This window comes from Rousettus aegyptiacus, unplaced genomic scaffold, assembly GCF_014176215.1.
Source record: "Rousettus aegyptiacus isolate mRouAeg1 unplaced genomic scaffold, mRouAeg1.p scaffold_m13_p_1, whole genome shotgun sequence".
NCBI lineage: Eukaryota > Metazoa > Chordata > Mammalia > Chiroptera > Pteropodidae > Rousettus > Rousettus aegyptiacus.
In genome coordinates, this window is record NW_023416284.1 from 10,850,609 (window position 1) to 10,991,997 (window position 141,389).

General features: G+C 53.6%; 1 protein-coding gene across 3 annotated transcripts; it reads left to right on the plus strand.

The window, feature by feature from the left end:
• The first annotated feature begins 1,422 nt into the window (after positions 1-1,422).
• Positions 1,423-96,667, plus strand: PAX7 (paired box 7). Of its 3 annotated transcripts, XM_016128252.2 has the most exons (11): positions 2,169-2,253; positions 4,818-5,053; positions 5,619-5,745; positions 6,740-6,868; positions 30,701-30,706; positions 53,834-54,033; positions 60,388-60,553; positions 61,289-61,297; positions 61,701-61,903; positions 89,408-89,654; positions 96,338-96,667. In XM_016128252.2, exons 1-11 carry the CDS (start codon positions 2,169-2,171, stop codon positions 96,451-96,453), a joined length of 1,524 nt encoding a protein of 507 aa, XP_015983738.2. In that variant the 3' UTR covers positions 96,454-96,667. The 3 variants fall into 3 exon arrangements, with proteins under 3 accessions (XP_015983736.1, XP_015983737.1, XP_015983738.2); XM_016128250.2 differs by lacking the exons at positions 30,701-30,706; positions 61,289-61,297 and having other exon boundaries at positions 1,423-2,253; positions 5,616-5,745; positions 6,734-6,868; XM_016128251.2 differs by lacking the exons at positions 30,701-30,706; positions 61,289-61,297 and having other exon boundaries at positions 1,423-2,253; positions 5,616-5,745.
• Positions 96,668-141,389: the final 44,722 nt, after the last annotated feature.

The window sequence follows — 141,389 nt, forward strand, 5'->3', positions numbered from 1 at the left end:
GGTTTAACAGCGTTTCCATAGGCTTTCATTCTATTCCCAGAGGGTGGCCCCCCAAGAGTCCGATGAGCCCCCCGTGCAAGGAGAGAGGGGAGAGGAGAGAGTGAGTCACATGCTGAGAGAGCAAAGGTCACAGGTGAGGGAAAGGGGAGGGAAGGGGGCACGGTGGGGCCAGCCTGAGGAGGAGAGCCCCCCAGGCCAAGACAAGGCTGACCCCAGCACGGGGAGAGGGCGGGCAGGGGGCGGGCTGCGGAGGTTGGGGGCGAGTTTGAGGGCTGGGTTTATTTTATTGTATTTTGCCTCCAGCGCGGGGCTGGAGACACTCTTTCCCGGGGGAGACAAAAGACCTGCAGTCGTGGCGTCCTGTCCCGCTGGGAGGGCGTTTCGCCCCCAGGACTCAGTGTCCGAGGCAGGGGCGTCTGGTCACGCTGGCCCCGGAGAGCGCAGAGTAGCCCGACCTCTGATCACTCCGCCTCCACTCCTGACCGTTTAATTGGGGTTAGTCCCCCCTCCAAATTCTGAGCCAGGGAGCTCAGAATTGATGAGCTCAGGGTGGTGCCAAGTGGCGACCCGCTGCCTCCCTCCCACCTCCCATCCCTTTGGACTCCCAGACTCTGGGCACCCACTTGCTGTTCGGCCTCAGGGAATCGGACGACCTGCTGGAAAGGGGTTCTGGGTGTGGCCTGCGAGCCGGAAGAGGAGAGGAGGGTGTGGGGGGAGGCGGGGATGGGAAGGAAGAGCCGCGTCTCTCACACTCTGCAGACCTAGTTTTCTAAGCACTGGACGCCCCCCTCCCCCGACCCCTCCACCCCCCGCCGGGTAACTCTGGGCTTCTCAGAGCTGCGGGGAGCCGGGCAAGAACCGGACACCGGAGCTCAGACATATTTCAGAGAAAGTCATAAATCGTTCCCATGAAGTCACCCTCGGCCATGACCCAGTGGGCCCCACTCGCGGAAATTTCAGTGTTATGAGTGAGAGGAGGGAGAAGACGTGAAATTCAACGGACTCGGACCCTTGGGAGGCCAGAGAAAAGGAGAGAATCCAGAAGCCACCAGCCGAAGGCAGACATTCCCATGCAGCCCGGCCGCTGAGGGGGCCGTGGGCGACCAGGGGGCTGCGCGCTGCGCGGACGGACGCATTTGTCAAAAGAAGACACTTGGACAAAGTTGCCCCCCCCCATCCTGCTCCCTCCCCCAAACCCCGGTCTCTGCTCCGTCCATTTTAATGGGCAGTTCAAATTCTCCCCCCCCCCAAAAAACCAAGTCGAGCCGGGGATTAGAAAAGAGAAAAAATATATATATATGTTCGTTGGCGATTTCTTTTCGTTATTGGCGCTCTTCCGCCCTGGCCCCCTTCCCTGCTCATGAATAAAAGAAAAGTCCGAACCTATCAGATCTCGTTCGCCGCCGCCGCCGCCGCCTCCAGCACTTTTGCACAACTTACCCAGAGGACCACTCGCCCCGTCGCATTCCCCCGTTACCCCCTGTCGCCGCCGCCCTCAGGCCCCGAAACCCGAGAGGCACCTTCTTCCCTCCCCGAGTGTTCCGGGGGCGGGGGCGTGACGGCTCGTGTGGCAGGGAGTTGCGAGGATTGTCTGGGAAAGGCGCGAGGAGGGAGTGCGGGGAGGGGGGGGGGAGCGAGCGAGAGAATAAATATATAAATAAATACGGAGAAGAATCCACTCCGCAGCCTCTCGGCTCAGAAACTTTGGCCCTGCGCGCGAGAGCGCGGCGCTCGCCAGTCCCAGTCGGGGGCCCCGACTCCGGCCGCGCCCCGCCGGCCGCGCTGCGCCGCCGGCCTCGCCTCTCGGGCCTGCCCGGCGCATCCAACCGCACAACTTCTGGCCGAGGGAAGCGGGCAGAGGCGGACTTGGGGTTGGTGTGTTTGTTTGTCTGAACTTCCTTGTCGCCACCTTCCCTCTCCCCCTCCCCAACCTCCGCCCCCACCTCCCCCCTCCCTCCCCAGCTTTTGGACGCGCTGACTGCAGCCGGGGGTGGTGGGGGGGGGCGGGTGGGGGGGGGATGCAGTGTGCGGGGAGGGGAGGGAAACGAGGTTAAAAAAAAGAAGAAGAAGAAGCAGAAGAAGGAAAGAAAGAGATCGCAGCAGGGGTGAAGGGAGCGGACGGGAAGCGATTTTTGCCGACTCCGGATTCGTCCCCGGCGCGCGCGAGCATGGCGGCCCTTCCCGGCGCGGTACCCAGGATGATGCGGCCGGCGCCGGGGCAGAACTACCCGCGCACCGGATTTCCCCTGGAAGGTAAGACCGCCGGGCTTGCCTCGCCTCGCTCCTCCGCCGGGACCTCCAGGGCCTTCGGGAGGGGGTCGCCTCCGGGGCGGGGTGGTGGCCGTGCCAGCCGCAGCACCGGGTCCCCTTCTTTTCCACCTCCAAGTCCGGGCACCGGACCAGGAAGTTTCTGGGACCGACACTTGTCGGGTTTTCGCATGGGTTCCACTGACCCGCGCGGCCTCAGCTTCACGGGTCTCGGACTCTGGCCTTTGCCCTCTGAGCTGAGCTCCGCGTGGATTTCGGCTCCTGGTAGATTTCAGGTCCCAGTGAATTTCGCCTCTTTCCACTGTTTTCGGATACTTTTTCCCGGGATACTTTCTTGGCTCGCTACGTTCCCCCGCTCCGAGATTCCTATTCTTGGTTTGAATTATTCTTTTCACACCCGATGATCTTCCAACCCCTTTTATTTCGAAATACCAACAATCTGATATTTTATACGTCTAAAAGAGGAAGGCTGTTTGCTTCTTCCAAAGCAACACCCAGAAATTCCTGGGTTTTTTTTTTTTTTTGGAGGGGGAGGGTCTGGAAACAAACTAATTTGAAATAATAAATAGCAACGAGTTTTCCCCCAAAAAAACTTTTCACTTGAGTTTAGAACTCTGAAAATCTCCCGGGAGAGAACCTCAAGACGGCGAGCGGGCACTGAAATGTCCGGACGAAGGGGAAACGTTCATTTTGTAACGTGCCCTCCCTGAAAATCCAGCACCAGGGTGAACGGAGGAGACGCACGGGGAATGGGGTCCCGGCTGGAGAAAGGGCCGGGAGCCCGCTTGCGAGACCCTTTTCTGCGTTTTTGTTTCGTTTTCCTTTTAAACGAATAGTTCTTCAACCTGTCAACTGGGAGATCCTTCGGCCCCCGGGCTTAGGTCGCCCGGGGTGTCGTAGAAAAGTCGTTAGGGATAGGTGAGATTTTTAATTTTTTTTTAAAATTACTCTCCCTGTAATTGTGTGAGCCCCCGGTGCGCGAGGAAGCGGAGAGAAGGCAGGGAGGGGACGGGCGGGCAGGGAGCCTGCGATCTGGGGAGGGGGCGTCTCTCCGGCAGCGAGACGGCGCGGGGCCCAGAATGACACATAGGCGAGGAGAGTGGCTCCGTGATCAAGTGCGCGCGAGCAGCCACGCAGGCGGGAGAGCGCGCAAGCCTGGGGATTTGCCGCAGCCCTCTCTAGTAGCGAATGCAAGTAAAGCAGGCGGCCGAGGACGCGCAGCGGATTAGAACAATATTTGCCCAACATGACGGAGAATACTGAGGAGAGCCGAGCGCCGGTCGCTAAAGAGCCTCTTGAATATAAAGTTGGGCGCTCGAGAGCTCTCGAGCGCTAATGGCATATCCCGCCACGGAGACCGAGTGACTCTGACTTGGCGACGCACGATTTCTGATTAAATCCGAGGGTGGCTTCAGACACCTACTTTTACAAAGAGAGGTGGGGGGACCAGGAGAGCGAGGGAGGAGGCGGTAGAACAGCCCAACAGCCGGAGCCTCTTCTCGCCTCCTCCCTTCCAATTATACTGTCGGCTCCCTCCACTCGGCGGCTGTGAAATCGTTCTAATCTGCCAGATCTCCGCAGCCGCCGAGTCCCCAAATTGGGAGGATCGGGGCTGGATTAGTGCATCGGGTGTCCCCCAACCTTCTGTGCGGAAATTGTGTAGACTTTGCATTAAGGCTTCTGAGACGTCCTCCCCTCCCCAGTACACACGGGGCGGGGGTGGGGGGGGGGCGCCTCTTCCTGGTTCCAAAAGTCACCCACACCCAGGGACTCTGGCCCATCTGTGTACCAACCTCTCAGAGCCCACAGGGACAGTCTATGGATTTCTAAGGCCAACCAGGTATTTGATTTAGGAAACTGCCGGCAATGGAGCATGTTTCAAAATCGCCCCAAAACGAAATTAGAACTTCGATAGGGGTTGGAAGCCAGGAGAGTTCCTCAAGAGACAGCCAGGTGCCCTCAGAGGTAGCAGCCAACAGTGTTATGCCACAAGACCCTCCGCTGTACCTCCGTTGCTCATTTACCGGTAGGACAGACAGTTCTTCTGTCTGGGACAGGGCTGTAAATACTAGTAACCAACCAGCCCCTCTGGTCTCCAACAAAATGGATCAGTCTTGACCATGTAGGGCTCGCCCAGTCCGGGCCTCTGTAAGAGGCAGCGCAAGCTGCACCCTGAGGAACAGAGAGTCATTGGTCTCGGAGCCTCCTGGCTCTGCCTCTGTCTCTCTCCTGCCCCTTCTCAGAGGCATTCGGATTCCCCCAGATGTGTCCGGATTCCCCTTAGTGCAGGAGGCCCGGGGACACTCACGGCGCCTGGGAGGACTCTAGCAGCCAGCTGTGATCCCTCTCTCATCCCTGCAGGACTCTCTCAGCTGCGTGACAGTTTTTTTCCCCTCACCTCTGAACCGATGCAGCTCCAAATGTGGGCAACCTGGAACTGCTGGAGGTCTTGGGGCTCACAAAAACCGGAGTCAAGGGGTGCGCTCAGTGTCTCCTCCCCATCCTCACCCTGTGCTTCTCTCCTTCCTCATCTCCTCTCCCTTCTCCAGTGTCCACCCCACTTGGCCAAGGCCGAGTCAATCAACTTGGCGGGGTCTTCATCAATGGGCGACCCCTGCCTAACCACATCCGCCACAAGATAGTGGAGATGGCCCACCACGGCATTCGGCCCTGCGTCATCTCCCGCCAGCTGCGCGTCTCCCATGGCTGCGTCTCCAAGATCCTCTGCCGCTACCAGGAGACTGGGTCCATCAGGCCTGGGGCCATCGGTGGCAGCAAGCCCAGAGTGAGTGTCTCTGCTGCAGAGATGACAGTCGGCCTTCCCAAGGCTGGGGGGATCCTGGCTGTGGCCCCCTTCACTACCCTGTGTCATCCAGTGACACAGGGTGACTATAGGCTTCCTGTGGAAAATACAGTGGGAGAATGTCCCCATCCCTAGATATCCCCCCCCAGTTGTTTGCATTTCTCAGGGATGGGGATAACTGAGGTCCAGGTTGTCCAAAACGTCAAGGTCAATGAGTTATTCCCAGGGCTGTCCCTACATCTATCTTGATCCCCTATCACCATCCCAGACCAGGGGAAATCTCCCCTCAGTCTTGCCTGAAACAGTGAGGAGGGGGATCCCGGAGGTCCTAATTAGGTTTCTATTTTATTACCTGTCACTACCCTATCCCCCCTACCCAGGAAGCCAGGGACAGGCTTTTTGAAAGGATAAAGCCAATCTCAGAAGGGGGACTTGGTGACCAGAGCCACCAGCTTGTCCTGGGGCTCTTGGGAGGTTAATATTAAAATATCTCCCTCCCCCACCCCATCTTTCCACTCCTACTCTCCCACCTCCACCCCTGAAGCAGGTGGCGACTCCGGATGTGGAGAAGAAGATCGAGGAGTACAAGAGGGAAAACCCCGGCATGTTCAGCTGGGAGATCCGGGACCGGCTGCTGAAGGATGGGCACTGTGACCGCAGCACCGTGCCCTCAGGTGAGAAGGCAGCTGAGCCAGCAGAGCGTGCCCACGTCTGGCCAGGGCTCCGGGCGAGGGAGGCCGGACCTGGGAGAGGAGGGGAGCGGATGGGTGGCGGGGAGCACAGAGAAAAGTTGGGAGGAAAAAGGGAGCAAGAGCTCAGGAGAGAATCAAAAACCGAAAATAGGATGGAAGGAGGAAAGAAGGAAAGAAAAGAGATGAAATTAGGGGAAATGAAAGGGAGTGGAGAGATGGAAGAAACAAGGGAGGGGGGAGGTGGCAGGTGGCGGAGGGAGGGAAGCAGGAAGGAAGGAAGGAAGGAAGGAAGGGAGGAAGGAAGAATAAGTTAACTTACAAGGTTTAGCGATAAGAGAAGCTCCCCAGGCACTTTCTCAGAGAAGTGGCCCGGAAATGGGTCTGTCCCAGGAGGGTTGATCTCTGCGGGCTCCCTGGACCTTCTTCCCCTAGTCACCATGTCTGGTTCTGCTGCTGCCACTAGCCACTAGTGGATCCCTAACGTGGAGGCCCTTGACCATGCTGCTCGTGGGAAGGAAGGTGGCCTGGTGTGCGTGCGTGTGTGTGTGCGTGTGCGTGCGCGCGTGCGCGCGTGTGTGTACATGTACACGTGGGCATTCAGGCACACGGGGCTGGGACACACCTGAGTGTGGGATGGCAGCAGCAGGGCCAGGAGGGCCTGCCTCTGAGGGAGTCCTGGGGAGGTGGCCGTTGGTATGCGTGCATCTAGGGCATGTAATCGTGCAAGGCGCAAGTATGTGCAAGATGTATTTGGGAGTGCACAGGTGGGTGCGTCTGCCACCCTCCGAATGCCCCAGGTGTGACTGTACTTGTGCCTTCGAAAAGCTATAAACGCTTAAATGTGGCGCTGGCTCCACGTTCAGTGTGTCAGGAGGAAGGGGCTGAGGGACTTTCTCGCAGGGGCCCAGGTGGCCGCAGTGCCCCTTGCCCCAATAACTTATACTCGCTCTTTTGCCTTTGAATTTCTGAGGTTTAGTGAGTTCGATTAGCCGCGTGCTCAGAATCAAGTTCGGGAAGAAGGAGGAGGAGGACGAAACGGACAAGAAGGAGGAAGACGGCGAGAAGAAAGCCAAGCACAGCATCGATGGCATCCTGGGCGACAAAGGTAGGGAACCTCCCCGGAGCCGCCCCGCGGAGTCTGCGGGTCGGTGGTTCGCTTCCGCCGCCCCAGACGGGAGGACCGCACTTTGGCGGGAGAGCTCGCAGCCCTGGGGCAGCCAGGAGCCTCTCCGGGGTTGCTGAGCGCACCCGCTCGGTGCACCCTGGGGCTGGACTGGGACCCAAGCCCGGGCGCGGACGGCCTTTGAGGCCCCCGGGAGCCCCGGCTGCAGGTTAGTGCACCGCTGACTGTGCGCCAAGTCTAGCCCAGGGCCCCGGCGCGCGAGTCCTCCCGGGCTGGCGTTTTGGCTGCAGGTCCTGGTGTCGATCTATTATTTATAGGAAACTTGGGCAAGGGGGCGGGGGTGCGAAGAAGGAGGAGCCGGCCTGAGGCTCCCTAAATGAATTTGTTAACCAGACCCGCACACGCTCTCTAAACGGTCCCTTGAAACCCCGCCTGACAGTTGACTGACCGCTGCAATCAATAAAAATTAGCGAGGGCCGCGTGGGCCGCCACCTTGAACAGTTGCACGTTGCCAGGGCCCCGAATGAAACCGTGGCGGAGGGGCAGGCAGATGGGTGCCCAAATTAGGTGCTGAGGCTAGGCCAGGAGTTGAGGGGAAGTGCCCAGACGCCCCAGTAGGAGGATCCCGTGGAGGAGAGAGATTGGGGCTCCGCATGGCCTCTCTCTCCACTTGCAGGGCGGCTGCGGGGCTGGCTGGAGTCCGAGGCCAGCGCTCGGATTGTTCTCGCGGCTAGCTAGGGAAGGCGTTCATCTTCCAAGCGCCTGCAGGCGGGGCAAAGCCGACTGTGTTTTCGTTTATTGGGGCAGGAAGTTTCAGAAGGGGAAGTCCTTTTTCGGTACCCCCACCCCTCACAGTTGTCTTTGACACTTGGTAAGTTTACATTAAGTAAAACCGTAGGGGAGAAATAGAATTGGAAGACCCAGAGTCACAAAGACTGACCCAGGAAAAGAAGCAGATCCCCAGACACACAGGCAGGGGAGCAGCAGGAAAGACAGCGGCCTTGGGAACCTGCAACACGGTGGCTTTGGAGAAAGTGGGGGAAACTTATAAAAAGCACATTACATTAGAGTTTCCTTCCAGAGCTTTCTCGAGGCCCCTCTCCCATTGCATCCTGTGAACTCCTAGCTCAGGTCTCTCTCCAGTTTCAGTCTTCTCTCCCAACCTTGAAGATGAACTTCACAGACAAAGCCCACTTGCAAAGACAACGCCCAGCCAGGCCCGGCCCCCAGAGGCCTGGTTGGGGGCGGGGGAGGCGGAGGGGGCAGGGGCAGCCTCCTGTGAGAGCAGCCTGGAGCTGGGGAAGGGGCGGACTATTGACAGTCAAGGCCCTAAGTGGAGCCCTGTCCCACTAGGGACAAAAGGGCCAGGGAAGAAAGGGAGTGAGCTGCGCCTGGCACCCCGCTGTGCCGGGCCTGCTTTGGGGCCTGGGGTCTGCAGCGGGAGGAGCCCTGAACTACCAAGCAGCCCCCGGCTTGGCTGAGGCACCTCTGGACGAGGGGACCCAGTCCTTATTTCAGTTCATATTGGAAAGGGGCTTAGTGGACTTTTTTTTATTTTTTGTAGAGTAGGGGACATAAAACTTGAATAATCTTTCCCAGCCAATTACCACACAGCAGACACTGCCTCTGGGAGGTAGCCCCGGAGAAGTGAAGGAGATATGGTTTTATTTGGAGAAACTCTAGGTGTGCTTGTGTGTGTGTTGGGGGGTCGGGGGGAGCAGGGGTATGTGCAGTTTAGTCTGTGAGGAAACACAATAGATTAACATTGAGAAAGAAAGAAACTGATGAGGATGGAAACATTGTGTGGTTTGGGGAATCCCTTTGGCTCAAGAGAATTCGAGGCTTCCAGGGCTGGTCCGTGCTTACAAAACCAGCTACCAGGCAACTTCGCTGGATAGAGGTTTTTCCTGCAGCAGAACCAGGAAGCTCCAAGTCTCCAGGGTTGGACGGGGGCTTGGCAGTTCCAGATGGGGGGGGGAGGCAGTGCAGAGGCCGAGAGCCTAGGCCCTGAGTCTGTGAGAGGAGTTGCAGGAATGGAATGAAAGCGGCAGGCTGGTGTCGAAAAAGCTCTGCAGTTTTGAGTGACAGTGGGCATGCTGGGCATTGCGACTGTGCGTTAGATGGCTACGTAGGCACTTGTGTCTCAGTGTGACCAGTTGCCCGTGGGCCTTTGGATCAGGGCGCGTGGGTCGCGTTGTGAGCAAGTGGGATTCTGCGTGGGTGTGCAGTGTGAAGGTAGATGGGTGCGAAGGGACAGTGTGTCACTGGGCTTGTCAGTGCCTCTGTAGACAAACCGTATCAGCTCCCGGTGTGGTAACCTGAGTCAGTTCGCAGCCACCTCAGCGAACAGCCCAGTTGAAACCTCTCCGAGGCCCCAGACATCAGTTTCACGGCCAGGTTAAAGGTGAAAAGATCTCCCAACCTTTACCCAAGTCGGCCAGGTGGGGAGAGGCAGAGAGGCCCCATGGGCAGAGCAGGGGGAGAGGTGCACACCCACAAACTTGGTTTTGGCTCCTCGTTCTCTACAAATGCTTTCTCCGGGGGTCGCCCCTCTCATGGCGGGGAGCCTCCGAAGAAGGGGTTTAAGAGCTCTCCTCTTTAAGCACTAAAGAGAGATCCCTCCCTGAGTCCGTTTTTTCCTATCGTCCGCTTGGCATTTAATAATGTTAAGACTTATTAGAGCTGGTAATGAAAACTGGGACTGCTGAATGGGAAACTGTGTTGGAGAGGGGTGTAATAGCTTCCAGGCATGGTAAGAAACTATTTATCCGCAATCAGTCCTCACTCTCAGAGTTTGAAGCACAAACGTTAAGTTGAAGGGTTTTAAAGCAGATTAAATTGAGCTTTTATTTCTGTGCACTTTCATCTCTGAACAGCTCACTCCTGCTCCCCTTGGGCTGATATTCATGAGGCTGTTCGTATTTTTTTTTTTTTTTTTTTTTTTGCTCTTATCCTTGTTAAGACTGAGTTATTAGGATTGTTGGTTGTGAGAATTCACAGGCTGCTGCAGATAGGGGCTCCGGCCAGGCTCTGCTCTCCTGGAGAGGGGGCATGGACAGGTCCTCGCCCTCATCCGCTCGGACTCTCTTCTTGTCATCCCTGCTCCGAGGATCAGGGGAGAGACAGTCCAGAGACCCAGCTGGAAAAAGAGTTTGAGAAGGGACTCGGAAAAAGAACAAGATTTTGCCGACCTGAGCCCAGGGAGACTCTTGTAGGAAATTCGATAGGGGTTTGCACAGAGTCAAACCATTCTTCTGTGGCAAACGAGGGAGTGAGTGTGAAGAAATGAGCAATAATCATGATAATAATAGCAAATAACAACAGCAATAAACAAAAAAGAACACCAAAGCCTCAGGCCTCTGACAATACACAAACTCAGGCCGAAACCTACCAAACGGATGAGGCTCTACTGTTGGTCTCTAGGCTAGGAACCCCATTGAGGTCACAATTAATATGAAATGAGGGTCAAGTACGATTAAAAAGACAAAGAATGTGCATTTTTCTCTGGGGGAGGGGGTGTACCAGTGCCAAAGTCCATCCGAGAATTTGCTGACCTTCCTGGTAGGAGAGCCCATCCGAGATGGTGTCCTAGGAGGGGCAGATTTGTACTTCTTTGCACTCTCCCTTAATTTATTTTTAAAGCAGCAAACGTACAGGTGTGGAGTGGGAAATGACGGAGAAGGATCGGAAAGGAGGGAGAGCCCCCGAGTGTCGGTTTTAGACACTTGTAAAAGGAGGTGGGAAACAATTTAATTTGGCAGCAGCGATAGCTGCTAATGCGGTTTTCGGTCGTTTGCTACACTGGAGGAAGCTGTTTTGATTGTGTGTACAAGGACCTGCCAAATTTAATTAGGCTCCGGGGGAGCGAATGAATAGGGGAAGGGGGGCACGGGCTCCCCTCAGCCCACACCGTTTTTTTTTTTTTTCTCCCCCGGCTTCACACCTGGAAGGGGCATTGTTTACCGGATAGGCGAGGACGAGGGAGGGGAGGGGAGGGGGTGCAGAGGGAGAGGGACCTTGGAAGAGGGAGTGAGGGAGGCGAGGAAGATAGTCCATTTATCAAGAAACAATCTGCATTGATTTAAACCAACAAGTTCCCTCCTCTGTAAATGTGTGTTTAGAGAAAGGTAATTGACACTCCACCAAATCAAAGGATTACCCCGGGTTGGCAATCTAATCAAACAGAGTCCAGGCGGGATTTGAAGCTGTTCAGAGTGGGATCAGCTTCGCATAATGGGGGCTCGGAGGAAGATGGGAGGGTGTCGAGCAATTCCCCGGCATTAGGCAGCGCTCCGCGGTGGATCTTCAGTGCGACCGGAGGGAGAGGAGGGGGTGGGGGCCGGGGCTCCACTGGGCCGGGCGATGGGGGGATGGGGTGAGCCGAGAGGGGGGGGGTGCTCGGGGGGAAATATCCCGGGGGAGGGAGCTCCTGGCGAGGGGGCGAGCCCACACAGGGCAGACAAGACTCCCCCCTTCCTTCCCTCCAACCGGAGCAGAGAGTAGGAGGAGGGAGCTGAGACTAAGAACGACGAGAGATAACTATTACAAAGGCAAACACTGGCGCTCGCTCGCTCGCAGCCCCAGAACCCGCGGTAAATAAACAAAGTCGGCAAACGGTTTGCCAGATAAACTCGTGCCTAAATCGAGTGTGACGGGCCGGGAGAGAAGAGACAGAAGGAGATAAGGTTGGAGGGGGAATGAACGAACATAATCTAATAGAAGACATTTAGAAAGCAAACTTTAAACAAGGGAGAACAGGCTGGCGGAGCGTAATTATCCGCCCCGGAGAGCGAGGGAAGCCGTTGGAGCGCTGGGGGTGGGGCGGAGGGGACCCGAGCCGCCGACGAGTTGCGTGTTGGGGGGTGGTGGTGCCTCTGCTCCTCCACGGTGAACCAGGAGAGGGTCCCAGGGGCGCACGAGGGAAGGGCTTGGCTCCCAGATCGAGGCTCCCTCGTAGCCCGTCTCCCCGTCGCATTTCTAAACAGGGTGGGGTCCCCCGCTGCCAAGGCTTGCGGGTTCTGCGTTCACCTCCGGGCACGCACCGCCACGCACCGCGACGCACCGGCTGTTTCCAGGCATTTGTACCTACCTAATAGACTCCCGAGCCACGGCACAGCCGTTAAAGGAATTAGATATTTACCAGTTCGAAATAAGCCTGGCTAAGAAGAAGAGAGAAGAGAGACATCGGAAAGATGAGGCTAGGGGAAGACTTCAAACGAATTCATCATTTGGAATGGTGGAGGGGAGATTTACCAGACAGTATTGGGAAGTTTTTAGATATTAATAACACATTTTCCTGAGGCGCGACCACGGCAGCCATCTGTGCTGCTCTCCGAGCTATTTGGCTGGGTGATATATGGGCGTCTCAAATGTTGGGCAGAGATAACGCAATCGGGCTAACCCTGGTCCTAAGACGGCATCGCGGCGTTAAACCCGGATTAACCTCCCCCCACCCACCCCTGCCGCCTCCTCCCCTTTCGCAGCTTTCCAAATTTTTCAGTGGAATTTACATGGAAGGATTTAAAAGCACATATAAGAGTCGCCTTAAAGCAGTAAGGTGATTATTTGAGCTTTAAAAAATATATAATGTCTCCCTGAAAATGATAGTCATTACACATTTCATTATATAGAAATAATATTATATAAAAACACTTTTATATAGGGAGAGAGGACTGAGCCAATGAAATTTCCTTCCAGGTTGCCTCTTTCAGAGTTCCGATTTGCCATCATCATCAGAGGTGATGAGGCTTCATTTCTAATGGGAACCTAAGGATAGAAACACGGAATGTACAGGACCCCTGGCTCTGGCCCTGGGAGCCCATGGTCTAAAGCCAGACAGAACTGAAACCCCTCGAAGAGACAGTGCCTGGTTCGGGGAGTCCTGCCTGCCACTAAGAGCACAGAATAGAAACCCCAAAGGAGAGGTTCTCACTGGGCTTTGGGGCCTTGAAGGCCATGACAAAGGGGGGGGCACATTCCAGGAATTCCAGAAAAAAATTGCTCATCTCTTTCTCTCCCACTCCAGACTAATGAGGTAATTAGGAAACCCGGTTGGGGATGAGGGCGAGAGGGGACCGGAGGGCTGGAATGCTCCCCTCGGTTTTTGCTGTCCTAAGCCTTCCCTTCCCCCACCTCTGGATGAAAAGAGGAAAAGGTGGAAATGGGGTCAGCGCTTTCTGACCTGCTCTGGAGCGATTGGCCCCGGCTGGGGTCGGGCAAGGGGAGGGAGGGAACTCGCCTTCCCAAATCGAATCAAGGCAGAACGGTGACCTAAGGGGGAAACTTCGCCATTAGTAGATAGATCTCTCCAAAACTTCAAAGTGGGGGGGGGGGGGAGGGAGGAAGGGGGGCAAGGCGGGGAAGGAATCGGGAGAGAGTACGAGGGTGGTGGGGGGAGGCTAGGGAGGGGCCTGGAGGAGGAAGAGAAGGGGTCGAGGGCAAAGGGGAGGTGGGGGCCAAAGGAAGGAGTTTAGGGACGGGAAAGCCAAAGGGGGGTCGGCTGCACTTGGAACTTCAGCCTTGGGGGAGAAGAAAAGCGTCGCGGGCCGCAGAAGCCTCGGGAGGGTTGGGGGGAAGTTGTGTGCGTCCCAAGTCACGCTCTGAAGAGACCCCGAAGGCACTCCAGGGCACCGGCCTGGGCTTCTGTCCGGCAGAGGAGAGGGCGGGTTGCAAAGGGCGGCGGCGCCCTGCAAGCTTGCTGCCGATGGGTTGGTTCGAGTTTCCCGAGACAGCAGGTCATCTAAAGGACCTTTCCAAGACTTGGTCGCCTGGGCCCTGGGGTGCGCTGGGCCCGAGCCCGGCTCGAGACCAAGAGAGGGATAGGCAGAAACCGGGGAGGCAGTCACAGAGGTGGGACGAGAGAGTCAGCAAAGAGGAGGAGAGCTTCAGGAGGGCGCGTGCGCGCAAATTCAGAGCGAGAACGACCAGGCGCGGGAGAAGAGAACCTGCCCGGAGTGTTTGCGGACGCTGAGAAATGCGGAGGGACCAAGGGAGGCTCGGGGCGTCAGGAAGAAAGACAAAGAGACTCAGAGTCACCAAAAGGTTGGCCCTGGGACGGACAGATCAGGAGAGACCGCGGGGATCCAGAGACAGCCCGCGGGAGAGCGCGGGCGGAGAGGATGAGCGCGCAAAGCCGGGCGGCGGCGGGAGGCGGCCGAGCCGCTGTCGTCCTTTTGATCCTCCGCGGCTTCCCCTTATCAGAAGCGCTTTCGGTGACACTGGCACAAAGGCAGTTCATCATATTACAGCGCGGCGCGGCGGCTCGCTGCGATCCCGCCGCTTAATTAGAGGCGAGCGAGTCGGCCGGCGGGGCGGGAAGGAGGCCGACCCCGAGGCGGGGGCCCGGGCTCCGCGCTCCGACCCGCGGCGCTGGGAAGGGGCCGGCCCACGCGCCAGGCCCTGTCGGGACTCGGAGCAAAGGGGGCGGGGAACCTATTTTAGAGCGTCGCTGAACAAACAGGCCAGTCCGGGTTTCACTGCCGGGAGCGTGAGGCTCGCCGCCTTCCGGTTTTTAGCAACCGCCCCTCCCAAGGCGCTCAGCTTTGGGATGGAGAGCGCACAGGCCACCATCCCCACTCCCTGGCTTCGGACGCCGCAGACTGGAGGGTGAATAAGGGTGAAGTTACTACACAGGGCGAGCTGAAGCCTTCATGCTGCTCTGGGTCCAGTTCACAGCGAGTAATTCCCGGCGATTAAATGATCGATGACCTCTTCCGATGGGCCGCTCCCCCTATCCCTGTCTGAACCCAGCTGTGCAAGGCAGGAGGGATCCGGGAGAAGTCACGTGCATCGTGGTGGATCCAGGAAGTCAGGGTTCTAGCGTCCATCCTGCACCCAACTCACCAGCAATGGAATCTGGGATTCCCTCAGCCTGCCTGGGTTTCAGCATCGTCCCATGGGGGCGGGGGGTGGGGAACAATTAGACTAAGACAAAGAGTCTCATCCTTTTGGGGAATCCTGTCCCCCCCCCCCCGTGAGAGTCAGATCAAACGTTAGAATCTGGTCATTCCCAGATGTTCATACAGACAGTATAAAGGGGGTCTCACTCCATTAAGAACTCCACATATACATGTTTCTTGGTGACGCCAGTATTCTTGAGGGAGCTTCTGATTCTGGAAGCCAGAGCCCAGGATGAGATGAGTGGGGTGGGGGCGCTGCTTCCTCCCCTCTTTCCTAAAGAGCGCGGCCCCACCCTCCCATTCATTGTTGGAAGGGGCCTTTTCTGAGGTAGTTATAGACAGAGATAAGCGCAAATACCGAGCTCCCCTTTTGTCTGTGGAGAGGAGGAGAGAAGGAAGGAAGGAAGGAAGGAAGGAAGGAAGGAAGGAAGGAAGGAAGGAAGGAAGGAAGGGAGGGAAATTTCCTCTGTGGGGCGGGGCGCGGTGAATTTCTTCATTCTGTAAAAATTTGTTGAGCACCTACTATGTGCCAGGGACTGTGTAAAGTGCCCACGAATAAGATTCCCAGCCTTCATGAAGTAACTCTGAGCCAGGTGGTTGAGACAGGAAAAGAATAAACCCGCGGTAAACAGAAAGTGCCTCAGTGCGTGTGTTTACGTGGTGTTTACCTGGGTCTCCAAGTGCGCCTGCCTCCGCGCCAGGCTGCCTGTGCGTGTCTGAGTGTGACTGCTACGCGCGCGTATGCGTGCGCAGGTCTGTCTGTGAACACATCAGGATGTGTTTGGGGCCAGGGATGAATTTGGCAGGCAGCCCCCAACCTGACCTCGGGAGCCGCAGGCGTCACCGAGGACCTTGCAACGCCCCGGGTTTGGGCGAGCGAGAGGAGCAGGGAGGAGCGGCCGGCCGGGCTGCGGGTCTCCCGAGCCTCCCGCCTTCACCGCGCTCTTTGTCTGAAGCCGAAAAACCACTGAAGATCAAAGAGGCCCTGGACCGGACAGAAAAAGGGGTGGGGCGTCCGGCGCGAGAAGTAGCTTGGAAAACTCCATCCTAGATATTTCTGGGGTCCCAGACCCAGCGGATCCCCAGACAAGTGGGCGGGCGCCTTTCCGCGGGGCCCGCTCCACGGCCCCAAGCCTCAGCACGGGGGACAGGTGGCGAGGGACCACCAGGGCTGCGGGTTCGAATTCAGACCGCGAGTGTCTAGGTGGCTGGCGGAGGTGGAGAGAAGGCAACATTCGCGCGACGTTTTGTAGGGCGTATGGAGAATTTTGTGGTGTGTGGCGTATCCTTTTGCGCGGGGATCGTGGGTCTGGGATCAAGGTCTCCGGTTCCCTGAAACTTGGCCTAGAAGTCCGCACCGTCTTTATCTGGGCTGGATAGACACGAAAATCAGATTCGAGCTCCAGGTGGTCTCCAGAGTGGCAACCTCGGGGTAGTTAGGGGTCAGGAGGAGGTCCTTAGGAACCTTCTGGAACCTTCTCGTTCCCCGTGGAAGCCTGCAGAAGCGCCTCATCCCCCGCGCTCTCCCGTAAGCACGGACACAGTAAACGCCGCTGGTGCATTCACAGAGCACACATCTCGCCCTTTCCCCCAAGTGTGCACCAAGCCCCCCCCCCCCACTCCCGCGCTCCTCATGCTTGCAATGTTCCTTCTTGCCTGAACTTTTCGAGCTTGGATTCACTCTTCCGCGGGTCAAAAAGCCCGATAACGAAATGAAATTCCAATGTACGTGTGTGGGACGAGGGCGCAGCCAGCAGAAACTCCTTTCCTCCGCTCTATGCCCCGCCCGGGGCCATACCCCTTCTTCCGCTCTCCTCCCTCCGACTGCCTGCAAGTACCCGAATTCAGAATCCCTGCCCGCGCCCTCTCATCCTTGGCGATAGGGAAGATTCTGAAAGATTGCGCTGGCGTTTCTGGGGTTTATGGGAGGTGCTGGGAGTGAACCTGAGAAAAGAGGCTCTGGAACTTTCTTTAATAAATTAAGCTGAATTTCCCAACCCCCCCCCCCCGGGGCGCCAAATTGTGTTCGTTTTAGGACTTTCCCTTCCGTAGCCGTTGCTGGCGACGACCAAGAAGCTTAGCTGGTGCGCTTAGCTGGGCGACCTGGGCGATTACCGCTGTAAATGCCTCTTTTGCGTCTCCTCCCTTTAAAAGAAAAAAATAGAACAAAACCCTCTTTCTCTCCCGGCTGCTTGGTGGCTTTGAATCCCGTGAACCCATCTTCTGATGTGGAGCCTTAAGTCAGCGACTTCCAGTGCCGGAGCCTCAGTTTCTCTGTCTGATTAGTGGGGATGAGGGCCCCTCCTCCCGTCCCGGAGCCGAAGGAAGTAGGGCCGCGAAAAGCGCTTTAGAAACTGGTCAGCGGGGCTGAGGAGGGGGCGGGAGGCTCCGAGAGTTTCTCCTCCTCCCCTGGCCGCCCCCCTCCCCGCCTCCCTCTCAGCGCGGCCCCCGCTCGCGCCTCAATGGCCACTTTAGAAATACAAACAACTTTAGAAATAAAGTAACCAAACCCCCGAAAGGGGCTTTGAAGGGGCGAATGCCTGGTGGCGCTTTACTATGCTGTGGGCCGAGGCCCCGGCCTAATCCCGCTTTCATTTTCACCGACGGCCGCGGGGGAAGCGCTCCCGGCCTCCTGGCTCCTCAGGAGGCTGATTAGGCCACAAAGAGCCCCCATTATCCCGAGAAGAAAACCGGGGGGCGGCGCGGGGCGGGAGGAGGGGGGGGAGCGGGTCCGCCCGCGCCCGGGCTATTGACTTAGTGGATGAAGTCAAGAGCGGGCTCGCTGGGAGCCCCAGAGGGGGAGGGGACGGAGCGGGGGCGAAGGGAGGGGGTCGGCCCCGCGCGGGAAGGGGCGGGGAGACCGAACAAAACAGGACGCACAAAACCCCACAACAAAACCCCAGCTTCGGCGAGGGGATGCCAGGCCTGGCGAAGGGCTTCGTCTACTGAGCCTCTCCTGGGTCAGCTGCCCCGGCGGCGGCCCACAAGTGGGGGGGGGGGTCATGGGACGCTAGACCTACTACTTCCCTGCTGCTGGGAGTGAGTCGGTGGCTTTCTTGGGAGGGGGTGGTGGAGAAAGGAGAAAAGTTACAGCCATGGAAGCAGGCGTTATCTGTCGCTGAGTGCTGTGTGGCTTAGACACGCGTTCTGGCTCTCGGGCCTTCCCTTCCTCCTCTGTGAGTTGAGTGCAAAGGTCTCCAAAAGTCACCCCAGCTGTGGCCACCTGCCGGGTCTGGAATAAGTGATGTCCTGTGGGCAGAGGCCACTCCTCTGAGGTGCTTTAGAGGAGGGGGAGGGGGACACAGAGGGCGGATGAAGGAGGAAGAGCCCCCATCCCCAGCCTGAAAGATCTGGGTATAACTTTAAGTGAGGGGCCCTGAGAGCTTCAGTGTCCCCGTCTGCAAAATGGTCCCACGGAGGACAGCTTCACAGTGCTTTGGGAAGAGTCAACCATATATATAATCACATAAAGTGCAGAGCAAAGTGGGAGGCTGGATAAGTATCACTCTCCAATTGCTTCTACCTTCTCTTCTCCCCCAAGGCTGCTTTCAATCTAGAGGCCACTCTCTTATGACTTGAAAAATAATAGAGGCCATAAATCTCTAAGTAATCACCATATTTGGGGTGGGTAGAATAGGGGCAAGTGCTCAGCCACGTGCAAATGAATAGCATCCTTCCTTGTCTAAGGGAAATAAGTGGCTCCTGTGGGCAGCGCCTCATTCAACACAAGGCCAGGGGAAGAAGGCAGAAACAGAGCCGGTTCTTGGGGCCCAACGGCCACGGTTAGGTGAGTTCTGTTCCCTCCAGGTAGAGAGGCCAGGCAGCCTTGGTGAGCAGGGTGGGATGGCAGGGGTGAGCACCATGTGGTGATTGAAGGAGAAGGCGGAAACATTTAGGAGTAAAGGAGGCAGGTGAGGGTCTTCGACACCACGCCCAGTCACATCCTCTCCCCAGTCATGGCTGTCCCCATCCCCTTGAAATAGGGCAGGTCTTAGCCGATGAGATGACTTGACTTAGAAGTGCTCTGAAGGCATCTGGCTCTTCATCTGTTCATCCTTACAACTCTTTTTTAACCCCTACTTTGTATGGGCTGCACTGGGATGACATCCCTAGAGTCCAGGTCATGGCTGCTCTAGGCCAAGTTAAGGATTTAGGACTTACCCCAAGGGCACTGGGGAACCAAGGAAGGGATTTCAGCAAGGGAGTGATGCGCTGAGCAGCAAAGGCAACGGAGGTGTGGAGAGACCAGCGACCCGGAGTGAGAGGTACAGATGGGGTGGAGCACAGCGGGTGAGCTGAGAGGTATAAGGAGAGGATGGCCCCAGTCTGAGATGGGAGGAAGGGGATTAAAGACTGTTCCCAGACTCCTCCCACCCGATCGATGCTCAGGTGTTCGAAGGCCGTGGCTGGCTACTAGGTCAATTAAAAGGACCTTGGATTCCCTTTCCAGGCTGAGATCCCAAAGGGTAAGTCAGAGTGGAACGGGCCTTACAGGTCATCTGGTCATTTGGCAGATGGAAAAGCTGAGGTCCAGAGGGCGTGGCATGAGTGAGCCCAAAGGAGGGACAGGTAATCAGGTAACTGGACTGCCGGACTGCCTGCATTCATGCTGGTAGAGGAGCAATCCAAGCCGGGCGAGGTCTTGCTTCCAGGGATTCGAAGGCTGGGGATGAGGGCGGCCATGGGAAGTATGACCCCTTCCCAGCCCTGCAGTCCATCTCCCATGTGATACATGCTTTTAAGTTCCATTTCACTGAGGGGGAACTGAGGCACAGAGATTAGCTGAAGGAAATGGAGAAGGAAGGGCCTCTCCTAATAGGGTCTAGAGGACCCTTATGCCTTTACCCTAAGTGGCCTGAAGGGCACGAATCCAGCCCCTCTCCTTGCTTCATCTGGAAAATTAGAGCCCCACATCCTCTCCCGTTCTCCTTGAACCCTAGATCTTCAGGCCTAGGAGAGACTATGGCTCAAGCTAATACCACTCACAATCCCAGAACCCATTGTCACGTACTGGGATCTTGAGACTTGACAGATGCCACAGATGTGGTCCTCTGAAGGGTCTATTCATTTTCTGGGAAAAGTACTTTAGCAACAAAGAAAAAGAAAGCCCAGAGGAAAAGGAAATGCAGTAAGTATGGTGGCTGGGGTCGGAATTCAGACCTTCCCACCCCCAGAGAGGCCCGGGCTTTAGCACTCACTGCTGGGTAACTCTGGACAAGCCACCTAATTTCTCTGGTCCTTGCCCCTTTGTCCGAACCATGGCAAGGCATGAGGAGCTCAGTGGTTTTCAAACTGTGGTCCATGGCACCTTGGGGTTCTGAGCAGGTGATGCAGCAGGTGAGGATCCTTTGAGCTCTGATACTCTGGGCATGTATGCATTGGAGAGGAAGAAGTCAAAAACCAGTGTGCTCCGCATTGATACAGGACACTGGTGAGACAGCCCTTTGTCCTAGGGAGGAGCGGTGCCACCTCCTATCCGAGGCTGCTCTGGAGGCGGGGGAGGAGAGGGGAGAGACGCTCTGTTTACACCCGGAATCAGCCCCAGGCTGTGGTTATTGGTCTTTAGAGATAAGCTGATATTGCTTATCTGGTGACAAATGATTCCCTCCCCTTCAATTCTCCCTGATTAGAGAACTTTCTCTCCTGGCTAGGAGGTCTCTTTGGATAGGCATAGGCTGTCCTCCAGACACTGGGGTCTACCTGCAAAGCTTGCTGTGTGACCAGGGGAGGCAGTTACTCCCTGTGCTTCATGGGGCGACTAGGGGTGTGGCTGGATTGCAGAGCCATCCTGCCAAGGTGCAGGAAGGAGGGTCTGAGGTAGCGTGTGGGAGATGGAAAGACCCATAAACCAGGAGGGCGGAAGGGTGTGTGCTTCAGAGTCACACAGGTGCTTTTGTAAAGAATGCATACCTGGGCGCTGTCTCGAGTTAGAACATCTGAGGGGAGTGGCTTTGGGATAAGCTGCCGTGGTCCGTGGTCGTGGCCAAGAGACTCCGGTCTAGTGCAACCCATGGAGAAACTAGGTCTGGGCGGGGGTGGGGGGTGGGGGAGATGGGGGAGACTTGTTCCATGTTGCACTGCAAATCAAGAGCAGAGTTAGAACAGGGGCCAGGTCTCCAGACTGTGGAACCAGGCTCCACAAAAGGAGCATTCTTCCAAAGTCACGGGGTCTCTCACCCTTTATTACTGTCACCGGCCCCTGTTGAGGGTCCGATCTGCAAGGGCACCTGTTGTGCTATCCCCAACTCCCACCCACACCATGGGGTTGGCCTCCCACACACTCACGTTCATCTCAGCTCTGGCCCCTCAGCCCCTACACTCAAAAGCAGCCTTGGGGGCCACAGAAAGAGCTCAGAATCAGGAGACGGGGATAGCCTTCTGCTGTGGGGCCCCTGAGCAAATTGCTTCACCTCTCTGAGCCTTAGTTTTCTCATCTATCAAATGGGGACAAAAATCACAAAAGGAGCAAGTTAGTTAAAACAGAAAAGGTGGCCAGCACATAGGAAGAGCCTGATTAAAATGAGATAAAAGACAGGAACGTAGTTTGTACAGAATAGATAATTCATAAAGGTTTCTAAGATGAGAATACCTTAATTCAAATGCACACTGTTCTGAAATAGATATGAATATAGTTTTGTTATATGTTTTTGAAAGATTTACTACGAAAGTAATATGTGCTTGTAAAGTTTCAAATCAGAAAAGTATATAATGTTAAAATTGAGAATCCTTTTTCTTCCCCAGAGGTAATCTTGTTGCATGTGGGACTATATCAGTCTAGATTTATATAGCTCGATCTGTATCTCTAGCCATCCACCCATCTAGATATAGATTTAAAGGAAAGTGGCATCATATCAACCTGGGGACTATAGAGGCTTCATGGGTGACCGTGAGGCCCTGGAATATAATTCTAGATTGTGTGCATGTGTAAGGATGTGTGCATTTCCCTGGGCAGAGAACTGTAGCTTTTCCTGGGTCTTTTAGAACTGGGGTCCCCAAAAGGTTAAGCATCCCAAGTTAGAAGATTTGCAAGTGTTTGTGCTGTCCGAGGAGGGGCAGGCAGAAGCCTTCTCCCTCCAACCCCCAGGCCTCTCAGTGCCTCCCCCTCGTCTTCCTGCACCTGCAGGGCTTCCGGCCTCCTCTGTTTCAAAGGGCAGGCTGGGCTTTACCTGCCTCGCCTCTGAGAAAAGCAGCCTGGTTTGAAAGGGGAAGTGGCATTTCAGGCGCTTAATTAGACCCAGGACAAGAATGGAGGCTGGCTCTCGGGTCAGGCCAGGGGGGATTGTTGGGGGATTAACACCCAGGTAAACCCATCAAGGCTCACCCGCCCCTTGGCAGGAGGCCGGGGTAGAATCCATAGCGGAAAGGCTGGTCAGCAGTCTGGACTCACATTCCCGGAGAGGGACAGGAGGGGCAGGATGTGTACGCAGGGAGGGCAGGGGCAGAAGAAAGGGCCTTTCCACCTGCAACCTCCATCATCTCTCTTCCCCTCCCCCTACCAGTGCCCCTGGAAGGTGGAGCTAAATTCCTACTTTACTCTCATAGCGATGTACTGAGCACCTTCTATGTGCTCAGCACTGTTCTAGGAGCCGGGAGTACAGCCACGAATTACACGAGGCCCCGATTTCACAGAGCTTACACACCGCGGGCAGGTAGGCAACAAGCATGTCCACAAATAGGAAAATATTTTCAGAAGGTGGACAGAGGTCTGAAGAAGAGAGAGAATGACTGACCTGGGAAGTGATGGTAGATGGGTTATCAGGGAAGCCTGCCCAGAGGAGGTGATATTTGACCTAAGACTTGGATGCCAGGAAAGTTATTTATTGAATATCTCCTTAGGAGAATAGCCCATTGAGAGTTGACTGCATGCTAAGCATTGAGTTAGGTGCTTTCTAAGAATGAAATCATGAAATCCTCCCAAGAGGGATTATGCCCATTTATAGATACAGAAACTGAGGCACAATCAGGTGCCTTGGCCCTTTGGGCACAGACAGACAGGTACGTCTCATTAGAAGCCTGTGCTCAACCTGGCACCTCGTGCTGCCTGTCAGGAGCTGTGCCAGGTGCTTTATAGGCCTCATCTCACTTAACCCCCAAGCTTGCCCTTGGGTTTCTATTATCCCAACTTTGCAAATGAAAGCAGAACTCAGAGAGGTTTGCTCAGCTCCCTAGAGTCACATGGTCAGCAGGTGGCAGAGCCAGTGACTGAATTTAGGAGCCACAAACTCTTCCTGATGCTACACACCAGCTTTCTGGCCAGCATCTGACCTTGGAATGCCCTCCGCTGATTCATAGGGCCCTGTGTCCCTGGGGAGTGGCTTCCTCTTTAGAGCAAAGAGGCTGGTCCTCCACAGGATTCATCAAGAGGACCTGCCGATGTGTTTTCTTTCACGGGGTGCTCGCCCGCGTTTTCGACTGGTGCTTGGGATTATGAACTGAGACATCCCAGTTGGCGCTGGGAGTGTCTTGGGAGGTAAACGTTGGGATCTCTGTCACGGGAACATTGTTTCTTGTGTGTGTGTGTTGTTGTCGTCGGCACTGTGCTGTGTACCTGTGGCCGCCAACGGGTTGCATCTGGGGAGTCAGGACAGGAGTAGTGAGTCCTGATTAGATTGGGTGGGGAGCGTTGCCTTTGGGTGCTGGTGTGTGTAGGTTTGTCCTTGTGATGTAAAGTGTGCGTTTAGGAGGATGTGGTTGTGTCAATACGAGTGTGGCTCTGTTGGTGCTGAAAGGCGGATGTCCCTGTGTGTCCCTGGAGAATAAGGGACATATGTACCAATGAGGCCACATCAGTCTCCATGATGCATGGGTGAAGATCAGCCCATTTGTCTATCCAGATAACTGTATCTGCCCCCGTTTTACAGAAAGGAAACTGAGGCAAAGGCAAGTCGTCAGTCTGAAGTCACCTAGCTCGTAAGTGGCCGAGCCAGCAGGGAATCCAGGACTGCTTTCAGAATCCAGCCTCTTTCCCCTGCTCCCCAAGAAAGGTTTAAGTGAGAACAAAAGGTTTAAATGCCAGCGCGCAGTGATGCCGCCTTCCCTCAGCGGCCTGGGAGACAGACGTGTGCGCGGTCACATGCTCCTCATGCCGGCGCCTCAGCCTCTGTCCATTCCGCGGGGCCCCTGGCCCAGCCCCGTCCCATGAGGGCCTTTCTTTCTGGGGATTGCAAATATGGCAAAGATTAACGCCCGCAGCTGGCTGCAGCCCTGAACAATGGCGAGACCTAGGAAGTGGAGAAATGGCCAGAGAGGCACGGCAGCTCCGTCCAGAGAGGCGGGTCACAGGGTCTGTGCGCCTGACTTGGGGCGACCCATCCCCCTCCCTGCCCTTATCTAACCCCCCTCCCACCATGCTCCCAGCTGGAAGGGGAAAACAGTCTGTAAAGAAATTCTCACTAGAAAGAACACTCCTCACAAGTCTGCTGCCTTAGACCGGAGATTAGGGGAAAGTTAAAGAATGGGAGGGGCACCCCCCAGGGGAAATCGGCAATAAACAAGCACAGGAGAGAGAGAAGGCACACGTGAGCGAGGAGCTAGACCGCTGAGGAGGGGGCCTGGAATCCCAGCTGGACACTGTGACCCAGCCTGGGACGTGTCAGCTCCGACTCTGTTCTTCTTAATGGACGACAAAACGCGACAGAATAAAGCAGACCAAGGCCCTGCAACGCGATGCCTCACCCCTTCCCCAACCTCCACTAGCCCACGTTCTCCTGGTGGGTGACAAGGGTGACAGCTGACAAGTAAGAGCGTCATGGGGCTACCCTGGCTAATGGGGGAAGAAATTCAGACCACGTTGGGTGGGCTGGAAGGTAGCCTGTGCCGATTCGCAAGGCTGTAATAATTAGAGCTCGTGCTCACTTCCAGCTGAGATGCACCTCTGGGATCGTGGAGGACCTACGGGATGCCAGGCACAGCCCCTCAAGCCCCACAGCCCTGTGAACCATCACAGGTCTTACTAATCCCATTTTACAGAGAAGGAAACGGAGGCTCAGAGAGGTTAAGTGACTTGCCCAAGGCCAGGGCTAGAGAATGAGGCAGAAGGAACTTGAAAGCCTGCCTCTCCGGCTTTGGGTCCAGGACTTAGGTCAGCCCCCAGGTGTCTCAGGAGGGGCCAAAGGGACAACTAATTTTGCTTTGTTCATGCCTACCATGCCACAGTGACATCAGATCCTGGGCCAAAGCTCATACATTCTTTTATTTTTGGCATAATTATCATGATTTAATTTTAACTGTGCTATTTCGTCTGGCTGGTCAGGTTTGTGCAAGCTACTTCCCAATTCATCTCACCACTGCAAAAAATACAGACTCCTACTCTAAACAAACACGAATGAAACTCCCTGCTAGGAGCCAGAAGCCAGTCTCCCTGGATTCCAGTTTGCACGATCAGAAACAAGGGCTGTGGCCAGTCTCAGCCCATGACTAGGAAGCTTGGAAATGCAGGTGGCGCATCCCCTCCGCAGATGAAGCCACTTAATTACCACGCAATCAATATGCAAACAAGTGCCAAACTGGGTTTGAATCAAATTTCTCATTGGGGACCCAGTGGGGGAGGAAAGTCCAGCACAGAGGGGCCCATCGGGGGTGGGCTGACAGGGAAGGGGGTTGCAGGATGGGCTTCGACTGGGCCCCAGGCACCCGCAGGCTGCTCAGAGGCCCCCAGAGCCCCCTGTGTCTGGCGTGGGGCCGGCCTCCCACTGAGGGGAGCCGAGGTCCCGTGGCTCAAGGCTGCAGTCGGCGTGGGAGGGTTTCCAGGCCTGTCAGCTGAAGTCTGGCGGCCTCCACTAATTCATTTGACTCGGAAATCTCAACTTGACCAGGTCCCCCCTCCCTTCTTTAAAACAAACTCATTAAACTTGTCAACACTCATTAGGCCTGTAAAACATTGAACTAGAGCCACTGGGGAGACTTGGAGAGGGTGTGTGTGTGTGTGTGTGTGTGCGCGCGCGCGCATGCACGCACGTGTGTCCAGGAGCATGCACTGTGACGCTGGACCAGGCCCTGGGACACCCACCTTTGAGGCTTGGTAGGGGCAGAAGTCAGATCTGTTTGTTCATCTATTTCCTTCTCTATCAGCCTTTCATGAAAGGCAGAACAGTATGGGAGTCCCGGCCCAGCCCCAGCGTCGGACTTGACTTAGAATCTGACTTTGCCCTCTTGCTTAACTGACGTGGGCCAGTTCCTTATCCTGTGCCTCAGTCACGCCATCTGTAATATAGGTATGCTAATAATAGGACCCATCTCACTCTGCTGTTGGAAAAATAATGAGTATAAAGCACTTATTACAACACCTGGCACATTTTAAGAACGCAACTGGTGGTAGCAATTATTACTGATACCTTAAAATGTCAGAACGAGGCAGCTTAGTTTAGAAATTTGAAATATGGGTTTGATAAGACTCGAGTTTGGACCTCAGCTTCTTGCTATGGGACTCTGAATTGGGGATCATGTCTCTGAGCCTCAGTCTCCCCAAGAAAAATAAGCACGATAAAATGCGTGTTAAAAAATAGGATCTTGGCGAGAAGTGAGTTAACGCTGAGTCCAAACAAGTGTGATGTCTGGCACTGTAGGAATATCAGGACTATCCTTCTTCTTTGTCCCTCCCCCAGCTCAGCTCCCTCCCCCGGCACCTCACCTTTGGTGAGGAGCTGGGGGTCTGTTCCTGTTCCTACAACCGAAAGCAAAGCTGACTGAGGGGCATAGAGGCTTCCAGGAGAGGAGCTGGGGATTGAAACTCCACCCCAGACCGAGGCTGGAAGTTTCCATAGTCTTAGAAGTGGAAGCTTCCTTTAGACAAGGAAAAACTGCTTGGAGGAGAAAAAACTAATTCCCCCCCCCCCCGATTAAAACAAACAAAGAAACAAACAAAAACACCTGTAGTTTTTGAAACCACCTGATGGGAAGGAAACCAAGTGACCCGAGGTCAAAAAAAAAAAAAAAAAAGAGAGGGCTCCGGCTGGCTGTCCCTTCTGAGCCACACCTTCCTTCCAAGAAATGCCTGCGCTCGCTCAGGCCCCCCTGCAGCCACAGCTCCGCCCAGCCTCCCCTACCCCTGCCAAGCGGACTGGCTCCCGCGGCCGGCGACACTCAGATGGCCGTGGACTCCAGGTCCCATGAATAGCGGTTTTGTCTGGGCTCCCATTTAGGATTTGTGGCTGTAGTTGTGATGTGTTCTTTTCCCTCCCTTGAAAGTGGGGTGTCTACAGCCTTTCTCCCCCTCTCTCCCCATTCCCCTTCTTATTGAGAATGCCTCCTGGAAAAAAAGGAAAAAAAAAAAAAAGAACCCACGCCGGCCTTCTGCTATTTTTCTTCTCTCTCTGAAAATGAGAACATCAGCTATTGAAGCGGATTGATGAACTCTTCCCGAAAGTTTATTAAGGGAAGGTTAGACAAAGGCCCCACGGCCCGCAGGCAACTGAGCAGTCAGTACAGATACTGGGCCCTTTTGTCCCCCCAGGGCGGACGCATGAATACCTCTCAATGGCCCTCTTTAGAGTGACAAGATCAAGCCAGACAACGGCTTGTTAAAAGGACTGCGGGCGTTTTCTTTGCCCGGCCCGAAGCTCCGCCCCCTCCTTCGCGGGCATTAATGTACAGCTGCAGCAGGAGGAATAATCGGCTGGAATTCTGTCGGTTTTGTGTGAGGTTTTCTTTTTTTTCCTAAATACACCCTTCCTTCTCCTCCTCTTCCCTTCCCCCACCTGCCCTGCTCCCCAGTCCTTCCCGCCCCCTCCCCCACCCCCACCCCCACCCCCACCCCCCAGTGGCCCTCCAGCCATATGTTGCTGAGCGCAGCCAGTTTGTGCCTTTGAGGGACCCCGGGGTGGGTGTTTCTGGAAAAGGAGAGGGTGGGGTGTAGCCTCTGTCTCTCCCCGACTGTCTCGGCCATTATTCCTACCTTTACTGAACACTTACTGCGTGCGGCTCTGTGGGAGGAGCTTAGGTATGTGGTCGCTCATGTCAGCTTCCACGTGAAGGCGAGGCGGGTGTTAACTTCTCCCCACGCTGCAGATGGGAAAGCGAGGCGAGAAAGAGGTCTCTCTCTAGCCTGAGAGTTTTGAGCGGGGATGGAACCCCAGGCCTGGCTGACTCGAGCCTCACCCTGTTTTCAGCTGCGGTACTCAGGGCAGGGTTGGGGCGTGAAGCACATCTTATCCCCGGCTGTATCTGAATCTCTGGCTGTGTGTGACTCAGTTGGCTCAGACAGAATCGATGTGTTAGAGGGGCCTCAACTCCAGGACTCCCGGTTCCGGGGTGGGGGGTGGTACCTGGAATTCCCTCTAACTGGGATGGGAAGTGTGTGTGCATACGAATGTGCGTGCACGTGCTTAAATGTGCGTGCGTGCAAGTGAGTGTGTATGTGTGTATGCGTATGTGTATGCATGCGTAGTTGTGGCGCATGTGTGCAGTGCATGCGTGTGGAGTACGTGAAGGGCGTGCGTGTGTGCGTGTAGTGTGTGCATGTAGTGTGTGCGTGTGTGTCTGTGTGTGTGCGTGTCTGTGTGTGCACTGCTGAGTCACTGTCCGAGTGAGTTTAGTTCTGTGCTTCCATCTCCTGTGCCAGAGTAGACCTTGGGGGGCACGGACTAGTTAACTGAATTTTATTCTGTCTTGATTTCCGCTACTCAGTACCGGTACAGTGCTATATGCAGACTACGTGCTCAATAAATGCTCCCTCTGTCTAGAACTTTCCTGATACACGTGCTTGAGCCATACAGGGGAGAAGGGCAACCGGGCCTCTGCCGAGGGTTGAGGCTAGCGCCTCCTTGCCCTCCCCTTCCCCCTCCCTTCCTCCCGCTCTCCCCATCCCACACCTGTCTTCACTCGGGTACTAAGGGGGGTGTAAAAAGGGAGTGTCCCTAATGATCATGGGCAGGAGAATCGGACCCGTATCACTGACCTTCACCTTCTGAACAGCTTCCCTTGGAGCCAGGCCAGGGGAGGGTGTTTGTGCTCTCCCTCCCAGGTGCTCCTTCCCTGGGAAAGGAGAAGGTGAGAGGGAGGGAAGGGGGCTTAGGCAAGTAGCAGGTGGAAGAAAATCTCTCTTGCCTGAGAGGTAGCAGCCTGGTCTCTGCATCCTCCCTCCCGGAAGTGGGGAGCAACCTCCTGGGACTGTCCCTGTGCTAGCACTGAGAGTCCCATGTCCCAGAAAACCCTCAGTCCCTGACACATGGATGGTTGGACATCCTACTCCCTGGCGGCAGGGAGAAGTCCCTTTGACCCCCTTCCGTGTAAGATGCAGGTATGTCACCATCCAATGGATGTGATGGGCTGGGTGGGAAGGGAAGGGGGCCACGAAAAGGACCGAAAAGTATGGCGGGCTCTGCGCCTGGGAGGCGTTACCTTGCGGAGGACACTGGACATCTGCGCTCTGTCCTGGGCGGCTGAGTGGGGCCTCCTCTCTTGGGTGACTGGGTGCCCTTTCCCCCGATGAAGTGTCTGTTGGGGAAAGGGTCCAGGTTTGGATTTGGGGGGTGGGAGCTTGGCCCTTTGATTTAGACCAGCCTGAGTTCCAGTTCTGGCTGGGCCACTTGCTGGCTAGGTGGTTTATGGGGGGGCCATCACCCCACCTGTGAAACAGAGGTGATACCACTTGAATGCAAACCTGCCCAGAACGAAGCAGGCCTCCAGCAAACGTTCAGCTCCTCCCTTTGGTCTGCTCCGCATGTCCTCCAGACCCCTTATTTTGTTCTGGCTTAAGGACAGAGTTAGAGGGACGAAAACGGGAAATCCAGATGCTAAATATATCCAGAGAGACCAGGGTGGTGGGGGGGAGGGGAGTGAGGCTGCCCAGGTGGGGAGGTGGCTGAAGAATCATAATTTAAGAAATCTGCCTTCTCCCTTCCCCCCAAGATAAGAGTCCTTATTTCATGGATGATTCAAGTCGAACTTTCCCCAAGAAAGGGCTGCGACCCCTGACCCCTATAACCTGTATTTAGCGCGTTCAAAAGCTCTCACTAGCCCCAGAGAGGTGACCTGAGCTGGGACCAAGGCAACAGGGCAGGCAAAGCTATAAACAAGCCGGCTCCTTGGGCTCAGGAATCCTGAGCGAAAAAACAGAAGGGCACTCTGAGGTGGGGACCGGCTGGACCGCAAGCACGTGGCTGAGGAGGGGTGGGTAGGGGAGGGAGGATGCTTAGGAGGTGGAACTAGTTAAAGGAGAGGAAGTGGGCAGCCGACTCCCCAAATAAGAATATATTTCTTCTCTCTGACCCTCAGTTTTCTCACCTGTAAAATGGAGCGAAAGTCGATGTTCTCCGGGTTTTTGTTAAGGATGTGGTGAAATAGTGAGCCTGGAACACAGTGCTCAACCGTGCTGGGGGGAAAGATGAAAAGAAAACTGTGCTAAAGCGGGGGGCACAGGACGGGCGGGATGGCCGCGGGTTTAAATAGTTGAGAATCTGATGTCAGTTGATCAGTCTCTTCATGAGCACTCACTGCACGCCGGGCACTGGGCAAATCGGAGAACAGCGTGGACATGTCCCTGCCCTCAGGGCCCCCCTGTTTGGTGGGGGAAACAGACAAGCAAACAGATTACGCCCCATTCGGTGTGAGAGGTGCTTGGGGTAGAGGTGCACATGGGATGTGGGGGACACAGGCTCTGGGGGCCATGAGCTGGAAATGAATTTTCCTTTAATTTTGCGAACACATTTCCTGTGCCTCTTTCCAGAAATTTCCTGGTGTCTGTCCCCACCACCACCATCACCCACGTTCCTGGCACTGACCGCAGTCCTCCCCCGTCTTCTTCATGGGTCTTCTCCTTGCGGGTCTTCTGGAAGCCTGCATGGGGCTGAATTCCATGTCCGCTTAGCTCTTGCTCCGTAGCCTCAGGCAAGAAGCGAGTGACCTCTCAGAGCCTCAGCCTTCTTACCTGTAAAGTAGGGTGAATGACGCCCACCGCACACTGTTGGAAACAGCCAAGCGTCTGGTGCCGTGCTTGCGCACAGTAAGGCCTCAGAATGTGGGCGCCGGTGCCAGGGGCAGGCCTGATGCCCATGCTGGCTTCCAGATGCACACAGGGGCCAGGGCTCCAGCTCCTGGGGCCCAGCCTGGTCTTCGAAGTTCAGTGCAGCTCTTTATCACCGTGGTTAACTACCCGGGACAACGGTCCTCAGGCCTGCCCTCTGCCTGCGCCTTGGAGTGGCAGGGGGTGGGCAGAGGGTGCCAGGAGGGGGTGTGATTAAGCAGCTGCCTATTTGTTTATGGGCACAGGAAGCTTTATTGACTGTACAGTCCAGCTTGTTTTGAAATCAAAGGACATTTCCACGGAGAGGTAGAAACCAGCCTCCTGGAGCTCGGAGAGTGGCAATATTTATTTTTTGGTCCCAGATTGAGCCCAGCTGGGTCCCTGCCTGCACCCGTGTCCTCAGCGGTGTGCTCTGGGGCTGGACAGCAGGATGGTAATTGTGACAGGGTGGGCACTCGCGGCCTTGGGCAGCAAGCTCTCTTTCATGAGCTGCTGGCGGGCTGGGAGGACCCTGAGCAAGGTGAGAGAGAGTTTTGGTTTCCCAAAGCCCCAAGTGAGTGCTTCTGAAGGATGTGACCAGCCAAGCTACTCATCTTCCCTGGGCTTAGGTTATCTTGTCCTCTAAATGGGCCTAAAGATGACGATCCCTCCGCAGCAACCTGGAAGGATGCGCTAGGTGATGCTTAATGGCATGGTAATGACAGGCGACCTTTATGAGGTCGTGCACTTGGCTCCTTTGTGCCTTCTTTAGTTTGTTCGTTCGTTTGTTTGTTCACTCACTTATTCTCTTACCCTGTGAGAGAGGATGCAGCTTCAAGTCAGACTTCATTTGGAATTTAAAAAAAAGATCTGTTTCTATTCCTTCTTCGTTGCACAAGAATGACAGCTTATTGCGGAAAAAAGTCAAATGGTAGAAGAGGATAGAAGGTAAAAAGTGTGCCGTCCCCTCCTTTCTACCCTCCAGAGTTAAATGCTGTGAATAAAATGGGCGTCCGAGCTTCTAGAAATTTCTCTGCAGGGAAGTGCGTTTCCATACTCGTTTATTTTGACAAAGTGGGCTTGTGCCACATGCGCCGTTCCAGACTTAAACGGTTGTGGTGTCCAGGACACCATTCTCTGGAGGCTGGAGGGAGAGCTCCTCCCCGACGCCTCGTCAGCGACGGGGTTTCATTGGGTGCTTTTGTCACTGTTGATCTGGCAGGTGAGAACTGATGTGCCTGTCACTTTCATCTGTTAACCCGAGGAGGCCTCCAGCTTGAATTTGGGCTTTCTGACTCGTAGGTCCTCTGGAATATTTCTGACTCTTAAGTCCTTCTGGAATATTCTAGGAATCGGCCCCATCTTAAAATACGGCCGCTCAGTTCAGAGGACAGACTCCAGATAGGAATGCGGCCTGGCCCTGTGGTGAAGGACAGGCAGGGCTGACGTTGTCCCGACAGGCCAGGACCGTTATGTGACATTAAAATGGCCCCGACGTTAAGGCCAGCTGCGACCAGCTCATCCACGATGGCCCTCGAGTACCACCGTCTTCCCTTTTCCCACCTAGCGAGAGAGAAGGGAGGAGAAAGGGGAGCTTAGGAAACCCACCCCTCACGCACTGGCGTTAGGAACTGGGCTCCGGAGGCTGCATTCCCCGGTCACAATCTTGGATCCCGGAACTCGCCGCAGATTGTTGCACCAAGACTGGGATTTGGGGCCGAGAAAAGCTACTGCTGCATCGGACCCTCCTCATATGTCGGATCTGGAAGCATCTAGTCTGACCCTCTCACTTTCACAGATGCTGGGGCAGAGGGCCCAGAAAGGTTAAGTGACTTGCCCAAGGTCACACAGCTAATTAGTGACAGGGCCAGGACAGATTCCATCTTGCTGGAAAGATGATCTCATTCCTCCGAGGCCCTGGTGACCTTGTTCCTGGCCCCCACGCGGCCTGTAGCCACATCTGGGTTTTTCCTTCCCAACTGTTGAGAGCCTTCCAAAGCCGGAGGAGGCCAGGAGGCATAACGAATGGGGAACCGGTGACCTGGAAAAGGGAAGACAAAGCCTGAAGTGGGGGAGGGCAGAGGAGAGGAGCTGCTCCCGGGGGTGACGGCGAGGCAGCCGTGCTGGAAGCCCCTGTACAAAGTCATCGTGGCCCTCTCCTTCGGCCCGCACTTTACAGTTTGTGATTCCCCACGCCCTCCGTGAAGGAGCTTTGTCACCCCTGTTTTACACAGGGGGAAATCGAGACCCAAAGGATAACATCGGGAGCTCAGAGTCATGCAGGAAGTGATGGAGTGTCATATCTGGGCTTTAGAACCGTCTAGTTCTCTGCCCTCGGCTTATAGACAGGGAGGATGAGGCTCAGAGGAGCCGAGGCTGGGAGCTTCCTCTTCTGGAGCGTCTGTTCCCCTCGACACAGGCTGTCCCCCAAGACGCATGACAGGTGAACCCGAGATCCTGAGGAGAAATAGGAAAACGCATTTCCTTTCCCAGGGAACCTGCCAACCTTTGACGAGGCCTAGTTGGAGACGCCACCCTTGGGTTCCAGTGATTCTAAACATGGCAGCGGTGTAGGGTGGTGGCTAAGCTCGCAGGCTCTAGAGTCAGCTGGATCCGAATTCCAATCTTGGGAAAACTGCCTCATCTCTTTGGGCCTCAGTTCCCGTGTAGATGGCGGTTGAGTGCGTTAGAAGGATAGAAGGAATGCACACGGCTCGGCAGAGAGCCTGCCGACGGTGCTCGGTGAATGTGGGAGGCTGTCTTTATGATCAGGGCAGGCCGAGGGGGCTTGAGATTAGACCTGTTCTCAACCCCGGCGGCCTGGACAACGCCCCTGTGGTGTGCGCGTCCTTCAGAGGTCTGCGGCCAACACAGAAAGCCAAGGACTGAGGCGTCCTGGGCCTGGAGCTAGACAGACACGGCGCGGGCAGGCTCAGTGGTGTCTCAGCCGTGAAAATGGTGACGTTTTCCTTAAAAGAAAGAAAAGAGGCGGTTATCTGCACCTCCTCTCCCAGGAGACGGTGCCAACTCAGCTCAGCCTGTTTCGAAATAATAACTGAATTGGGAGGGGAAAACACCTGGGTCTGCGGTCCAGGGCTGAAGACCGACTCCACGCCTCAGGCCCATCCCCACCTTCCCCACGCACCGGTGGTCTGGTCGCTGTCTAGGGGAGACCCTGGCTGCCCTCTGGCCTGTGGGGACCTCACGGGCTCTGCAGAGCAGTTGCCAGGTGGGGGCGGGGGCGGGGGTGGCATGCTCTCTGCCATAGGCCCCGGAAGGGCCAGTGGCACTGGCGAACACACCTATAGGTGCCACATTTCCTCCAATAGCTGCCCACTATGTCCTCAGGGGTGCAAGGGGGTCTTCCCTGCCTATCTCAGCCCCAGTCGGAGGAAAGTCCATGCCAGCTTGTGACTGCAGGGAAGGCTCTGGGCTGGGGAGAGGGGCTGGGGGTGGGGCAAGAGGTGACTATGGGAGGCACCCAGCCAATCATGGAGCCCAGACACCTCCCCATTCATTCCCTGGCAAAGTTCTCTGGGTTCAGCTCTTCACCCAGGTGGTTCATGGCAGCGTTCCACCAAAGACAGGCTTTGAAAGTCAATTATTTGAAACCAGCGAAGCCAAGGCCTCACGGGCCTCTCAGAGCAAACAAGCTTTTGGCAAGTTCAGAGAAAAGCAAACTGGATTGAATTTCTCCTCCGACTCACCTGGGGAAATATTCAGACTGCTTGGCAGTGGAAGCTTGGCTCTAGCAGTTGGCTTTTAGGGGGCAGGGGTCACCAAGAAAGACCCCTAAGACATCCTGCAGCTTCCCCATAGCAGCTGATCCTAGAGCTCAGGACTACTAAGGCCGGGCAGTTCTCCCCTTGGCCCGACTTCATTCCCATGTGGTACAGATCAAAAGATGGCAGGACCTCCGCTGCTTGCCCCAGCTTAGCAGCTGAGCGAGGAGCCAGGTTCGAATTCTGATCCTACTGCATCTATCCCTATGTGACCAGGGGGCAAGCTGCCTTACCACTCTGTGCCTATTCCCCAGCCGAAAAACGGGAGAGAGTAACAGTACTGACTCTGAGGCACTTTGTCAAGCGTAAAACCCCACAGAAAGGGGGTGGGGGGTGGGAGAGAAGCTTGTGGCTGGGCTTCATCTGCACCCTTCAGAGCATCGCAGGGGAAGGAAGGAAGGATGCTTCGGTCTGCACACAAGCCCAACCTGGCAGGAGCCTCATAAAGGGGACCCTTTTCCCAGGAAGCCAGGCCCTCACATGACGACGGAGCGCACGGAGGACGAATTCCAGCAGATGGGTTCCGGAATATGCAGTGGGAGGGACTGAGCCTAGACTTAAGGAATAGCACACCCCTTAGTCTCTGTAAGTCACACTTCCTGGGGGAGAGGAAGCAGATCAGCTGGGTGGGTGGGCGGGGGCGGGGAGCTGTTTTCTCTGAGAATGTGGTAGAGGCAGGGGGATGGTGTAAATGACCTCCCGGCCCAGTCCAGGTGTAAATGACCTCCCGGCCCAGTCCAGGTGTAAATGACCTCCCGGCCCAGTCCAGGTGTAAATGACCTCCCGGCCCAGTCCAGGAGCTCCCGCCCACCCATCAGCTTCAGCCGGGAACACCCCCCACCCCACCCCAACACACACCATTCTGAGCCAGTCCAACCCTGCGCCAAGAGCTGTGGAGGGGCTGATCTTTTCTCTTCCCCCAGCCAACGCCAATGGGACACATGCCCCTTCGCAGGCTCCCAGTTCTCCTCTTCCCTCCGAAATCTCCATGACTCCTCCTCCCCATACCCGTCTCTTAACCAGGCCGCCTTAGGAGCTGAATAGGAGATGGGAAAATTCAGAGCAAAACCAGGGAGCACTAGGGCAGTGGTTCTCAGCCCTGGCTGTACATGAGATTCACAGTGGGGAGCTTTTAAAAATCCCAATGTCCAGCTGCTGCACAGACCATTACATCAGAATTGGGGTGAGGGGCGAGGCAATACTTTTAAAAGCTCTCCAGGTGATTCCAGTGAGCAGCCCGGGCTGAGAGCTGCTGGCGCAGTCAGAGCTGTGGATGTTTTAGCCACAAGGATGCCCGAGCCACACCCTTCCAGCTCCAAAGTCCTCACCTGCAGAAACCTTCTCACAGAGCTGTAAGGTGTATCAGAAGAAAGGCCTGGGAGAAAGTGCCTGGTACCCAGTAGGTGCTCATTAAATGCTTGTTAAAGGAATAATGGCTCCCTTCACGCTCCTTGCCTGGTGTTTTGCATGTATTTACGTAACGCTCTTCTCTGGACCCAGATGGTCCCTGGACTGGCTCAGCGCTCGGCAGGAGGCTTGGTTGCCTTGGTCCCCGCTGGCTCTGGGCGGGCAGGCATGTCTGGGGGCCCTGGGGCAGGACCCCGGCTGGTTCTTGTTAGGACACGTCTCAGGTAACCTTCGGCAAACAGCGACTCGGCTGCAGCCCAGCGCCTTCCCAGCGTGGCCCAGCTTCCTCAGGTTTCTTTTTGGCAACAAGTCCCTGCGCACGAGGATGTGGCAGGTGCCTGTGTCAGTTTTCCTGGGGGGCCCTTGGGAGGGATCAGGGCCCGAGAGACAGGGGTCCCTTCTTTGCCTCCCCTTCCTCAGACACTTGCTTTGCCTGAGCACCCTCCTGCCTCTTAGATCCCGGGGCTCAAAGAGGTGAAGTGACCAGCCTCAGGTCGCCCAGGCTGGATTCAAGACCCCAGTTCTTGGTCTCCAAAGCCATCTCTTGCTGGTAGTCTACAGTTCCACGTGAGGGACAAGTGAAGGATGCTTCTGGAGACTCAGCCTGGCCAGGCACCACTCAGTTCCTGGCATTTGGCCTCGCTCTCTTTTCTCCTTACCCCTCCCTGGTCTGGAGCACTCGGAGGCTGGGGGTGGCAGCCGATGGCATTGCCTCCAGGCTTGCAGTGGTGGTGGTGGTGGTGGGGGAGGGGGCAGGAGGGATCCCGGACGTCATTAGAGCTCCAGACCCTGCCTCCAGAGTCGGTGGCTCCAGGGCTTAGCTAAAACGGCAGCCATACCGGCAACACCCTCCGAGGTGCCTGTCTCTGGACGTCTGCTGTCACTGTCCCTCCAGCATTTGCTGACATACCCTGAGAGTGTCTGCGGGTCCCTGGGACCAGAGAGGGGGCCTGACACCAGTCCCAACTCTCCCACTCGCTTGCCGTGTGACCAACCTCTGGCCAATTACATCCGCTCTCCGTACTCACTTTCCTCATCTCTAAGATAGTGTGTTGGGATTAAATTGTTCCTCAGGTTTGCACCCAGAATGAACAGACCTATCATCTGGACACCGAAAGGTCTTAGACATTAGAGACCAAGTCCATCTGGAGAAGCTGTCGTAAACAGGGAGGCTGGTGATCAAGCCCACACTCTGCCTCTCTGAGCCTCGATTTCCTTCTCTGTAAATGCAATGATAATTGTTGTGACATAAGTGAGCTACTCCCCGAGAAGCTCACTTAGGAAGCATGTCCAGTGAGCTGCAGTGATCACCGACAATGGCTTCCCTGTGGTCCGGAGCCCTTGTCTATGAAGTAGGGGTTATACGGCCCACCTGGTGGTGCTATTGCCAGGATTAAATGAGATGAGTGCCCAGACCTCTGTGCCTGGCAAATGGCCCCAGTTATTGTAAAAGCAGTGATTTTCACGGGTGTGGCTGAGTCTCCCATTTTCAAACCCTATAACGGGAGCCGGGGCAGTAGGAGCTGGAAAGTGGGGGTTGGGGTGGAGGTAGGACAGGGTGGGGTGCGTTTTGGTCACTGTGCTCAGGGTGCCAAAGACACTCTGCCCCACACATCCTGAGTGCTCCCCTCCCCACCCTCTCAGCCCATGGCCGTGGTCATGCCAGCCAGCCGTACCCTTAGCCCGGCCCCAGCCCGGGCCTCGTTCCCCAGCGACCACCCTCTTTCTTCCTCCTGGGCCAGAGCTCTCAAACCCTAATTCACGAGACCTGCCAGCTCAGAATCCAGGTCCACAGTCTCCTGGGGCGTTCATCTCTCTGTCCATCCGCCCATCCATCACACGCCATCTCTGGTCTGGCTCCAGGGCCCGGAGAGTGGGTGCGCTAGCCTGCTGGCGGGGGCTGCAAGCTCTTTAGATGACGGCCCAGGCCTGTGTGACAGCCATCCACCTGGCTCCTCGTCCCATCAGACACTACTTAAGGGGACGTATCTTTAAATGTGAAGGGCAAAGGCAGGGCTAGAGATGCCTTCAGAAATGGAAATAGGGCCCATTTGTTTATAATTTACTCGCTGACACTCAAGGGGAACCCGATGGGACCAATAAAGTTTCCATACTCATCCAATGCCTACCTCAAAAGTGCTGGAGCCAGTCCAGTTCTGCGGAGGCAAATGCATCTCAAAGTGGAGCGAACCGCTCCGCACCCCACCGCATGCCACCCTCCCTTTCTCCTGCCTGCTCTCCAAACTTTTGCAAGACTCCTCGCTGTTCCCAAGATCACTCGGGGCTGCCAGTTTTTCCAAGCTGTGGGGCAGGAAGGCTGGGAAGGGTGGGTCTTGCTTTCAAGGTTAGAGAAGAGCCGAGGAGCCAATTGGAAGATGGACTAGAATATTCTAGGCAGAAGATAAGCAAAGAGAGGGGGCTAGTGATGGAGGAGAAATCCAAGTTTAAGTTTTCTTCAAGAGAAAAATGAGCGCATGGGAGACAGAATAATTTTCCAGTGTGCGGGCCATAAGTAAAACCTCCTTGAAACATTGCAAATTATTAAAGAGGAGGAAAGAAAAGGAATTGTAAAATCAGTTTGCCTTTAGCAGAACTGCACAATGCACTCTTATTTCCAGGGGAATCTAATTAGAGGGCAGGCGGCTGAGCCTGCGAGGGGGTGTAAGCTGCAGGTTGGGGCTGGGAGGCCCCGCGGGCTGCGTGGAGGAAGGCTTCGGGGTGGGAGTTGGGCTTTGGGAGGCATTTTCCCTCCCGGCATCACAGAAGGCTCAGCCGGCTTGGATTGGAATCCCGAATCTTTGCTCAGCCTTATGCCTTTGAGTTGACGGCTTCATCTGAGCCTTTTTTAAAAAGTGGGAATAAAACTCCATATAGGTGTCGTTGTCAGGATGGAGTGAAGGAACGTATGAGCAGAGTCGGACACACGTTGGGCGCTCGGTTCGAATCCTGTCCTTTCCTATCCACTGCGGTCGTCAGCTTCCACACCTCCAACGCGGACACCTTCCCCATCACCAGGCCCCTCGATAATCCCCTTCACTTCCAGAACCTCCGTCCATCTCCCCCTGAAGCCAGCCGCCAGGTCCCCCAGCCTCCTGAGATTACACGTGTAGCTCAGCTCCTGAGGCCACCAAGACATCCTTTTCCCGCTCTTCTTCCGACGACCTTTTACAGGATACTTAAGAGAGCCTTTTCGCAAAAGATCAGCTATTTTGTTCAGAAACATGCAACAGAGAGTGCAAGTCCCCGGGACTGTAAGCGCACGTGCGCGCACACGCACACCCCCGCTGGGACCGTGGCCAGCAGGAGCCGTGTGTCCGTCCACTGCTATCTCGCAAGGTGCAGGTCCAGCCCCGTCTCGCGATACCCATCCGTGTGTCAGACGCTGCTCCCCGTCCCACCAAATGCGGCCCCAGGCCACAGAGCCCTGGTCTTTTCCAGCAGCCCCTGTGGTCGGAGCTCTTTGGGGCAAGCACGGGATGGCATTGGCGGGAGAGAAGGGAAGAAGGCAAAGGGGTGCAGAGCAAGAGGCTTTGGCAGGTGAATGTTGGGCAGTTTCCAAGGCCTCTTCGCTGTCTCCACTTAGAGAAAGGGAGACGGAGTGGCAAAGGGGTCCCTCCGTGTGTAGCTTCGGACCCCTGACAGACCTGGGCTCAAGCCGTGGCACAGCTGCTCGTGGCCGTGTGACCTTGGCTGAGTCAGTGCCCCACTCTGAGTCTCATTTTTTGGAACTGCTTTAATGTCAGACTTGCTTGCCAGGTTTGAGCACGGTGGGTGATGCCGGTTCTGCCAAACACAGTACCTGGCGCTAGGTAAGCGCATCCCCGAGGCCCGTTATCACCATTCTATCTCCACTGAGAGGCCTCTCGTTCTTCCGAACTGGAAGCCCAACCTCTCGCCCTCAGCTTCTTACGTGAGAATGCTGTGCCCCCTCCCCGATAGCTAGCAGTATGATTTGCCCTCTCGGAACCAGTATGTTTTCAGAGTCCACCTCCCTCCCTGTTAGTTTAATGTAACCAACCTCTCTAGCTGGCCACTTTGGGAAAATATCATTATTTATTCTATCAAGATTCAGCAGACTGGGCCCAGAGCAATAATCGCTCCAGGGTGTAAGTAACAGATTTTATTTTTATTGATCCAAAAAAAAAAAATTCTTTTTTTTTTTTTTATCAAAAACACATCACACTAGAAAAGGTATAAGCAGCAGGATCAAATTGAATTTTAACTCCTTTAAAAACTGGCTCCCTCCAGCGACCCATTTCTAAAGATGTCTGACTCTCTGCGGTGAGAGGCTCACAGTCTGGGGGCCCGAGGGATTCCACGGGCAGTGGAAGCTGTTGCGCGGCCATCATTAAGACACTGCATTTGCATTTGGGCCGCTGCCGAGTAGACTGAACATCTGGGTGCAGGCCGCGGGATTCAGTGGAGTACCTGTGTGTGGGTTTGCAGAGCGCCGCTGCTCCGGACCTCTTGGAACTGTTCAGCTGGCTAGCTGGGGCTTTCAGCACGGGGCCAGGTGTCTGGCGTGGCATAAATACATCTTTAATGAGGTGATTGTGGGGGATGATCTTTACGTACTTACCAATAATCACATTGGCTTAAAGAGCAAACCGTTGTAGGCATCGGTCGGAAAATTGCAAGTTATTGCACAGATCTGGGCATATAGAAGGAGGCAACCCATTCATTCATTCATTCATTCATTCATTCATTCATTTATTCACTATCAGTGTGTTGAGCTTTTCCCATGGACCAAGCCTTCTTCTGGGCCTTAGGAATGAAGCAATGAACAAAAAAAGATAAAAATCCTTGTCCTCCTGGAGAGAGAATATTGCTCCTCCAAACAATTCAAGCTGGGAGGTTAAAAGATGGGTAATACGGGAGGCAGATGTCAGGCATGCCCCCGACTTCAGCCGTTGAAAGGTCACTCTCCCGATACTGTGAGAGCTCTTTCTCCTTATGATAGCAGTGACACCCTGATTGCTGGATGCAAAGGGAAAGATGGCGGGGGAAAGGAAAGAGGATCTATGTAAGGAGCCAGGCGGAGAAGAGGGTGGAAAGACCTGGCACTCTCATTAAGGCCCTCGATTTCCATTCTGACACCGGGGAAGGAGTTTCCTGGTTTTCTCTTTCCATAGAGCAGCATGGTTTTATTTGTTAGCTGTCGCTATTTTTCTCTTGAGTTCTCTAGTACAGCAGTTCTCCAGGTGTGGCCCCCAGCAGCAGCAGCAGCAGCAGCAGCAGCTGGGAACTTGTTGGAAATCAACTGCTTAGACTCCACCTTCTGCAATAGAGACTCCCATAGGGGCCCAGCAATCTGTGTTCAGTGGTCCCTTCAGGGAAATCCGATGCCCTGAAGCTTGAGAACTGCTAGTTTAGAAGACGCTGGGGAGGCCACTTGATTTGCTTAAAATGAATTCATTGACTTTGGTGCTGGACCCACCTGGATTTGAAGGGAGCGTTGCCACTTAGCATCTGAGCAAGTCTCCTCACCTTTCCGAGCATCCACCAAAGAGCACCGGCCGCTGAGATGGTTGCGGGGGTGCCGTGAGATAACGCAACCCCTGTTGAGTTCCTGGCACACAGTAGGTCTGCGACCCCTTCTTCCTTCTGTTACTGCATTACACGACAGAAGCGACTCTTTGAGAGCAGACGGAAGTGTCCAACAGGGCAAGTGCTGAGCAGCTTTGAAAAATCAGCCTCATCAACTCTGAGAGCAGGAGAATCAGAGCATCTCAAAATCACAGAACCGCAAGATGTTAGACCCAAAAGGAGACTGTTGAGTTTCACCCCTTTTATTTCAGGTGGAGAAACAGGAATTCACGGAGGCCGTGTTAGTGGCCCAGGTGACAGGGCACGTCAAAGCCATCCTTCTTCTGCTTCCGCCCCCTTTCAGATACATAGTGCCTCCTTCCACCTCGGTCCTGCCCTCTGAGTTTTTCTGCGCAGAGACTCACAGCGAGGACGCAGCCCCAAACGAGCCCTTAGCTGCTTTTTGCAAATATCTCTTGAAGCTGGACATCACGTCCATTTCATTCTCCGCTCTATTAGTCATAGGTAGCTCAGAATTGACACATGTTTATTACTGTGTGTTGAGTGGGAGAATTAATATTTCGAAGACATAGTCCTAAGTTCAAGTGTTTCTCTGGCTTCTTATCCTCTTGGCGGTTTCTCTAGGGGCAGGAGCCCGGGCAGGGGGAAAGGGGTGCAGGCCCTGCCCTTGAAGGGTGCAGGTGATGACACTTCTGTTGGCCCACTGGCATTCCGGGACCTGGCTCCAGGCCACTGTCTGCTTCAGGACCAAGTTTTCCAGGGCTGGGCATCCCCCTGACATAATACGTAACAGTAATTAAGAAATAAGCGGCCTTGCCCAGCTTCGCAGCGATCATTTGGCTAAGTAACTACCATGGTCCAGTGCCTCAAAAATCACCATTAGAGTACGCTCCTTATGGCCATAAAATTTCTCGTTTTCTGCCTTTCATCAGCCTCCCCCTGCAATCTTCGCCTTGCTTTATTTATACATTCGTCCTCAAACAATGGCAATAAACTCTTTCCCAGAGTGTTGCAAATCAGAAATTTGTCCACATTTTTCCACCACCTTCCACTGTGGACCTGCTCTGCCTGGGAACAGCCCAGCCGGGCCAGCTGCAGAGGCCGGGCTGCAGTAGATTGATGGGGGCACGACAGGATGGGGTTGCTGGGGAGAGACGGTGGGGCGGGGGCAGCGGGAGAATGCACCATGAAAGGCCTCCGGCTGCCCAGCGACCAGCCTGAGACACAGCGGCTGTGACTAGGCAGGGGGAGGGGAAGGGAGAGGAGGGGAGGGAAGGGAAGGAAAGGGGAGAAAAGAGGAGGATTAGGCCTTCCCCACTCCCTTCCTCTAAGAGAAGGGCCTGAGGACTGACTGCTGGGAAGTAGGCTTAGGCCCAGGCAGAGTATAAGGGTGATAAAATCCATCCTTCCCACCCCTACAGGAATCGGATGACCTCAGGGTGTTCTGTAGCCTGCACTGCACCCCCAACCGAGAATCCCAGTCTCCTCTGGAGCTCCTCACTACCCCCCATTCATCGGTCATTCTTTCATCCAGCAATAGGCATTTACTGAAAGCCCTACTGTGTGCCAGGAACTGTTTAACTGGGCTCTGCAGTGTGAAGTAATGAGTAAATCAGGTACAACCCAGGCCTCTTTCTCAGGGTTGTTCCTGAGATCCAAGAGGACCTCTCGTTTTTAGGAATGAGGCAAATGGGGCCCAGAGAGAGGTTAAGACTTGCCAAAGGTCACACAGCAAAGTGAAAACTAAGTCAGAGACAAACTTCAGGATTCCAAACTGGAGCCCCCTAATCTTTCCAGCCAGGCCCTAGGCTCCCTGGGGACACCCCTCTGGGCAAGATAATAGTCCTGTCATCCGGCTGGGGTGATGGGTGCCCATTGCCAGTTTGGGGGGCACTTTGGCTTTGGCTTTGGTCCACACAGGGGAGGACTGCTTTGCTCTGCGCGCTTCCAGGGAAAGCGTTTCGTTTCTAAGGAGGGAAGCCAGCCTCCACTCAAGCCGCTCGTGCCTGTGGTTGGAATGTGCCCATTGCTTTTCCAATGATCCTGCATCCCTGTCTTTGCTGTCGGATCAGCCTGCAGTTCTGCCGCCTTCAGGATGGTGGTGTCGTTTAAAAGGGGCAGGACCTGAGAGGCCAGCTTGTTTCCATCGCGGCGGATGTTACTCGCTGTAGCTTCCATCAGTGTGAGTCTGCGGGGCGCCCGTTAGTAAACACCTGTCGAGTACACGCTTCTCTGTGCACCTCGACCTGCCACGTGACGTTAGGCTTCGGAGCTGTCTTCTTAAAGAAAGATGGAGGTGGGGGTAGGTGGAGGTCGGATGGATAAAAGTGACTCCCAAGGGAAAGAAATCGGTGTCGAGTCCTGGGAAAGCCTACAGCTTCGTGGGAGCTTGCGTGGATTCTCCTCGTTGCGTCTGTGATGACGATGCTGTTCCTATTAGAGAACATTCTAGAATAACCACAGAGCTGTTTCCCATCGCCCTGCCCTTGGTAACACTGAGTTGTAATAGAAACAATATGGATTTTATCCTCGGGAAGCTCCCAGTGTTGTTGTAAAGGTACCACCTCTTTTCTGGGGTGTCCTCGGTTCGATGGGGGAAACCAAGCTCCCGCACTCAAGAAGTTCAAATAAACCTTTTGCGACCTAGATGGGTAGGTATATTAGGTAAACAGCATGTCTTCATTAAAAGTCACTCATCCGTCTCTAGCAGGAGTCGATGCCAAATGCCGGGAGGGTGGCACAGGTAGCAAATGCCACCAAGGGTCAAGGAGAGCTGCCTGGGTGTGGTGGCCCTGGAGTGCCTCATGGACCAGGGGGCCCCGAGTCCAGGTTTGAAGAGCGGGGGAAGTGAGAGAACAGAAAGTAATGGGAAGGCGTCATCCCAGGCCGCAGCAGATAGAAAGGCCTAGAAGTGGCTTACAGGGAGAGGCACGTTTGGGCCAGTGCAAGGAGGACCGGGAATGCCGGGCTCACAAGCGTCACATCGATGGTTGAGAGGGGCTCTCTGGAGCCAGCTGCTTGGGTTTCACTGTCGCTCTGCCCCTGAGTTCATAAGCTCAAAATACATCCACAGCTATTCTTGTTCATTCCCCTGTGGCCTTCCTGCCCAGTCCTGCTACAGGAGACGGTGTGATCACAGAGCTCAGCCTTCAGGGTACAGCCACCCCCAGGTTTAAGCCCTTCCTCAGGCCTGAGCCCGGAGACAGGGAGCTTTGATGGGCAGCGGAAGGCAAGGGCCAGGGGTCCCAAGGCCACTTTCCATCCCGCCTCCTTTGACAACTTTCCAACTGGCTGCAGCCCCCCCTCCTCCCAGGGCGCAGCTCTGAGGAGCGGGGAGAGGGGGCGGGGAAGGGGAGAAGGAGGGTTTGGGCAGGCTTGACTTCTCAGGCATATGGTCCATTCACAGCGGCTTTGTGGGGCGCTGACGGGTGGCCGAGCTGCCTTTCCCTCGCCACGCTGGGCAGCTTCATCTGACCACTGGGGCCCAGCTGCTACAGTTTCCCCTTCACTGGTTCCGAGGCCTCACTCCAGGGCTGCCCCGGCCCAGCTTCCTGAGGCCTGTCTCCTTCTCTGGGCCCTCGGCACCTGCCAGCGTATCTGCATGCCAATAGCAACACTTACCTAAGGTGTGTGGTTGGGATCGTGCAGAGCCTCCACTTAGTACAGGAAGGAAGGGATGACAGACAGATAGGCATTCATTCATTCATTCATTCATTCCTTGCTTTTGTGTTTTATGCCAGGCAAATGTACTTGCCTCTGGGGGATAAAGAAGCAAATTAAGTTCTCATTTATGCAGGCACCAATAACAACAGTAATAATAATAATAGCTAACACATATTGAGTACCTCCCATGTTCTTGGCACTGTTGTAAGCCCTCGTCTTGCAATAATTCATTTAATCCAGTGGTCCTCAACCTTTTTGGCACCACGGACCAGTCCTCCTATGAGAATCCAATGCCTGATGATCTGAGGTGGTGATGTTAGCGCTGGGGGGGCGGCCGCAAATGCAGATGAAGCTTGCTTTGCTCACCCGTTGCTTGCCTCCTGCTGCGTGGCCCGGTTCCTGCCAGGCCACAGACTGGAGAGATACCTGTCTGTGGCCCGGGGGCTGAGGACCCCTGATTTAATCTTTATGCATGACAACCCTATAAAGTGGGCACAATTATTTCCCTCATTTTACCGATGAGGAAATTGCAGCCCAGAGGAGTGAGGTAACCGAGTCGGTGCGGTGAGCAGGCTGTGGTAATTCCATCGAAGTCACCACTTGGTATTTCTAGAGGTTTCTGTGTGTGCAGCCACACTAATATCCTGAGAAGGAGGTGGACGGCAGTTCTTATTTCCAGCGGGTTGGGTGGGGTACCAGAGAGTCCAAGAGGACGAGTGACGTGCTCAAGGTCACACAGCAGGTCAGGGACTGAGCCTGAGTGCCAGGTTTCCACCTTCCATGCTTCTGTCTGAATGAGAGAGGCTAGGTCAGGCACGTAGTCTGGGTGCCCTGTGCCCGTGGCTTCCAGACACAGTTTTCTTCTCTTCCTTTTCTCTTTCTTGATTCCCATTACTGTATCCATCTTAGAAATGACAAGAATGAGGCTTGGGAGCTAAAAAAAAACACATCCAGCATCTATAGCTTGTGGGAGGCAGTTCCAGAATTCACACAAATCCAAGGTCCAACTAACCCCACAAGCTTCTCTTCCCACCTCTCCTAGGCAGCGTGAGTGCCTGGGCCACACTCCATAAGACAGGACCCAGGTGGCAAGCCCCCTTTCAGGAGCTGACGCAATGAGCTCTGCCATCTGACAGTAGTCCACCGAGCAAGCGAAGGGAAACCGCTTGTTTTCAAGATCGAAAGTCACAGGAAGAGTGGGAAAGGGGGATGGTGAGCTGAGCTCCTCTTCTAGTGGGCTTGCCCCTGCCTCCAAGGCACCTGCTCAAAATGCCCTGCTATCTCCGCTCCCCAATCCACAGCTGCTGCCCCTTGCCAAAACCCCACATTTGCTGCATGTGATGCCAACAGGTTAAAGAGACCGAGTTGGAAGGGTCCTCACAACATCTTCAGCTTTTACCTCTTGCCTTCAGGGCAGGCGAACCTTAGTTTTGAACTCTGTACCCAGGAAGCGTTCCCTGAGTGCCCTTGACGCAGATGGTTCCAGGCCTTTACAAACCTTCTCTTCTCTTCCATTCATGACTTGTGCTTGGGTTCACAGTTCAGTGCAGAAAAAGCTCTGGATCTACTATAAGAAAGCATGGCTCTGAATTCTGGCCGTGCAACTGCACAGTACCGTTTTAAGCAGTACTACTTCCTTCTTCCTAGACCTGCCCCTTCCTGGGAGGCATGTATAAAGAGTGCCCTCTGGTGCCTGAGAACAGTATTACACTGTTAGCACAGAAGCCAGGATCAAGGCACCCCATTTTGTAATGCAAATTATCTACCTATGGTTCAAAGTGAAAAAAAAAAAAAAAAAAAGGCAGCCCGATGGGGTTAGACTGGGACTTCTCAGTGAAGGAAAGATTTGGTTCCACCCACTTTCCTCCTCTCACACCTTTCTTAAGGTTGGGAGAATGAAATGGGACCAGCTGACTCATTTCAGTAACTGAGAAATGGCGTAAGATTTGGAGTCGGACAGAATTTATTAGATCCTCACGTTGCCAGTGCCTCCAACACCAAGAGCAGCCTCTCAGAAAGTAGGGGGCCTAAACGAATCAAATGCAGCCAGTTTTGCTGAGTCCCAGCTATGCGGGCACGTCAGACCCAGGTGGCGGAGGGCGCCCTCGAAGAAGGCTTCCTGGAGGGGTGATCCCAAGCTGAGTCAGAAGGGATAAAGATCGATGGAAACGCCAAGAAATGAAGAGAAAGCTGAGACTCACTAGGGCAGCAACAGAAGAATCAGGAAAGACCACCAAGGGTAAAGATGTGTCAGGAGAGACCAAGGCCAAGATCATCCACACCCTCAGACTCTATGTATGTAATTACTATGTACAGATGCGAAAGCCAGACAGTGAAGAAGGCTGGTGGGGGACAAAACGGGTTTGTCTGAAGTCCGGTGTTGGAGGAGACCTCTGCGGATACCCCGGGCCGCCACGTGGGTTCTAGAGCAAATTAAGCCTGAAATGAAACATCGCCAGAGACAAAAATGACAACACCGAAGCTGTCCTACTTTAAACGTATCATGAGAAGGCAGGGTGTTTTTTTGTTGTTGTTGTTTTCTGTTTTTTTGTGGTTTTTGTTTTTTTGGAAAAGACAATAATGCTGGGAAAAACCGAAGGCAGCAGGAAACGAGGAAGACCAAGTGTGAGATGGACGGACTCCATAAAAGAAGCCACAGGCGTGAGTGTACAGGAGCCGGGCAGGGCTGATGGGGACAGGACATTGTGGACATGACTCATTCGTAGGGGCACCAGGTGTTGGAGCTGACTCAACGGCTCGTAACACACACACGTTCGCTGAGCGCTCACTTGTCCCTGGCACTGTTTCATGTGTTTTAATAGACTCGTTCGTTTACTCATTCATTCATTCATTCATTCAACAACTATTTGGGTGTCCACTTTGTGCCCAGCGCTGGGGGTTCGGCAGTGAACAAAAAAGACAGCAACACCTAGTCTCGCTCGCTCGGGGAGCTTACTAGCTCTCTAGTGATGGCCAGGACGGTGGGGGAGGGGAGTTGAGAACAGTAGATAGTAAGATATTTAGTATACCTGACTGTGATCTGCACTTCGAGGGGGCAGGGTGGAATGCAAAGCAAGGAAAGTGGGCGTGGTGGCGGGGAATCCCTAATATACATATTTGACACAGAACCTAGGCAAACTGTCGGGTGCCTGTGCTTTTAAATACCCCCATCGGCTTGGCCTGGCCAGCTGCAAAGTGCAGGTCGCGAGGGGCCTGGGGAAAGTGTGCCATGCGGAGGGCACGGTCCACGCAAAGGCCTGCGGTTGCTGGAGCCCAGGGAGTGATGGAGAGGACAGAGTCCGGGGCAGGGCCAGGCGTGTGGATATTGGGGCGGCTTCAGAGCTAAAAGGGATTCTGAATCTCCTGCCTTTGGTGCTGGGCTGGTTGCATGTGAGGTGCAAAGGGAGAAGCAAGAGGCGTTAAGGATGAGTGCCGGGTCCGCCATAGGGGTGCCTGGGTGCTGGCGCTGAGATGGGCACCCCGGAAAAGTTTGGGCAGAGGAAGTAGATGGGAGGGGAGGTTTGACTTGGGGTCGAGCCCCACCTGTGCGTCTGATCCCCCGTTGCCCAGCCCGGAGTGCGGCCAGCTCCCGCAGACATGACCTAGATGCACATGCCATGCGCAGGTTACAGCTGAGCAGTTCCAGCGGAGGGGCCGGGAGGGCCCGCCATGGCCCTGGCTCTCCAGGCCCCCAGCTGAGCTGTAAATGGCTTTTCCATTTTCTGAGACCTGTGCCCAGGCCTGTTTGGTATTCAGGGACACCGGCCCACACTCCCCGGCTCCCGGCTCTGCCCGAATTACTTGATTAAAACGCATATCAACTATTATGTGATTCGTTTCTCTGCCGCAGCTCCTAGCCGGCCTATGTTAAACTGTAATAAAGGCTGGGTTGGGAGGCGGCGGGGATGGAGCACAGGGACGGGTGTGAAGGCATCTTTGAAGGGGTGGGGGTCTGGGACAAGGACCCCACGCCTCAAGGCCTCTGCTGGCCTTCCCTGATCCAGAAGGACGAGTTGGAGATGCGTCAACTCCCTTCCGCGGGTCCGAAAATCGTGACTATCTCCTCTCAAGGCTTTTCCTTTGGCAAAAGGGAGAGCAAAGAAGGTTTGGGGGCGGGGTGGCGGTGGAGGACAAGCCACCTCGGTTTTTCATGATCAGAAATGGAATTCTCCATCCCCTGGGAGCTCACGGTAGCAAAGCTGAGTCCGGGGTTTTCTTCCCAGGCTTAGTGCCCTGGGACTCCACTGAACACCTGTAAGATGGGGCTGTTACTGCCTGCCTAACCCTCCAGGGTTACTGGGAGAAACTGTATTAGAACAATAAAAGGACATGTAAACTGTAGAGCGCTGTGCACAAGTTTAAGGTGATGACCATTGCAGTGTGTCAGGGTTCAAAAGCAACTTTGTGATTGTCCCGCTAAGCCCTGTTCATCTAAGAAGACTTTCCTGAGCACCTGCTGTGTGCCACAAAGTCCCTGGTATACTCCGGGTTCTCCAAGTCCAGTGGGACTTAGAGACCCATAAATGAGCAAGTGTAATGTGATGAGCTTTAAGAGCCCCGAGGATGGGACTGAAAGCCGCCCTGGGAAGCCTTGCTGGGAGTGGCATCTATGAGCTGGGTCCTGCTGGATGAGCAAGGGTGCACCCCGTGAAGGCTGGGGAGGTATCCCAAGCAGAGGCGGCTCCCATTCAAAGGCACGGAGGTGTGAGATAGCCAGGCTGGGTCATTTAAGGAAGCCGCGAGCTGGACGGGGAACCACGTGGTGTGGCGGGGTACATCTGACACGTGGGCAGGGCTGATGGTGGGGGGGCGGGGGTCTTGCTGGCTTAGCGGGGCTTCCTGAGTCAGCAGCCGAAGGAAGAGGCAGAGATGAGAGCTGCTCCCCAGCAATGTTCTATCCGCCTCCATCCGCCAGGGCTGGACTCTGTCCTGAGCAGACCTCCTTCCTTTCCACCCTTGAGCTCTGACAAACCAGACGGCTCCTGTCACCCCTCCCAATCCTCATTCTACCCTCATGCTGCTCGGTGGCTCTTTCAAGTCATGTGTGTTACGCTTGCCCTGGCCCCAGTTCATCTGGGAGCAGTGTTTCCTCCATCAGACTGGGGACTTCCCAGAACAGGGCCGAGAGCTCCTCCATCAGACTGGGAGCTTCCTAAGACAGAGGCTGTTTCCCCCTCCACCTCCCAGAAGACTGGGAGGGCCTCAAGGTGGGGCTGGGTTTCCTCCTTGCTCTGTATGGAACGCCCCACGTCCCTAAGCAGAAAGAGGAATTAGAAACCCAGAGAGAGAGAGAGAGAGAGAAAAAGGTTCCTCACCATATCCTCTCTCTTGGGGCTACTTCCAGACCAGCACCAGCTCTGTCCCACCCCACCCCCCACTCCCACCCTTGGGACCTTCCCATCTCACAGCTGCTTGAAAGCAAGAGGGCAGGAGCTGCAGCTGGCCCGGAGGCTGCTCCCCGCCAAACCCGGCCTCTGCGTAATGAATGCGCTCCCATGTCCACTCTCCCCGCTGGTCCCCCTCCTCGTGCCAGCTGTCCAGGCTTTCGCTGCATGGAGGACTCAGCCCCAAGCGCAGGGCCTCTCTGTGGCCAAGTCCATATAATCCTGTCGATTAATTTAACTCTGAGACTCCAGGGCTCCAGAGGGGGAGGGGAGGGCGTCACTGGATCACTGGAAGCTGAAGGGCGGGCAACGTGGTGGCATCGGGGTTCTTTGTGAGTGAGCCACACTCGCTCACTCTGCTTTAGCCCTGGAGCCCCCACCCCATCGTTTTTCCGTCATCACCATCATCAGGCGCTGCCACCAGCACCCTTCACGTGCCCTTTCCACGGTCCAGATAACTCCCGTGGTCTTCTCTTCATTCCATTCTCAAAGCATTCCAGTGGGGCACGCCGGGATGTATCATTATCTTCATTTTTACAGCTGAGAAAACCGAGGTCCAGAGAGGGATAGCGACTTGTCCAAGGACACACAGCGAGGGAGAGACAGAGCCCAGAGTCCAGGTGTCAGGCCTCCCAGGCCACGAATCTCAACTAGACCAGAGCTGCCCCGGGGGGCCCCCAAACTCCCTCCCCATCTCTTCTTCTTCTCCATCCCTGTCCAGGAATAAGCATGGCCTTCCTGGCTGTGTGGCCTCCCTCAAGTTACTGAACCTCTCTGAGCCCTGTTTTCCCTATTTGAAAAGAGCCCATCGCCCCAGACCTATTGTGAGGCTGGCACAGCTCCAGGAGGGCCTCTTCCCCTGGTCTGGGCCGGGAAGGAGGCGAGAGATCTTTTTCAGAGGCCTGAGGTTATATACAGACTATACCTGGCTAGTGGGACAGAGTCATGCCCTCCACACTCAGCATCCAGAGGGTTGTTATGGCAACTGCCAGCATCCTAGCGGATCATTCCAGATCCTTTCAAACAACAGAGAACTATGGGCTCTGCTTTGCTTTTTCAAGTCTTGGTTTTGGTCTGGGCTTGTCTCTGGACCCAGAGTTCTAAGATCCATGCTGAATAAAGGGTGGAAGGGACAGGGAGATGAGAAAAAAAATAGACTCAGAACTCCATGACGAGCCTAGAAAGCTGAGCATAATTCGGAGGGCAAGGGCATCAGGTGCATATGGGGCCTAAGTGGGCGCTGAGGCTGGGCAAGGCAAAGTCAGGAGTACTTTGAATGTACCCCACAGTCGGTTGCTAACTGTATTCACACTTCCTTGGTTACGGCCGGATGGATGGCCTATTCTAATATTTTCTTAACATTTTACTTTATACAAAAGAACCTTAAAAAACTGATTTCAAGGAAGCTCTTATAAATGAGACATGAGTATCGTGTCCCATAAATGGATGGGAGCCGTACAAACAAATGATGCTATTAATTTTATCTAGAGACTATTGCACGTAGAAAGCTCTGAGCTTGAGGCCGCCCTCTTCTTGTTTAAAAGGGCGAATGATAGTATAAAAGATACGGTGTCCTATGTAGTAGCCACCAGCCACATGTGGCTATGGAAATTTGAATTCAAACAGCATCCTCCAAAAAATGACATACTGCACTAGGCACATTTCAAGTGCTCATTGCCACATGGGCCGATTATACCACATCGAACCACTTGAATCTAGAACATTTTCAACATCACAGAGAGTTCTATTGGACAGAGAGTTCTCTGGACTAAACTGAGACTTAATTAGACTGGAGTTTCTTCCAGGACAGGGCTGTGTCTCCTCCTCGGCCTGACCTCCCAGCTCTGAGCACAAAACCTACCACAGGTTTTGCTCCTGGCAACCTTGATCCCCATCTCACTCAGCTCCTGTCTGGGCTCAGGAGTCCCCACTGGAGGACAGAGCCTGGTGCCCTGTTCCCTGTCTGCGGTCTGGCCTCGCTTCCTGCCCACAGGCCCCAATGTCTCCTTCTGAGGCCCCAATGGCTCGTTCTCCTTGACAGCATCAGAAAACTAGGGTTATGCAGTGAGATTCAGGAAATGAATCCTCGTGATTAGTCGCCCTTGACTCTGAGCCTCTGATGTGCTGGGGAAGGTGGCCCAGGATTCTCTCTCAGTGACGGGTGGCGGGGCAGCTGGGAAAGGGCAGGCTCTGCTTTGACTAAGGACAAGGCAGGCGGCAGTGAAGGGAGGTCTCTCTTGCCTTTGGTTCCCTTGTTGTGTGGCATCACGATCAGGGACAGCCTGGCACTGACCAATAAAAGGCAGGGATGACTGCCCAATGGCCAAGGCAACAGAATCGAGGGCAGTTGGACCCAGGACAGAGGGCATTGCCTGAGACAGGATGACCTTCCAGCTGTGGCTGTAGCCCCATGATAACGTGATCCACCATGCCCGTTGACTCTGCAGACACATGCTCTTCCCCCTGCCTGGAATGCCCTTCCCTTCCCTTCCACTTGACGTCTAAGAGGCTATATTAGGTTATAGAGGATAAGGATGGGGTGGGGAGCTTGTCCCTTGTGGGAGGGGCTTAGACCTATATTTATGTAACCAACATTTGAGGTAACCGAGTAAGAATGGGTAGGATACTGTTACATTTCTTCCCTCCATCTCTTCCTTCTCTGCTTCCGTTCTTCCTGCCTTTCTCCTTTCCTTAGTTTTTGCAATATTTTCCCAAAATGCAATAGCGTCATCGTTTCAACGATCATCCTTTAAGAAATACTACACAATAAACACATGTAAAGAAGGAAACAAAAGTTTTGTCGCCCTGAAGGTTAACATTGGTTCATCTTTTGACTGTGGTTTTCCGTAATATGTCGTTCACACTTTTTCCAAAAATGGGATCGATCTTTGCACACCGATTTGTACCTTGCCTTTTTCTTAATGTCAGGTTTATAGAGATATAGTTAATATACAGTAAAATTGGCCCTTTTTTGGAGAATATAGTTCTAGGAATTTTGACAAATATTTGTCATCATGAAACCACCCCCTGAGTCCTATGTCATGGACATCTTTCTGTGTGAGTGGAAATAACCTAAATGTCCAACTGTAGGGGATTTTTTAAAAAAGCATGGTTGCACCATAAAGCATTTAACCAATCCCCTAGGGCTGGGCATGGGGGTTGCTTCTCACCCTGCCCTCTGATAAACAGTGCTGTGGGGAGCATCCTTCTCCTTGTGCTCAGGAGGGATCCGATCCTCAGTGCCGGGAAGGGGCCTGAAGGTGGGCACGGAGCACCCCTCCATCTCACCAGGCCCCGCCCTCTCCCTCCCTCTTGCCTGGCTGTAGGGAACCGGCTGGATGAGGGCTCGGACGTGGAGTCGGAACCGGACCTCCCCCTGAAGCGCAAGCAGCGCCGAAGCCGGACCACGTTCACAGCCGAACAGCTGGAGGAGCTGGAGAAGGCCTTCGAGAGGACGCACTACCCGGACATCTACACCCGCGAAGAGCTGGCGCAGAGGACCAAGCTGACCGAGGCGCGCGTCCAGGTGCGGAGGCGTCTCCGGTGTTCGCGCTGTCGGCATGACCCAGAGACTGTGGGACCGAGAAGGCGGGGGAGGCCAGGGTCTGGGGGTTCAGTGGGGGATCCTGCCGCAGGTGGCCTGGGGACCGCAGACAAGTAGTGCGGCCGGCACTAGATGCAGAGTGAGTGGGCAGCAAATGCTGATTTGCTGACTGACCAGCGGTGGTCGCCTGGGGGAAGCCAGGGGCTGGCCTGAGGCCTGTTGGATTGCATTCACCTCTGCAACGAGGACATCAGGAAAAAGAGGGAAGGAGGGTTGGTGGGAGAGAGGGAGATGTGGAGAAGACAAGAGCGAAAAAGAGAGAAAGGAAAAGGGAGAGAGAGGAAGGGAGACATGTATGGAGGGAGGAAGGAAGGAAAAGCAGCGGTTCAGCCGGAAGGGAGGGCTTGGGGGGTATTAACGCTCCCACTCTCTGATGAGGGGAGGAAGTAGTCGGGAGGAAAATATCTGAACAGGCCTAGCTTCCTAAGACAGGTAATGAGCTTCCCATCGTGGGAAGCATGCAAGCAGACTGGGCAGGCGTGTTTCCGGTGAGTTGGAAGCATCGGAGGGAGGCTGGGCAGACTGAGAACGCCGCCTCCACACCCTGGAGTGTGTGGTTCCTAACCATCATCAGGGCTGGGGGAAGGGGGCGTGCAGAAAGAGCAGAACCTGCCTGGGGTTCAAGGCCGGCCCCCCCGCCCGACTCCCTCAGGCTGAGCAATCAGGTCCCAAGGCCTACTGTCCAGAGAGTCTCTGGGGGCCAGGCTGGGAAGGGCTCGGGCCGGGTAGGGGAGGAGTAAGATCATGACACATAGCTCCTGTGGGAACCCGTTCTTGGCCTGTCTTCTTCCTGAATGGGGGAGGCAGGTCTGCCGAGGGGCCGCCCCAAACGTCTCACTGGGGGCACTTCCATGTGAGAGGAACCAGCTTTCGTTGGGTACCCACCTTGTGCCAGGCGCGGGGATTGGGGCTTCTCATGCATGACCCGGGGGAACCTCAGACCACCTCGGCAGGTCAGCACGGTCGCCCGCGAGCCACAGGCATAGACGCTGAGGCTCAGAGAAATGACGCGGCACAGAGCTCAACGGCAGCCGAGCTGGGCTTGGAGCTCCCTCCAGGTGCACGCCAAAGCCCAGGCTCTTAACATCTGGGAGAAATCTGACCGAAGAGCCCGGAATTGTAAAGCAATAGGGAAAGTTCTAGAAGGAAAGCGGCATTTAAGCAGTCCAGAAACCAGTGCACCTCCCTCCGCCCTCCCCACCCCCACTCCTGGAGTGGGGGACCCGTGGCTGCCTTTGAGGGAAACCCCGAGGGGCAGGGGCCAGGCGGCAGCAGGCAGCTCATCTCATTCCCTCCGCTCCTCTGGGGCTGATACCCGAGCCCGCCCCAGCCCCGGGCCGCCCTCCCCTGCCCTGATCCTCCTGCAGCTGTTCTCCTGGGCACATTCCTGGGTGCTTTCTCATTCCCACGTCTGGGGGCCGCGGCTGCTTCCCACCACCTTGAAGCCTGACCGCTCCTTGTAAAATTTCCTGGCTGTCAGGGCAGCGCTTTTATTGGCCCAGGGGACCCAGAAACAGGTGTCACTCAAGGTCCGAGGAGGGAGAGGAGTTGGGAACAGGGAAAACAGCCGGAGCCCAGGCAAACATCCTCCACATGCTGCCCCCCCCCCCAGACGCGGGGCTCCCCCAGGGCAGGGCTGGGTCTTAGTCCGAGAGCTTTCCCTGGGGAGGAAGGAACGATAAATGTCAATTGTCTTAAAGAATGAACAAAGGCTAACTAAAACAATGGAGGCAGGAATGGCGAAACGTTTGGCCTGGAGAACAGGAGACTTGGAGGACAGGGCTGCTCTGAGAGGCCTCAGAAGGCGGGACTGGGGCCAACAGGGAAATGTCCCAAGTCCCATATAAAGGTCTGCAGGGGCAAGAGCACAGGACTAGGAGCCACGAGTCTGGGTTCCCATGGGTCCCCGTCCTCCGATCAGCCGCGTCACTCACCTTCGACGGGTCAGTTTCCTCTCCTGAGACTTCATTTCCCATATGTAAATAAAGGGATCCTACCAAATGGTCTCTAAGGCCCCTCGAAGTTCTGGGATCCTTACTTATTTACAACAGTCAGGGCTGCCTTGTGAAGTGGGGAGAGCCCTGTTACCCAAAGTGCTCAAACGAAAGCACAAGTCGATCGGGGACCCGCCGCGGAGTGTGGCCGAACTGCTGGGGTTTACGGCTCTCTCCTTTTGGGCTCTCTTGGCCTCTGGTTCTAAGTATATAATTCAGGGACTTTGCAAGCCTATGCCATCCCTCCTCGGTGGCCTTGCGAGATGGGCAGGATAGCGGAGTGGTTCCCGGTAGTCTCAGAGTCGCGTGCCTAGGTGTGAATTTCAGCTCCATCACTCACTCCCTCTACCCTCAGTTTCCTCATCTGCAAAACGAAGACGGCAGGAATAGGACTGCCTCGCGCTGGGCATCACGTGGACACGTGGAGATGCGCGCACGCAATGGGAGGGAGAGGCCGGCGCACAGGGAGCCAGGGCTTTATTGCTAACACTCCACCCGTTCGTGGTGGGTCCAGTTCTGGCCACCTTGGAACTCCAGGTTCATTCGTCTGGCGCTCATTTATTGAGTGCCAACGGTGTGCCAGTCACTGTTCTAGGCACCGGGGGTTCAGCAGACAGAAATCTTTGCCCTCGTGGAGCTGATGTTCAAATAAACAAGTCTATAGGTAAACGTGTCAGACGAAGTTATAGTCATTGAAATGTGTCGCCACCCTCTGGCTCCCCGCCAGCCTTGCTTTTGAAGCCCGCAGGGTGTTATATGGCACCCCTGATGTCTGGTGGAGACACACCCCTGTCTCAGCCTGCAGAAAGCCCAAGCCACTGTGAAGAGCCGGAGAAGGGGTGTCAGGCAGGGGGACACATGCCTGGGGGGACCTTTCTCTAGAGGAATCTTCGTTTTAAATAGCTGGGGGCTGACCCCGACCTTGCATACGGATTCCTCAGAGGTAAACAAATCCATTGTGTCCCAAAGCCAAGATCCCTGAGCCCATGTTTCTTCTAGAAACAGAAGCTGCCCTGAACGGAATCCCATGTCAGCGGCACTATAGAGGAACTTGCTAAGTAGCAACTTAACCTGAGTCTTTTCATCACACTAGAGAACATGTACAGTGCCCTTCTTACATGCCGGGCACGGTGCCCAACACTTCACAGACATTGTCATCCTCGCCGTAATCCCAGGAGGAAAGTAGGTGGGTCTTATTAGTCTCTTCTCCGTTTCATAGGTAAGAAATCTGAGATTTCGCCGAGAGAAGTAACTTCCTAAAGACACAGTCAGTAAGCAGCTGTGCTGGGACTTGTACCCAAGTCCATCTGTCCGTCATGTTCTTTTCCTCTGCGCTCCCTTGAAGAAGGGCCAGAGGAAATATTCAACTCAGTAAACAAATACTTCCTATGGTGTCTGCCCTGCTAGGTGTGGAGGGAAGGATCAAAGGCAAATAATAAAATTCAGCTTTCAAAGGACTCTGCCCTGACCGGGGATTCTGGGCGGGGTGCTGGGGATGCCACTGTCCCTCCCAGAGCTCCCATTTCCCCATTTTTTCATTGCTGGCTAAGAACCCTCCCAGCTCAGCCCAGCTCAGCCGTCAGAGTTTGTAGTGGAATAATAGTTGTAAACGCTATTCTAAGCACTTTGCCTGTTGTTAACTCATTTGAAGTCCAGAGCTGCCTGGGAGCCGGGTACTATTATTAGCCACATGTTGTGAAGAAACTGAGGCACAGAGGGACAACAGAATTTACTCATCTTAGCCAGGAGTCAGAGGCAGGATTCGAACTCGGGCAGTCGGGCTCCAGGATCTCCGATTTTAACTTACCATCATGTTATGCTTTGTGAGGAAGGAAGTGCCTGTTGGGGCGGGGCGGAGCGGGGAAGGGGAGGCAGCAGCCCTGGAGGAACAACAAAAGAGGAGAGGTGAGAGAATGGACAGTCAAGGGCATGTCATCACCTCCAGGAAGGCCCCCCGGATTCTGAGAGGTGAAGTAGGAAACCTCTCCTCAGACCTCCTTAGAGCACTTTGCATGCCACTCTGTCACTGGAAAGCAACTCTTCTCGGACATGTCTGTCGTGTGTCCAGGCAGAGGGCAGTTTGAGGGCCAGGGCGGTGTCCTATTTGTCTCTCCCTTCTAGTGGCACAGCAGAGTCCCAGTAGAGGTTTGAGGTGAGAAGGAGGGAAGGAAGGAAGGTGAGAAGGGGAAAGAAAGAAGGGAAAGGAAGCACAGGAGGGAAGATGCCTCCAACTTTATTTCATAATCTTCGTTTGAGGGACAGACGGCCCGACCCTGAGGAAAAGCTGCCGCGTAACAAACTAGAACACATTTAAGTGATGCTCTGACCATCGTCAAGATCTTTGCCACATTCGCACATTATCCATATTGTTTACCTTTTTTTTTAAATAAAATCAAGATACTTTAAAGTAAAAGTGGATCTCAGTCTCACAAAGGAAGGCAACGGGAGGCCCCCGCGCACAAGGAAAACAAAAGAACGCGGAAAGAGTCCTGCAGGGAAAGGTCGCCTGCAAAGACAGCTCCCTGTGTGTCAGAGGGAGATGAGCTCGTGTTAGGAAGGCAGGAAGGATGGTGCAGTAGCGCCAGACCTAGACCTCCTCCTTCTCACCAGGAGGAGTGAGGCGCTTAGGGGTTATTATTTAATGTCCATGTCACTTGCCATCTGGGTCATCTCCTCAACTGGGAGCGACAGGAGTCCCACCCTTCGGGAAACACTGGATTAAAACAAAACCGTCCCCCACACTCCCCCCCGAAGCAGGGAGCAGGGGACACTGCCCCTTCCCCACAGTTCAGAGGCCTCCTGATTCGGACCCCCGCTTCCTGTGAATCTGAAACAGGCCAGAGCCGGCTGCTTGGTTCACCCAGCTTGGGGAGCGCAACACCATTTCTCCCCTGGGAGAAAAGACAGGCACATGCCCACCCCTCTGCTCAGCCAAGACCCCCTCCCGCACGTCAGCAGATAAGACCTAGAGATGTGGGGGTCTTAAATGATCCCATGCTGGGCAAAGTCGGGGTCTTCGCCCTACCGCGAAGGGGTCCCAAGTGAGCCTTGCGGCCCCAGCCCTGGCAAAGACACCCCAGAGCCATGTCTACCTTCCCTTGCTCGTTCATTCACTCATTTACTCATTCATTTATTCGTCCAGTCAGCAAGTATTGGGTGAGCCCCCATGGAGCAGTGAGCAGGGCTTCTGCCCACAGGGAAGGAGCCCGAGGAGGGCGTGAAGAGACGCACCACCAAGAATCAAGTAAATAGACGTGCTCGCGTGAGGCAAAGACAGAGAGCTGCCTGCACTCGCTTCCAGCCAGTGATTAGGGAATCAGAGCAGGAGGAGGCGTTTCGGCTGAGTCTGCAGGCCAAGTAGCCGGCTGCGGGAACAGTGTTCCGGCTACAGGGAACAGCGTAAGCAAAGCCCAGACGTGGAAAGGAGACCCCTCAGAACAGCTCCGGTTTCACACAGTCGTCCTCCTCTTTCTCGGGCCCGCCCTCGAACTCGTCGCAAATCCGGACTCTAGAAAGTCAGACTGATGATTTAAGCTTGAACCTTAGATCCGTTGCAGACTAGCCGTGTGCCTTGGGCAAATTATTTGACCTCTGTGAGCCTCAGTTTCCCCTTCTATGACATGTTTCGTGGGCATCCGTATGGACAGACAGGTGAAGCGTCATCGCAGGGCTTGGAGGAAGGGGAGACTCAAAGATGTTACTTCTCCGCTGACGCTTAACAGAGGCGGGCCTTCCCGGTCGAGGGGCCCTGTGCTGGGCGAGCCAAGTGGGGCCTCAGGCTCCAGGCAGAGAACGGGCTGTCACATCCGGGTCTGGCAGGGGGGTTAATTCAGTTGGCTTCCAGGTGTGTGGCTTCCTTCCTTGGAGGCTTCCTGGAGGAGGTAGGGAGCCAGCGTGTCTCAGAACAAGGACAGTCACCTGTTGACATCCCTTGGGGCAGGAAGAGCTGCAGCGGAAAGAGCCCTGGGCCAAGAGTCACACAGCCTGTAATGTGGGCACGTCACCCACTCTCCCTGGGTCCTAGTGTGTGTGTCTGTAAAATGGGGATAATGATAATAACGCTGCCAGGGGGTGCTCGCGAGGACGGAATGGAACCATGTCGATGAAAGCATTCTGCACACTGTCCCAAGCCGCGCCAAAGTGGGGATGTCCTCTGGGGGGGGGGGTGCTGGCTGGGTGGAGGGTGGTGGCCGGTGGGGGGAGGGGGACGGTTCTCGCTGAGTCTCAGCTCTCCGCCCGGAGCCAGGCTGAGACCTCCGTTCTCCACTCTCGATTCCCCCAGGTCTGGTTCAGTAACCGCCGTGCTCGCTGGCGTAAGCAAGCGGGAGCCAACCAGCTGGCGGCATTCAACCACCTCCTCCCGGGGGGCTTCCCGCCCACTGGCATGCCCACGCTGCCCCCGTACCAGCTGCCGGACTCCACCTACCCCAGCACCACCATCTCCCAAGGTGAGCCCGGGCCCCCTCCTGCATCTCGGCTGTACCCTCTGTCCCTTTTCCCTCGCCCCGGTCGTTTCTCTCTTTCTTAACAGAGTAGGAATAATAAGGGTTGTATGTTTATGACCATTCGTTTACCTTCGTTTGGACAGATTACTAAGACAAGAAAGGTGAGGTCCTGCCCTTGAGCTTCTTGGCTCTGACAACAGGTCACAGAGCATCCAGGTGGGGATTAATAAGGTTGCCTCCACGCAATGCCCACGATGCCCACGTTTAGAATAGAGCTTCTCAAACTGCAAGGTCACATGCACCTCCTGGAGTCTTATTAAGACGCAGAAGAGATGGTGACCCTTGGAGTGGGGGAAGCGTTCCTCCCTGCCCTCGCTGGGTCCAGTCCCGGATTCAGCCCTCCCCTTCCTCCTCCCACCCCGACTCCCAGCACAGGTCAGGACATTTGCCTCCTGAAGCCCCAGCCACCTTCTTTTAAAGGGCTGGCAGGCTGGAGCTCTGGGGACTGAGGAGAGAGGCAGGGGACTCTCCCAGGAGTTCTTGATGAGAAATTGAACCATTGCCAAGGATGACGGTCCCTTCCCCCGGAAAGCTGCGTGAGGGGTCCTGACAGAGCGGAATAGCAGCTGAACAGCCAGGCCCCACCAGTGCTGGTCTCCTCACCTCACACAAGTGCCCCAACCCTCTGAGCCTTGGTTTCTTTATCTATAAAATGGGAACCATGTTCTCGCTTCATAGCCTTAGATGGTGGTTGCAAAAGCACCCGGGAACTGGTTGGTGTTCGCAAAACGCTATCAGGACTGGCCTGGGTAGGTTAATGGAGTCCGCACTGAGGTCTGACTTTCAGTCCAGGTAACACTTATTGAGCACCTACTGTGTGCCAAGCACTGAGTAACAGAGCCAGCCTGCAGTTGCCTAAAGTTGCCTGGCATGTTGGTTGGCTGTTGGTCAGGACTTGGCCGGTCCCTAGTGCCCTGCCCAGAAGCCAGATCGTCCCATCCCAAGTCTCAAGAGGAGGGGGTCCCTCCCCTCCACTGGACGAGGACTGGGAGAAGGAGGCTCATCAGACAGGAGGCTCCTTCCCCGCCCCGGGAGGCCCACCCTCCGAGGAGAGGCCGCTTGCTCAGCTCTCTCCTGCGCCTCTCCGCAGATGGGGGCAGCACTGTGCACCGGCCCCAGCCCCTCCCGCCGTCCACCATGCACCAGGGGGGCCTGGCCGCGGCTGCCGCAGCCGCCGACACCAGCTCTGCCTACGGGGCGCGCCACAGCTTCTCCAGCTACTCGGACAGCTTCATGAACCCAGCGGCACCGTCCAGCCACATGAACCCTGTCAGCAACGGTCTGTCTCCTCAGGTAGGCGGCCTCGCCCCTCTGCCCGGGGCCCCATTGCCAGATGCCCACCGCCCAGCCGGCCGGGGGGCTGTAGGTGACGCAGGCTGGCTCCCCCTGGGGAAAGAACTCACTGGTCTCCACAAAACTGTGGGTCGTCAAGGACCTTGAGTTGAGACGCCTTCACTTGTCAGTATTCTGTGACCCTCCACCCTGGGTCTGTCTTCTCGAGCTGCAGACTGGGGTGACCCAGTGGGTAGATGCAGAGAAGGGCTTCCCATGATAGCTTTCTGTACTTCTTACCACCTAGAAACACACGGATATTGTGTTACAGACTTGTTTCTGGTCCCTCAGCCACCCAGAGCTTTATGAAACTGGTCCACCGCCCGCCTCGTGGCTGTTCAGGCCGTGAAAGTCGGGCATTTTCAGACAGCGCACTGGTGGGAGCCTTGCACCGTTTCCTGTGGGATGCTGACTGTGGTCGGGCTTTGTTCCAAAACCAGGAGTCCTTCCTGGATTCTGTCCCGTGCTCCGTGTCCCGCCTTTCACCAGGAGTGACCGATCAGTGAAAGGCGAGACCACATCTCATGGGTGGAGAGACTTGTATCTGAAGATCTAGACTGGAAACTCTAGTCCCGTGGGGTCTTGGATCTCTGATTGGTTGCCGGTTAAGTCACTTATTGTCTGGTGGTGCTGTTAGGAGTCCTGAGACCTACTTTAGATGCAGTTGGAAGGACAATGCTAAGGAGACAATGTTTGACAAACAGGACTGGATGATGCTGGAATTCCTGGTGAGTTTGAGGAATGGGCGAGTTCATTTTTGTAGGCATCCCCGTGGCCAAGACAATATAATTAGCATAGGACCTATTACCTAAAACAAAAAAAGGGGGCCAAAGAGGAGGTCAGCTGCATCTCCTGGTCACCTCCACCCAGCTACCTGTTTTTGTAAATAGAAGTTTTATTGGCACACAGCCACGCCCATTCATTTACGGATTTATTGCTGCTTTTGTGCTGAACAGCAGAGTTGAGAAGTTTCAAAAGAGACCATAGGGCCCCACAAAGCCTAAAATATTTGCTCTTTGGCCCTTACAGAAAAAGCCCCTTGGTCTAAAACATTTCCAAGAATGTTAGTTTTCTGCACGTTCCGAGTGCATTCCTGCTTGCCTCTATGAATAGGTGTAGTTGAGGGCTAATTGCATTACAGTCCCATCATTTACCTGCAAGTAAGTTCCCTCCCCTCTCTATACCTTGATTTTTCTCATTCATGAAATAGCGTGATACTCGCACTTACTTCACAGGGTCGTTGAGGGCTGAATGAGATAGATGATCTAGGGGAAGCCCTTCGCCCATGCCCCTGTGGAGTTGCGTGCTCGGTAACCATGAGCAGCCGAATGCTGAATCCCTAACTGGGATATGGCAAGTCTCCTCGAGGCAGCCTGCAGACTAGAATGCTGTTGCACTGGAACCCAACGGAGCTGCTTTGGGGTTCAAGGCCATGACCTCTGTCTCATTAGTGCTGAGGACTGACAGGCAAAGCTAACCTTCCAGAGGCAAGAGATGGACATGACAGGATTCCAGAGCCAGCTAAATGAGGATGGCCTTGGAGACCTTGGGCGTCCATGCCCAAGAATGTGGTCCAGGTCTGGCTTTATGGTACAAAACCAGATGGAGGAGCCCCCCTTGGCAATCTGAAGGACACTGAGGTTGTACAGGCTGGACACCTCATTTTATAGACAGAGGGCCCACCCAGGACACCATGACTGAGTCCAGGACACCTGGCTCCCTGACCACTGCTGTTCCCAGCCCGCCTGTCTTGATGTGGGCTGAAGTTTGTTCCCAAAACAATACTTTTGTCCCAGGGCAGAGGGGAAACTAGCAAATCAGGGGTCCCTGGCTTCTGGGTTGTGGTTCGGCGAGGGGATTGCAGAGTGAAGATGTTCCATGCACTGTCTGGGCCCAGAAATGAACCTCAGGGAGGGCGCGAAGAGGAAGAGAAACTGACCCACTAACGTGAGTGGCCAGATTCAGCCCAGCCTTCTCTGTGCCTGAGTCGGACCCTCGCCCCTCCTCCCAGAGACCCTCGGCAGCTTCCTCCCCATTCCTCAGGGCTGGGAGGCTGGGAGGCAGTGATGGATTGAGCGAACCTCGGAGTCTTACCCACAGGTTCCCACCAAAGGTGTGAAGACAGATGGAGGGTCTGACAAGGGCAGAGGGGACCAGGAGGTGAACAGCTGCTGGGGGTGGGGGAGGGGGGACTGTGTGCAGGGTGGACGCGAGGGCAGGGTGTGTGCTTCTGTGTGTGTGACCCTCCGGGGTTAAGCTCCAAACACTTCCTGGAGGAAGAGGGCGGCGAGGGGGGCTTTGGGTCTTGTACGTTTCTGAGCTCTGACACCCAGCGTACTCCTTCCTCCGTCTTAGAAGCCTCGCTGGACATCTTGAGCCCATCTCTCTGTGGTCTGGAGAGGGATAAGAGCCCTCCACCAAGACAGAACCACTCCCCATGCCCTGTTTCCCCAACAGGAGGGGCTTTTCCTAGCTTACCTGGGCAGGAAGGAGAGGATGGGCCCTGTCTGGGATGGGGCTTCCGCCGGGTCTGTGGGGCCGGCACATATTCCCTTCACCCAGAATTGCAGCTCCCTGCCATCGTCGCCCAGATAGCCTTGACTCTTGTTTTTCCAAAAGCCCAAGGGGATTACGTCAGGGGATGAAGTTAGGGCTCTCCTGAGCACCTGCTCGTTACACTGGCCAGCTTGCAGCTGTCTGGGGAAAACACAGCCCCTCCTGGGGAGTGATCCCGTCTCTGTCTCAGACCCAGCTCGAGAAGCGGGTGCTGTGAGCCTCGGGGACCCCATGGAGAAACTGCCCAGTAGAATTTCACCAAAAAGCCATGGAGTCATCTCAGCCCTGCACGTGACCCCTGACTCTAAGATAACAAATAGTCACGCAGTGCCTGCTGTGTGCCAGCTCCGCTCTGCCAGCGAGCACAGGGATGAAGACTCCTGTCCACGGGGCTGGCGGCGTCCCAGGGCAGAGAGACGACAAACATCACAGAACAGTGCATCGTACAATGCGTTTCATACCGACGTTGACAAGGACAGCAAAACTTTCTGAGGCCCTCTGATTTCAGACACTGTTCTGAGCGCATCTTATATGCTAACCTATTTACGGGGCAGAGCCAGGATTCAACAACCCTCGTCTCTAGAGCCTGAGCTCTTAACTACGCATGCCGCCCTCCTGCCTCAGAAACGCCCCCACTTGGTCTCCTTCATGGAGCTTGGCTGGCTGCAAGAAGAAGCCATCTCGGGAAGCTGGTCCCTTCAGCTTAGTGGAGGGGAAAATTTATTTAACTCATGATATGGATGAGAAGACTGAGGCCAGGACCACAGGTTAGGGACCAATGGGCAGAGCTGAGTAAAACAGGGTAGAAGCCACCCTAGAGGTTTGAGTAACCATGAGGCTTGGTTCCCTCGCAGCCCAGCCCTAACCTGCTTGCAAAGCCTGGTTTATAGGGTCAGGCATTCAGCACTCGGCACACACATGGATGTCCCCAGCTGTGTGCACGGGTCCTTCAGAAAAGGTTCGAGGAGACCTCTTTCTGATGACTCATCGGGGCCTGGGACTTGAAGAAACCCCAGCCCACGCTCTCCTCTTTGCTCCAGGTACTTGGAAAACAGCTCTGGGCAGCTTAGGACAAAAGGAAGCTTTTGTAACCTGCCCCACTCTGAGTAATCTGATGCCTGCCGACTGGTTGCTTCATAGCAGTCCTTGTCTAGGAATCACAGGCAGGAGGGAGGCAGGGCACCCTTTGAGGGGTAGAGGGCAGAGGTAGAAAGGAGACGCCCAGACCTGTCTTTAGGGATCCCCCAGTCTGACAGGGAGACACAGCCCTTGCCCCGAGGAGCTGCCGGTCTGAGAGGGGGGACCAGCTCCTGTCCTCAGGAGCTCATAATCCGATGGAAGAGGAAACCTGCTTGTCCTTAGGTGTCTTAGCCTGATGGCAGCGGGGCACAGCCCTCTCTCGACAGTGCCCAGTGTGACCGGGAGGCGGACGTCAGGAAATCGTTCACAGCTGCAGCACGTACCAGTCCAAGCTCCCAGGCAAAGAACCAGGAGCAAAACTCTGCCATTTCAAGGGTCATTGGGGCTGGAGGCCACAGGCAGGGTGCCGAGGGCTTCTTCAGGACCTGGGCAGGCGTGTCCCCAGGGGGCAGCCCTTAGCTGAAGCGTCTTTCTCCCCACACTGTTTAAGATGCAGACTCTAGCAGAGTTGGAAGTGGAAGTGGAAACTGAGGCCCAGAGAAGGGGAGAAAATTGCCCCCAGATCACAGTATCCCGCGTCACTTCGCAGCCGAGCTGGCGCTGGCACTCAGGGCCCCGGCCCCCGGCCCAGGGCTCTCGCCGCCGCCTCCGAGGAAGGGGGTGCTTCTGTCTTGCCGCTCCCACTCGTTTGGCTCCTTCGTAATGTCCCACATCCGTCATCCTCTTCGCTCCTCTCTGGAGCTTAAGACGAAGGAACCCGTAAAAAGGATTTACATATTTACCATTTCCCCCCACACTGAACTAATGAGAAATGTTCTCTGTGTGCACCGTTAATCACCTGGCCGCGATCACAGTAAACCGAGCCTTTTCGTCCTTGATTTCCTTTTCTCCTTTTCCTCCTGTGCCGTCATGACGACAGTGGCAGCCAACAGGGAGTACACAGGTGTGGTGGGCCGGCCGTGGAAGCAGCGAAGGGCTTTCCCTCGTTGAATCTTCGCAGTTATCTTGCGACCTTCATTTTACAGATGAGGAAACTGACTTGCCCAGGGCCATCCATCCATCCAACAGATATGTATGAAGCCCCTACCGTATGCCAGGCTCCTAGTAGGTTCTGGAAAGCGGCAGAGCTAGGATGCGAATGGTCTGGCTCCAGAGCCCACTCTGTTACCCTGTTGCATCCTCCGAGAGAGGTTGGGCCTGTGGTCCCCACGGGGAAGCTGAGGTTTGCAGCCTCGGGGGCCTAGGCAGGTTCAGAGCTTCCCCTCCTTCTGAGGCCAGGAGGAATAAGGCTCAAGGCTTTATTTCGATTTCCTGATGAACGGGGTCTCCTGAATGTTTCTCAACAGCAGATTCCCACCGACGCCCACCTGGCATCATTCGAGGCCTCCAGGGGAGCTAATCCAGCAAGGCGAGATGCTCCATCGGCTAATCACCTATGGGGTGCCAGATCCCATGCAAGCACTTTGCCTCCGTGAAGTCATTCAAGCCCCATAGAAGCTCTGCATGTGAGGAAACAGGCTCAGAGAGGTTAAGTAACTGGCCGAAGGCCACAGAGCAGATGAGTGGCAGAGACAGGATGCCAAGGCGGATCTGCGTGACCCCTGCACTGCTCCTTCCGGTGACCCTCAGCAGGATAAGATCAAGTCCACTCTTTCTAGGGAGCTGAGCTGTGCCCTCGTGGGGCAGGCACTGAAAATTCCTTTGCTTCTTTCTCCTCTCATTTCCTCTTTGTGTCCCCCCCCCCCTTTATTGGCGACACTGCGTTTATAATAAGCATTTAAAATGAGTCTTGCTGGACTAGGGACGAGGAAGGAGGAGGGAGTAAGAGATTTGTAGGCAGAAAGACGGGGAGGGGGATCGTGGGGTGTTAAATAGCCCAGAATTTTTTAAAAACTGATGCAAATCACTGGTAGGAGAGAAAATTATGTGCAATTACGTCCTGATATTGGAAGGTTTTGCCTAGCCCAGGCAACAAGATCTCATTAACAAGCAGAAAATAAGATTGAAATGGTGTGTAAAAGAGCCGAAAAATGAATTTGAATGCTGCGTTTGTCCACAATTACCCCCTCCTTCACACGTATTTTATTGCAATTTTTTTATTATTCTTAATCTCTCCGTTCCTCAAAGCAGATTGGGGACATCCTGGCATTACCGGGGCGTCGGGAGGAGGTGTGGAGGATTTCCTGCTCCCCTGAAAGGAGACCCTTCTCGCGCACATTTTCTGAGGTTGGGTTTTGGAGGGATCAGAATTCATTTCTCCGGCTTAGCGGGTTGTAGGAACACGGGGCTTTAACCCCAGCCGAGAGCTCCACTGGGCCCCGCCAAGCCCTTCCTTCTCCTCCCCTCCCTGGGGCTTTTCCATCTCCATCTTCCTCCCCTTTCCCTTCTCAGGGTCTCCTCCACACTTCCCCTTTTCCTGGAGGCCTCTCCCCACGGGGCCCCCAGGGCGAGAGAAACTGCATGGCCTTTGCAAAAGAGCAACTCTAGGTTAGAGATTCTGGTTCTGCCACTTACTAAGTTGCTGTGTGGCCCCGGGGCAGCCTGCTTACCCTCTCTGGGCTTCATTTCCTCATCTGGAAATGGGAGTGATGATCCCTCCCTCTCCAGGGTTCCGTGAGGACTAAGAGAGAATGTGAGCGAAGCGCCCGGCACATAGTAGGTGCTTAATAGATGTTCATTCTCCCCTGTCCCCCATCTGCGCCCCGGCCTCCAGCCTTGCCTTACTTCCATCTCTTCCTCCGTCCCTTCCCTTCCCTTCCCTCTTTCCTTCATTTCCTTCAGTTGGTTGGAAAACGCCTGAGTTGCTTTCCAATCCAGAACACGACTGGGTTCTACTGACCCCAGCCTCGGGAAGAGGGGACGCCGGGGTGCAGGTAACACTCCCCTCTGCAGAAAGCACAGGAAAGCGCTCTGGGGAAGGATGGGCTGGGATGCAAGGACTGACTAGTTCACACTGGAAGGGCACTGGCTCTGAGCGGCTTTCCCCGGGATTAGGAAAAGGCGAACTGAGTCACCCTCCTCCACCCCCATCCGCCCTCGATTTCTCACCGTTTCTCACCATGACCAAGGGCGAGGGCGTGGGGTCAGAGATCAGCTGTGGAAAGGGCCAAGAGTCTGTGGCCAGATTTTCTCGGACCTGCAGCCAAATGACATTTGACAGAGTTTGGCCTCCCCATACTCACAGACACCCCCACCAGCCAGCCCCTCATCACAGCCCTGATCAGAACACCAACTGGGGGCCGTAGGGACTGTCTACTCATCTCGTCAAGCACCCCCCCACACCCCGAGTGCCCGTTTCCCTTGACTCCTGGCCAGGCCAGCTACAAAGCTCAGAGAATTGGCCATGGGGCCTCGGGCATCCTCAAGCCCTTCCAGCCCCTGGGGGACAGATCCTGCCAAGATCCTGCTCTCACATCCAGTTCTGCCTTTGTCCATGGTTAACCTACCTCAGTGGGAAAAGTTGAGTTATTTCCCCCCTGGCAGCTCCTCGCCAAACAAAACCACCTGCTCACATCAATCAGAGAGGAGGCCCAGCTCCAGCCCACAGGGAGAGGGGCCTGGACAGAGACTCGTCTCCTGTGAAAACAGACCCGCGTTCATGTTGCTGCCTCTCTCGCCCCTTCTTCCTGGGTGGGGTGAAACAAGCGGGTGGGAGAGAGAAAGGTGAGACCAGGATCAGGAACTTTCCAGATTGCTGGTGAGAGGGGGCGTCATGCCTAGGCATGGGTCCTACTAGGAACTGGGAGACCTGGTTTATCGCCTGGCTTCTGGGTGACTTTGGGGTCTTTTTATCATTGAGGGAGAAGGAGGAGAACGACCCTGGCCTTTTCTCCTTTCTTAGAGGACTGAGTGGGATTCTGGGAAGGTGGTATCTTGAGCCCACCTCTCTGAGCCTGGACAGGAGATGTGAGCTGAGGACCGACCTCGAGGGGCCACTCTGGGAGTCTTTTTTTCCTGCCACCAAAACATCTGCAGCAGTCTAGACCCCACACCTTGAGAAAATGTAGGGAGAGCTTACCTGCCCCTGGGTCAAGGCCCATCCTAAACAGCAGAAGGAGAGTTCTTGATGCTTCCATACGCCATTTGCCGTCGGGGGTGACGGTCTTCAGTGGGCCCACAGTCGAGGCAGTGATAACAGGCGCACGACGATTCACATGGCAACATGTAGAACTCAGTGTCTGGCACATAGTAGGTCTCCAACCACTGTTGGTGACCCCCAGGCATGCTGCAGGCCTGGTGGCCCACAGCTGTGGTCTGTTCCCCAAAGCTTTTGGAGGCAACTGACCATTTAGTTAGCATTCGCATGTCATTACATACCGTTCCCTTCGAGTTCTTTTATCTCGCTCCTGTCGTTAACACAGCAGATAGGGAAGCTCAAAAAAGAAAGGCACACGGCTGTCTCAACTCTTACCAGGTATATCTAGGGGAAGACAGTTTTCCCCCCACCCCTGAAGAGCAATGAGAGAGTCTGTTTTTGATAATTTAGTAGGATTTCTGGTCAGACAGGATAGGAAGAGCAGAAGAGTTTAGAGAAGGGAGGACGTGGTCAGAAAAGGCTTCCTGGAGGAGGCATCTCGAAGGGGAAGTAGGATTGGCTCAGGGGAAAACAGGAAGGGATAGGAGGTTGATGTGGACCAGACAGCAGCAAATGATATGGCAAATACCAAACCAGTGTCTAATTCAGATACATCGCGGAGTCAGTGGAATGATCGTATGGACCAGGGTTTGGAGCCCAGGTCCTCTACTTACTTGCTCCGTGACCACAGGCAAGTTACACGAGCTCTCTGAGCCTCACTTTCCTCCTCATCAATAAAATGGGGTGATACTACTCGCCTTGCAGGATTATGAAAAATAAATGAGTCTATTTATGTGAAACAAGGAGTCGCATGCCCGGCATACAGGAAGAGCTTAATAAGTGATGGTTTTTCCCTCTCTGCTTCTCCCTGCCCTGCTTAGAAATTGAATTAGCCATGACCTGCTAGGTTTCTCTGGGTGATTTCTTTTCTGGAACTGGAGGTGCAGCGCAGCCTAAGCCAGGCCTGGCCACTGGTTGGAACATTGGCAGAGCTGAGTTCCCTCCTGGCTCTGCTTCTGACCCACTGTGTGAGCTCCCCTCCCTGGGCCTCAGTTTCCCTATTTATACAAAGAAAGAGATAGATGAACTAGGAAGGAACCTTCCTGCTCAGTCTGTGATTTCTGTGGGTTCTTTGTACAAGCACGTGAGTCATAGCTTCAAGTTCTGCGGGCGGGGCTGGCCCTCCTCTCTGTCCTGGGCCTCCTCCCCACCCTCCTGGGGCCTCAGGCTGGGCCTGCTGGGCTTCCCAGCAGGCTGGGGGTTTAGCTGTCCAGAGCTGCCTGGTTCAGTGGGAAAGAATGCAAATAGCGGATTTGTCTTTCCTTCTGATTAGCAAGGGGGCTCGAATGAGACAGTCCCAGCAGATAAGGGGAAGAAAATGAGGGAGATTAGCAATTAATACGGCAGGCGGACTCAGAGCTGTTCAGGCCTGTCCCTGGGGTCCCCAGTGGGAGGGAGGCCGCCGGGATGGCCAGCAACTGGACCTCAGAGGACAGGCAAGGCCCCAGGTAGGAGAGACAGGGGAGACTTCGAGGGTCCCCTAGGCCCGTGCTCTCTCCTGCCTCCAAGGCTTTGCACTGGCTGCCCCCTCCTCCAGGATCCTGCCGCCATCTCGGTCCTACTTTAAGACTTGACCTCTTCCAGGAGGCCGCCTCTCACCCCCTCGTGGTGGGTTAGCTGTGTTTCACTGTGCATTTATCACACTTTATCAGTATATTAAAAGTACCCGTGTTACTAGACAAATATTAAGTAATAATAATAATAATCATAGTTCGATTTTTTCGAGCACTCGCCACAGCCCAGATGCGGCACTAAATCTGTTACATGGGTATCTCATTCAATCTTCCTAATGTCTCCTTTGGAAGATGTTACGTCTGTCTTGCAAGTGGGAGGACAGAGGCACCAAGCAGTTTAAATAATTTGCCTAAGGTAAACTGCTAACAAGTGGCAGAGCCTAGACTTGAACCTACCCACCCACCCCCATCTGGTCCCAGGGACCGTGCTCTTACCGAGTACATGTCACAGAAATGGTCTGTTTTCTACTTGCTGCTGAGATCTTTGAGGGCCAGACATGCCTCTTTAATCTCTGCCATTCCCTGAGAGGCAGGAGCCCAGGGGTGTCAGGACCGAGGTTCTGCAGTCCCCAGCACTGTGATTCCAGACAGGTTCTTCTCTGCCTCAGTTTCCCCCTCTGTAAAGTGGGGCTAATAACAGTTCCTATCTCATAGAGTTAGTCTGAGGGGTGAGCATGTTAGTATATGCAAAGCAAGTCCGTGCCTGGCACAGTGCAGGGTAGCCATTTGCAGATGGGGGCTCTCAAGGCCGCAGAGCGGGTGGCTGTGGGGCCAGGCCCAGACCTCCTGTTGCAGAATGGATTTCCCCCCAGCATCTTTGGGTTCCCTGCTCCTTCCCGCCTCCCCATCTTGGCATCTGCACTGCCCCAACCTCATCCCCCAGGCCCCCTCTCTCCTGGCCCTCGCTCCAGCTGTGAACATTTCTCCAGTATCTTTGGGAGTGGGGAAAGGTGTTCTGAGCCACCCCAGGGTGGTAGCTGATGGGGAGTAAACAGCCAGAGGAAGCTCCTCCCCTGGGGCTTCTGGGAATACCACGCATCTCCCAGAAGTGGCCTCCAGGATCACCAGGGACCTTCGGAAGGTTGGGCCTGGCTGCCACCCCAACACCTGTGCAGTCTCAGCCAGTCACCCCACTCTGAACCTCTGTTTCCTTCTGGGTGACAAACCCCAGCACTTTATCTGGAGGAGGGGACAGCTCCCCCCTTCCCCCAACCCAGCCAGGCGTGCCCCCCCCCCCCACTTCCCTTCTCCTCCAGCCAGCCTTGCCTCCATGTCCTGTCACTCAGCCCAGAACTTTCTCTTGGGCCCAGCAATGGGAGGTGAATGTCGGATTCTTTCCTGCTCGCGGCCTGTGCTTCCCCTCCCTCAGGCCCCCTTTCCTCCCTCCAATTCTCGGTCCCCCAGCCCCTTCCCTCCCTTCGGCCCCCTTTCCCGTCCCCCCATGTGCCCCGCCCCGTGACATCCGCTCCCTGCTCCCTTCCTAAGCTTCCTTCCTATACCTCCCCAGACAGGGTGCTCCCTGCCCGGCTCCCCTGGGCCCAGCCTTCCTCCCTCCTTCCTGTCTTCTTTCAGACCTCCTTTTTCTCCCTCCTTCCATCCCTCAAATCCAGCCCCCCTTCCCATTCTCTTCTCCTTAATCTGTCATTCTTCTCAAGCTCCTGTCTCAGGTCCCGATTCCCCCGCGAGCACCTCTTCTTTCTCCGTCCTCGGCCCCTCCCCGCCCCTCCGGCCCCCTTCCCATTTCTCCTTTCCCAGTTCCTCGCGTCTCTCGGACCCGTGCAGCTCGCTAATGCTGGGCTCAGAGGCTGGGCTGCGCGCAGGTTCTGGGGGACCCGGACGACTAGGGACGGGGCAGGGGTGGGAGCGGGGAGGGGGATGGGGGGAAGGGGGGGCTCGGGCCAGATCCGCGCCGCAGCGCCCCCCCCACCCCCACCCCGCGCTACGCCGCTGCCGCCGCCGCGCCTTTGATCCATGGCCCGAGGCCGCCTGACAGTGGAAAATGCGGGGAGACAAAACCACTCAGTCAAAGTGATTCCCAACAACTGTCTCCCCGAGATAAGGAAGCGCTCGGGCTCGGCGGCCTGTTTAATTCCTGCTGCCCGGCCCGGGATGGGGAGCAGCAGAGGGCCGGCCGCCCCCGGAACGCCCGGCCGCCCGCCTGGCCCGTGCCCGGCGCGGGCCCCGAGGTCGCGGGTCCTTCCTCCGCCATCCGCTCCGTCGGTCCCGGGGCGCACGGTGGCTGAGGGTCCGGGCCGGCGAGGCCGAGGCGGCCGGCCTGCTCCAGGAGAGAAGCAGACAGGCACTTAACTTCCTTGGCAGCGCCTGCAGTGAGGGCTTCCTCCCCGTCCCCCTCCCGTTCACTGCGTCCCCTTCGCCAGCGCACTTGCTGGAACATTCGCACCCTCCCTTCTCGTCGCTAACCTATTTCTCTCTCTCTGGCCTCAGCTCAGAGGTCACTTCTTCCCAGAAGCCTTCCCTGACCCTCCAGTCTAGGTGGCCGTACTTCCTCCCCCGGTAGCAGTTTTGCCTTTAAATTCTAACTTTGCGGACACTGCTCTCTCCCCCTGAGGCAAGGATGGGTCTCTCCTGGTGGCCTGTGTTTCCCTCACAAAGCCTGGCACCGAGGTCCCATTCTGTGTCTGGCACGTGGCACTGCCTTTAAGGACCTTCCAGTTAGTTCTGCAAGAGTGGGTGGCTGTGGGGCCAGGCCCAGACCTCCTGTTTCAGAATGGCTGTGGCTATGGCCAAATTGTTTCAGAGGGTCAGTGCACAGCCTTTACAGTCCTCTCTGCCTCTGCTCTAAGTGGAGGGCACAACCCCCCCCCCCCACTTTGACGTAAAGCCCTGGGAAATGTTTTCAAGCATCGAGCACCAAAGGAGGGGAGGAGGAGACCTGGGTGGGGTGTGTGAGGGAGGCCCACTCTGCCCAGCTCCTGGCCTCCATCCTGCTCGTCTCTTGGGGGCCAGCAGAGACTGCTAGGGGATTAAGGTTCTGTGAGGGCTCTGGCAAGTGTCTTACACAAAGGAGATACATCCAGGCTGAAATTGAGATGCGATGTCCCCCAGGTAAGAAGTTCTCGAGCCTAACCCCAGGGGCCACCCTCGGTTCCCCGCCACTGATAATGCTCTCTCCAACCCCAAACTCCCCAAGCGTCCTTCCCTGAGCCCCTGGGTGCTGACTCCAACCCCAGCCAACTCCATTCTCCTTCTCTAAGCCTCTGGGGAGAAGCAGCTGTCTCAGCTGGGGTCCTGCCCTGCTTTGACCCCTGAAGAAGCGGGGTTGCTGTTCCAGGGTCGTTACTGTCTATATGATGACATACCTAATTTGTTCAGAACCTGACACATTAGTTGTTTGATCCTTACTGAGCCTCAAGGGCCTGGAATCATCATGCCCATTTTGCAGACTCAGAGAAGTAAAGTTCAAAGTCAGCAGCAAGGGACAATGTCAGAATCCAAAACCCAGGTCTGCCTGATGCCAGAGATGAAATTCTCTCTTCAGTCTGGTCAGCACTTTAACACATTCCCAGGGGACTCGCATGCCTAGGAAAGTTTGAAAAGCACTGGCCATGCCCTCCCCCACTCCCCAGCTCTCAGATGCCCCATTAGCTGCCTGCAGTGACTTCAGAGTGGCACACCCTGGATAGCAGAGGATCAGAAAAGAGGAGGCCTGGGAGAGAAGCCAAAATCCCTCAGAAGCCCAGAGCAAGAAGCAGAGACTGGGGGAAGTGGGCTGAGAGTTCCTCCAGTTTTGTGCTCACAACCAGCTGGACCAGGGTACAAGGCTGGCACCCCAGCCTAGCGGGCTCATCCCAGGGGCTCTGAACTCCGGGGCTGATTCAGGAGGTGCCTCTTGCTGGAGGTATGCAGGAGCGGTGGGCAGAGGGGTGTGGAAGCGGACAGACAGACTGACAGACCCAGAAAGACAATCAGAGTGTGAGATGCTGGTGGAGAGAAGGGAGGTGGGTCCAGACCTACTGCAAAACAGGCGTGGAAAGGGAGGGAATGGAAGAGCGGTGGGGACAGAGGGGGGAGAGGGAGACAGAGAGTCTGGGAGAGAAGCACGTGGAGAGAGAGGCGGAGAGAGACACCCAGAGACTGAGAGGGGCAGAAAAAGGACGGGAAAGAGAAACGAGGGGAGGCCGTGGATGACAGAGCGAGGAGTGATGGAGGGTCACGAACACAATCGAAGGGAGGTGAACTCACAGGGCGCCAAGACAGGAAGGAGGACCCCGAAGCTGGAGAGGGCTGTGGGTGCAGAGGGAGGGCTTGAGGGAGACGAAGACACAGCTCTGCGGTCAGACAGACTGGAGTTGGAATCCGGCCCCACCGCCCCCTAGCTGGGTGCCTTGGGGGGGAAGGGAACTTGGCCTTGGGTTTTTCCATCAGTGGGAACGGCAGCAGCAGAATGGTCCCTCCGTCCTCCACCTGCCGGAGCCCAACTTCTCTCCATGCTCCTTTCTCCTCCTCACAGTCCAGGTGTCTGGCAGGGACCTTTACCCAGGCAAACGGGGCTGCCTGGGCCTGAACTCCAGATGCCCCGTTCCCAGCCTTGGCCTCCTGATGTGGCAGTGGTTGGTCCCAGAGCCCCAGGATCCCAGGGTGAGAAGTCCTGCCCTTTTGCCAAGTGTTTCCCTTTAGTTCCAGATGCCACCCTGACAGGTGCTTCCCTGTGATTAATGTCCCCAACCCCGAGGCCTGGGACCAGCCCCGCCTCCCCAAACCAGAGTTGGCGGGCAGTGGGTAGCACAGGGACCGAGCCTTCCGGAATCCCTTCCTGGTCCCTCCCTCTTCCTGGATCTCAAAGCCACCCTCAGATGAGCCAGTTAACTGTTGCTGAGTTTTTGTTCAAGTCTCTGTTTTGAGTCTTTATCTGTGTGATGGTGTTACCTAGTAATCCTGCTGCCATGATCAGGAGGTTGAGTCAGAGAAGCACCCAGAGCCCCTTGGGGCAAAGCAGAGAGGCCTCTGGAGGCCTGCTGAGGGGCCCCCCGCAGCCCCAGTAACAGTCAATAATGGTGGACGTGGGCTGACTTCAGCTCTGTCAGTGACACGGCTTGGTGAACTTGACAGTCATCAGGTCGTTTATGGGGCACACAGGATCCAGCAACCTGAAGGCCCTGTGCAGAATGGCAGAGATGGGGGCCATAGGTAATTGGGGGTCGAGCCAGGTTGTTTAGGGGACTGCTGTCAGAGTTAGGGACCATGGTTGGAGATGTGGGTTGAGTTTTGAGTTGGTCGTGATTGAACTGGAGAGTTCTTATCTAAGTTAGATAATAGATTATAAAACTCTGCAGTCGGGGACAGTGGTGACCAGCTGTGTGATCTTCAGCAAGTGACTTGACCTTGCTGTGCCTCAGTTTCCTCACCTGTAATACGCGGATGACAGCAATTCCTATTTCAGAGGGTCGTTGCGAGGAGTAAATGGGTCGACACACGAAATGCTTAGAGCGCGGCTTGGCACGGGGGGCGCACTGAGGAGGGACGAGCCACGATGACAATGGCAGTGTGATCGGACCGGAGTCGTAGAGTTGGGTCGTGATGGGAGCTGGGGATCCAGGCTGGCGTTGGGGCGCACGCAGCGTACGGTTCCAGTTCCTCCCCCCCCACCTTGCCCAGCCCCTTGGTTCCAGTTCCTCCCCCTCCCCACCTTGCCCAGCCCCTTCCCGTACACCCCGTACACCCCGTGGCAGCCGGCGTCTTCCTAGCTGTCTTCCTAGCTCACAGCACCGGTGCCGGTGAGAGAGCTCCTATCTCCTCCCGCATCTCTCCTGGCCCCGGGACTGAAAAGAGACAACATCTCTCCCCGCAGTCCCCAGCCTCTTGTTTGTTTGGTACGTTGGAGCCGTGGGCACATTTTTGCTAATTTTGTGGCTGCCTTTATCAAACAGGGATTCACAGACGCTTTATCCTCAATAAGTGGATTAGTCGGTGAGCTAAACAAGATGGTGTGGGACGCAGGAGCTGCTCCAGAGAAGATATTTGTTTTGCAAAGAATGAGCCTGTGTTCCCTGCCCTGTGCAGGTGAGGCAGGCAGGGCTTCCAGGTAGCTGGAGGGCCCTCTGAGCTCCTCCCTGGTGGGGGAGCCCTGACTTGTGGGAACTCCACTGCGCAGGCAGAGTCGAGAGGAGACCGGGATCCCAGGAGGAAGGCCCCTGGGTCACCCCAGGGAGGGGAGAGTGGAGCTCTGCAGTAAGTCTGCCCACCTGGCCTACCTGGGATCATTTGGAAAGTGCCACCTCCCTGGGCACCAGCTTCCTCCTTGCTGTCTCCTACCTTCCTGTGCCTTGCCCGCCCTTCCCTCCCTTTCCTCCTAGGCTTTCACTGCCTTTTGGTTTCCTTCCTCCCTCGAACACCACCATAGGCCTATTGCTAAGTCCTGTGAATCCACATATGGGTTAAGACACGGTCATCGCTTTTGCAGACGAAAGCGCAAAACCAGGCCAGTGAATTAACAGGCCCCCAGACAAGGGGCAGGAGGCAATTCTGGTTGCACGCCGGGCTTCTTAAACTTCTCTCCAAAGCACCCCTGACAATCGTCGTCTTTCCCCTGAGGCCCTGGGGTAGGGGTTAACACTGACTCGCACGTATTATCTTTAAAACACATGCTCATTTTGCATTCTTTGCCACTGTGGAGCCATATTTGTCGGTCGTAATAATAAAAGTAATTAGTATCAGGTCAGGTCGACTCTCCAGGAAGTTGTGCCGTGTTGAACTTATGATTTTGTATGATATGTGATGCTGCAGCATCATGGAGGTCGGGACTGAGGAAGGAGGTGGGGACAAGTGGCGTCTGGGTGGCCAAAAGGGCGATGAAGTCATAGAAACAGGGAGTGTGCAGGAGGAGGACTTGGATCAGCTGTGGACGTGTGGAGGCCAAGGCCTGGAGGCAGCCAAGAGGGTGTCCAGGACAGGGGTCAAGGCAGAGATGTGGATTTCAGAGGCCTCTTTCTGCAGAGACCCAGAGATGGAATAAGATGCTCAGGGAGAGAGGAGAGAAAGAGGCTGGGAGGATACTTCGTCCAGCTGTTTGCCTCCCTAGGGACCCAAGTGTTTTCTTTGTCCCTTCCATTTTTAATGTGAGTGGCCATTTAAGGGTCTTGAGGTTCCTTCTCCGTGCTGCGTGGAGAATCCGGCTGAGGTTGCAGGGGCGGGGGCGGGGGGTGGATGGGCGCAGAGACTCTAAGAAGGAAAGAAAAGGATGAAACAGAGCATTCGGGTCCCCAGCTGGTCCTGAGCAGTGTCTGTCCTCCCCAAGCTGCCTCCAGCTGAGTGTGATTTTGCTATTTATTTACATGTAATTATTGCTATGAGGTGCAGATATTAACGCTGTCAAGAGCAATTTGCTCTGACATTTTTCACTCGCTCGGTGCCCCCGCCACTCTCGATGAAGCCCAGGGCTCTCCCTGCTCTGGCTGCCGCTCGCTCGGTGGCCGGGCCAGAACCACCCAGCCGGCAAGGAGTGGCGTCAGCGAGCTCACTCAGCCTCTCTGCAAACTCATTAAGCTTCGAAATTGAATTTGGCCTGGGAGAGGGCTGGCTGGGCCCTGCTCCACCTAGGCTGGCTCAAGGCCTCTCTGCCCTGCCTTCCTTCAAGAAAACTGGGCAGGGTAAGGCTGGTTGGGGCAGGAGCTGGTGGCTGAGGCTGGCGGAGGGCAGCTGGTGAAGATGATGGAGGGTCATTGTCAGAGAGGCCGGAGGACATACAACTCCAAGGCAGCCACGGCGCAAGGGTCAGCCATGGTTGCTGGAACCCTCTCGACCCTGTTTCTTGGTCACCTCGCAAGAAAATCAGGCAGCTCTAACTTGGGTAGACATTATCGCAGCCGACAGCTGTACCTACCTAACGAAGAGCCAGTCAAGCACCTTAGCCAGCATGAAGGGGATGGTGCCATGAAGGTAGGAAAGGTGCCGAGCTGGCCCTACAGTGGGTCCCATAGGTGCTGGAAAGAGAATTGACTTTGGAGTCGTGACTTTTGAGTTCAAATCGCAGCCCACCACTTGCTAATTGTGCAGACTTGGGCAATTTATTTAGCTTCCCAGAGCCTCGGTTTCCTGATCTCTAACACGGAACAGCTAATACTCATAGTTCACTGGATCTAAGATAATTCGATGCGGGCCCTTTTTAAGATCTTATCAGACGATGGCAACAGGAGCTTTGCACACAGGCTCGTCACCATTGCCACCTCACAGTGACGCTACCTGGCTGCTGCCTCAGGCACAGAAAGGCGCTAGAGACAGTGCAACGCCTTCCAATTGCAGAAGGATTAAAATACTCATCCTCTGACAGCTGTGGCAAGGACAGAATGGTGGTGCTGCCTGCACATAGTAGGTACTTGGCACATACTAGGTACTTAATAATGGAAGGCTATAATCTTTTCTTTTTTTGAGCCTTGCAATAACTGGGGGCCACTTAAGAGACTTTGCTCTTTGGAGAGGGCAAGCAGGGCCTGAAGCTATCATGGCTGCGAGTCCTTAACACATTGTGATATGTGCCAGCTTGTCTGCCCAGGTACTAACGAGGCCTCCCTGCCACCACTCACTTCCTGCCACTGCCAATCTGTGTCCTCGTCTCTGGCAAGAAGGAGACTCCCCCACCCCCCGCCCCCGACCCTTGCCAGGGGGCCAAGAGCCCAGGCCTCTCCATCCTCTTCCTTCTCCTCTCCCAACACGGGCCTGGCCGAGTCAAAGAGGTCCCCCCTCTCCCCCCCTCAGCCCTCCTGCCTCCCCTCCCCTCCCCTCCGCTCAGCCAATTAGGCCCCTGACACCTGGAGCCGCTGACAAACTGTTTCTGTCACTTGCTCTCTGTCTTTCATTAGGGGACCGCAGAGGAGGGGGAGCGGGAGGGGAGGGGGAGGAGATGGGATCTTTCATGCTTAGTAAGGCCAGATACATTAATTACAAAACGGCCATTTGCCGCGTGAAAGTGTGCTAATTAAATTTATGCAATCATTATCTTTAAATAGTCATATCTTTCCCGGCGATCGGCCCCTTCCTTCTCCAACCCCGCCGCTGCTCTGCGCTAATCCCTCGTCCGCCATTATCACGCCATCGGAGACGGTCTCTGAATCCCACCGCGCCCCACCCAGCTCCGGCACCAGCCAGGGGCCAGGAGCCCTTGGACCCATCCTGGCACAGACACCTTCAGACTTGGGCCAACCCACCATCCTCCCAGGAAGGGGGAGGCCAAATCCAGGCCCCCTCTGGTGTTTCCAGAGATTTCTAGATGTTTCTAGATATTTGGAGGTTGACATTTTGTAGAGAAAACATTGGAAATTTGTGTGTGTGTGTGTGTGTGTGTGTGTGTATCAGAGTCTTTAGCTTCTAGAAATGAATGAGAAATCATTCTGTCCAGACGCTCACTTCTACATAGTCTTTAGCTAAGCCTCCAAGGACCCCATGGTGGGGAGGGTCTCCGAAGTCCGTTGTGTTGAGGGCTGAGTGTGAATAGGCCATGACACCCTCCATTTATTCTATTCATTCAACCAACTCTATGCCAAGCCCTCAGCTAGGGATAAACAGAGTCATTCATTTATTCATTCATTCAGGAATTTACTCACTCAACAAATGTTTGTTAGATACCTACTATGTGCCAGGCACTGAGAATAGAATACCAGGTCTGCCCCTAGCAGCTCATGGCTAAATCCAGGGTCAGAGTCAGTCTGTGCCCAGGGCAGAAGGTGGGGCCACCATATGGCTGAAAGTTTTCTCTGTAAGGTACAAACCCCAGACCTCACAGTCATTTTTTGGTTTAGTTCTTCAGAGTCTCTCCCACCGCACACTAGGAAGTTCTTACCAAAGTCTTGGCTGAATCCTTTCTCTGAATTTCTCTTCAGCCCCACAGAGCCAGTCTTGTGAGCCTTTCTAGGTCTGGCATGTTGACCTCCCACAAGTGTCCTCTGAGTTTCTGAGGTCCCCAGGCCCCAGCGTGTACTCTTGATGAGATAGACTAGAGGGGCCTACAAGACATGTGCCCATACACGCACACGCACAAGCATTACTCACGCATGATAATCACAGGCATGCACATGAACTCACACACAGGCACACACAGACAAGCATACATACAGAATTCACATATGGAATACACGCGATACTCATGTGCATGTGTGTGTATGCACACGCACACTAATCTCTCATACATGCGAGACCCTCACAGGCACCCACACAGTACAAACAGACACACACGCAGACACACACACACACACACACACACACACACACACACACACACAGGTAAGAACGACCCAGAGCCAGGCGCAGGGCAAGAGTATTGGACTCGAAGCCAGGGGTCAAGGGTTCCTGCTCTAGTGTGTTCATTCATCTCCTAGGAAATTCTGGGTGAGCCCCTAAGCCTCAGGATTTTCATCTGGAAAAATAGGGGTAACAGTGCTTCATAGAGCAGTTTCGAGGCCTAAAGAGAAATGCTTTGGAAACCGTAAGATCCTACACTTAGCAAGAGATCGGCGGCAGCCAGCCTTCGAAGAGCCTTCCTTGAAGGCTGGGTGGTGACAAAGGAGTGGGTACAGGCATCAGGGGGCTGGGGTTGAGGTTGGAGTAGGAGAGGGGAGCTCGCTGGCCATGCCTGGGCACCGCTCTTCTAGTGGGGGGTGGGGGGGGCTGCCACGTGGGATGTGGAAGATGAGGGAGTGGACTGTGAGGGCCATTAGCAGAGAGATGGAAGGCGAAGGAGGGGGACAAGGGAGACCTGCAGGAAATCTTGTTTGGAAGCTCAAAGTCAGCACCCGAAGCCCATTACTGCTGTCCGTGGGGGGCAGCGAGGGGGAGGGGGCCCGGATCCTCTTAGCAGAGAATTGAGCAGGAGAGGGGGGAGCAGGAGTGTCTGCTGCCTGGGCGGGTGATTTCTCGCTTGCACGAATCCCAGCACGGAGCTGGTGCGGGCAGCGGGATGGGCGGGGGTGTGCCTGTGTGGTGGGTGCCTGGGTGTCCGCAGGGCCTGGGGCTGGCGGTGAACATAGTAGGCACATAGGCTTGCATTCGTGAGCTGGTGCCTATGGAGTTGTGCGGCTGCGGCGTGTGTGAATGTGTGTGAGTCTTTGCCCGTGTGCGCACCTGCGAAGCCCGTGGATGGCGTGTGGTCCGGCGGGGTGCGCGGGCGCAGTTTTTATGTGTCTCCTTCACTGCGGTCCTGGTGGGCCAGTCCGTGTAATGCCATGTGCATTCTGGAACGAGCGTCTGCGTATCCTGTGCCTGAGTCTTCACCCATCTGGAAGTGGACATATAGCCGTGGGGTGTGTGTGTGCAGCGATAATAGCGATGATTTGAGAGCAGTGGTTCTCAAACTTGGTTGCACGGTAGAATGAATTGGAATGAGTTTTAAAAATTCCTGGTGCCCAGACCCTCGGACCCATTCATCAGAATCTCTAAGGGGCGGGGTCCGGGAAGCATCGTGTTCAGCAGCTCCCCTGGCGATGGCACTTGGGCAGCCAAGGTAAAGAAACAGCGACTGAGCAGACAGATCCCAGTGGAGTAACTCTGTTTCTTCTTCTTCTCAGCCCTTGGCCTGCTCTGTGGGGTCCATCTGGACATAGAGATGGACTCCAGGCCCCAGACCCTTAGGGATAAGAGCAAGCCTTGAACTGGGCAGCCCAGTTTACCCGCCAGCCTGGGATAGTTCTGGGCCCACAGACACATATTTTACCTAGTCCAGGCAAAAATTGCTTTCTATTCCTGCCAAGCTGTGCCCTTGCCTTCTCTTGCCTGACAGTGGGAGCAGGGTGGCCCCCAAAATGCCTCCTTTCAACCTCTCAGGGAAGTCAAGAGAAAGCTTTAGGGAGAGAATGGACCAGGGCTGCAGTGGATCTGAGGCTTGGAGATGAACGTGATCAGTGTGCCAAGCCAGCCCATCCTTTTAGAGCCAAACCGGAGACCGGGACAGGGAGAGTGTCAGTAGTGAGCTTCCGGGATGGCTCCACTGCCATTAGTTTGCGGGGACACTCCCCGTGAATGCACGTTATTGCCGTTCTTTGAGCCTTCATTTCCCCATCTATGAGAATGTGGCCATCTCCAAGGCTCTTCCAGGCTTCGTGTGTGTATTTAGGTGTGTTCACATGTAAGTGTGAGCCCTTGTGAGAGTACTGACGAGTTTAGGAAAAACACGTGTGCCCTTGTGAAGGATTTTCATGCCAGTTTATTGAGGTTTTGATGAAACGCTATTTGGCAATTCAGACAAGAGACATTTCGAGTTGCCTCATCTTCCTGGATTCAGGTGTGGATCCCGTGCAGTGTGCTGCGTAGGTGTGTGAATTCTGAGCCTTCCCAGATCTGCCATCAGGGCCCATGTCCTTCGATGCCACCCCCTCTCTGCAGATGATCACATCCGGGCCAAAGGGGTCGTGTGGCCCGCTCCAGGGCACATGCATGGAGGCAGAGCGATTCTTCGTTCAGAAAGCACCCACTGTGTACCAGGCTCCAGAGGAAAGAAGAAATGAAAGAGACACAGTTCTAAACAGAGAGCAGTCCCCCAAGTCTGCCCTCGTGGGGTCATTACTCCCTCAGGCCAGGTCCCTTCTACTCCAGGTAGAAGAGGAAGGGGTTGGGGGAATGGGGAAGAGGGGAATGGGGAAGAGGGGAGAAAAAGAGGAGGGGAGAGCTTGCATTTGAACACAAACGATGTGCCAGGTACTCTCCTAATGTGCATTTACTCATTTAATCTTTACAGTAACCCTGTAGGTCACTACAATTATTATCATTCCCATTACACGGATGAGAAAACTAAGGCATTGAAGGTCAAGAAATTTCCCAGGGCCACAGTTAGTCAGCGGCAGAGCAGATGCTAATGCAGACATCCTGGCCCCCCACGCTGCAGGGGTGCCCCTCAAAGCACTGACTGGTCCAGGGCTCTTGGTGAAACCGCTGTCCCTCTAGAACCCTGGGATTTGCTCTGGCAGTGCAGGGGTGGGGCTCCTGGCCTGCCCGCTGGCCCAAGTGGTCCTTGGCCTTATCCCAGGCCCCGTCTCATCCCGAGGTTCGCTGTCTCGACCTCACCAGTCTCAGCCCCTGCCCCTCCCTCTCCCCTCTGCATCCTGCCGAGGCCCGCATCCACCCACCCGAGCCCAGCCAGGGAGCCCCATCGACGATGGCGATGGCGATCACCCCTTCTAATTGCAGCCTCGCTCCCAAAGCCACGTTCGGTTATCACAGAGGGCGCAGATCTCCAAGCTCAGCCTCCGTGGTCCCAGGCCCTGGGGCCAGCTCAGGAACGGAGGGAATTAATTACATTTTTCCCATCCCCTTCTTTTAAAGTAGGGGAGCCACGGCACTCCTGGGGGAGGGGGCGGTGAGCAAAGGATGTGGAAGCAGGGCTGGCACGGGGCTCTCTCGGCCCCCACCCCCAAAACCTGCAAGTCTCTCCCCAGCAGCGGAAGGGGGGTGAGGCCAGCCCCTTATTGATTTAGTCTGGTGGAGGCTGGGACTGATTTAGAGCAGAGGGAGAGGAAGGGGCTGGGGGCGGGCGGGGGGCCGTGGCGGGGGGTGGGGGCAGAGGAAGGGATGGCTGTCACTCAGCCTGACAGACAGCCTGGAGATTTGCCTTCAGATAAAACCTTACAGATGTGGAGGTCGGTATTGATTTTGAGTTAGTAACGGTAACGTACCAAGAAGTAATACATTAGTGAAAGCAAGGTCACCAGGAAAAAAGTAAAACCCACTAGGGAGAGGCCTTAGCATTCTTGAGGGGGGTGGATTACCACATCAGACCAGGACTTCCTCAAGTTCAAAAGTTTGCAGGCCCCAGACCTCAGCTGGGCCCCTAACCGTGGGCTAACGCTTCTTGCTTCTTAGGGCAAAGAGGGACTCCTGGGGTTCTGTGGGCCAGCCAGAGGCCCAGAGGGCCACCAAGGTCTGCAGGGCTCTGTGCAATAGGCTTGCTGAGGGCCTCTCTCTCTCTCTCTCCATGTCCTCCAGCACAGGCTGTTGTAGGGGGAGGAACACAGCTAGAGGTCAGGGAGACCCAGGTTCAAATCCCAGCTCTGCCACTTACTGGGTGTGTGACCTCAGGTTCACCTTTTCGCTCCCTGTGCCTCAATTTCCCCACCTGCGGAATGGGGGTAATAATAGACTATTTCAATGAGGATTCACTGCTCCCGCCTCCGACCTCTCTTCAGTTGGGTCCTGTCCCGTTCGCTTGGAAACGGCCATGCCCGGAGACAGGGGGATGGATGAAATGGGAGCCTTTTGATCCATAGGCCTCCAGGGACTCTAGGAGAGAGTAAAGCAGATGCCACGCCTCCCCATTCACACCTACCCCAGGAGTGGATTTGATTTGATGTTCCAGGGCAAATCCCAGTGAACAAATCCTATTGCAGTAAAAGCTCTCCAGGCCTGAGCTGACATGGAGCTGTCCAGGGTCCAAGGCCTCCGGAGCCACTGGGCACCACACAAGTCCCTCTAACAAAGGACTCCGGGAGGCCTTGCAGCGTCTGAGATTGTCACTCTCAACATTAACCTTCTGGCTATTTCTTAAACCGTCTGGGCATGGGCCCACCTCGGGACCTTTGCACTTGCTGATTCTTCTGCCCGGAAAGCACTGTGTTTTCACATGGCTGTTTCTTTTTGGTCTTGCTGGATATAATCTCTTTGGAGAGGTCTTTGACCGTTCCACAGACCTCTCTTTATCTTTCCTCCATAACACTTATCAGTATCCGAAATTATTTGTTTGTTTATTTGTTTGCTGTCAGCCTCCTTCCCAAAACTGACAGCTCCAGGAGGGTGCGACGCTACCGATGCTCACGGCTGCATCTCGGTGCTTGGCTCAGTGTCTGGCACATAACGAGTGCTCCGTAAATATCGGTGAAGTGAGTACGCATGAATTTGACAGGGTTTTCCTGAGCCCATGATATGCAGCAGATACGATGTAGGCACCGGGGCTGCAAAGACAGATGAAACTCAGTCCCATCCCGTCCTCGAAGAGCTCCCCGTCCAGCCCTGTCTCCAGCCAGCCTGGCACCTGCTGGTGCTCTATGACATGTTTGTCGAGTGAATAAGTGAATGAATGAAGGCTCTCTTCAGGAAATACCTCAGTGTTTGGTGTGGCTGGGACGTAAAGTACAAGGCAGGAAGGGGTGAGAGGAGTTGGTAAGGCAGGTAGCGGCCAGATCGCAAGACGCCTTGGTCCTGTTTATCTGGGAGGAACTGGAGGCACCGATAATTTTCGAGTGATGTGATCAGCTTTGTGGCCGTTCTCTGTAGGTCTGTCTCGCAGGATGAGTACTGAGTCTGTGCACAGCTCCCAGCCCATCCCCAGAATGTCTTTCCTCTCCCTACCCACCCCATTTCTCTCCTGCCATTCCATCGTCTCTTCTGGGCATGGTATCTTAGTGATATACAGAGGGGAAGGATTAAACTGGGGTCTCATCCAAGCTGACAAACCCTCCCGAGAGTCTCTCATGCCCACGAGTGTCCTTCTGAAGGAAGGGAACTAGGCCTGTGTATTTCCCCTGAGCCTCTGAGTCTCTTCCTGGGGCCCAGGCCTCCTCTGAATGAGGAGCAGGGTTAGGGGAATGGGGCAGGTAGTGATTTTCTTAATTTAGATAGAACGCAAGGTCTAGGTTGGGAACCCAACAGACAACCTGGAAAAGAATGGGGTCTCCTAACCCGCAAGGCAACTTTAGATTCCGGAACTTTCCCACAGAATCCCCGCCCCCACATACTCCAGCAAATTTCTCCATCCAGGGGACCCCATCCCTATAGCCAGAGAACAATAAACATGGCCCGATGGCGTCAGACATCCTTTATGGGGTCCCTCTTGCTACCACCTCAGCACCCCTGTGTGGACCCTACCGTGACAGAGGTCTCTGAAGCACCTTCAAGTGCAAAGTGAGTTGTTGCCACCGCAGCTCCTTGAAACAGCACTGCTGCTCAGAGGAGCCAGACATCTCCTGCCCGGACTCTCTCCTCCTCACTCTCCTACGCCCGTGTGTCTGTGTCATCTTAATGGGTGGACGCACCATTAAGCCCCACCTAAACCCCTGACTCCTGACTCGGTGGAGATAAGACCAGGCCCAGCAGGCCTGTGCCCTTGACACTGGCTCTGGGAAGGGGTGGGAGAGTAAAGGGACAGAGGAGGGGTACCCCTAGGGCGGAGGGGAGGTGCGTTGGGAGGATCGAGGGAAGAGCGGGTGGGGGGGGGGAGGCTGTGCTCCTGCCGTTCAGAGGAGCCAGGCCCCCAGGGGTGAGGGACTCCATCCCCCACTCACCCCCCTCCCCACCAAGTAGCTTCCTTGGAAGCAAAGACCGGCCAGAGGGAGAACCTCTAAAGGGGTCGTGTGCCAACAGCTCATCCTCGAGAGTCAGTCTTGGCATTATCAGGCAAGCGGGGTCAAGCCAGCTGGACCTGCTGTGAGATCTGGGGGAGCCCCGGGGCCTCAGTTTCTTCATCTGAGAAATGGGCCTTATAGTTTTGCCCCACATGTCTCTGTAGGGCACTGGCTCAGGAGAGTCACGTGAGTTCATGGCTAAGAAGATGGACAGGAAGAGGGGGATTAGAGGAGCTGGGGCCGCTAATTCCTGAGCACTCGCCCTGTGCCACGCTGGGTACAGAGCCCTTTCGCTGCAGAGTTCATCTCACCCTCCATTCACCCTCTAGTCAGGCTGATTATCACCTCTTTCTCTCAGGATAAGGCGGTCACAGAAGGTAAGGGACACCCTGAGGCTGCATAGCTAGTACCCGGCAGAGCTCAGCGTCTGGCCTGAGAATGTCAATCCTGGCCGTGCCTTGGCGCCTATGGCAGGGACAAGTCAAAAGTGAGAAGCCAACATTTTCAGAAGGTGTCTAGTCAGCCGCAAGGTCATCGCTCACTCCGATGCTGCAGCCTGCCTGCTCCCAGGAGGCGTGTGGGGAAATCAGAGAACACGCCACGTGCCCGGCATGGAGGGCGGCGTCATTCTTTGGCTTGGTGATGGGCAGACTGTCAGCAAGTCTAACCCCACCTGGCACTGTGACCTCCCTCCCATAGTGGCGGCATTCCCAGGAGGCCACCAGGGTCCTAGGCGTTGCAGCTCAAGTCCACAGAGGCCTGCCTCTCCCTGCTGCCTCTCCGCCCGCTCCCCTGGACCGCCCACGCCCCCTGTGCTCTCTCGTTCTGTAGGGACCCTCGCTGCCCACACTGCCTTTAGGCTCTCTCTCTCTCCTGGAGAGCTGGACAGCAGGTGTCACACCCTCCAGAAGCTTTCCTGGACCACCTGGCTGGCTAGGCGCCCTCCTCTGGGCTCCCACAGCCCCCTGACTTGTCTCTGTCACACGTCTCATCACTCCATATCTTGATGATCTTTTGCTACCCACCCGCCCCAACCCCTGACCCAAACATTCTCCCCGCTGAGGGCTGTGACCATGGCTCTTTCTCCTCTGAAGTCCTAGGGCCCAACCTGAGGCCTAGGGCTATAGTCACCATCAGCTCATGTTTGTCGAATGAATAAGTGAATACACCAATGAACCAACACCGGGTTCTTTAAACTGAGTTTCTAGAGACCAGCTTCTCCTTGTCAGTCTGAGTCGCCAGCACTGATGGCTGAGTTCCTGTTTGCTGAACCGGACCACGTAGGGAAGTGGGTGACGGTCACAGACAGGAGCTGCCTGGGCGGCCGTTGGACAACACCAGTATCGTAGGGCAGAAGCTCAAAGTCAAGAGCGTAGCAGGCCCAGCACAGGGCAAGACAGATCCAGAGTCCTGCTGTAACCTTTGTGTTGGAAGATGGGGGCATCTCAGTCTGTCGGTGAAGGCACAATTCCCTGGCATAGGGGAGCTCCCTGTCTGATCAGAGAAACAGTTAGTTCATTCACTCATTTATTCATTTTCTTATGTATTCATTTATTCAGCCAGGCCTGGGGATGGAGAACAAGGCCCTGCCCCACGCCTAGACCTCTCGGTGGAGGACACTTCTGTGCATCAGGACCTAACCAGCAGACACCACTAACCTTCTTACCCACAAGGACAGGCAGCCAGGTCAACTGAGGATATCGATGTTGCAGGGATCTCAAGGGAGCCGCTCTCCCAGAGGCCTGTCCAGGGCCAGCCCCGCACCATCCCCGTACCTGTGGCATCCGTGGGGGCCTCCGAGCCGCCAGCCCTGCTGCTCGGCCGCACTGATGGTCTCTCCCCGCAGGTGATGAGCATCCTGAGCAACCCCAGCGCAGTGCCTCCGCAGCCGCAGGCCGACTTCTCCATCTCCCCGCTGCACGGCGGCCTGGACCCGGCCCCCTCCATCTCGGCCAGCTGCAGCCAGCGGGCGGACTCCATCAAGCCAGGGGACAGCCTGCCCACCTCCCAGTCCTACTGCCCGCCCACCTACAGCACCACCGGCTACAGCGTGGACCCCGTGGCTGGCTACCAGTACGGCCAGTACGGCCAGAGTGAGTGCCCGGTGCCCCAGCACCGCCTTCCCTACCCCCGCCCCCCTGCTTACTTGTAGAGAGCTGCCAGGCGGTGTTGGGATGGGGGTGCCCGTTTCACAGATGAGGAAATCGAGGTCCAGAAAGGAGAAGGAGCAGTTCTCAGGTGACGCGGAGCTGGGATCCTGAACTCACGCTTCTGCTGCCCGAGAGCGATGTTGTCCTGTCAAAATATAATAGGAGCCACGAATGTCACTTAAAATTTCCAAGTAGCCACATCTTAAAACCTAAGAAGAAACAAGTAGACTAACATATTTATTTACCCAATATATCCCAATATTTACCCAAATACTAACATATTTATTTACCCAATATATCCAAAGGGTGATCATCTTGATGCGTAAGCCATATAAACTTATTAATAAGATATTTTATATTCTTTTCTTTTAATAGTATGTCTTTGAAATCCAGCCCATTTTAATTCAGACTAAGTCTTCACTGGAAATGCTTGATCCGCACTGAAATTTTATAAAATTTACAACTAAGGCGATAGGTTGACAGACTCAAGCTGTTCCAGATACACTGAGAAAGTTTCCCAACCACTAAACGAGATAAACTTCAGTTTTTAAATTTAAATTAGTTAAAATTAAATAAAAATGTAAAATTTGATTCCTCGGCCTTACTCGCCGCATTGCAGGTTCTCGAGAGCCACTCGCGGCTGGGGCTACCGCATCAGACAGTGGTGTTAGAGATCCTGCCCCTTTCTGCCCCTTCTGCCCCCTGGCCGTGGGGGACAGCTATATTTTGAGTCCTCCCTTCTATCCTCATCCTTAGCCTTGCTTTCTCCAAACTCTGAGCTGTTCTCGTATGCCCGCCCTAGCTGCTGACCCCTTGGCACTTTGCCTGGAGACGAGAACGGCAGGTCCTCAAACTCAGGGCTGCCCAAGGCAGGCCCAGCCACAGCATCCGGCTGCTGGACAGGGCGGCAGCAGGGCAGGGCAAGAGGGCACAGGGAGCCGAGGTCACCGGCTGCCCCTCCTTCCCCACCCCTCGGCAAAGGCCTCACCTGCTGGTGTCAAACTAATCAGAAGGGCGTGTGGCAAGAGGGTGAGACCTCCCAGCCCAAGGGTGTCCTCTCTCCTCGCCACAGCCCTGGCCCGGCCCCCCTGACCTCTGCTTCCTGTCCCCCATCCCAGTCCACTCCTCCTCATTCGGCCTTGGCCGCCACGGCTAAATGAGCACCAGCTGTGCCGACCTCACCTCCCGGCTGCGTCCGTGGCCCCCTCCTGTGTACGTGCCTGTTTGCACGTGATGTGCGTGCACACCTGTACGTGCACGAGTGTGAACATGTGTCACGGTTCGGGTGTGTGTCGTGTGTATTGCGTCTGTCAGCATGTAAGTGCTGGTTTACACATCCCTGTGCAGATGGATGTGTACATATGTGTGAGTATGAGTGGCATGTGTGAGTATATGTGCATATGCCTGTTCACATACGTGTGAGTTTTATGTGAACACATGTGTGCACGTTTGGTCATGTAAGCATATGTGGCTGTAACTCATATACACATGTTTAAATGTGCATTCGGGTATGCACATGCAGCTGTGTTTATGTGTGTGTCTCTGTGTTTGACATGTGAGTTGCATACGTCACCACGTGGACATGGATAATAAACGTGTGTGTAGATGTGTGTGAGTGTGCAAATATGTGTGACTGTATGTACATGTATATACTCAAGCTTGAGTGTGTCTCTGTGTCTGGGAGTGTGTGCATGGACATGTAAACTGTGTGCAGTGTGTAAATATGGGTACGTGTATGCTGTGTGCACATAGGTGCGGCCGTGTGCGCCCGTGTGTAGTTGTGCACTGGGCGTGCACGCACAGTGTTGTCTGTGTATAACTGTGTCTGTGTGAATGTGTGTGCGCAGGAAGCAAGTGCACAGGAGTATGTAACGTGTGTGTGCATGTGTGTTTGAGAGCAGGGTGCACACGTGTGCGTGGGCGTGTTTCCAGGGGGGCCCAGGACGACCCCCTGCCCCGGCCCATGTACCCGGGCGCGGAGAGGGGCACACATGCTCTTGATAAAGAGCTGAGAGCCCCGGCCTGGGGCAGGCGTTAGTCACACCCATGCCCCACTCCAGGGGCGCCTGCTCAGCTCGGAAATAAAATTAACCCCAGAGTCAGCACAGGGCGGCAAGGACGGGGAATCAAAAGGGGCCCAGGAGGCGAGAAAGGAGTGTTTGTGAGGAGCGTTTGTTCCTCCTCTGCTTGGAGAAACTAGTGAGCGGGGGTTCCATCTGCCCCTCCTCCTTCCCCCCCTCCCCATCCTTTCTCACTCCTCCGCTCCCCTCTAGCTGCACCTCTGCTCCCCTGCCCTCCACTGGTAGCTCAGAGCTCCTCCTGAGTCACATTCTCCAGCCCAGCCTAGACCACAGAGCCAACCCCACAGAGGCTCCCAGGCTGGGCGGGGAGAGGCCTGAGGGAAAGCCCACCCCCCTGCCTCCCTGAGCCTCAGTTTTGCCATCTGTGAGATGGGGACCCAGAAATTAGACTCAGTCTTCTCAGAGTTTTTCCACTATAGTACGTCCTTCACCTTTGACATTCTGGGACAGCTGAGGAACACGTGTTCCCACTGACCACCTGCCCCATGTGCATGGACAACTGAATACACCTGTGACTGGGCTCCCATAGTCCACGAGCAAGAGTCGCACGTCCCAGACTGCCTCGTGTATGCTCAGGGCTACCTGTCCTCTGCTCGTATCTGTCCCATGCATTAGCCCACCAGGCGCTGGGCAAAATGCATCTTGCTCCTTTTACGTGATTCTCAAAAAACCACCCAAGGTAGATATTGTTTGTCCTCAGGTTACAGACACAAAGGCTAAGGCTCAGAGAGGCTAGGAATTTTCCCAAGGTCACGCAGCAAGTGAATCGGTGACTCCAGGTTTCCTAACTTCAAACCCATTTCTCTCTGGCCAAACCATAAACTTGTGTGAGACACCCAGTAATGACCCACACCTAGACCCACCTGTGTGTGAATTCACACTCACAAATTCGTACCCACCTACACATGCACACATGCACACACAGAGATTTATTTCTATGTGAGTGTTCACTAATGTGTGTACGCACATGGCTTTGAAGTATAAATATACCAAATGTGTGTGTATCAGGGAAGGAGAAATGACTATTTATTGAGCATCTACCGTGAGTCTGACATTTCATCCTCATGGCTACCCTGTAGAGCAGGGGTCCCCAACCCCCAGGCCGTGCACTGGTACTGGTCTGTGGCCTGTTAGAAACCCAGGCTGCACAGCAGGGGGTGAGTGGCGGGTGAGCCAGCAAAGCTTTGCCTGTATTTACAGCCGCTCCCCAGCGCTAGCATCACCGCCTCAGCTCCACCTCTGATCATCAGGTCTTAGATTCTCATGGGAACACCTGTCTCCGGTGCCAAAAAGGTTGGGGACCGCTGCTGTACAGTGTACGTGATTATTCCCACCAGACAGAGGAGGAAATGGGTTTCTGGAGAGGCTGTTTGCCTGAGACGACACAGCGATGTCTGTCGGTGTGTACGCAGCCACGCCCACAGCTCCGCTCCTGGAGAGCCTCACTCAGGCGCGCGGAGCGTGTACACGTGGGCCAGACTCTTAAACGGCAGAGTCCACCTTCGCTCCCTAGGCCTCGTGTCTTCCCAGGCACCTCCATACTTTCCTTTCCTGCCCCCAGCCATTGTCCATCCATCTGTCTGTCCCTCCTGTCCCTAGAAGGGGTCGGGGTGGGGGGGGGGGATGGGGACAGGACACACAGAAGATTAATATGGCCCTGGTGTTCCCAGAGGCCAGGGCCGTACTAATGATGGGGCTGATAGAACGCAGAAGTGTGAAAAGAATTTTAATAGATCTGACAAGTCTAATAAGAATTTGTGACTAGAAGGGTCCTCCTCTGGGGCCGCGGGCTGACGAGACGCTGACGGCTGAGATTCGTTTACTGGTTGGCATCACGGCCGCTTCTCCTGCCAACTCCCAATTAATCTAATTTGAGATGTTTAGAGCCCAGGCGCGAGCTGGAGACGGAGAAGGAGAGACACAGAGAGACAGAGGGACAGAGAGGGCCAGTGACAGAGGCTGTAATGAGGAATGCCACAGCCCTGCCCCTCGCCCTCACCGGCCCCGGCTCCACCCCAGGGAGAGGTGGGCTCTGCAGCGCCAAGGGTGCCCTTGAAGGGGCTGGGTTGTCAGTAAAGTTTGGGTTCTTGGTGTTTCCTTGCCCCAACGGACAGAGCTTGAAGGAGCTTCCGCTGTAGGACTCAGACCGACCGAGGGTACATCCCCCCATCTCACACGCTCCGCGTGACTGGGCCAGCAGTCTTTCCGTGCCTTCGTTTCCACTTTCGTAAAATGGGAACAGTTGTACCTGAAGCACGGGGATATTTAAAGAATTCAGTGAGATCATGTCCGGGTAGCACATAGTAGGTGCTCGTGTCTGAGGAGTCTTGTTTCGTTGTCCTCACCATTGTTATTCAAAGCCAGGCCTTTCTGTTTGACCCACAGAAGGAGCTGGAGAGGTTAGCATCAGAGATCGGAATGATGTAGAATAAGAAAGAGTAGACAGAGCCGTCAGTGACTTGGGAAAGGTCATCTGACTTGTCCATGTGCCCTTGGAGAAGCCACATTTCCTGAGTGAAATTCGTAGGAGTGAGGTTCGTAGGGGTGGTTAGGAGCTGGCATCAGACTGCCTGGATTTGAATCCTGGCTCCACAACTTAAGAGCCGTGTGACCTTTCAAGTTACGCTGTCTCTCAGGGCAGGACTTCAGTTTCATCATCTGTAAAATAGGGATAATAATACTACTAGCCTCAGAGAGCTGTTGGGAGAACTAAATGAGATGATACACATAACCTGCTTAGAGGACAGGCATAGAGCAAGCTCTCGGTGAAGGTCAGCTCCTCTTCCTCCTCCAATTCCTGTTATCACTCTGAAAATTCAACTTCCTCGTGGGGCAGACCCTGGCCCCTAGATAAGACTGGCTTCAAGTAGTGGCCAGAGTTACAGGGAGATTCTCCCACACCCACATGCCCCGTCAAAGGCCACAGCTGTTTACTAAATGCCAATCCTGGGAGCCCAAGTCTACTGAGCTCACTACATGCCAGGCACAGTGCTAACTAACCACTCTAGGCATTTTCTCATTTAATCCTCACAACTCGTTAGCTTAGGTGCTAGTACATCCCCATTTTACAGACATGGAAACTGAGGCTTGGGTAGGTGAAGTGGGATGCCCCAAATCACACTCTCAAAGTTGGCAGACACAGGATTCGAACCTAGGTCATTTGAACCCTTAGGCAATATGGCCTCCCATAGCTCGATTATTGATACTACCTACCCATCACCTCTTTGGGCCTTGGCCTCTGGCCACGCCCACCACCTTCTGGCTCCACCTACCTGCCCTAGGCAGGAGCCCCCAACTTTGGGGAGGCATGTAGAGTGTTACAGGGTCCCTCAGTGGACAGGTGACAAAGCAGGTGTTGGGTCAGGCCTTGAGATTCTTAGCGCAACACTCTGTCTTCCTCTCACCTCTGGATCTGAGAGATCCCGAGGGATCAGATTGGCCACAGCCCCTGATTCTGGCTTGGGAAGCAGCATCTCTGTTGCCTCAAGAGGCCTTGGTCACGTGCCTGTCAAATCATTTGGTCAGGGCTGATTTCTGCTGTAGCCTGAGACAGGCACAATTTGTACAGTCAAGACAACACATGCACACACAAGCCCAGTGGTCATACTTGTACACACACACGGACACTGACACATGTACCTGGCTTAGGTGGAACTCGCCTGTACAGTTACCTGTACATGCACAGGCATTCCCACTGTTCTTCTACTCACACAGGTGCACACAAGTCACCCACATCTGTATACATGTGCATGTGTATTGCTCATGTGTGAATATTCATGTTTGTGCTCATTACTACTTCACAGAGATTCGTGTTTCCACTGTTCACACACACACACACACCCTCAGGCTCTCATCCCTCTCCCCTGGGTGACCAGCGTTGACAAGGCTGAAGGTCCCAGCTCCCTGAATACCAGGGTCCTGGCTCCTCCCTTGCATGGACCCCTCAGCTCACCTGCAAATGCTGTTTTGGCTTTGAGTAAGGGGTCTTACTTTGCCTCATCAATGGGCTGGGCTTGAGGTTCAGAGAAGGCAGAAGGACTTTGTCTTCATTACTAGCTGGGCTTAATGGGACTCATCAGATACCCGCCCCACACACATCCCATGGAAGGGATATGTACAGATGTGTTGGAAAGAGGAACTGATTCTTCACTCAACAATGTGGATACCCTTTGGACCTCCCCAAAGAACCCATGAGAGAGCTTTTTTGTATTTTAATTAAGTGTTAAGTAAGTAGTTGCCAAATTATTGTAGAAGAGGTGAAAAAAGAGCTTCATGAAGAGATGGATGGATGGATGGATGGATGGATGGATGGATGGATGGATGGATGGATGGGTGGATGGGTGGATCAATTGATGGATAGAAGAATGGATAGCTAGATGGACAAGTAGATAAGTGATGTATAGATAAATGAATGGATGATGGATACATGGATAAATGGATAGATGGATATAGATAGTTGGATGGATAGATATAGGACAGGTAAAAGAATAGGCAAAAAAGAACTTTAATTTCTAGGAGTTCTTTTCTTTTCTTTTTTTTTTCCAGCTGCTGTTGATTACCTGGCCAAAAACGTGAGCCTCTCCACACAGCGTCGCATGAAGCTCGGGGAGCACTCCGCTGTGCTGGGACTCCTGCCAGTGGAAACTGGCCAGGCCTACTAGGGCCCCTGGGGCGACTTGCCTCAGCCCAGATCCTAGCTCAACTCTTACTGATCCCTGAACCTCCCAGCCTCAGTCTCCTCATCACTCTGGGGTCCCCAGGAGGCAAGGAAAGGAGCCCATTTCCTTCTCGTAGCCAGCCCTCTGGAGATGTGCAGTCAGTCTATCATTCACCTGTGGTTAGGGACCTAGTGTGACCCCCTCCCCTCATCTTGGAGTTGGCCCTTTTACTCTGTCCCTAGGCGGGCTTCTGGTCAGCCTGCAGTCCTCGCCCAGCTAGGTCCTTTTGTGGCCTCTGTGCATTCTCAAGTGCAGAGGTCGAAGCTCACCCTGAATGGAGCATCATGGGTACCTAAAGGTGTCTGGAGTGAGGTCCTGGAACTCTTTGGACCTGACTCCAGTGGGCACCCTGGCCAGAGGTGGAGTGGAGCTCATGGGCCACTCTCAGCTGAGAGCCAGTTCTCCCAGGTGGGTCTCTGGCCCAGGGCCAGAACCACAGCTAATTCCTCCTCTGGATGCTGGTATTTCAGCAGAGAGGGAACCCTACCCCTGGCATTCTCCTAAGGGAATCACCTGGGAATTCTGAGAACTTTAGGACCCTCCCCACACACCTCTACTGGGAATCTAGCCCATGCAGAAAGGGGACTAGGAAGACCAGAAGAGGCTTCACCAGGGTCAGGGCCACATGAGGGTGGGGCTTGTCAGCAGTGGACAGGCTCAGGGTACAAGGACCCAATAAGGCATCCAGAAGCTCTTAAACTGAAGGCCAAGTTCCAACCTTGCCCACCCCACATGGGGCCTGGGGAGCCTGCAGAACCCTTCAGTTTTCTCATTCACTGGATCAGGTGGGAGGGGGAGGAGATCACGCGTTGAGTGAAGGGGCAAAGGGCAGATTCAGAGCGGGGTAGCTGGGACCCCTCTGCTTATGGGTAGCAAACCTTTGTTGCCAAGGGCTTTAGCTCAATGGAGCTTTGGTTTCTCACAAAGCCTCAGCAGAGACCTAAGCCCATCCTCTGCATGCCCATCCCTCTAGGAATGTGGGCAGGGAGGTCTCCATCTGCCCGGGGAATCCCTTTAATCTGGAGTGCAGAGGACTTTCCTTGGAGGTCTGGAGAAGGCTTCCTGGATTGGTGGGAACTGCTTGTCCCACAGAAAAGACCACCGATTCCCTTGGGCATTTGGGGAAGAAGGGACATGTTCCTGTCCCACGCAGAGTGGCATCTTTCAGGGTTGATTTCAGAGGCCTCTGTCTCCTGATCCAGCACAGCTGGGTGGGACAGATGTGGCCAATCTTGAAGCCGCCACCCCTGGGCAGAGGGAGACACTAAGTTCTGGAGAAGAGGGGGAAAAGCACCTTCTTTGGCTACTCCTTGGCTTCCTCAGGCTCCCTTCCCTTTAGGACTAGAGACCTTTGGGGAATGTTTCAAGCCTCTGACTATACCTCCCTTGGAACTTTGCACCATCCTGACCTATTTATCAAAATTAAATTCATCTTCATCATCACCATCATTATGATCTACACTTGGATCACCTTTATCAAGTGCTGCTGGGTAAAAGGCCCTTGTGATGAGAGACACAGCACTGAATCCACAAAGACTGGACCAAATTGCTTGTCCTCAGTTAGGCACGTGAGGCCACCTCTTTCTTTATTCAACCATGCCTCTTGCCTTCAGCCAATAAGACATTTCCATGGGGAAGGGCTGCTTCTTGGGGCATTGAGCCAAGTTCCTCCCTACTAGGGAGCCAGGATGCTAGGACATTCTCCTGCATGGACATCACCTCTGTGACAAACGCTCTCTTGTTTCTCATCTTCAGCCCTGGTAATATCAAGCTTGTCCTGGACCATGCCAGAGTTGCTTGTATCTCTGTTTGAGAGGAACGTATTAATAATGGGGACAGACAGACTAATAGCAGCGGACACCCAGCTGTCTGTGGCCCTTCAGGTTTTAACCAAGGTTTTAACTGGTGCATCCGCTGCAGGAAACTTCTGGTTCTTCATGCTCCAGACAAAAAAGAAGACTGTGTTGTCCTTCGGTGACCCAGTCCTTGCTTTTGTAGCTATCACATCCAGGAGGCAGCTCTTCCTTGAATCAACCGCAATCTTCATCCACATTCCTTGACTAGTCAATCCTTCTTTCCTGGTGGCCAGGCTCAGGAATCGTTGGAGTCTCTTTATGCCCTGTGTTACCCAGGAACAGGGGTCAGGCAGGTGACATCAAAACAGCTCAGCCCCACCCCCTAAGAAGTGACATTCCAATGCTAGGACCAATCTGAATCTCTGCCCCCTAAGGTGAAGTGGAAATAGACCAAATGATTTCTCATTATGTCCAACTTCTCTGGAGTTCTCCCAAGCCACTATCTTGGTAGAAAATGGGACTTATTCCCCCAGGGACCCCACCCCCTCTAAGAAAGAGACCCTGATCTAGACAGGCTTTCCCTAAAACCCCATGGATTAATGTGTTTAGCCAACTCTGTCTATAAAATCCAGTCCTTGGTCGGCAGCTCGAAACTTCACCAGAGAGATAATGTTGGACGAGAGGTACAGGCCTCCAACTCTTGAAGGTTAACCACAGCCTGAGAAAGAAGGCCTGAATCCCCGCGGCTAGGCCGGCCCAGAAACAATCCCCATCTATCCCTGTAAATAGAGTCCGTAGCAAAATGAGAGATGTTTCCTCCAACTTATCACAAGTAGCTGTTGGTCCTACCTACGGGCGGCCCCTTTTCTGAGCTCATTGTACATTAGTTGGAAATGTGGTGATGTGCTGTTCATTTATAGGAAGTCGACTTTTATATATATAAATATATATACTAAAAAAGGAAAGGAAACCCCCACAGTGCGTGTCGTGCTAGTGCCAGGGACCATCTGTAGGGATATATCTGCATATCGTGTGTTTCAAATTACGCATTCCAGGCTCTATTGGGTTCTTTCATTTTTATCGCTTTGTTTCTTCATTTGGTATTTGTCTCTTGCTATGAAAAAAAAAAAAAGAAGAAGAAGAAGAAGTGATGTGTAAGAACCAAGCTATGCTTTTATACTCTTATTTTTTACTTGATTGACCTTTGCCAGTCTTTTGCCAGAGGAACGTGAAGGAGAAGAGGGACAGGGGGATGAGAGCGAAGGGAAGAATGAAGAGAGAGGTTTGCCCAGGAGAAAAACTCGGTCAGAGTTCCAATCCGACTACGGCTTGGGAACAGGACAGATGCCGCACGTTGACCACGCCACCGAAAGCCGGTGTTGTTTCGGATCGAGCTGATCGAAGCGTTCTGAGTTTCGGATCCTAGAACTTGGTGAAACTCCATGATTGCCCCAAAACAGACATTCTCTGGGACCTCTCTCAGGTCGATGTTCTTCTCAAGCTCCCGAATGTGCCCTTCACTAATGGATGCTTTTTAAGATGGACAGGCCTTCTCGCCTCCCCTCCTGCAGCGGCACCAAACCGAGACCAAATGGGGGTTCTCCAGCTGCCATCCCGAAACGCTCAGAGACATCCGTGTGTCGAATGCTTTCTCTGTCAACTCTAACATGGCCGATCCCCTACCCGGGAAATAGCCACGCTATCTAGATCATTCCTTCCTCCTAGTAACTGCAACTTGGTTGCTTCCGTGTTTGACTCGCAGCCATCTTCTTCCATGTGGAAGTGAGTGTGTGTGCGTGAGAGAGTGGGTGGGGTGTGTGCACGGGCGTGTGGGCGTGAGGGTGTGTGTGTTTAAATATAATCGCACCATAATTTATTCAGCTATATGGAGTAGTAGACTAGAAAGAGAAACTGGCATTTGCTTTAACTACCTGCTTGTAAGCGCTTCCTCTGTAACTCAGGCGTAACTGTTATACATTAAAAGAAATTAAAAAGCATTTCCAAGGTTCCGTGTGCTCAGTTGATCGCCATTGCGTGGGATCAAGGGGTGATAGAGAAGCCCTTTGACCTAATTTAGAGGGTCAGAGTACGACCTGCATTTCTCTCATGACCCACCGGGTCCCCCAGAGCCAAGCAGCTGCTAGACACATAGTGGATGCCTAATCAATATGTGATCAGTGGATGTGGTTGCTTAAGCATCTCTCTGGTGAAATCTCAGTTCTCTTCACCAGGACAGATTTTTCCTGCCGCTAAGCTTAGAACTATCTGTAGTCATCTCCTAGGACACAGAATTTGGGGCGGGGGGAAGAGCTCAGAAGCTTACATATTGCCTTAGAAGCGGAGCCTGATATGAGGATTCTTGGGCGTGTGAATTATTGAGGGAAAGCCCTCAAGGAATACCTGTGAAGGGGAGAAGGAAGCAAGATAGGGCAGGAGAAGGAGAGGAGCAAAGAGGGGTTTTAACGGACGTCCAGCTTCAATCTGATGCTGCAGGGAGCTCTCGGCGTGAATTGTAGCACAGACTTAGGCTCACCTTGAGACCAGGGGACTGGCCTTTTGTTCCTCAGTATCCATCATTCATTGACTATTGGCTGTCCCTGGGGATGTGTGTGGGTGCATAAAGGGCTTACGAGCTTGAGCATCCCCAGTTAAAATGGCTCCTATGGTCTGAGGCCAGTTCTCCAGAGAAAGAGACGGCAGTGAGCCCTTAGCAGCAATGTTCACATCAGTTAGGGGACATGCACTGGCTCAGTGAAGGATGTCTGGGCAATGACCAGCAGTGTCTGCCCCAGATACATCCCCCTGGCTCTAAACGAGGGTCCCCCTGTCATTCCAGGGTGCTAGTTTACTTGAATGATCCGAACAAGAAGGGGGCATGGTGGAGGACTTGTTGGGAGAAACTGCACTTGAAGGATTTCTAAGGTGTTTCTGTGGACCTGGTCCATCCAACCAGCCAAGTTCTCCAGGGCAGCACCAAGGGAGGTTGGGTCTCCCAGGGTCTGAGACCCACCAGAGGGCTGTCGCAGCATCCTCCTCCACGCAGAGTGACTGCAGTGTGAGGAACTCTGTACCAGTCCTCTATGAGATCAGGCAGCTCATGTCAGAATCGGGACTCCCAACCATACTCTACCCCATGTCTGCCACCCCACCTCCCCCCACCCCAACCAGGCAATTATAATTTAGTAAGTCAGGAAGATAAGAGGGAGAGTTAAGAACTAATCAGGTTCTCCTTTTAGCTCTGTGTTTGACTCACGTACGAATCCTGAGACAATTTTCTTCCCTTCTCAGAGCCTATTTCTGTATATTTTTTAAAAGAAAGGTAGATGAGCTCTAAGGATCTTCCAGGTTACTGTGACAATAAACTGAGCCAAAGGCTGGTCTTGAAGCAGCCCAGAGAGTGCCTGGATGACTCAAAGCTGTCCATCATCAGTGCTGGGAAGGCAACTCAACATGTTGAGTGCTTATTGTATGATTCCAAGGAGCTCCTCAGACACAGCCTTGCCCTTTGGGGGCCCCCAGAGAGCTCTCTGATGCCCCTCACCTAGGGAACTTTCTTAGGAGTCTCACCCAACAACCTTCGTTTCCATCCCAAGGAAAGCTGAGAAATACATTTCTGCCCAGGCACACTACTGCCCTGAATAAAATCAGGTGTCAGCCTCTACAGGAGAAAAGGAATCATGGATATTGGATAGACAAATGTATCAGTCAGCTACTGGCACAATAATACTGCATAACATCGAAGTCTATTCCTGGTATCATTGCTCATGCGCACGTTATGGCGAATAAGTGTCGTAACCTTTTCCTGAGCAGAATTTACCAGTGAAGGAAAGAGGATCCTGAGAGAGGAGATAAATGGAGTCACTGAGGTTGGGAGGGACACACAGGACAGAGAGACTGGAGTTTCTGTGCCTAATCCTGTCTGTTGCAGAGTTGAGTCTAGAACAGCTAGTCTTCCTGAGAGTACAGATTCTAGAACCACTCCCTCCACTCCCCGGGCTGCCATTGACTTGCTCTGAGCAGAGAATAGTTTTCCTGCTTCTGCTGGTGTAAACGGTGGTGGCAGGGAGCGGGGACACGTTTCCCCCACGCACCGGGGAGGCAGTGTTCAGCTCTCTGGTCACCGCTGCTCTCTCCCTTAGGTCAATCCCTGCCCGTGGTCCCAGGTGCCCTCCGGGTGATGTTAGGCAGGCCACTTGCCCTCATCCTTCAAATGGAAATAAAGTCTGTCCCACTGTATCAGGTTAGAATGCAGGAAACGACAACCCCAAATCGCGTGGCTTAAAACACCAAGGGTTCGTTTTTGTTTCCCGATTATCTTCATGTTCGCTACTCTTCAGTCTCTTTAACGGAGAAGGGGCATCGCCTCCAGCATTGCTGGTCACCGGTACAGGAAGGAAAGGGAAAAGTGGGGCATCATTCACTGGCTCCTGAAGCTTCCACTCAAAGTGATGGAGGGACAGCTTTGCTCATCCTCCATTGGTCAAAGCAAGTCACATGGCCTCACTGAACATCAGAGAAAGGACATGTAATCGTGCCCGGGAGGTGGGAGGCAGGACTACTGGGAATAGCCCTTAGGACCTCCACACCCACCTGTGCAGAGGTTTTTCATGGGGATAAAATGAGACCAAAGATAAGAATGTGGACGGAAACCTTTCCGTCAGCACCTGCCCTGTGTTCCTCTCTGTGAAGGGCCCTGGAACAACACTAAAGGAACAGAGATGGTCTCTGCTGTAAATGAAAGGGAGCGCCCCCTACGAAGCTCCCGTGATAGGCCCAGACATGTGCATTTTGTTGTATCATCGGCATAACAACCTCACGAGGTGGGAATTTCACCCTTAACATGTGGGGATGTACCCAAGCTGAGGTCTCCAAAATAAGATGATCATTGTCCCATTTCAAAATCAAAGGACTGGCGACATGGAGCTAGAGTCTCGTCTGAGGGTGGATGCCCACTGTGACTACTTCATAGAAACCAGGCAGTGCTGCCTTCCCCAGTCTGGCTCAAACAGAGAGTCCCCCAGGGTCAGAGAGTGCTGAAGGTCTCCCCGTCATCTGGTGACGAGACACCAGCCAGGCCACCCAGGGGTTTTAGCAGTAGCTGCTCGCAGAATTCGTGCCGCATTCATTCCCTGAAGAGACGGGCCTGCCGGCTAGAAATATAAACTCCATAGATAAGAGACGCTAACATTTATCGTACCTACTATGTGCCAGGCGATCCTCATCCATTGTTTTGGTTAACCTTCCCAACATCTGGGTGAGGTAGGCAGTGTGGTTTCCCCTGTACGGATGAGAAAATGGAACCAGAAAAGTGAAGTAACTGGCTCAAGACCCCCGAACTAGGAAGAGTAGACAGTCAAACCCAGACCTGACTGGTCCCGGTGTCCTGTCCTTCATAGCAAGTTGCCTTCCCGAAGCAGAGATGGGATAATATGTAAACTAGGAGACAATGCTTCTTGACAAAAAGTGTATCAGTCAGCCGTTATCACGGTAATGCTGCATAAGAAGCTGCTTCAAAACTGTGGCTTATAACAAGCATTGATTCTCACCTTCACGGGTTTGTAGGTCGACCACAGTTTGGCTAATCTAGATCTGGGTGGTGTGACAGGCAAAACTCTATGACGTCCACCAAAATGCCTGCCTGCTTGTGCATACTCCCGACATGGTCCTCTGCCCTTGATTCGGAGGATCTGTGACTATGACAGGATGGTCACTTCCTCAACATGGTCACTTTATCTGGCAAAAGTGATGGGACAGTCACTCTCATGATTACCCCAAGTTACATAGACTCCATCACAGCGTTCTGGAACGAGATGCTCTTGCTGTCTCTGCAGAAGCTGCTATGTTATGTGAGGGCCATTGCTAGGATGTGAGGGGACCCTCAAGGAGCTGAGAGTGACCCTTGTCTGGCCGCCAGTGAGAAAGTAGGGACTTCAGTCCTATACAAGGACCTGAATTCTGCCAACACCCCGAATGAGCTTGGAAACAAGTTCTCCTCCGGTCAAGCCTTCAGATGAAGCTATAGCCCTCACCGACAACTTGGTTTCAGCCTAGTGAGATCATGAGCAGAGGACCCCACTATGCTGTGCCAGACTCTGACCTACAGAAACCGCGAGATAATAAATGGATTGTTTTAAGCCAGTAAGTTTGTGATGATTGATTATGCAGCAACAGAAAAACTAATACAGATGGATAGCCTGGCTACAGACTTATAGGTTGAAGATATTTTTCCTCGGGGACCCATGAAGAAGGCGGCTACTGGTCTATGATTATAGACTACCAGGGTTCAAAGAGCATAGTGGGGGGGTCCCATTCCAAGTCCCATTTCAAGCTTCTCCTGTCAGATCCATTAACATCCCACTGGTCAAGTCCAAAGTCAGAAGTTGGGGCAGTCTATTACGGAGCATTCTGCATAGCCCTTTCCTCTTCGTTCTCAAGACAGTCCATTTTACGATGAGAAATTGGGGTCTTGCTCCAGGTCCCACTCCTAGGGAGTACTGGAGCAGCGTCATGCCCAGGTCCAAAGGACCCCAGAGCCTGACCTTAGCCATTGGCTTATTGCCTACAACCCACAGACTCTCAGTAAAGCTGTGGGCTGATAGGCGAAGGGGTGGATGCCAGCTGCCCAAAACTATAAAAATAAAGAAAAAGATGCTTTTCTTTCTCTATAAGTAAGAGAACCAGGATCCTGGGGGTGGAATTAGGAGCCGAACCTGAGGTGGCTGAAAAAAAGATATGATTGCGGTGCCAGGCTGAACTGAACAAGAACGTGTGTGTCTCATGTGTCTGAGCAGTTTAAAGGCAGTTCATCTCAGAGAAACATTTTCCTGAGAGGCTGATCTATTCCAGGTCCTGGTTAAGGTGGTTCAGAAACAGCTGAATTGGAGAGTGACACTTAGGACACTTCAGTCTCCGTGAGAGGGGATCTGACAGAGGGAAGTCTGGGGGAGGAGCAGCCACCCCAGCGGTAGGCAGTGTGGTTTCCCCTGTACGGATGAGAAAATGGAACCAGAAAAGTGAAGTAACTGGCTCAAGGCCCCGAACTAGGAAGAGTAGACAGTCAAACCCAGACCTGACTGGTCCCGGTGTCCTGTCCTTCATAGCAAGTTGCCTTCCCGAAGCAGAGATGGGATAATATGTAAACTAGGAGACAATGCTTCTTGACAAAAAGTGTATCAGTCAGCCGTTATCATGGTAATGCTGCATAAGAAGCTGCTTCAAAACTGTGGCTTATAACAAGCATTGATTCTCACTTTCACGGGTTTGTAGGTCGACCACAGTTTGGCTAATCTAGATCTGGGTGGTGTGACAGGCAAAACTCTATGACGTCCACCAAAATGCCTGCCTGCTTGTGCATACTCCCGACATGGTCCTCTGCCCTTGATTTGGAGGATCTGTGACTATGACAGGATGGTCACTTCCTCAACATGGTCACTTTATCTGGCAAAAGTGATGGGACAGTCACTCTCATGATTACCCCAAGTTACATAGACTCCATCACAGCGTTCTGGAACGAGATGCTCTTGCTGTCTCTGCAGAAGCTGCTATGTTATGTGAGGGCCATTGCTAGGAAGTGAGGGGACCCTCAAGGAGCTGAGAGTGACCCTCGTCTGGCCGCCAGCGAGAAAGTAGGGACTTCAGTCCTATACAAGGACCTGAATTCTGCCAACACCCCGAATGAGAAATTGCACATGTCATTTCCTGTCATGGAATGGGTCATGTGGCTCCAACTACTGCAAGGCAATCTGGGATGTGTGAGGCAGCCCATGGAATATTTGTTGGATGGAGGCCCCTTCTCCAAGCATCAGCCCTCTGATCATGAGAAAATTCCTTCCAGTGGATGGATGTTGAAGGGAAAGCTGTTCATGTATAAGTCCATCCATGCCCCAAATCCTGCCAGAATTCCTGGAGGACTTTCAACGCTCCATGCCAGCTCCAGAGAGTCTGGGAACATCAAAATAATTTGACCATCCCAGACAGCTGATGAGAGAAAAAGGCTGTCGCTCGACAGAACAGAGGAAGCAAAGGGCGAGTGCAGAAGGGGTGGGAGGGTCATTCCATCTGTGGCTCTTGCAAGGACCTTGCTGGCAACTCCGGCCACCAGGAATACCAGATGAGGCCTCGTCACAGCTGGGGCCGAGGCGGGAGGACGTACATGACTCAGAGTCCTTCATGGGGATTAGCTTTGTCTTCAGCTCGCTGTGCGGGTAACTCTGAGTTAGAGTCCCCCCAGGGCCATCACAGGGCCTAAGGCTTCCCTGGCGACTTGGGCTAGAGATGGACCAAGGAAACACTAGGGTGAGTTCTGTGATGGGGCTGGGTTCCCGTCCCCCTGAAGACAGTGAGACCCTTGTGGTGAAGAAAGGGGAGCTGCTGTGACCTTCAAGAAGCCCTGCGCTTGGCCAGGTCCCTGTTCTGTGCGGGAATGGTCACGTGCTCTCTGTATTATCTCATTTAATTCGTACAGTGACCCTGCCTATGATAATCCTCATATTATAATATTATAATCCACATATTATAATCCTCGCTCTACAGATGAGGACACCACAGGTCTAGAAAGGAGAAGAAAATTACCCAAGATCACACCAGAGGTGGCGAAGCCGGGATTTGAACCCAGACAAAGAATCAGTGTCCGCGCTTCCGAACGCGTTGCATGATGGACAATTTCCCAAGAGCAAAGATGTAGCCAATCACCGGGCTTCAATAGTCACCAACGCAACACCATGCTCATTGCATCTGTACCCTCACCTACCTCGCTCCCACACACTGGGCTGCTTGGAAGCAAATCCAAGATCTCTCATCATTTCATCCTTAGATATTTCAGCCTGTGTCTCTAAAAGATAAGGAAGAGCCCACATCCTTAACCACAGGGCCTGGCATGGAGTAGGTATCGGTAACTATCTACTGAATAAGAGAACAATCTCTAAGCATCTATCAAGCTGAACGTATATTTATGAGTCTCCAAGAGGCGGCTACGAATGGTAGGAAAAAATAGTGGCTTTTCCATAAAGTTTGGGTTCAAACCCTGGCTCTGCCAATTGCTGTGGCTATGGGACACTGGGTGACCTCGTGGGAACAATATGAGCCCCAATTTCCTCCTCTGAATCCCAGCATTATAACACCATGATATGCAGAGTTGCTGGGATTGAATGAGAACATGAACTTGGACATATGCTCAGCAGAGTCTAGCTGTGGCAGAGGAACTGAGGTCTGCCAGTGACTCATCTAATTTCTCTGTGCCTCAGTCTCCTCATCTGTAAAATGGGATAATATAACACCTACCCCCCAACAGCTGCCATAGGATTAAGTTAGTCTATGTCAGTCTATTTGATGCCTGGCATTTAACAGGTGCTCAACGTGAGTTACTAATCATTAGAAACCGGTAGCCCGGAAAAGTGCTGTCCAGCTGTGAGATGGAGCAGATCAGAATCAGGCTATACTTAAGGTTAAAGTAGCAGTTCTCAGCTTTGGGCAGTTCTACCCCTGCCCACTGTAGAGGCATTTGGCAGTGTCTGGAGACCTTTCTGGTTGTCAAAACTGGGCAAGTAAGCTGCTATACTAGCATCCAGTGAGCAGAGGCCGGAGATGCTACTAAACCTCCCACAATGCACAGGGTGTCCCCTACGACAGAGAAGCATCTGGTCCCAAACGTCAATAGTGCCAAGGCTGGGAAACGGGATTCGCGGTGGATCGGGAGGGAGTTCACTTCACCCCTCAGAGGCAGGGAGACGGAGGCCTTGGTCATCCTACACTGTCCGCACTCACTAAATCAGTGGAATTTTTCCATCTTTACCAGAGTAGCAGTCAATCTGGTTCTTTCTGGAAAACAGCTGGACGTTTTCAATTGGGCGCACTGTGATTTATAAAGCATGCTCTCCGAGCTGGTGCAGCTGGTCTGAGAGTGGCCAGGTGTGGGCAGGAGGAGAGTTCTGCAGAATGAGGGGCCTCAGCTCCCAGACAGAATGCAGGGTTACGTGGGGGAATAGGGTTCCAGCAGCAGCTGGGCGTGCTGCTGGTCCCAACAAAGGAAAGGGTCTGGGCTGGGAGGCACATTCAGGGCAGAAGCACAGTGAAATGTGAGAGCTTTGGAACTGGATGGACTGGTATTCAACTCCTAAGCCTCTCAGTCACCACTGGGATGGGGCTTAACCCCTCCCAGACTCCTTTTGTCCATCTATAAAATGGGTGTAACAGTACATAACTCATAAAAGAATTTATCATGACAAATGTTGAGAGCAAAGATCCAGAGTGGACAAGGCAGTTATCCAAAGTTTCAGAATAACCAGAGGTAGAGTCCATGTCTCTGAATTCTCAGTCCAGGCCTTTCCTCATAGATTCATTCATCTATTCATTTGTTCATTTGTTTGTTTAGCCAATCAGTCATTCATTTGAGGTCAAAAATTGGAAAGGCAAAATGGGCAGGCATGGGATAATGGAAGAGTTTGCAGCTCCTGCAAAGAGTTTAGATTCTGTTTTAAGAGCAATGAAAACCATGGAAGAGTCTTGGGTGACATGGTCTGATTCGTGTTAGGAAAAAGAGGGTCCCACTCCTATATGAAGAATAACCTGTGGGAAGGTGATACTGATGTGTTTGCACAGACCAGCAACAATGGTGGCTGGGACCAGGTGGTAGCGACGGGGGTGTGGAGGAGAGGACAGACTCAGGATCCATGCCGGGGAAGGAGCCAGCAAGTCCTGCTCATGAATCGTGATATGGTAGAGGTTAAGAAAGGAGAGGGTTACGGGCAACTCCAAGGCATCTGGCCTAAACAGTGAGTAGATGTGGAGGCTCTGTACCGAGATGGGAGGTCCAGGGAGAAGCCAGCCAAGGGTGGGGCAGAGATTCAGCGGACTTGTTTCCGCTGGGAATTCCCTAGAGGGCTCCCAGGTGGAGACAGCGCCACCTCACAGCTGAGTAGCGGTAGTTGAGGATGATGCTGCATGAGAGACTGGACATTTTCTGGGAATTTAAAGTTTGGTTGAAATCACTTTGGGAGTGAGGGAGTGAGGTAGAAAAGACTCAGCCCTGCCGCTCCAGCCTTTAGAGTGCAAAAAAAAAAAAAGGAGAATCCAGCAAAGGACTGCAAAGGAGCAGCAGGGGACAAGAGGTCGAGCTGGGGAGAATGGCGCCAGAAGCCAAGAGGAGAGAGAGGCTGATGAGGTGACGCACCAGCACACAGTAGGTCCTCAGTGAGTCGACATAAGCAAAGCATCTAGAATATAGTAGGCCCACGGTAGTTGGTAAATATTGTTACTAACGCTTAAACATGCTTAGAAGATTGCAAGAAAGCTGCAGCCTGCAAACGCCTTGCTGCTGCCTGTCCCTTAGTCCCTCTTCAACAAAATAAATGCTCCTGGGGAAAGTAAGCAAGCTCGGGGCTCCAGGTTCCAGATCACCCGCCCCAGGATCCACTCTGGTTGAATTATGTTGATGTTTCTAGTCTCTCAGGAGTTGGCGTGGAGCACTGGGAGCCCTCCAGGAGTTCCGGCTGGGTTTGGAGCATGAACGGGTTGTCACGTGAACTGTCACCTTTCAGCGCTGTCTGCTTCCCCTGGGCTGATGGGAAGGGATGGGATTGTCTCATGCTTAGAGGGTTGCTGCTTGGGGAAGGGGCCTCCCAACACATATTCTATATGGAGTCACAAAAGGTTGGGTCAGGGTGCTTGGGAAGGAGCAATTAAACACGCAGATGCCCAAGGCCCTCCCAAACTCCTCAAGCCCGCATCCCTGGGAATGCGGCTGGGGCACCACTGTTTCTATTATTATTTTAGCTCCCCGGTTGACTCTGTCGCACAGCCAGTACTGGCAACCAATGGGGACTCTGAAGCCCGAATACTCTAACGCAACCTCTTTCCTATCGGAAATCCCCCCAGGCTACAAACAGAGGCTGGACTGTTGTCCTCTTCCTAGGGAGTGTGGTGGGTTGTTGAGAGCCTAGATGTCTTAGTCAGCTCAGGATGCTGTAATAAATTGGCATAGGCTGGGGAGCTTAAACAATAAACATTTATTTTCTCACAGTTCTGGAAGCCGGAAGTCCCAGATCAGGGTGCCGGCGTGGTGAGGGCTCTCTTTCTGGCTTGCAGACAGCCATCTTCTCGCAGTGTGCTCACGTGGCCTTCCTCAGTGTGCGCACGTGGAGAGAGAAGACTCTGAAGTCAGTTGTCTTCTTAGAAGGGCACTGATTCCATTATGGGGGACTCATGCTCATGACTTCATGTAACCCTAATTACCTCCCCAAAGACCCGTCTCCAAATACCATCCCACTGAGGGTTAGGGCTTCAACCTAGGAATTGGGGGGGGGGGGTATACACAAACATTCAATCCATAACACCAAGCATTGGTGTCAAAACTCATCCGAGCTACTTTTTAGCTATTTGGCATTGGGAAAGTCATCCCCGACCTGACTCCTGGAAATGATAAATCCATAAATAACTATTGCATGACTATTTACTTGGCAAGGCATTTCGACACATACTTTCTCTGAATCCTCTCCCACAATCCCATGAAGGAGAGGGAAGTTATTAGCTCCATTCTCTGGTTGTGGAAATGAGGCTCAGAGACCAAGTCACTCACCAGAGGACACTGAGCCTGGGTTTTAGCATAGGGCTCCTTTTTCCCCTCTCCAAAGAGTCTGGATTAAAAGAGCCCAGACTTAAGAGAGCCCACACGAGAGCTTCCTCCAGGACAGGGCTTGGGACCTAGGAGATGCTTGGAAATTGTTGGATGAGTGGATGGATGGATGAGTGAGCGAGCTAGGCTAAAAGATATGTAGTAAGTGCTTCTAAACAGAGTCCTACAATGAATCTGGCCCAGTGAAAGAAGGGGAAGAATTAATCATCTGAACAGCTGCTATATGCCGGGAAGGTACTAACCTTTTACACTTGGCATGGGGCACGGTTGTACCTTTTGCTGGAAGGGACCCACTTCACAGGTGGGAAACTAAGGTCCAGAATCAGTGGAAGGACAAGAACCGGTCCGGAGCCCCTTCTGACATCCCATTGTTAAAACAAGGTTATAGAACTTTCAAGATAACTTTGGGTAAAGTTCTTCTGGGAAAAACAGCCCTCCAATTCTGGTTTTTGCCTCCTACAAGAAATTCTGTATCTTTGACCAGGACTTAGCGGGTATAAGTTGGGCAGGTGGCAGCTATTGTATAAATACCAGTTGGTCAGTTTTCTTCCTGGGGCCCAGGCATCTTTGAATCTCCCAGGCTGCTAACAAGAACTGGTGCGTACGACACGCCGGACCCTGAGATAAGCACTTTACTTATGTTATTTCAGCGGCAGTAGGCAAGGTTGTTCTATAAAGGGCCAGGGAGTGACTATTTCAGGCTTTGTGGGCCATACGGTCTCTATCACAGCTCGGCTCTGATGGCGTATGCAGCAGCCTCATGGAAACGCAGGAGCATGTCCGTGCTCCAGTAAAACTTTAGTTATGGACGCTTAAATTTGAGTTTCCTATAATTTCATGCCAAAATATATTGTTCTTCTTTTGATTTATTTTTCAACCAGAAAGATAAATCAAAAAAAAAAAATGTAAAAGATAAATTTTAAAAATGTGAACACCGCTCTTAGCCGGCCAGCTGTATAGACAGGTGGGGGTGGGTGGATTTGACTCGCTGGATGCAGTTTGCTGACAGCAGCCAGGTGAGGTAGATTTTGGTGTTACCCCATTCTAGAGATGAGGCAACTGAGTCCCAAAGAGGTTAAGGAATTTGCATAAGATCACACGGCTGGCTAGTGGCAAAACCAAGATTCAGAGTCAGGTGTTCCGGCCGGGGGGCCACATGCCGCCATGTGAGCTCAGAGCCTTCACTTAGAGGAAGTCAAGCTTCTGACTTTACAGGTGGGAGAAACTGAGGCCCAGAGTGGAGATTGAGGCCGCAACCTGCCCAGGGGCCCACGGCAAGATGGAGACAGATCCCCCAGGGCTGGTGCTTCCTCATTGTGCAGCTCCCTCATTTATTCCCACTAATTACCATTTGTTAAGCGGATCTGGAGAAGCTGACCGGGGCGCTGAGGATGGGTAGCAGGAGGGGAGATGGGAAGGCAGGCGTGAGGGATGGGCAAGGGAGCCGCCGCGTCCACACGCGTCCACACGCGTCCACACGCACACACACACAACGGCTTCCATTTCCTGAGATGTCCACCTGCTTTTATGAATATAAGTGGATTTGTAACAAGCATTGCAGCTGCATATAAGGCATTCAGACATGGAGACAATTTTACTAGATAATAGACTATCATGCAGGATACAATTTAAATTAAAAAATGCAATTTTCACCTTGAAATGAACAAATGATTACAATTTCTATACAAATTAAGGCATTCAGCCTCTCTTTCAGTAGTGGCACCAGCCCATGAAATATGACATAATTACCATGAAATACATTTTCAAATATTTTGATTTTTGTCTGCCGCTTTTTAAAAAACATAGGCCGCCTTCTAGGTCTCCGAGTGTGTGTTGGCATTTCCCACCTTCTGGGAAAAACACATTAAAAAGAAAAACCAAAGTCCCCGAAGATGAAGTCGGCCCCCCTCGCGGCCCTCCCCTCCTCCCTCTCCTCACCCCTCAGAGTTCTCTCTGCCCTCCCCCTCCCCTTTCCTTGGCTCAGAGATAAAATTGAAAAAAAAGGCAAGCGGAGGAGAGGGGACGCAGGCGACCAGCTCCAAAGCCCGAGATTTATCTAAATTGCTACGCTTATCTGAAGAATCGCATCTGTTGGTTATCTCGACGCCAGCCTCTCCAACCCTCCGTTCCTCTCTTCTCTGGAAATCGCTTCCTCAGCCCCCAGCTCTCCCCCTTACCAACGCATCCCCCCCACCCTGCCTGCAACCTCCACTCTTATTTTTTAATTATTTTTCCATTCTGTTGTCTCTTTATGGCTGGAGACCAAAGGACGAGCAGCTGCTGCCTGGGGCTTGCTCCAGTGCTGTGGGCTAGATTTAAAAAAAACAAAAAAACTTTGGGGTTCAGCGGGAGTGGACAGGAGAGGCAGCCAGTGGGTCTCGGTTCCCTGGGCGAGTTCTCTCTGTTCACTGTCCAAGCTGGGCGACTTTGATGAAGGTCATTCCTATTCTAATCTGCCTTTTCCCTGTGTCTGTAAGCCCACCATCTTGAATGACCATCCATGCCTTGGGTCTGAGCTTTGGGTGTTCCCTTTGGACCATGAAATCTCCATCCAAATCACTTAAAAGACTGTTGACCTCTCACTTGGTTCTTGGTCTTTGTTCTGGGCCTCCTGCCCAGCCTGTCATCTGCTGCACGGGCTCCACCATTCCCAGTCCCCAGGACTTAGTTCCTATCTGTTGTGTAGCCTCACTTAAATCAGGCCAGCTATGTCCCGCCTTTCCCTCCTGGAGGGTAATTCTGCCTCTTCCTCAACCCATCCTGGGCTAGTCGAGCCGGGCCCACTTCAGCATGGCTGTCTGGGATCTCTTGAAGATGTAAAATAAAATGATATAATGTTATTAACCAATGTTATCCCAATAAATTTAACACACACACATACACACACACACACACACACACACACACACACGAGGTCTTGGGAGAAACATTGACGATCAATGCACCACTTAGAGCCTCTTGCTTTTGCTTAGAACGTTTGCTTTTTTTTTCCGAGAACTTTCACTTGCTTTAACTCAGTCTCATCTTGCTACTGCCCTGTGTGGAGGACCTCACTCACTAAGGGACACACTCAATATTTTACGAAAGAAGTAACCAAGTATTCTAGACCAACACAGGAAATTGTCAAAAAAAAATTTCAAGACTCATCAATCAAAGACTCATTGCAGTGACTTCCGGCCAGTTGTTTGGAAAGTACTTCATGGGACTTTGTGAACTTGGACCACACCTTCTTCCTCTGACCCCATCCTACCCTACACATCACCTTCCTACACCCCTCTGGACCCCAGAACCAAATGAAGACTGGATCATACTCAGAAAACAAAATGGGAAGTCGTAGAAAGAGAATGGTTTTAGGACTAAGCATTTAGAGTTTCAGAAACTAATTGCCATTCTTTCTTCTCTCTGACCTTGGCCAAATTAATTGGTTTCTCTTCCTCAGGCCTTCAGCAGGTGTGAACTTCCCCCTCTCATGCTGTGGCCCCCAGCTTGTTAAGAGATTTTGAACTATTAAAAAGAAAACAAAGAAACACTCTTTTAGCTCATCAAGAATAGTTCAAGCTCCAAAATGTCCATCACTTCGAAATTTGTTGGTATTTAGGAGTGAGTCAAGTTTCTATGTCTGAAATACACAGCAAGGTACTGAAAGATGACTAGGTGGGTATCAGCATCCAGGGAGGGGTGGGAGGCGTCGAGGAGAAGCAGGAAGAAAACATTATTACAAATGTTACACATAATTATTCCAAATATAATGCTTACTAAGGACCTACTCTCTGTTACAGGCACTGTGCAATGTTCTTTATCTCGGTTAATTCTCACAACATTATTATGAAGTCACTATTAATCTCATTTAACAAACAGAAACACTGCGTCACAGAGAGGCTATGTTATTTGCCCAAGATCACACAGCCCGGAAGTGACAGAGCTGGCACCTCTGGCTCTTAAAAATCGCTATACCCAAGTGGTTTAAGTAGACCAGATGACCGCCTTTTTCCAACTATTTATTTTCTCAATAAAAAAAATATAACTATATAAAATATGGCCTAGGCATCGAAAGCATGTCAACATCCAGTGGGCTGAATACAACAGGTACATAATTAGCTTTACTCCGAGGCAGAATTCACTGATGTCACATACAGGAAACGGGGTTACCAAGTACCCTCATAGCATTTTGCTGAGCCCATGACCCGGGGAGCAGCCGAGGTTGCAGGGGTGGCTGAGGGGAGAGGGGATGCAGAATCAGGAGGTCAGATTCCATGTGTGGCTTTGCAAAGCCACCATGTAACTTGGTCAGATCATTTGGTGTCTAGGCCTCCGCACTGTCACTTGTAGAGTGAAGGGACCAATATGATATCAACAGCCTGCTCATATTTCCACAAGCCTCCCAAGGAAGGGGGAAGGGACTATACGGACTGATACCAAGGGCACTTGGGGTGGGTAAATAATCCCAAACGGCCCACCTCAAACCAACATTCATTTAAATGATCAAAACTTTTTGTCTTAAAAATGCATTCAAATTTTTCATCCTGTTCCTAACTGTATCCCATAATATAAAAATAGTGCCAGCTCAGTTCTGAATTTCTCCCCTTGAAATTTTTTCTAAAAACCACTACCTCAGACCCTGGTGGCCTTCTTGCTCCAGCCTGGGGGGGCAAATAAGCCCCACGAACAAGTCCTGGAGGACCTTTCTGCAGGCACCGACCGGGGCGGTACCAGCCTCCCCTCGACCTCCACAGTCACACGACTTGGATGTAATTAAGGCTTTCGGTCATCCTGAAAATGGGATAAAATGACTATCTTAGAAGTTGTTTGAGACCCTCTTGTGCAACGTATAAACAGCTTAAAAATCATTATTATAGGTAACATCTGCTGGATTCTTACTAAGTATGTGCATTATATCATTTAATCCTCACAGACACCTAACAGACTACTATTATAGATGAGAAAACGAGACTCAGAGAGATTCATTGCCTTTTCCAAGACCCACAGCTAACGACTGCCTGACTCCAGCTCACTCCTCTGTTGCATCAATGAGTATAGATGGAACTGTGGGGAACGAGGAATGGAATCCAGAGCCTGACACAGCTTAATTAAAAATGTGTTGAATGAATGAAATCCTCTCAGGACTGTAATGACCTTGGGACGTCACCAGCCGACATTCGAATGGGCAGAGGGTTAACCCTGTTTTAAAGAAGGTCACACAGCTACAAAGTAACGGGAATGGGAGCAGTGGCTGGGAATGTCTGGAGCACAGGTCTGCTGCATGTGGCAGAGGCCTCTGTCCTCCTCCACGCTGTTTCAACAGTGAGGGAGTGCCCAGCCTCAGCAGGGCCATCCAGGGTGCCTTAGCAAGCCATTTGTACCAGACTCTGATGGTCTGGGATTCAGAGATCTCAGAAATGCTTTAACGAAAATGAATGTGAAATTTGTGTTCCTCTGTTACAAAGGCAGGATTTGCTAGGCCACATATAAAAAGGAAGCTGATTGGAGGTGATGGGGGCAGGCAAAATAAAGGTCCTTATACCCCCTCATGGTCATGGACCAAGGAATTGCATCCCTGGAATCCAAACCTCAGGGAAAAACCTACGATGAGGGCAAAGCTCTCTCCGAGGAGATGCCCAGGACAGCGAAATAAAATGAGAGCAACATAAAGGTCTACCAGCAGAGAGGTGCTTAAGGAAAATACGGCATTTCCAATCAATGAGCTACTTCGCATCCATTTTAACAACGTAGAGAAAGGTTAACAATCCAACGATGAACCCGATAATTCAGGATAGAAAACCAACTTTACGATGTGATCTCGACTATGGTAAAGTGCGTAGAAGGCCATCTGAAAGGGACAGTGTGAAAAGAAGTGGAAACAGCCATCGAGAAGGGAATTATGGGGATTCTCCTTTTACTCTCCAAGTGGACGCTCTATGACTTCGTTACCTAGAAATTCAAAAAACAAAAAACAAAACAAAAGGCAGACAAGGGATAAACGTGAAAGGAAGACTAGAAGAAAAATGCATCGTTCTTGGTTATCACCCCTCATTAACGACAAGTCTCCAAGAAAAGCAGCAGCTGCCCCTGCCAGAGAAAGCTAAAATGAGGAACAGAATTTAACAAAATCCAAAACGCTTCAAGCCTAAATGTGTTCAGTGACTAAGAACTAAGAAAAGGCTGCAGAAGAAAGTTCTCACCCCCACCTGCGTCCATGATGCACACGGAGGATTCCTGGGCTCACTTGTTGACCCCGCGTCTCTCCTCACTGTCACGTGATATGGTGGGGTGGAAGCCCTCCCAGGGCCCTTCCTGCCCACATATGTCAAGGCCACCATTCATCAGCCATCGGTATGGCTTCCTCTAACCAGAGGATTCTAGTTTCCATAGAACACTGTGTCTCAACCTCCAACAATCCTCACCCCCCGCCTGAGCAGCAGGGACTAGGTAACAATGCTTATTTTATAATTAAGAACACCTGTCATAGCAGATACCATTTACTGAGCACCTTATGCATAAGAGCTAAGACCCCAGCACACATTACCTTAGTTAATGCTGGTGACATCTCACGGGGCAGATGCTGAGATCATCCCCCTTTGGTGTATACTGAGGTTCTGGTTAAGTGGCTCACTCAGGGGCCAGTGGCAGAGCTGGGATTCTCCCCAGTCTCTCTGATCTTCATCACCACCAGGCTTAGCTCACTAAGCAGGAGCCTGGCAAACGTCACTGGGACCCTGCACATAGAAAAGCATTGCTCCTCTCTCTGCAGCTGTAAGAAAATATATGGAAGCTCTTTTTATTAGGCATGGAAAGATCTGCAAGATATCCATTAGATAAAAATGATAATATAATAATAACAATAATAATAATAATAATATAATAATAAATTGCAGGCCTGAGTGTATGGTTTACCACCATTTGTGTATAAGAGAGAGAAAAGGACATATATGTGTGCTTGCTTGTACATGCATGAAAAAATCTCTGGAAGATTCATGAGAAGCTGGTTACATTGGTTACCTCTAGGGAGGGGGACAGAGAAAGATGCCTTTGTCTTTTTGAATTTCGAATTGCTTGAGTCTAACATTAAATAAATAAAATTAAACATTTTTTGAAACGTAAGAAAAGCTAACACATTGGTCTTGAAAGCCAAGGCAAATAGGCAGTCACCCACCGCCAGCCACGCACTCATTAGAACAGGCTCCAAACCATCTCTCCTGGGCAGCTTTTGGGTTTCAGAGGATTAGGCTTGCATTTCTTCACTGTCAATGCCTGAAAAGCTCGTTTGCATCAGCGGGCAGTTCTGTAAGGGATCCTGAGCAAGAGCGAGTGAAACCAGCAGTAAACAGTAAACACGTTTAGGTGTTAGGTCATAGAGTCTGAGGATGTACGTAGAGGCTCTAACTAGATGTTTCCATTGCTTTGGTTGTCAAAGATTCAGAGAGCTCGTCATCATGTCCTGGAGGCCAACCTGTAAAGCAAGTGCCAGGAGAAATTTTTAAAAGTACACTTTGCTTCCGATAATAGAGAGATGTAGCTAGTTGAACATAAAGCAATGAGAGCTTAAACAATAACGAAGATCGTGTTTAGTTTCTGCCTTTTGCTTTAAAGATGACATCGCTGATGCACGATCATGAGATGTTTTGCAGAATCCTGTTTCCTCAACTCAGGTAGATCACCCAACCGTAGTTATGAAGGCTCCAAACATAATGATGTCAGGAATTAAATTTATCAGACTAAGAAAGACCACTGACGCTTGCTCAAGAACTAACAAATCAGCTTCGCCCACGACCCCTAGCCCTCAATCTTTGCCTTTAAAAACCCTTGATGATGAACTGTCGGGGAGCTCAGGTTTTAAGCTATAGCTTCCCCGCTCTTCTGGCTTGGCATCCTGCCAAGAGATGGCTCTAATTTCTCCGCTGCAAAACTCAGTGTTCAGTGTTTGGCTCTGCCGTGCATCAGATGGGCAGACCCTGCTCGGTTTAACGAGAACTGCAGGGTTCCAAGGGCAGGGATGTAGTTGACGGCTGAGATTTAAACTAGGGAAGATGAGGGTAAAAAATAGATAGAAAGTTCAAGAACACTGCAAAAATAAACATCGTTAGAGAGGATTTTGTTCATTCGGCAAACATTACGCGAGCACTTTCTTCTCCCAGGGCTGCGTTAGGCATCGGGTGCAACAGGGAAACCATGGCCACAGCTTCTGCTGACCTCGGAGCACTCAGTCTAGTAAGAGGACATGGATGGTAAGCAACCGAACGGAGACTGACAATAATAGCTGGGCTAAGCATGGCGAAGGGGCCGAGGGCTCCGAGAAAGGGTGACGGGGCTGAATGAGATGCTTCTAATGTGGCTACATTGACACAGAACCTGAATGATGCTGAGGAAGGGGTTCTGGGCAGGGAGGGAAAAAATAAAAATAAAAAAACTAGTAAGCGCAAAGGCTCTGTGGTGGAGAAAAGCCCTGGCATGTTGGCCTGAGTCCGGAGCAGGGAGAGGGAAGGGATCCATATCAATCTTCTTCCAACAGTTGTATTTGTTTTTAACTAACACTTTAATTCGACAAGGTGACAGAGACCCCTTCGCCCACCGTTGAAATTAGTCTCCCTACCCAAGGGTGAACTTTGCTATTCACCCTTCCACATTCCTTTCCAAGCATTCAGTATATGTACAGAAATACAGTTCGGGGAGGGTGAAGACGTGGGACCATACTGTACGTATTTTTCTGGCATTTAGAAAGTTTACTTACTATACTTGAAGCTCTGTAATTGTCAGTCCCTGTAACTCTAATTCGCTATTTTAGAAAATTTGCTGATAATTTTTACTCCACAAACATTTATAAAACACCCACTAAAAGCCAAGGACCAGGATATGGAGATAATAAGACCCAGACTCTGCTCTCGAGGAGCTTACATCTGAGGGGAGAAACTAGACATCAGATCAGGCATTTAGGTTCCCAGGGACTGACAAATGGGAGAGAGGGATCAGAGTGTGTGTGTGTGTGTGTGTGTGTGTGTGTGTGTGTCTGGAGGTGCAGACAGCTAAGCCAATCAGGCTGGGAATGGAGATGGGGAGCAGGGTGGAGGGGAAGGATGGCCAAGCAGGAGTTTTCCAGGTGAGAGGGGAAAAGTATGGCAGGTAGAGGTCAGAGCACGTGCCAAGGGATGGAGGCATGAAAATGAGCGGCAGGTTTGGGGGTTCACCGTAGCCTGTCTAGCTGGTGATCAGGGTACATGGAAGAAAGAAGGGGCAGGCAAGACTGGGGACCTAGGTGGACAGACCCAGAGAGCCATATTTCCAACACATATATGGCACATGCTACATGACAGGTGTTGTTCTAAGCTTTACCTGTATTCACATCTTAAATTATTGCAACCATCCTAAAAATGACTACTCTTTGTCTCTGTTTTAAAGATGAGACGCTGAGACGCAAAGAGGTGAAGAAACATTCCCGAGGACACAGAGCTAGTAACTGGAGGAGCTGGGATTCAAACTCAGGCTCTTGGTGCCTAAAATCGCTTCATTTCACTGGATCTCAAAGAGGGTGCGGCAGGGGGGTGGCGGTGGTAAGTGTCTGGTTGATGGCTGCCAGGCATTTGTTTGCTTATGAAGGAGGTGGGCTGGCAGCTGACCCTTCACAAAGATTGGGGTACACTTACAGCTGGCAATGCCCTGGGGGATGGGCAGGGCATCTCTCTGCAAGGACTTCACAGATGTGTGGCCAGAGCTGCTGATTAAAGACCAGGGAAGGGTGTAGCTGTTCATCCTGGAGACACCAGAAAGTGGGGGGTGGGGAGGCAACTCCCTATGGCCTGCGGGGGAGAGAAGGGGACTTGTCAAAGAACAGTCTCAGGGGACCAGTAGACAGGAAGCGCCTGGGGTGAGGATGACGAGGTTGATGATGAAGATCTCTGGCTCTCACACTTGAGTTTGCATCACCAGGAGGGCTTGTTAAAACACAGACTGCTGGGCCCACCTCCAGAGTTTGGGGTTCAGCGGGTCTAGGATTCAGGTGGATAATCGGCATTTCTATCGAGTTCCCACTGCTGCTGCTGCTAAGTGGGAACCGAGCACCCCTGAAGCAGTTTAACGGGGTGAAGAGCAGGACAATAAGGCCCTAGCTCAGGGCCTGACCCCTGTGAAGTCTCAAAACTTGGTAGCTATTATTCCATTTCCGAGGAGGAATTTGGGCCACTGAGAGGCTGAGCAACTTGGCAACACTTCCACTGCTGTCGGGGTGCTCTCAGCCCCAAGCTCCCTCTGTCCCCCAGCTTCTTCCGCAGGGGCTCCGTTCTCCCAATCCCTCCTCTGATGAGAGTCAGCATCGTGGGGTGCCCTTGAGCGTGTGGGAAGAGTGGTGAGGCCGAGGGGTGCCTCAGCCACTTGTGGGGCAGTAGGAGAGGGGGCAAAGAGAAGGAAGAAGGCCGGAGGGTGTGGAAAGGAGGAAGGGAGAAAAGGAGAAGGGGGCATTCTGAGTGTCATTCAACAGATTCTCACTGAGCATCTACTGTGTTCTGAGGGCTTGGAAGAGACCTTCTGTTTCAGATGGGAAACTGAGGCTGGACAGGGGAAGTGGCGGACATAGAGGCAGATCTAGGACTAGAACCCAGGTCTGCATCTTGAATTCCTCATTGAATGAGGGGTTCCCTAAGCCAGCCTGGCCATCCAAGTTTAACTCTAGGAGACGGACACCCCTCTTTTGGCTACGTGGGTGCTGGCCAATGAGCTGGAAGGGAAAGGGGGAGCATCTGCCATTGGTGAGCTTCTATACTATGTGCCAGTTCTCCCCAAAACCTTGAAAGGGAGGCACTATTGTTGCATTTTATGGATGAGGAAACCGAGGTTCCTAGTGATGCAGTGACTCGCCTGAGACTGTGGTGAATACCACAACGTGCCAGGCTCCTGTGCCAGATTAGCCCTTCCCCTACACGGTCTCAGAGCAGTGCTGTGAAGTCACAGCTGGTGTAGCAGGCAAGGAAGATGAGGCTCAGAGAGGTCCACAACCCACCCATGGTGACAGAGCCAGCAGACGCGGTCACTTCCACCCTCGCCTGGGGAGCCGAGGGTGCTTTCTGGAGGGGGCGGAGCTGCTGGGACAGAGGGTGCCTGGGTCGGGGGCGTGCATGGTTATCCCCCACTGACCCTGGACACTGGGCCTCGCACCCCATTTCCGTCTTCTACCCAGCAGTCCCTGCAGCTGTGCCTGCCCCCTCTGGCCCCCAAACTGTCACGGATTATCCCAGGGACCCTGGGGACAGGGGAGGGAACATCTGGATCCTGTTACAGGGCCTAGCTGGGGATCTGGGGGTGGGGGTGCTAAGGCAGATCTAAATGAGTTTCAGAACCTCGGCAGGGCCCTAGTGTGGGCGGGTGAGGGGCTGAGGGGCTGAGGGCCTGCGGTCTGGCCAGACGAACAGGAAGGTGGGATCGGAGTGGGCCGGAGAAGCCTTCCTGAGCCGCTGGGCCAGGCAGGAGGCAGGATTATGGAATTAGTTTAGGAGGTAGTACAGGCAGGGCTTGGTGAAGGTGGCCCCGGGCAGTGGCCCAACCAGGCTCTGTCCCCACCTCCCAGGGGGACAGTAGGCACTGGGGGCTCAGCGGGAATGTGGTTTGGTTTAGGGGCCAGCTCCGAGGAACAGGTCAAATCAAATTCAGCTTGAAATTCCAGGCCGGTCACGGCAGCCCAGGTGAGGGCTGCGTGCCAGACTCAACGGCGAGGCCGGGAGAGGCCGTGCAGGGCATGTGGGCGGGGGCCCTTACCACGGGGACGTCCGGGGGTGCTGCTGCTCCTGTTCAGGTCGCTACGTTGCATGCCCTGCTGTGTGCTGGGGGATCGGAGAGGGAATGAAGAGACGAAATCCCACGGCGGCCATCATTTTCAAAGCACTCACTACGTTTTGAGAACGTTTGGTTCTCATGAGAACTCTACAAAGCGGGCATGGTGAGTGTCCCCTTGGTAGATGAGAAAGCAGAGGCTCAGGGAGGTTCGGTGAAGGGACTCCTTCCTGGGGGAAGCGACACTCGAGCTGGGAGGTAAGTCAGGCAGAGAGGAGGTGGAGGAGGCGTTCCAGACCGGGATGCAGCAAGATGGAAGACTGGCCTGCTGTTGGGCGGGTGTGGCAGCCGGAGCGGAGGGTCTGCACGGGGCTGTGTAGGAATCACCCTGGACAGAGAGGCTGCGACTGTTTGTGAAGGGCTTTGAATGCCGTGGTAAGTGGTTTGGTCTTCGCCTTGGAGGCAATGGAGTGCCATGGAAGTTTCCTGGGGATAGCGTCGACATGATTAGAGGTGTTTAAGCAGAAGAATCATCACGACAACTCTCACAAAACGCACTAAAGAGAAGAAAGAGTGAACGCAGCAAGGCAGACGAGCAGGAACTATGTTGGCCAGGGCCCCAAGTGAATGGGCTGCAGGAAAGATACGTCGTGAAGAGAAGGAAATAAAATAATCCTTATTGTAATTATAGTTTAATGTTTACTGAGCTTCCAAGGGCCGAGCACTGTTTTGGGCATGGACAACATCTGCACAGGAAATAGCATTATTATACCCATTTTATAGACAAGGAAACTAAGACACAGAGGGACCACTTGCCGAAGCTCAGAGCTAAGTGGCTAAGTGACTAAACTAGGGCTGGGATTGAGGTCATTTTATTCCTCCAAGGTGTCCTTCTCCCAGATCACACTACCCGCCCCCCCCACCACACACACAAGTATAGATGGTAAAGCCAGCAGGGGTGAGGTCCAGGCCAAGGACACCGGCACCTCAAGGGTCAAAGCTGGATACTGAGTCACAGACACTCAACAACTTGCCTTCCTGAACCTCCCTAGGTCAAGCCTGCCCTCTAGACACTCAGCTCCGAGGCACACTCCTGAAAGGCACTGCACAAGGTCTGTGCAAAACAGGCCTCGGACGATGGGAAAGGGGATACAGATGGTGTCCAGGAGACAGGGGACACTGACTTCCGCTCTGTCCTTGAATCTAGGGAAGCTTCTTAGCCAGGGCGGAAGTTCACAGGCAGGAGATGGAGAAAGGTGGGTGGAGGAAAGGGAGTGCATATTGTGGTTAAGATCACGGGCTTTGGAGTCAGATCGACCTGGGTTTGAGTCCAGACTCTTCCTTATGCCCGCTGTGTGACCTGGTGCAAATTACTTTACCTCTCTGAGTCTCAGTATCCTTTTCTATAAAATTGAAACAATGATGCCTTCCTCTCTGGATTTTCTTGAGCCTTACGTGAGGTAATAATTATCACGGACTTAGCCCCAGGACTTGGCACATAGTAGGTACGCAATAAATCATCATAGGATGGTTTTAAGATCATGGGCTTTGGAGTCAGATAGACCTGGGTTTGAGTCCAGACTCTTCCTTATACCCGCTGTGTGACCTGGCACAAATTACTTTACCTCTCTGAGTCTCAGTATCCTTTTCTATATAATGATGCCTTCCTCTCTGGATTTTCGTGAGCCTTACGTGAGGTAATAATTATCATGGGCTTAGCCCCAGGACTCGGCACATAGTAGGTACGCAATACATCATCATCGGAGCGGAGCCTGGGGACTGACCCAAGTGACCGCGTGACATTGTGGGTGACCCCAGTCAGACCTGCAACCTGCATTCCTGATGGCACGGGGCCGTGTCTGCGCATCCAAGGTTGGCGTGTGCCGCTGCCCCTCGGCCAGATGGAGCTGCAGGTGACCCAGCGCCTGCATCGGGTCCCGGGCCAGTGCGTTTGGGGGCTGGGGTGCGAGGGCAATGACAGCGTGATGGTGGGGTGGTGACCATGAGGATGGCGGAGGGGGCGGGAGGAGAGGTGACGACAGGTGAGCACCATGAGGAGCCCTGACCCGAGCCCCTCTCCCAAACCCCTCATGCCTTCTGCGAAATAACCTAACACTCGTCGAGCTTCACGGGCACTGCTCTGCATGACGGCGTTACGTGTATTGGCACATCGATCCTCCAAATAGCCCAGCGAGGTGGTACCGTCTTCCTCCCGTTTTACGGATGAGGAAGCTGAGGCAAAGTGGCTTTCTCAAGGTCACACAGCTGTGAGTTGCAGAGCCAAGATTTGAACCCCAGGTCTGTCTGACCGCAGGGCCACGTGCCTAATGCTGCTTCTCAGGGCCCTGGTCCTTTCAAGACTTCAGACCAACACCGCTCAGCTTCAGGAGAGGAGATGTAGAGAGCTTTTCAGCATTGGGTGGACCCAGAAAGATGGGCTGGCTGGCTTCCCGGAGTGGGTATGCGTAACACTGCCTTTTAACGAAGCCATATCAGAAAGGCCAGGACGGTCTGGTAGTCACAAACCTGCATGCTAAAGCCATGTGGTTTGGGTCCGAATCCTACCTCTGCCATTTACTGCTGTGGGTCTCTGGGCAAGTTGCCTATGTTCTTCTGAGCTTCTGTTTTCTCGTATGGGGCAATGGGGTTCGTGATAATACCTCCCCCTCAGAGGAGTTAAGCTCTAGTGTTTTTTAATATTCATAATATGCTTATAATGTTGCCCTGCAGACAGCAAGTGTTTAGTAGGGACGTCCTGGGCTGGGTCCCAGCATCAGAGGGGCCTTCAAATGCCAGGACCTTGTGGCTCTGGAACATAGATGCCACCTGGCTGAGGCAGAGCCATCAGGGAGTTGAGACACCCAGGCCATCAGCCGAAGTGTTGTCATGCCAGCATCCGGACTTCTCACCCACACTCCTCCTACCAGGAAGCCCAGCGTGCTGGCTTCCTCTCCTACCGCCACTGCCTCCCCCCACCAACGTCCAGGAGGCCACCCGGGCCTGAACACAGCCCGAGAGTCCTGGAGAGCCCCAGGCACAAGGCCCGTCCTGATTTGGTGGCCGGCTGCCGGTCTTGCCTCCGGGGCTAGTGGAGTCCAGCAGCCCAGCCTTAGGGTGGCCATGACCGTGACGGAACCTGGTTACACATGTTTGCTAATAGCCTGCTGTGTACCAGGCACTGTCCTCGGCCCTGGGATCCAGCTGAGAACAAAGTGCCTGCCCTTCCAGAGCTCCACATCCCTGTGGACGGTAAACAAATACAACAGAATGTGAGACACAGCCGAGTGCGTAAGGACCCGACGAGCACAATGAAGAAAAATGGAGTGGCCCAGAGGGGTGGAGAGGATACGGGGGTGTTTTTTGAAAAAGATTGTAGACATCCGGGAAAACAATTTTTGAAAAACTAACCCTTTTGTTTTTCCACTAAGGAATAGGCAGAACTACGCAGAGTCACGATGAATACAGAAACTAAATTCTCGGTAGGGAAACGGATATCAAGCAAGGACTGCTTTCTAAAATGCCCTTCTCTGAGAACGTCCCCAGTGATGGTCTGCCACAGAGGAGCGGGACTGTGCCTCAGCCCGTCCTGCCAAGCCCAAGAAGAAGCCTCCCCATCCTTCTAGGCCTCAGTTTCCTCAGCCGTGAGGTGGGGTCACAACCTCACAGACCCACCTAGTAGAGCAACTGGCCAGGCTAAGTGACAATCAGCCAGGCAGTCAGTGTTCACTAAGGAGCATTGCTGAGTGCCTGCAGGATGCACTGAGCCAGGAGCTGGGAATCCGTTTCTTCTCTGGTCTGCCACCCACCTTCATGTCCTAGGTCTTAGCAGTGCCCAGGATTCAGCCCCTGCACTGGCCACGTGCTCCCAGGCAAGAAAGGGCACACGGCCCCTTTAAGGCAGGCCCCAGCTGGGCGCCCTGGATATCAGGAGCAAGGAGGAGATTAGGTGTCGGGGAGGCCGGGGGGCCCAGGCCAGATGCGCTGGAGCGGGGCCTTGTTATGTATTCATGAGCTGTGAGGAAAAGAAATAAAAGGATTCATTATCGCCCAAACTGTTACTAATGACATGTACCTGGAGCCCAAGCACCTCTGGAAATCTAATGCGACACACTCCATGAGAAAATGCATTCCTGGGCTCCGAGCCCAGGCCGATGGAAAATGTCCCCTCCCCGCCCTTCCTCATTGCCATTCACTGGGGCGACATTTACAATTCTTCTGCCATTATGTCCGACCAGGGCCTCTGAGCCTCTGTCACGACCTGCACATTAGCTGAAAATTGGAAATTCCACAGCGTGGCCGTGGCCGTGGCCGTGCCCGTGGTGGGCTGGAACGCAGCAGGGTGTGGGAACCGGAGGCGTGCAGGACTGAGTGAGAGGGGTACCGAGGGGTACGGGGACAGGAGGAGTGACAGGGACCCGCCAGCCCCATCCATCCCAGTCTAGTCACCGCTGCATCAAGCCTGGCCCTGCGGTGCCAGACCCCATTGGGTGGCCAAGGTGATGATTGGCTCCCCTTTTACATCTTTGCCTTTGAGCTTCCTCCCACCCCATCCTGCTGCCTCCTGCATAACAAGGCCAACTCTTTGTTCCCTTCAAAGGCTCAGTAAAAATAGTAGCAACACTCCATAAGACATAGTAGTCCAGATCTTATTTTGCAAGATTAAGGTGCGCTAGGAACATTGCATAAATCTCATCTCAACCCATCTCCACCTTCAAGCTATAAAATGGATTCTGTTTTGATCCCCACTATGCGAATAAAAAAAGCTCAGCTGGGAGAGGTGAGGGACTTGCCCCAGGTCACACAGCCAGAAAGGAGCGGAGCTGGGACTTGAACCAGGGCTATGGTGACTCCAGGACTTGGGTCTTGCCCTGGAACCACGTAGACGTTCAAGGCTTGGATCCTCCAAGAAGCCTTCTCAGGCAAGCCTCAGCCCATCATGGTCAGACCCCGGGGATGGGCGCCTAGAGGCTGCCTTCCCCTGACTGGCTTCCATTCGACAAACCATGGGCTTCTGATTCACATGCTTTTGTAGAAAAGACGCCTCTTCCTGTCTGGGCTGGTATGCCCATGTGTGCGTGCATGCGTACGTGCGTGTGTGTGCACATGTGTGCGTGCATGTGTGTGTGTGTGTGTGTGTGTGTGTGTGTGTGTGAAGGCACAGGTGCCCCATCACCTGTGTTTTCCACCTCCTCCTGCGACATTCAGCACCTACTAGGTGTCTAGTTAAGCCTTATGGCATGGCCATCTGTCCCGTGTGGCTTCGGGGCAGAGCTAGGATGGACTGGGAGGGAGGGAAGGAGGAAAAGGAAAGAGAGAGAGAAGGGGAGATGGGTGAAGAAATAGAGGAAGGAATGAGTGAGTAGAAGCCACACCTTGTCCAGAAAGGGGCAGTCGCGGTGTGCGTTCATCCTCCCAGAGCTTCCCGGCCTTGGGCTCGCAGCCTTGGCCAGCATCGGAGGTACAGTGGCAGCTTCTACCTGACACCAGCCGCTTGCGTGGGGTTTTGACAGGGAGTAGTTTGAAGACAAACCTTATGTCCCAGGGTTTAGGAGAAAGAGTCATGGGACAAATAGACCTAGATGACTGCACTGCTAATTAGGGAAAGAAGATGCCCCCCACCTTGCTTGCTCTCCCTGTGCCCCCAAAACTGATGTTTCTGTGAACACACCCGCCACCCACACCACCCTGCTCAACTAGAAATGGCACTGGGACATTTGGAAATCCATGTGGAAAAAATGAATCTTAAACCCTTCCCCACACCATACACCGTCATTCCAGAGGGACTCCCGCTCTAAATGCGAAAGGTGAAATAATGGAACGTTTACAGCAAAACGGGAGAACAACTTTTAGACGGCAAGGCAGGCAAAACCTTCTTCAACAAGTCACAAACGGTGCTAACCATAATAGAAAACAATATAACTAGAATACATTAAGACTGAGAACGTCTATTCATCAAATGACACCATTAAGAAGGTGAAAAGCTAACAGAGGGAGAAGATATTTGTATGTATTTGACAAAACAAACAAAACAAAACAAAACAAAACTCATATCTAGAATATTTTAAAATTTTCCTATGAATAAATAAGAAATAGATACATCCACAGAAAAATGGTCAAGGGACTCGAACAGACACCTCACAAAAGAAAATATCCAAACGGCCAACAAACACGGAAAGGTGCTCAATTTCATTCGTCATTAGGAAAACAGATTAAAACTACATCCCCATGTGGGGTGGGGAGAAGTCACTGAGCATCGTGAAGGATGCAGACTGATTGGAAGCCTCGTACTCTGCTGTTAGGGGTGTAAATTGGTACGACCACTTTGGGGACCTGTTTGGCAGTGTCTGTACCGGTGAACATATGCCTTCCTTACGATCCAGCTACTCCACTCCAAGGTCTACATCCAACATGAGTGCTTATCATCACCGAAAGCCATTTGCTAGAACGCGCAAGGTGGTACTCATCACAGTAGCTCCAAACAGGAAACTAGCCAAACGTCCCTCGCAGCAGCACAGGTAAATGGAATGAGGTACCCTCGTACAACAGGACAGAAGGATGCAATGGGAATGAATGAGTGAAGTATGACCACACGGAATAGAGGTTCAAGTGGGACGTCAGGTAAGAAAAACCAGACCCAGAGGGGCGTGTACCGTGTAATGCCATTTCTATGAAGCGGGTCCCTGGGAGGAGGGAGCCGCGGAAGCTGGCGGGAGACATGAGAGGGGCTTCTGGGAGCTGGCGACGTTCTGTTTTTTGGTCTGGAAGCTGTCTACACGAGGGCGTTTACCTGGTGAAAAACTTTCCAGCCGTATGCTCATGATTTGTGCCCTTTTCTGTATTTACGTCGTAGTTCAATAAAAAGGTTAAAAGAAACAAACAAACAAAAAAACCTTTAAAGTCAAAATTTGGCCACTTGCAGCTGGGGCTCAGCTTGCCGGCTCCTTAGTACCTTGAGGTGATAACTCCTTGTCCAAACACTCTTGAAAGCGTAGCTGAGGTTTTAGTCAAAACTGACTTTCTTTGTAGTCAGGGGTATGGTTTTTTTGAGAATGGATTTGTCCTTTTTTCTAGAAAGATGGAGAGATGGTGGGCTCTGACAGACGAATCTTGTGGCGTGGGGTCAGCGGGCAGCCGTGGACACCTCTGGTGAGGAAAGGCGAGTAGGGTTCCTGTTCCGCACACCCCACACTTTGGGAATCACTAATGTAGTGTTTTTCACCCGGAGCTGTTCACCCCTCCGTTCTTAGAGCCCACCTCAGGACCTGGCATTTTGAAGTGTTCTAAATGAACAAGGGCGTATAAAATAAGTGCATGAATAAAACGGAGGCGCTGCAGCACCTCCGATGCTGGTTGCATACCTCCAATAACGGGGAGCTCATCCCCTCTGGAGGGAGTTGGCCATAGGCGAGCTCTAGATTCCAGAAGGCTGCCCCCGAATGGAGCTCTCACCCCCTCTCCATCCTCCTCCTCCCGTTCTTCACCCCCCACCCCAGAGTAAACCTCCCCCAGGGTCACAGGTCCCCACTACACACACGCCCCCTGTCAGAGCCAGGGCAGAGGGGGCTCGCTCAGGCCTGCGGATGGGGGGAGAAAGGCAGAGGCTGTTCTGAGACTTCGCTGTGCCTCCATTCACTCCCTCAGCAAACCTCCTCTGGGCTCCCATTCCAGGCCAGGCCCCGAGTGAGGCATCGAGAACAGAGAAGAGTAAGAAACTGCTTTTGCCCTCAGGGGGCTCTCAGTTCCCTGACGGTTGTCCAGCTCTGTGTAGGGAGGGTCAGATGAACAGGTACAGCTATCTGTGTGGTGCCTGGGCCACACCGGGAGCCGGGAGCCGGGTGGGTGGTCGAAGGGAGGGGTGGGACCTAGAAATGACATACAAAGGAGAGACAGATTCGTAAACGAACTATCCCAGGCCACCTGATGCTTGCCAGGGCGGTGATAATAATAACACTGATAATAAGAGTGGGGCTCTAAGCGCTGCACACTTAAGGCCTCAACTCATCTTCACGCGAGTTATCAGCTCCCATTGGACAGATGGCGATATTGAGAGGTTAATCACTTTGCTCAGGGCGTAAGACTGCTAAGAAGTAGAGAGAATGGGAGTCAAATCCTTAATCGTCTGAACCAAGAGCCATGACACCTCCATGAGACCGGAGAGTATGGGAGAATGGAAGAAGGATGCCAGCACAGATTGGGATGGAGTCTAAGAAGGCTTCCTGGAGGAGGTGGCCCCCACAGCCTGTAGCAACCTACCCGGAAAACCAACCTCCTTTCTACAATAAACAACTCAAGAAGCCAGCTCCATTGCCATCTCTAGTTATAATCTGGGAAGCCAAAGAATAACTTTATAACAATTGGCCCCAAATGGCTAGCACTTGATTAATGACTAACAGTTTCCCCAGTTTTCATCCCCGCTTTCAACTTAGGATCCACCAGAGAAAGCTGTCTGCACCCCTGACCAACCACGTAAGGTGCCCCGCTTCCAGTTAGCCCACCTGCAGCTTTCTGGTGCCAGCACCTTCAATCAGGACACACCTGAATCCTTCCCTTTTCCTGCTATAAAGCGTTCCCCCTTCTCTGTCCGCCTTTGAGTCTCTGCCAAAACAAGTGGCTGACTCCCTGCTACAGAATAAATAGCCTTTGCTGTTCTCCTCGGGCTGGTCTTGCTTATTTCTACAATGTGTCAGAGTTTGCCAGGTGGCGCACAGGGGACAGAGGAAGGCAGAGGGAACAGCTGGGGCAAAGGCACAGAGGGGTGAACCAGCCAGCCAAGGGGAATGGGGAGATAACAAGAGATGAGGGTGGCGATGTAAGCCAGGAAAACTCCTACTCAACCGACAAAACCCAGTTCAAGATGTCTCCTCTACACACAGAGAATAACGAATACATCTGCGGTCTGCAGAGACCAAGTGCACCTGCTCAGATAGCGCCCACCCAGGAGCCCCAGGGGCGGCGTGCATCACCAGGGGAGGGTGGTTGGGGGTGAGCAGCCCCATTAACCAGAGTGGGAACCCAAGGCCAAAGAGCCCCTCTCTGGGCTGCTCAGAGCCCCCTCTTGGTCCTGCACCCCAACCTTGGTGTAGCTCTCCCCTCGTGCGTCAGCCACGTCTCCTCTGTAGCTGCCCTCGCTGGCTGCATGGACTGGCACGGGCTGGCAGAGCGCTCCGATTTAATCGAGGCTGCAGACGGAATCCTCCTGCTGCCACTGCTTGTACTGCCCGAGGCCCGGGATGCTCAGATTAATTCGCAGGATGTCACAGACACTGTTCTGCTGTGTTTGTCATCTTCCCCAGCCAGGTGCGAGGTTTCCCAAGGCCCTGGACATGAGGCCTCAGCATCTGGGCCCAGGGGCCACCCCTCCTAAGTCCCCTCCCTCCAGCTTTCACATAAACCTGCCCCAGCTCAGGGAGAAGGGCTGCAAGTGACATTGACTAGGCTAGAAGAGGGACTCAGGGCAGGACCCTAAATCAAATTTCGGCATCTGGGATGGGCAGTGAGACAGAGAGAGACAGATGCTAGCCTGAGAGGCCGATCTGGGTTTGAGTCTCAGCTCTATCCCTGGGGAACATTAAATTGTCCTAATGCCCCTACCAATCCCTCCTCTTCCCATCTTTGCTTCAACAAGCATGGTCTGATCACACGCGATGAGCCAAGGACTGCGGATGCTAAGTGAGTAAGACCGCCTTCAAGTAGTCAAGTTCCCTGGGCCTCAGTTTCCTCATCTGCAGAACAGGGCACCAATACCTCACTGGACTGCTTCACAGGGCAATTGTGAGACTCCTGGGAGGTGGTTGATGTGGCTACAATGGAGGACCTGTGGAAAGAAGACCCAACACAGAGTCAGGAGGTCTGGGTTCAAGTCTCAGGCAACCGCCAGCTATCTGAGGGACTTTGGGCAAGAATCTGTTCCTCCCTGAGCCTGTCTGCTAAGCCACAAAATGGGAAGAGTACAAATAATCAAAACGTTTGCCAAGCACTGACTACATGCCAGGTATGGTTCTAAGCACTTTACAGGTGTGAATTAATTTAAGCCCCACCTCCTCCCATTTTGTAGATGAAAGAAGCTGAAACACACGAGGTCAAATAACCCAAGGTCCCACAATAGTAAATGCTCAAGATCACACAATAGCAGGTGCACAAGGTCACACAGTAGCAGGTGCTGGAGCCAGGTACAAAGCCAAGGCGTCTGGCTCCAGATCCTGTTCCCTTAGGCCCCCCGCTCCCCATCGCCTCTCACCGCCATGCAGAGCCCAGGTCCATGAGCAGCGTGGCCCAAACAGCAGGTTTCTCTGTGCAAAGTCCATGTACACAGAGCATCTGCAATGCTCCCTTCGAGTCTTGATTTCTTTCACAAATTTCTCGGTGTGTGGTGGTTTGGTTTTTAAAACTCAGACTGAGAACTCTCCCAGGTGAGCGCTCTGCCTCCCCCAATTTCTTCAGGGCAAGTATGACATCTTTTTAATCAGACAGGGAGCTCCCCAAAAGAGGGGTTATGTCTCTTCATTGTTCTGGGAGTTTCTGGGGGCGAGGAGAGCTCTGGTTCTCACCTCGGTTTTGCACCTACCTATCCTTAATCTCCTCAATTCCCACCTGAGGGCCCAGCCATTCTTAGAGACGTCTGGTCTAACTCTTCAGGGGCTCCACCTGCCAGATGACTTTCTTCAGCCACCCTGGAAAAACGGAGTATCCTTTCCTAAATCACCACCGGAGTTGGCTGAATGTGAGATGGCTGAATGTGAGAAACCTAAAGCTGGAGGCACTGGCTGCTAAAGTGCTAAGAGTTAATTCAATTAGCCAGGGCGTGTGAAGCTGGGCCTCCATCCTGCCTGCAGCCACAGGCCAGCAGGCTTCCGGCTGGACTTTCCAGACCTCTGCCAGAGCTATCCAGCCCCCAGGTGAGATCTCAGCTCCCCTTCTACCTCCCCTTGGGGCTCTTAAGGCTTCCACTGACAGCACAAAAGCGAAAACTTGAAAGAAAAAGTAAGTCCAACCCCATGAAGAAAGCGATGGCCTCTCAGCAAGTCATGGCTGAGTCTAGCTTTGAATCCAGGCTTTCTGACTGCTGGTTCTCAGTTCTGCCTTTGCATTTACTATTCCCTCTTCCTGGGATGCTCTCTCCCCAGATCTCTGCTTGGCCCCCTCCTGCTCATCCTTCAGGTCTCAGCTCAAACGTCACCTCCCCTGATCACACCATCTCAAGCAAAGGTCCACCACCCCACCCCTAAAGCTTCCCTCCCCTTCCCTGCTTTATTTTCCGAGTGTCCTTGCCACCAGCTGCCATTGCCTTGTTTACCTGCTTCCTGTCTGATTGCTTTTAGACTGTCAGCCCCATGAAGGCTGAGCATGACTGTCCGAGGCACGTTGTCTTGGCTGTCGTACGTCAGTACCTGGCATATAGTTGCCCAATAAATCTTTGTGTAATAAATGAATAAATGTCTATAAAACCCATGGTGGGACTTCGGCACTTCTATGTGGCAGCAGAAGAGCTACCAGGGAGGACCACAGCACTGTGGGCTGTGCCCTTTGCACAACCCAGCTGTGGCTGCAGCCACCTCTGATTAAGCCCCGGCTAGCAGAGAGGCCTTTCCGCCATCAGCTTCCATTAGTCACTCAGAGTTTAGCTGTGAAATCTGGCCAATGGCCAAGACAGCGGTCTCCAGAGAGGCTGGTTGGGGAAGAAGCTCGGGAGGTCTCAGCAATGTAACTGGGGCGGGGGAGGGCTCTGGTGGAAAGGCTGGAGGTCGTGTGGGGAGGGGGCACAGAAGCTAGGGGCTAGGTGGGGTCCCCGGGGCTGCTGCCTCTACTGTCTATCACAGGCCAGAAGCTCACTCAATCTCCCCCTTCTTGGCCCTAATTCTGGCTCTGCCACCACGGTGCTGTGTGACCTTGGGTTGATCACTTGCCTTCGCAGGGTCTTACTTCCATGGCTATAAGTGAGAGGGCTGGACATGTAGGGCGTTCTCCCCTAAAATAGGGATTCTGAGTTGCATCTGGCTCTGATTCGCACATTGTCTGGATGTTCGGGGGTCCTCGCGATCTCCCCGCCTCTCCTGCCGCCACACGGGCCCAACCTCCCCACTGTGGCCAGAGTCAAAATTGGCCTGTGATGTGTCCAGCCCTCACCCCTGTCCCCTCTGCCGCCGAGTCTCTAACCACCAACCTGCCCACGCCCCTTCTGTCCTGCCCACACAACCTCCCTCTGCTGGGCCCCGCCCGGAATGCCCTCCGTCCTTCTTCTGAAGGGCACCACACCACCTTCTGCCCTCAGTTTGTCTGCGATGCCGATCCCAGCTCCCCCTAGCTTTCCTCCTGCCCCCCAGATGCAGAGTCTCTCCCTTCTCTGGCCCCTCACGGCACTTTATTACATCGTCCACGTAACTGTTTACCACATTGCTCTTGACGGCTATCTTGAATACATCGCAGTCAGTATATTATTCATCCCTGTGTCACTAGTGCCTGGCAAAGGGCATGGCAAATAATGCTGCTGCTGCTGGTAATAAACATGGATTTGTGCAGCATCTACTACATCGCCAGCACGAGGCTGTAGTCTTTATGATAATATTTCCTTCAGCTCCTCACAATAACCCCATAAAGGAAGTTTCTTTAATTACCCCCATTGTACAAAGGAGGCAATGGGGGGGGGGGGCTCAGAGAAGTTGAGTAACTTACCCAAGATCACAGAGCAAGTGGATGGAGGAGCCAGAATTTAATCTCCGAAAGCCTGGTCCCAGGGGATGACCTGTTTTTGAGAACGTTACATGCTTCCTTGTGCTCTAAAACAGTTCGTGTTGCTGAAGGGGTCACGGGAAGATCGAGGATGATAGCATGATGAACCCTCCCCATAGGACGGTTTAGTGATGTCTGTCAAAGCTTTGAAAATGGTCCACCTTTTACAATGCGGGAAATCTACTTCTACAAGTCTGTTTTATGGGAGCGATATGGTTTGTAGATCAGTATTCATGCACAGTGACGTTCACCACGGCATCGTTGATCACAGGTAAAAGTAGGAGAAGAATGGCGGAATCAAATGCGATGAAGGGTTATGCGGTCATCGCAAACGATATTTATGGAGAACTGGCGATAAGACAGGCAGCAAGGCTAACGTTTAATGCTGGGTTAAAAAAAAAAAATCAAGATTCAGGGAAGCAATGAAAAGATGCTCAACATCACAAATTATTAGGGATATGCAAATTCAGACCACAACGAGCTATCTGTACACATCTTACTAGAACAGTTAAAACAACAAATAACGACAATCCCAAGTGCTGGTAAGGGTGAGGAGAAACTGAGTTTTTTATACATGGCTAGTGCGAATGTAGAATGGTGCAGCCACTCTGGAAAATAGTTTGGCAGTCTCTTAAAAAAAAAAACACAACTAAACATACACTTACTACCTAGTAATTACACTTCTGGGCATTTTCCCAGAGACATAAAAATAGGTCCACACAAAAACCTGGGCACACATGTTCGTAACAGCTTTATTTGTAGCAGCCAAACGTTGGAAACAACCAAAATGTCCTTTGATAGGTGAATAGCTAAACAAAGAGCGATACATCCATACCGCGGAATGCTACTCAGAGATGAAAAGGAACGAACCATTGATACCTGCGACGCCCCGCATGAATCGCTAGGATCTCATGCCGTTTAAAAAAAAATTCGAAAGCCAAACCCAAAAGGTCACATACTGTAGGATTCTATTTATATAACATTCTCGAGATGACAAAATTATAGAGCTGGAGAACAGATTCGTGGTTGCCACGGGTCAGGGCTGGTGCTTGAGAGGGGGGTGGGTGTAGCACAGGGAGAGATCTTTGTATTCTGCAACTTGAGTGTGGGAGGGGTTACATGAGCTCGAAAAAAGCTGAGAGTGAAAGAAATGTAACCTTAGACTAACGACGAAACAGCTGGGAGAACAAAATTATGTTGCAAAAGCAAAATAATGGAGAATTAAGCAAACACAAATAGTATTGTACCTTCGTGCAGAAGAAAACGGGCCGCAATGCAAAATTCTGTAAGTAAATACCCGAAGCTTTGAGTTTTTTTAAAACTCGAAAAAAAAAAGTGACAAAATGGCGGAGAACGATACCACACATTAGACCAAGGTTCGTTTCCTAGTTTTGATCTCGAACTATAGCTGTGTCAGATGGAACCGCCCGGGGAAACGAGGTGAAATATGCACAGAACCTCGGCATTATCTTTGCACCTTCTTGTGAACCTGTAATTATCTCAAAATTCAAAGTTTTTTTTTTTTTAAAGCAGGATTCTAAAGAATATACAGCGCGATCCTCATAACAAAATAATAGTTGTGGGGAATAATAATAGTTGTGGTCGTTATTTATGGAATAAAATTCGGCGACCTCGTCGAGCTATGACCGCATGGTCTATGGAAGATGCTTTCATCACAAGCTTCCTGTGATGTCGAAAAGGAATTAGTATCCCCGTCTTACAAAAGAGGACACCAAGTCTCCAGGAATCCGAGTGCCTGTCCCAGGGGCAGGACGGAGACATGGCTTCCACCTTGGCACATGTGCCATTGGGTGGTGGCGTTTATTTTCTTCTTCATGCGTCTCTGTATTTTCTCTAACAAGCATGTCTTACTGTAATAATCAGAAGGAAAAACAAGCAAACATTAGAAAGTGTTCCTTGGTGGGTTGCCTGTTTGTTCTGGAGCCTGTGGCATAGCCAGGCTACAATTTCTGTCTCAAGGACACTCTATTCTGGCCACCACTGCCTGCATAATGGGACCCGCCCCAGGGCGCTCTGGCCTGTGTGGACACCCCCCACGCCCACATCGTGGACAGCGGGGTCTGCGGTTAGAGTCTGAGGTCTGCTCCACACCAGCTAGGAGCTCTTGGGTAAGACTCTAACCGGGAAGCCTCAGTTTCCTCCTCTGCAAAATGGGAGCCCATGACACTCACCACCACTCGGGGTTGCTACGGGGACCGTGGAATAAGACGGTGTGTTCCTTCCACTTGTGTTTATTGCATGCCCAGTGTGTGAGAGCATCCGGTCGTTCGCAACATGGACTACGGACTTAACAAGCCGCCTCAAATCCTGCCTGGAACACGGCGGGGTAGGAGACGCTGAGCGAACGTCACGGGTTGTTATCGTCCTTGTCTCTGTCTTGCTGGCTGCAGCCTTGCACATCCCGACGGGGCGTGGCGCCTTGGGAACTGGACAGACCTGGGCAGCATGGAGCCTCTCTGGGAACGGCCGTCCCCACAGGACCGAGGGGAATGCACCACAGCCCGCGAGCTTGCAAGACCCCGAAAGACCCCGCCTCGCCCCTTGGTGTTCCACACTGCGAATTGATTTTCGAGGGTGTTTCCCAGAAGTGGTCTGGCTCCCTGGTGTTTTGTTATTCATTCATCCGCCCTGGCCTCCGGCCGCCTGCTGGCCAAACCCTCTTCACCCTCAGAGCCTCTTGCAGTGGGGGCCCCCCCTTCGCTACCAAGATGAAGGGCAGCTGGGGCAGGAGGCTGGTTCCCGTAAGTCCCCCCACCCCTCTGCGAGTCTGGATGCCAGCACCCCACCCGCCCACCCACCCCATATCCCTACCTTCACCAGCTGAGGCCCTTTGGCAAGGCTGGGCCAGGAATGCCACACTGGGGCCAAAGGAGGCTTTCCCAGGCTGGGGCTTAGAGGAGAGAGGTCCGGGCCAAGTGGCCAGAGCTGATGGGAGCCTTCCTACACCCAAGGAGGAGACGAGACTGTTGCCAGCTTCCCATGCCCATCCCAGCTAGCAGATGCTCCAAGGAGTGTCAGGGAAGCGCAAGGATTAAGGCAGGGAGAAGGAGGGCTGCCCGGGAAAGATGGGAGAGGAGCCCTGGGGAGGTCACAGGGAACAGCGAGAGAGGCAGGGGGCCGGGATGCAGGCTTCCGTCACCGAGCCGACCCTGTAGGACTCCAGGCCACGTCCCTCTCTAGGCCTTGCTCCTCCACCTGCAGCCCAAGAGGGCTGGACAAGATGGTTTATTTTACAGTATTTACTGAGTACCTACTGTGTGCTGGGTCCTGGACTAGACCTCAGGGACAGAGCAGCAAAGGAAACCAGCTCTCTCTGCCTTCCAGAACTGACCTCTGTGGAGAAGACAGAGTTCAGTGAGCAATGTGGGACACTTTGAGCCGTGACAAGCCCCAGGGGGAAGGTGTGAATGACAGGAGGCAGGACTCCCTGGGGGACCCGGATGAGCAGTGGTCGGCAGGTGTACCAGAGGAGGGAACAGCATGCAGGACAGAGCATGGAGCCTTAGGGACAGATCTTGATCCACTGACACCAATAATTGCGACATTACGAACAGCAACAGTACCACCAATACCTACAACAAGAACAGCCTCTACCCCAACCCCAAGACTGCTAGGGAAAATGTTAACACCATATCATCACCACCACCGCCAATAACAACCTCAATACCAACACCAGTTACTTGCACACTGCTGATACCGAGAACAGCTGGGTAGCCACCGAAGGTGAACAGGGGATAAGAGCTGCATTTTGACAAGTGCCTAATCAAAGTAGACAGAGCAGGCAAGAGAGGTGCTAAGGGCCCGTCCAGCCCTGACGTGTCCTAGGCTCTGTGAGGAGTTTAGGACCTTCTCACGTGGCACTCCGGCCACACTAGCACCCACACGCAAGGCTCTGACCCAGCCCCCGGCCCACCCCGCCCCAGAAAAGCAGCTCACACACCCTTGGGCCCAAGACTTCCACCAGTTGTCTCGGGACAGGAAAGATGGAGAAGCCGGGGTAGGCGGTCCCCAGCAAAGGCTGTTCCTTCTGCCACCGGGTGCTCCTTTTGTTGGCCTTTGAATGCCAGGTCAATTGTCGCCTCTAGGTAAAGTTTTCTCACGGCCCTTAGGCAGAATTGATCCCTCCCTCCCTCCTGCTCCCAGAGCCCTGAGTGTCACTCCCACTGTCCTTGCTGATCATCTCACTAGTCTGTGAACTCCCTGAGAAAAGGGATGGCATCGTCTGTGCATTCATTCATTCATTCATTCACTCACTCACTCATATAACAGGTGCTGGGAATTCTGTGATGTTAGGCAAGCTCCCTGCTCTCAAGGGGTGCATGGTCTAAAATCGTGTCGCCTTCTTCTCAATATCTCAGGGGCCCACACTGGGCCTGATGCAGAGGGTCCCCCGTGAGACTTTGTTGAATAAGTGATTCAAGAATGAAGGAGTGTGGGCAGAAAGAGAGAGGGAAGGAGGGGGAGGAAACTCCCCGGCGGGAAAGGCTTCGTGAGCCCCACCTTCCCCAGCCTCATCTCCACCTCGCATTGTCCGCGCCCCCCTCTTCCCTTGCCAGACACCCCGATCCCCTCTCTAACCCAACTGAACTGTGGGCAAGTGCTTTTCCACTCCAGGCGGGAGTTTTTCAAAAGGAAAACAAAGAAAGCCGGATGCCAAAGCACACAGGCGTGTTCACAGGCACTGACTCCTGAAGGAATGTCTGTCTGGAACAGCCGAAGAGCCATCGACCGTGGCGTTGCTGTGGCCCAGCTGGGCCAGGGGCCGGACCCGGAAAACAACAGTATCCGCCAGACAACCACCGTCATCGACACCAATGCCACCAACACTGCTAACAATGCTGGTACCACCACCAGCAGCACCGCCAGCACCACCAGAGACAAATTAACATCACACTCTCAACAACTACGAAGAGGACAGCCTCAACGCCACCACCAATGACTTCAATGTGACCAACAGCAACAGTACCACCAATAACTACAATAGTAACAGCCCCTGCCCCCGCCCCAGGATCCCTGGTGAAAACGTTAACTCTATGCCATCACCGCCACCACCAATGACAACCTCAACACTGACACCAGTTACTTCCACTGGCCCAAACCAACACTGCTATCCCCGCCCCCCAACACCGCCACTGGTAACAGCGTTAACGCCAACACTGTAAGACCGCCAGCAGCACCGCCGCCAGCCCCCGCACCCATGACAAGTCCACGACTGACACCGTCGCCACCGTCAACAACAGAAGCAACACTAATCCCTCCCACGGCCACAACTGCTCCGTCAGCCCGGCACCACCGACGTCTACACTGATAGGAAAGCCAGCACCGCCATCAACACCAATAACAAACGCCCTATGGACGCCGCCACCAGCAGCACCCGCTCGGGGCCAGGCCGTCTAGACACACGATCGCAATCACGGCGCGTCCCAGCTCCACGCGGTACCTGCCTCTACCTTGACTGCGAGAAGACAGAGGCTTGGAAAGGTTAACTCAGTGTTAGAACAAGGGTACCGGCCCCTGAACCCCAGTCCAGCGCCTGCCTGTCTCCTTTGCCTGGTGCTCTGTGCGGTGGGCCTGAAATTTCTCCCTGGCACTTACTGGCTGTGAGGCCTTAGGTAGGTCTCTACATAGCTCGGGGTCTTTCCTTCCTCACCTGTCATAATGGGACCATAATCATTATATGTTTCCCTGAGTGGTGGACAGTCGCCCGAGACAGTGTATGCAAGTCATCAGACAGGGGACTCAGCGCTCGGAAGGCATGGCTGGGTAGCAGCTGGTATTGTTATTGGGGTTGGCAAGAAAAAAAGAATGTTCCATTCTAAAGATCGGCGCCCAAAGTATTCGTATACTGCTGGTAGCAATAATTGCAATAATAACAACTAGTGCTTATTGAAGACTTACTGCATTGCCACGCAGCATCCAAGAGGAAATTGAGGCTCAGGAATGGTAAGTGATTATCT

Coding starts and splice junctions, on each gene's coding strand:
- PAX7 (XM_016128252.2), top strand. CDS start 2,169: ATGGCGGCCCTTCCCGGCGCGGTACCCAGGATGATGCGGCCGGCGCCG. Junction 54,034..60,387: donor TGACCGAGGCGCGCGTCCAG/GTGCGGAGGCGT, acceptor CGATTCCCCCAG/GTCTGGTTCAGTAACCGCCG. Junction 89,655..96,337: donor GTACGGCCAGTACGGCCAGA/GTGAGTGCCCGG, acceptor TTTTTTTTCCAG/CTGCTGTTGATTACCTGGCC.